The following is a 144179-nucleotide window of genomic DNA, read 5'->3' as shown; positions in this document are numbered from 1 at the left end:
GAGGTTACCCCTCTGCTCAGCACTCAGATATAAAATCGTTTTTCATCTCATGTTGCTCTCAGGATAGTAGTACTACACCCCGTTTATGACGTGGTATGAGGTTACCCCTCTGCTCAGCACTCAGATATAAACTCGTTTTTCATCTCATGTTGCTCTCAGGATAGTAGTACTACACCCCGTTTATGACGTGGTATGAGGTTACCCCTCTGCTCAGCACTCAGATATAAAATCGTTTTTCATCTCATGTTGCTCTCAGGATAGTAGTACTACACCCCGTTTATGACGTGGTATGAGGTTACCCCTCTGCTCAGCACTCAGATATAAAATCGTTTTTCATCTCATGTTGCTCTCAGGATAGTAGTACTACACCCCGTTTATGCCGTGGTATGAGGTTACCCCTCTGCTCAGCACTCAGATATAAAATCGTTTTTCATCTCATGTTGCTCTCAGGATAGTAGTACTACACCCCGTTTATGACGTGGTATGAGGTTACCCCTCTGCTCAGCACTCAGATATAAAATCGTTTTTCATCTCATGTTGCTCTCAGGATAGTAGTACTACACCCCGTTTATGCCGTGGTATGAGGTTACCCCTCTGCTCAGCACTCAGATATAAAATCGTTTTTCATCTCATGTTGCTCTCAGGATAGTAGTACTACACCCCGTTTATGACGTGGTATGAGGTTACCCCTCTGCTCAGCACTCAGATATAAAATCGTTTTTCATCTCATGTTGCTCTCAGGATAGTAGTACTACACCCCGTTTATGACGTGGTATGAGGTTACCCCTCTGCTCAGCACTCAGATATAAAATCGTTTTTCATCTCATGTTGCTCTCAGGATAGTAGTACTACACCCCGTTTATGACGTGGTATGAGGTTACCCCTCTGCTCAACACTCAGATATAAAATCGTTTTTCATCTCATGTTGCTCTCAGGATAGTAGTACTACACCCCGTTTATGACGTGGTATGAGGTTACCCCTCTGCTCAGCACTCAGATATAAACTCGTTTTTCATCTCATGTTGCTCTCAGGATAGTAGTACTACTCCCCGTTTATGACGTGGTATGAGGTTACCCCTCTGCTCAGCACTCAGATATAAAATCGTTTTTCATCTCATGTTGCTATCAGGATAGTAGTACTACACCCCGTTTATGACGTGGTATGAGGTTACCCCTCTGCTCAGCACTCAGATATAAAATCGTTTTTCATCTCATGTTGCTCTCAGGATAGTAGTACTACACCCCGTTTATGACGTGGTATGAGGTTACCCCTCTGCTCAGCACTCAGATATAAAATCGTTTTTCATCTCATGTTGCTCTCGGGATAGTAGTACTACACCCCGTTTATGACGTGGTATGAGGTTACCCCTCTGCTCAGCACTCAGATATAAAATCGTTTTTCATCTCATGTTGCTCTCAGGATAGTAGTACTACACCCCGTTTATGACGTGGTATGAGGTTACCCCTCTGCTCAGCACTCAGATATAAAATCGTTTTTCATCTCATGTTGCTCTCAGGATAGTAGTACTACACCCCGTTTATGACGTGGTATGAGGTTACCCCTCTGCTCAGCACTCAGATATAAAATCGTTTTTCATCTCATGTTGCTCTCAGGATAGTAGTACTACACCGCGTTGATGACGTGGTATGAGGTTACCCCTTCTTTCAGCCGTCAGAAGATACATTCGAGATGATCTCGTCAACTCTACAAGAACGCAAAAAAATAAACTTGTTCTAATAAATATTACCCAAATATATGAAAATGTTTGTATCAACGAGACGATATAAATGGCACTACAGAGATTTTTTAGCACATGCTCCAATATTATGGAATTTCCTGTTTTATGTTTTCACAATGATGTTGATAAAAGATTATTACTTGATACAGTTTACAACTGATGATCCGAGAGAAAGGTCTGTGACGCAGGTAAAATCAGTGAAATTAAACAATGCTGATGTGATGAAAGATCTTGGCATCACTAGCTGTGTTATTTAAACCAGAAGTCAGTAACACATTGCGGCGGCGAGATTTCTGTTCACTCGTAGGTTACCTAAATCAGTAATTATGTGCTATGTACTACCTCATGCAGGACCACGAACAATCATTCAAGAAAATCTCTAAAACTTTAATTTGTTCCGTACGGTAGTAATCTGAATTTTATTGACTGTTAATGTTGTACGTCTCTTCTACACTTGAGATATAGGCTCTCCAGCTAAATGACTCTGACAAATAAGTGCATCGCTCTCCTTGATCAATAGTCAAGAATACTGCCACTAAGTAGACATTGCAGAAAAAACGCACTTTTTTATTGGAAAAATACTAAATTAGTTTATTCAAACTGAAGGCACTCTCCAGCAATCGGTTTCCATATCGTGCCAGATAGCTTCCGAATCTTAATCGCAATTAAAATCATTTTGTTTGTAGTAGAACTGTGGGTTTAGTATTAATTAATTATATTTCGTCTTCCTCTTCTTCTTTATTTATTTATTTTGGTTCTTTATTTCTTCTTCCAAGGATCATCACATAATGATATTGGTTTTCTCAAGGTAATACAACGCCAATCAACGCACCGAAATATAGCGTATTGCATACATAGAATGCTTTAACAAGATGGAAAAGGTAGCTTTGGGTATAGGACAGATGGTCGGCTGGCCTTGATTAAGGAAGCATCCCAGCATTTGTCTTAGCGATCCAGGAAAACCACAGAACACCAAAGTCAGGATGGCCGGACAGAATGGTTCCATCCTCCAGAATTACAGGTCAGTATCTTAACAAATGTACTACTTCATTTAGTAATTCTCTAATTAATCATGTTTCTCCATTTACACACGAATTGTTTCATGTAAATTGCAATGCAAAACAAAATTTTCTTCTTCACTGCCCACAAGGTAAGGACACTCGTTGATGAAACAACTGTTTCTAGTCACATGCCACGTAAAACATTGTTCCAATCTTCATTTCTGCTTTTACTAAGATTCGTATGTTATTATGTTTGTGTCCACATTTTCCAGTGTCTTGCTTTAAATCATCTCACTCCACTTTGCTTTTATTTTCTGCACTGCATGTTAATTTGTTTCTGAATAATTTTTTGCCGCAAGCAGTACTCCCTGTATATTTTTTTTACACCTATGATAGTACCTAAGGAACTGTGGATTAGTTTAGCGCTTTTCCAAAGAACTGAGAAATTTAAATGTCTGTCAGGACTTCCTAATACCCCACAGTTATCCATCTATTTCCCTAGCTCCTGCAGTAGACTTTTGGAAATGTCACCTTAAGAATTTATTGAAACTATGTTCAAAGTTTAAAGAACTTAGCATTTAAGTTTTTTCCCACGAAGATTTCACCCAAAGCTTGATTTTCCAGTGCCCTAGAGGTAACATGTATATTATAGTCTGATAAATTCCTGTTGTTGGTCTGCAGTTTATTATCAAACACTAACGATCCGAAATGTCAACATCTCTTGCAAGTACCTTCAATTTTCCCTATCAGCCTAAGTAAGTACTTGGTCTAAATTTAATGCTGAACTTTTAGAGACCTTCGTAGCAGTGTTTAAATTTGTGCTATGCCAAAAGTGCTGATTGTTGAAGAAGTTGTCACTAATTTCTCTCTCAAAACCTATGTCAATATTCATGTCTTCAAATAGTGTAATCCTAGGTTTGGGGCCGTTTTCAGGACTTCAGTTAATCTGTGGAAGACAGTGTTCATATTTCCACTAGGTGAGTCGTATACACACAGATTGATCAGCTTCTTATTAGCAGGTGTCTTTGTTACTTTAATAGGTGACAATTCAAAATGTCTGTCTACACTAATTGTGGTCAGATCTTCTCTAGCTTCAAACTGTTTGTCACGCCTGATATGGATACAATATCCCCCACCCCATAAAGCAGACCTACAGCAGAATGTTGTATATTCATACGATGATAGCACTATATCGTGCAGTTCGTCATCTGCACGCACGTGGTTTGTAATGCACCTACTGCGCTGCTCAAAGACTGTAACACAGCTTCAGGCTGATGTACTTCATTTTAAATGGACTGCACATGTTGATGAATAACCGGTAATTCTGAGCAAATTTCCATGGTGCTTGCATACTCTATTGCGCTACATTCTGTTCTCTACATATACCGTGCAGAAGTCCCTAAGTTCTTTGAGATGAGTTTAGGAGAGGGGAGCCTGATGTCATGATTTTTCCTAAAAAAGGCCTACTTATCCTATCCATGACAACAGGTATTTGACTAAGTGTGGCCACACAAACACCCACGATTTTCGGCAAATTAATTCCACCAATCTCCCTTTCCCCAACCTGTTGAGGTGGGGACTGAAGCCCCATCTCCCGGTCGTCCCCACCAACACCACCGCAAAGTGCGCCCAGCAGTCAATCATCAGCACCATCTCCAGCCATACAGCGCTCCTAAGACGAGGTCAGTCATACCGTTTGAGCAGCCCCATCAAGCTCACATTGGTGTCAGTAGTTAGGTAAGTTACATTACTCAAGCCACCACCTAAGTTGTATGCTCTGTCCCTGTCCATTCTGTTCCATACCTTATCCATTACCTGATCATCTTCTGTGAAATCCTTACACATAGGTGCTAAACCTTCACTCACCTGATCCAGCCCAACACTCTGCTTGAAGACGCTGGTGACCTGCCACTCCAAGTTGTCATGTAATAGAGGACCTACGTCACTATCACGACTGCTATCTAACAGCAGTACTCTCTTCTCCCCAATATTAGTGTTATTCTTATTTTCACTAAACAAGGGCAGATTCTAGTGACATATCCTACTCGTGCATCATCCTGAAGCTCCTCTGCCCTCAATTCTGGGAGCTGAAACCTGTTGCTGGTAGCCATAACAAAACTGTCAGACCGCCTCCTACTTCTGCTAACACTCTTACCATCTGCCAGTTCCCAGCCTTACCCTCAGAACTGACTTCCATCTTCCTCACCAGCTCTCTCCTAGCGTGATCCATCTGTGCCTGAAGGGTAGAGGTCTTCCGTTCCTGGACCTGTATCAACCTATTCCTGTTGTATTTTTTGAAGTTCCAGGAAAGGGCCTCAACGATTTCGCCGGCGTCCTCTCCACTACAGACGCCACAGTACTACAGTTCCCATAATGCATCCCACCACCCACTTTCCCACTACGGCTTCCATATACTTCACTCAAGGTAATATAATATCTACAGCAACGAAAGGAGAGCTTAAAGATGAAACTATAGGACTACACCCTTGGTCTACGGGTAGTCTGCTTTCTGCAGTCGGCAGTGATGCTCCTTGTTTGCGGCTCGGCTGTTGTGCTGCTTGCGAGCGATGGCCTTTTTTCTTTACTTCCTCATAGCGGCTTGTCTCGCAGTCTGACTTCATTCGACAATCATTGCGTTTTCTTGTCGCCAAGCGACAATGAAATTAATTTTCTTTGGTATCACTAACGACTGAAGGTGTGTGAAGTAGAACGTTTTATACGGAAACAAATGCGTCTCCCGCCCCAAGGCTTTCTCGGGATTCGGTTCTGTGTACATGAAGCTGGCGAATGATGAACTGTGCCCTGACGACGTACGGCACCGCCGGACGGTGTGGTGGCCACATTTGCATGTAACGGCCACGTTGTCAGTCACGTTGCTGAAACATGGAAGGCTTTCGAAACCTACAGTGTCCGTCAGATAAAAACTGAATTACAGAAGCACGTGCCTTCCTACTTGGTTATGGCTGGGTGCAAGCTGTCGGCGTGTGCGATGGCCAGCCGCCCACTTGTTCACGTTGTAGCCAAGAACGCCATGTCCTTTCTGAAAGTGTCCGACGTAGACTGGTCCAGACGCCGATCACAGATGTTGCTCTTCCTGCGGCGACCACTACGATATCTATGTCATACTCGTCGGAGGCGGTACTGTCTGCTGCGCCCCCTCTGAACCAGACGGTAATGGCATCGACTCCTCTCAACGACGCGATGGACGTCTTGCCTGTCTTTCCTACACTGCTGCAGTACAAACGAACGATGACGTCCTTCCCCGCCTGTTCCAGTCAGAGTCCATCTCCGGACACCGACCTTCTCCCACCTGCACCTAATGCGTTTGTCTCCCTTCCTGTGTCTGAATACCTGTGGGCGCACCTTTGATAGTGTTCCACTGAACTAGTGCAGCGAGACGTCTCTCTCCCGGGCGGACGACGTCGATGCCGTCGACGGACAGTCTGGAGGTGTACAGAATCATCTGGAGGCGTACAGAGTGACTGACCCTCCTGTGGTGTTGGCTTCCTGCCAGTCACAATAATGTGCCCTTTCAAGGGTCTTAACGTGGAGATTCCTGTGCTTCCCTTTATTTGAATCGCCTGTCCTGGTGATGGCAGCTTTTTAGACATCACATAGCCGCGTTCAGTGTTAATACCATTCGCGGTACGCCACAAATTAGCTTTACTCCATGACATGTTGTATGCTGTAGACGTTCACGCTGCTCTCCTTCAGGAAGCGCAAGTTACTGTGCTCCCCGTGGTTTTAGAGCACGTGGCACTTATGCTTCCTCTACCGGTAGTGGTGTGGCGATCCTCCAAATGACTGTATCATCTCTGATGCTACTGCCTGTCTCCCTGTTGACGAAGGCATGGCACTTACGTTTAGTGACAACAGAATCGTCAATGCCTATGCTCCAACTGGTGTGGGTCGCCACCGTGAACGTTCCACCTCCTTCTCAAGGACGGTCACGCCTCTTTTCCTGGGTTGGCAAGACGCATTGATCATGGGATACGATTTCAACTGCACCCAGGCGCCATAGAGCATCCACTACGTCGCTCTCCGTGCGCGGCTCTAGCGACAATTCTCCACCACCTCAGGTTTGTTGATTCTTGGAAGCATGTTCAGGGTGATCGTCCGGAGTTTACGCATTTCACTAGCCTTTCTGCCAGCCTTGATCGTGTTTACGTCCCCCCTCATATTGTCAGTGGGTTGCAGGTTGCTGAAGTCGGACTCATTGTGTTCTCCGACCACGACGCATATATGTGTGCCATCGATCTCCCACTGCTATATGATGTGACGTGGCCGTGGACCTTGGAAACTGAACGCAATCCACCTTACTTCGCCCCACTGCCGGCAGCTCATCAGGATCATGACTTGTTGTCGAAGCCGTGATGCCTATCAGTCTTCCTTGTCGTGGTGGGTGCTCTGCGCAAAGGCCTTGATTGGTTACGCAAGGGAGGCTGCAGGATGGTTGAGATGATTCAAGAAATTCTATTTCACCATTCTCCGGGAATGTACCATGATGTCCTATTCGCCAGAGCGACACCATATGACAGGAACGGCGCCATAATTTTATGACCGATGAGGGGCAGCGTTTTGATACCAAACGGATGTAGGACCTGCCTGTATTCTTTTTATGTTATGCTGTACTCTGGACACCGTCACCACCCTGCCGACATTAGGGCAGTCTTGAGACTCTCCCTTTGCTCGTTTCCTCTGGATGCCACTATGGATCTGCTTGCTGACACGGAGGACGAAGTCCATGTTGATATCGAGGCATGTCCTATAAACCGATCGCCTGCCCCTGACGGCCTCCCAGGGGTGTTTTATCAGACATTTAGTCCCCTACTGGCTTCAATGAGGGCGGAAATTTTTCAAGACCTTATGTCACCTCTCGCGACGATCCTAGACTGTTTCCTTGGCGGTTTCCTCATTCCCAACCACATAGTGCCTCAAGGATCTGCGATTACCACTCCTTGACGTTGCTCAGTAGCGACACAAAGTTCTTTACCCACCTGTTGCTGGGGTTGCCAGTAACATCCGCACTGCCTGCCCTATTTCGCTGTAGGAACATAATCGCCAATGCTCACGCTCGTCGTATCCCTGGACTTTCGGCAGCTCTTGACTTTCTGCAGCAGGCGTTCGATCGGGTCGATCACGACTATCTGAATCGGTTGCTGTGCTCCGCAATAGGGGTTACCCTGATACAACCGTCGACGTCTTAGTGCTTCTCTTTCATGGAGCTACGTCCCATGGGTTCTACGAAGGCCGTCTCACTCCTCACATCTCGATCCGTCAATCGGTGCGTCAAGGCTGCCCGCTCTCTGTACTGTTGTATGCTTTCGCCATGGGACCATTGCTATACGACCTCCTTCAGCACCTCCCTGTGGATATCTCTCAGTTCCGTTTGTTCAGCTGCACTACTTATGCAGACGATTTCGTCATCGTTCTACGTAGCGGTACTGAGGTCAGAGAGTCACTGGTACCTTCTGGTAGCTACTTTAACGTCCGCAAATGGACCGCCATGGGTAGCTGCGGGGTTTCCCCCAGACTGCGCTGTTCCATTGCGTGTCGCTGATACTATCCAATGTTTCGGACTCAATTTCGCAAGTGATTTGCGGCGTTCGATTGTTCTCAGCTGCCGGCGCCTACTTTCACAACTGCGAGACGGGCTCTTAGATCACTGTTTACGATCACTCGATCACCTGCAATGGACATAATATGTATGTTTGATGTCACGCATTCCCTGCACGTGGGACAAACACTTCCTATTCCGCCATACATGGATCGTCGCATGCTAGCGTCATTGAGGTCATATGTGTGCTACGGTTTGCTGTTGAAGATAAGGCAGGAGACCCTCACCCTGCCACCGTGCAGGGGTACTTTAGGTCTGTATACCGTGCCTGACAGAGCGATAGCCCGTTTCATAGGGTCCAACATGCCGCTGCGGTGACATTGTCCTAGGTATTTTACCAGCCTATTCCCGGACGCCTTTGCAGCATACTCTCTCTCACCACATGTCGCGATTTCGGACGTTCCGCTGCCCTTCTCTTACTTCCGCCACTTTTTCCTCGATCTGAACTTCGCCCGTATTGCGATAACACCAGCGCACTTGACATCCACGAAGGAGATCTATGGCTTTCTTCAGCAGGATAGGTCACCAAATGTAGATGAGAGGAAGCATCCCTTCGTCGACTGGTATGCTGCTTGGCTCCTTTGACGTCCGAGTCTGCATGGTACCATACTGTCAATGGGAAGAAAGTATGCCGGTCAGGCCTTCACGGAATTCGTCTTGTGGACAGACCGTTGAGTGTTGCCTGTGATGTCTTGGACAAGGATTAGCTTCTCCTTCTGTGCTGATCGGCAAGAGGTGTCTGATTACTGGTGCGACAGATGTTGGCCCTAATTACCCTTATGACTCCTCATCAGATACCTACTTAACTGCTCCTCTATCCAGACGTGAGATACTTCCCGCAAACGAAGTAGATTTGTCGAAAGGCAGTTCACTACTTGTTTGCTGATGGCGAGAAAAATATTCTTGATTTTTGGCACCTTCTTAATGATCGTCACTGTGCAGTTGTCATCAATCCCAACTACAGACAATTTTTAGCCCACCCCAGAGCTCGGGTGTTCCTGCCATGACATGTTGGTCCCGGCCTCTTCCACATATAGAACCGATACATTCTCTGCTCATCAGAATGTCTCCTCTCTGAAAAACAATGCGCCGGTAGTCTCAACGAGTGTGACGTCTTGCCGCGTAATCCCTTTCTCGACGTTGGTTTCCTGCTATTCTTGGTGGTGTTGACGTGAATTTAAAAAATAAAAAAGGGAAAATGAATTAATAAGCTATTGATTTTCATTGTACCTCTATTCCACGTTCTCTATCCTTTCCTTGATTCCTGGGGGGTGATAACGGGTCAAGATGGTCAGGCTTCGGGTTGCGACCACTGCCCACGTTGCCCTCACCCCTCCCTTTGAGCGGCAGGATGGTTTCATAGACGGAAAAAGGGGTAGAGTCTTTACTGGCATTCGCCGGCCGAAGTGGCCGTGCGGTTAAAGGCGCTGCAGTCTGGAACCGCAAGACCGCTACGGTCGCAGGTTCGAATCCTGCCTCGGGCATGGATGTTTGTGATGTCCTTAGGTTAGTTAGGTTTAACTAGTTCTAAGTTCTAGGGGACTAATAACCTCAGCAGTTGAGTCCCATAGCGCTCAGAGCCATTTGAACCTTTACTGGCATTCCCAACGCCCTCGGTCCCAGGTTCGAACACCGCCATCGCTTGCGTTGTAATAATAATCAGTAATAGCGGCCGAAGACTTCCGTCATAAGAAGTCATCCCCCATTGAGCCAACGCCTTTCTCAAAGAGAGCGGAGAAGCGAAAAGACGTTCAGGGCATTCTCTTTTCCTTCGGGTGGGAATCCGTCCCTGAAGACAGAAGAATGAGCAATTATCAACTTCTCGAGGATGCAGAAGGCAATAGCAACCACCACATTAAAGATGCTATTAGTGTCCAAAGGACATTTGGCCAGTTACTGAGAATGTGTCATGATGATCACTCTATTGGCAAAAGATTCCGGAACAGTACCCCGTTCTAATCTCCGGAAGGAAACTGCCAAGGGGGAGCTGACCATGGGAAAAATTCTCAATAAACAACGAAAGGATAACATTCTACGAGTTGTGGCGTGAAATGTGTGGAGCTAGAAAATCTGAAAAGGAAAATTCAAAGGCTCAATCTAGATATGGCGTGGATCAGTGAAGTGAAATGGTGAGAAGTCAAGGATTCCTGATTATATGAGTACAGGATAACATCAAAAGTGGCATAAATGGGTATACTAGACTAGGATTCGTTATGAATCGGAAGGTATGACCAAGAGTGTCTTACTGTAAATAGTTCAGTGACAGAGTTGTTCCCATCAGAATCGAAGAAAGCCAAAACTGTAAACGATATTTCAGGTATACATGACGACATCGCAAGCTGAAGATGAAGAGATAGAGTAAGTATATGAGGACACTGAATGGGTATTTCAGTAGGTAAAGTTAGATGAAAAATTTACTGTCATGGGGACTGGAACGCGGTGGTAGTGGCGGGAGTAGGAGAAAGTGTTATGGAAGAATATGGACTTTCTACTAAAAATGAGAGAGGACAAAGGCTAATTTAGTTCTACAACAAATTTCAGCTAGTAGTAGTTAAAAAATCGCAAGAGGAGGAGGTATACGTCGTAAAGGCCGGAAGATACAGGATGATTTCTGTCACATTACATCATACTCAGACATATGTTCCGAAGTCAGATACTACTCAATTGTAAGGCGTGGCCACGAGCACATGTAGTTTCAGATCAAACTGTACTAGAAATGAAGGATAGGCTGAAACGTAAGGAAGAATTAATACAGAAATAAGTGGGATACGGAAGAACTAAGGATTGACGAGATATGCTCGAGCTTCGCTAAGGCTGTATGTACTGCAATAAGCAATAGTTCACTAGGTAGTAGAGCTGAGGAGAAATGGTCACCTCAAAAAAGGGCACTCGCGGAAGTTGGAAAGAAAAACGTAGGTACAAAGAAGGTAACTGCGGAGAAAACCATGGGCAATAGAGGAAATACTTCAGTTGATCGATGAAAGAAGGAAGCAATAAATGTTCAGGGAATACAAGTGGCTGAGAAATTAAATAAATACGAAGTGCACGGAAGCAGAGACGAAATGGTTAGAGACGAAATTTCAACATGAAAAATGTGAAGAAATCGAAAATCAAATATTGTCGTTAGGACTGACCCAGCATATAAACAATCTTCGGTGAAATTTAATGTCACTGTGCTAACATTAAGTGTGCATCGGTGATTTCACAGAAAATGCCGAGGAGAGATCGGATAGGGGGAAGATTTGTCTCATATGATCGAAGAAGGAGCAGGAGTCAATTTAGTAGAGACAGGGGGTAAAGACCAATATCAGAATTTAAAAGAGCTTTGGAAGACTTAAGTTCAAATAACACAGGAGGGGCAGATAACATTCCATCAGAATATCTAAAATCATTGGAGGAATTGGCGATAAAACAACTACGTAAGTCTGAAGATATATCATCTGAATTTCGGAAAAATATCATCCACACAATTCTGTAGACTGGAGGATGTGACAAATTAAAGAATTATCGCACAATCAGCTTAACAGCTTAACACAATTCATCCAAATTGCCGGCAAGTGTAATATACAAAAGAACGGAAAAGAAAATTGAAGAAGTGTCAGATGACGGTCAGTTTGGCGTTAGGAAAGGTGAAAACACCATAGAGGCATTTCTGACGTTGAAGCTGATGATGGAAACGGGGTTAAAGAAAAATCAAGACTCATTCATAGCATTTGTCCACCTGGAAATACGTTCGACAGTGACAAATGGTGCAAGATGTTTGAAATTCCGTGGAAAAGAGGGGTAAGCTACAGCGAGGGATGGGTAAATGCAACACGTTCAAGCACCGAGAGGGATTTACAAGAGTGGAAGACCAAGAACGAGGTGCTCGTATAAAAAGGATGTAAGACACGGATGCAGTCTTTCGGCCCTAATGTTCAATTTTGTGCATCGAAGAAGCAATGACAGAATTAAAAAAAAGTTTCTGGAGCGGAATTAAAATTGAAGATGGATGAATATCAATGATAGGATTCCCTGATGGCTTTTTTAACCTCAGATTGAGGAAGAATTACAAGATCTGCTGCATGGAATGAACAGTATAATAAGCGTAGAATATGGAATGAGAGTAAAGCGAGGCAAAACAGAATTAATGAGAAGCAGCAGGAATGAGAACAGCGAGAAACTTAACATCAATACTCGTACTGGTTTCACTCGGTACAGAATGCTGTGCTGGCTTGGGATTTTCAGTAACAGGTAACAATAGTCCACATCTACTTTGCCTTTGGCATGTGACACATCAACTAGTATCTATTTTGGTTTGTAGAATCCAAATATACCTTTCAAAATGTTCTAGCACGTACAGTTTTTGAGTTTTTTAAAGTTTTTTTTATTTTTGGTATTCAGTATTTTTCTTTTTGCTCTTCTTCTGTTTTGATGTTTAATTGTTTGTTTTTGATTTGCAGAGCAGAGCTAGATCTACAAATCGTCAGTGAATGGTTGGTGTGGTAATCCAGTGGTGTGAAAGAGATTCTCAGTGAATCTTTCCTGTGAAAGATAGTGCAATTTTTTATGTTTAAAACTTACAGTAAGAAAAGTAGCAACTAGTAAATCTCATTTCTGTCCAAACCACCCCGACAACTATTGTTACGGGTGTGGGAAATGCACTCAAAAAGCCCAAAGAAAACCAATCACTGATTTGGTTAAGAAGGCATATAAATTGTGTTTTGATTGTCCTGTTGGTGATCAAGATAAAAAATTTTTACCTCATATGGCCTGCATAGCCTGTACTACAACCGAAGCCGAGTGGTTGAAAGGGAACCCCGAGCCATGCCATTCGCTGTTACGACGGTTTGGTTCAAATGGCTCTGAGCACTATGGGACTTAACTTCTGAAGTCATCAGTCCACTAGAACTTAGAACTACTTAAACCTAACTAATCTAAGGACATCACACACATCCATGCCCGAGGCAGGATTCGAACCTGCGACCGTCGCGGTCGCGCGGTTCCAGACTGTAGCGCCTAGAACCGCTCGGCCACTCGGGCCGACACTGTTACGATGGTGTTGTGTGAGTCTAATGACGATTATTTAGACGGTTACTGATATTTCGGGACATTAAGCAAAACTAAACATAAAATAAAGTATCAAAATCTATTTTCCATGCCCCTTGATGAGGGCCGGCCGGTGTGGCCGTGCGGTTAAAGGCGCTTCAGTCTGGAACCGCGTGACCGCTACGGTCGCAGGTTCGAATCCTGCCTCGGGCATGGATGTGTGTGATGTCCTTAGGTTGGTTAGGTTTAATTAGTTCTAAGTTCTAGGCGACTGATGACCTCAGAAGTTAAGTCGCATAGTGCTCAGAGCCATTTGAACGCTGATGAGGGGTTGCCTGTTCTTGTCTGTAACTTAAAAGCCATTGAACCAGGCACCATATCAAGTGAAATGGAAAGTATTGAACTTATAGAAGAATACTGCCCTCAATATCATGACACTTCGCCTCAGCTCTTTAATGAAAAGGAACTGAACGATTTGGTTCGCGATCTAAAGCTTTCGAAATAGCAAGCTTAACTCTTGGAGTTGAAACTGCAACAACGGAACATGTTAGCTCTGGGGACAAAAATTTCCAGTTTCAGATCAAGAGGTGCTTCCATCGCTCATTATTTCTAAATGCAGAATTCAGTGTGTGTACGTAGAGATCTCAATGCTCTGATGATGCAGATAGGTGTGCAACATAATCCACAGGAATGGCGACTATTTATTGACTCCAGTAAAACCAACTTGAAAGCAGTACTACTGCAAAGTGGCAATGCATTTCCATCGGTACCTTTGGCTTACGCAGTAGACGTGAAAGAAACTTATGAAACCATGGATTTGCTGCTACAGGCAATCAAATATAAGGATCATGAATGGAAACTTCTCTGTGATTTAAAAGTTGTTGCGCTCCTTACAGATTTACATGCTGGATTCACGAAATACTGCTGCTTTTTGTGCCTTTAGGACAGCCGTGACACCAAGAACCACTATACAGTCAAGGAATGACCTATAAGGAAGTCACATGTTCCTGGAAACGTAAAGGTGAACAATACCCCATTGGTTGAGCCCAATAAAATCATTTTGCCTCCTATTCATATCAGGTTGGGCCTTATCAAGATCTTTGTAAAGGCTCAAGATAAGGAAGTTGAGGCCTTGAATCACTTAAAAGAAAAGTTTCCCAAATTAAGTGAGACAAAGCCGAAAGAGGGTATATTTGTGGGACCACAAATAAGAAAATTGCTGAAAGGTCCAACCTTTGATACCAAACTGACAGATATTCAGTTAGATGCTTGGTATTCTTTTAAAGCAATTGTGAAAGCCTTTTTGGGTAACAGAAAAGACAAAAACTATGTTTCCATTGTGAACGATGTGCTGGAGAAATATAAGAACATGAGGTGTAGAATGTCGTTTAAAATTCACTTTTTACATTCTCACCTTGATTTCTTCCCGGAAAATTTGGGTGTTGCAAGCGATGAGCATGATGAACGCTTTCACCAAGACATTCTTACAATGGAACACCGTTACGAAGGCCATTGGAACCTTTCGGTGGTGGGGGACTACTGCTGGGGTCTTGTTAGGGACGAAACGACGAACAAAGGAAGAGCTCTGACGTCACATTTCTTAAAAACCAAACACAATTAAAGGCGAAAATACCTTATGAACTAATTTGGATGTTTTATTGGCATCATGCCCATATGTTGTTGTTGTGGTCTTCAGTCCTGAGACTGGTTTGATGCAGCTCTCCATGCTACTCTATCCTGTGCAAGCTTCTTCATCTCCCAGTACCTACTGCTACCTACATCCTTCTGAATCTGCTTAGTGTATTGATCTCTTGGTCTCCCTCTAAGATTTTTACCCTCCACGCTGCCCTCCAATGCTAAATTTGTGATCCCTTGATGCCTCAAAACATGTCCTACCAACCGATCCCTTCTTCTAGTCAAGTTGTGCCACAAACTTCTCTTCTCCCCAATCCTATTCAATACCTCCTCATTAGTTACGTGATCTACCCACCTTATCTTCAGCATTCCTCTGTAGCACCACATTTCGAAAGCTTCTATTCTCTTCTTGTCCAAACTGGTTATCGTCCATGTTTCACATCCATACATGGCTGCATGCCCATATATACATACAAAATAGTACTGATTTCAAATGCTCTGAATGTGTATTTTTGTTTGACTTAATTGTATCAGTTTTCTCTACTACCATTTTTTATTTTGTTGTGTATCTAGGAAATGTGACGTCATAGAGAAGCTGATTTTACCAGTGTATTCAGCACCATTTACAAACATGATGCAGAAAAAAAGTTAAATTTGTAGAGCACTTGCCCGCGAAAGGCAAAGGTCCCGAGTTCGAGTCTCGGTCGGGCACACAGTTTTAATCTGCCAGGAAGTTTCATATCAGCGCACACTCCGCTGCAGAGTGAAAATCTCATTCTGGAAACATCCCCCAGGCTGTGGCTAAGCCATGTCTCCGCAATATCCTTTCTTTCAGGAGTGCTAGTTCTGCAAGTTTCGCAGGAGAGCTTCTGTAAAGTTTGGAAGGTAGGAGACGAGGTACTGGCAGGAGTAAAGCTGTGAGTACCGGGCGTGAGTCGTGCTTCGGTAGCTCAGTTGGTAGAGCACTTGCCCGCGAAAGGCAAAGGTCCCGAGTTCGAGTCTCGGTCGGGCACACAGTTTTAATCTGCCAGGAAGTTTCTTAAATTTGTAGTGTAATTAATAATGTGCCTGACCTAAATCCAGTACTGAGAAATAAGAAGCGCCTAAAAACCACGTAAAGACGTTATGGAGATCAAGAAGTAGTACTGGTTATAATATTAGTTTCTTATTAAGGGCACAGTAATCCACAGCTGGCCTGCAATCATTGTCTCCAGTTGACAGTGTTGGTTTGCTGTCGATTCAGATAAGAACGATCTTATCACTGAACTGTTCACAGTAACACAGCTTCCGCCAGTCCTTCCTACACATAACGAATCCTGCTGCCGTTGTACCACTGCTGGCTGCTGTGGATATTATCCTATACTCACCTGCCCAGAAATCTACACCTTGTTTCCATTTTACTTCACTGAACCTTTGCTATATCTAGATTGAGCCTTTGCATTTCCCTTTTCAGATTTTCTTCTTTCCCTACGACGTTCAAGATTCTGACAATGCACGCACCAATTAGTGGAACGTTATCCTTCCGTTGACTATTCAAAATTTTTTCTCATCGTCACCTCCCCCTTGGCAGTACGCTCCCGGGGATCCGAATGAGAGATTATTCGGAATCTTTTGCCAATGGAGAGATCGTTATGGCATTTTTCCAGTTACAAGCCACTTGTCCTGAGGATACACGTGATGTGTCTTTAATGCAGTGGTTTCTATTGCCTTTTGCATTATCATGCCGTTGACCGTTGCTCATTCTTCCGTCTTTTGGGGGCAGTTTTCCACCCCAAGGACAAGGAGTGCCCTGAACCTCTGCCCGCTCCTACCCTCTCTTTGACAAGATCATTGGTAGAATGAGGGGGACTTTGTAACCCAACTCTTTTTAATCGGCGTTTCCTGCTTGCGATGTAAAATATGACCGTGGATCGCGTGTATGCCTAATGGACTTTTTCTAATTGTATATGGCTATGTTTCCCGAAGAAGTGATACCGGTAAGTAGGAGGAAAGTGTACAACCGACCCTTCTGATGGAAAGTCAACTAAAAATAAAAGTAATTAAATCGAACAGGACTATAATTTGGAAAATGAAAGTTATTTTGGACATTCAATCACGAACAACATTGGACAGAAAAGTGTACCACTGACCATGAATCCAAAAGTTACACAAATAAACGAAAAGGAAGTAATTAACTGTCGCCAGCCCACTAGGGAAATTTACATCCAAAATCCTGTACAGGATGATGGGAAAGAAAAACACGTATTATTAAACACTGACGTGGCAACTAAAGGTTGCCACGTTCTTTTTTTCTTTTTGAGAATAATTTTAATTCAGTATGTAATGATAAAGAAAACTGAGAAGTCACTCTTACGTTATGTTTGGCATTAAATTTTAAGAAGGCAATCGAGTAATGATTCGAAAATATGCAATTGAACTGTATGTTAGTACTGAACTTCGTTATGTGAACAATGACTTTCAGTGACCTCATCATAATGTCATCAAAGAAATTTAGAAAAAAAACAAGCACTTTTTACTTTGCCGTTACTTATTTTGCAAACTGGATTTCATATTATTGTCTGAACAACTGAGCCTTTTTTACTGAGTTGAACAGAATTAAATACTAGAATACATACGAAACCAAACAGCCATGTGCTCATAGCTGTATGTAAAATACACTCCTGGAAATTGAAATAAGAACACTGTGAATTCATTGTCCCAGGAAGGGGAAACTTTATTGACACATTCCTGGGGTCAGATACATCACATGATCACACTGACAGAACCACAGGCACATAGACACAGGCAACAGAGCATGCACAATGTCGGCACTAGTACAGTGTATATCCACCTTTCGCAGCAATGCACGCTGCTATTCTCCCATGGAGACGATCGTAGAGATGCTGGATGTAGTCCTGTGGAACGGCTTGCCATGCCATTTCCACCTGGCGCCTCAGTTGGACCAGCGTTCGTGCTGGACGTGCAGACCGCGTGAGACGACGCTTCATCCAGTCCCAAACATGCTCAATGGGGGACAGATCCGGAGATCTTGCTGGCCAGGGTAGTTGACTTACACCTTCTAGAGCACGTTGGGTGGCATGGGATACATGCGGACGTGCATTGTCCTGTTGGAACAGCAAGTTCCCTTGCCGGTCTAGGAATGGTAGAACGATGGGTTCGATGACGGTTTGGATGTACCGTGCACTATTCAGTGTCCCCTCGACGATCACCAGTGGTGTACGGCCAGTGTAGGAGATCGCTCCCCACACCATGATGCCGGGTGTTGGCCCTGTGTGCCTCGGTCGTATGCAGTCCTGATTGTGGCGCTCACCTGCACGGCGCCAAACGCGCTTACGACCATCATTGGCACCAAGGCAGAAGCGACTCTCATCGCTGAAGACGACACGTCTCCATTCGTCCCTCCATTCACGCCTGTCGCGACACCACTGGAGGCGGGCTGCACGATGTTGGGGCGTGAGCGGAAGACGGCCTAACGGTGTGCGGGACCGTAGCCCAGCTTCATGGAGACGGTTGCGAATGGTCCTCGCCGATACCCCAGGAGCAACAGTGTCCCTAATTTGCTGGGAAGTGGCGGTGCGGTCCCCTACGGCACTGCGTAGGATCCTACGGTCTTGGCGTGCATCCGTGCGTCGCTGCGGTCCGGTCCCAGGTCGACGGGCACGTGCACCTTCCGCCGACCACTGGCGACAACATCGATGTACTGTGGAGACCTCACGCCCCACGTGTTGAGCAATTCCGCGGTACGTCCACCCGGCCTCCCGCATGCCCACTATACGCCCTCGCTCAAAGTCCGTCAACTGCACATACGGTTCACGTCCACGCTGTCGCGGCATGCTACCAGTGTTAAAGACTGCGATGGAGCTCCGTATGCCACGGCAAACTGGCTGACACTGACGGCGGCGGTGCACAAATGCTGCGCAGCTAGCGCCATTCGACGGCCAACACCGCGGTTCCTGGTGTGTCCGCTGTGCCGTGCGTGTGATCATTGCTTGTACAGCCCTCTCGCAGTGTCCGGAGAAAGTATGGTGGGTCTGACACACCGGTGTCAATGTGTTCTTTTTTCCATTTCCAGGAGTGTAAATATAACTTCTGCACTCTTAATTTGTGCATTTATTTAGATTTGGATTTTTCCCAGTAATTGATTCTCAGACTTGATAAATGAAATTGCTTTACTTTAGTCATATACTGTAGCCCCTGTTGTACAAATTATTAACTAATAAATTAGCTGTGACTATTCAGTTTGTTTCTTACGACACTCAGTTAGCACATTACCCAAAAAAAAAAAAAAAAAAAAAAAGGAACAAGTATCCTGCTTGGTAACAATGTCTGGGGGCAATGAGGATACAAACGCCTTGAGTTTAACTCATTATTATTTAAACATATCTTATCAATCAAATCACATTTAGTTGTGCTGCTGGGTTAGCCATTAATACTTTCTCGTTTGAAGATACTTCAGTGCTGCGCATACGACGAAATTCGGAGCCGACGACGAAACTGTGTTGCTGGAACTGCTGCTGTTGTTGAAGCCGATAGCATATTGTGGAGCCACAGCTAATTATAGGAACGGGCAATCGAAATTAATACAGCCTCTTCCGCCCTTCCACTGTCCGTACTCTTGCTGTAGCAATCTGGCCGGCGCGCGTACATGATGACGCCGAAAATGGTACTCTCTACGCGAGAGCGTTAACACCACACTTTCGCACACTACAAGCACTGGAACCCGTCTCTCTCTCTCTGCCCTCTCTGCGCAACAACTCCATACCCAGAGATTTTACAATGCATAAGCACTGCTGTTATCATTGCTAGTCGGTGCAAATAACAATTCCTTTGGCTTTTACCCGATCTTATAAGTTTCACAGTGAAACAAGATAAATACAATAAAACGTCAACAGACTTCTACCTAAGTATACACATATAGTGAAGCAATGTACTTACATATTAAAAGAAAGCATTTAAATTACAAATATTTACATACAATCCAGAAAAAAAATTATATATCGGCAGCAGGTGCGATGCATCCTGCATTTTCGGTGTTACAACTTCTTATGGCGAAAGTTTCTGTCGCCAGTGCTCATTATTAATAAATATTTAAGCTGTGGCGGGTTTCAAACACAGGACTGAGGGTGTTTTGACTACAAATCAAAGACGCTACCCACTGACCAAGTTTAGGCATTGTATATGCTAGTTTTGCAGTGTACTTAGGTTACTTATGTAACCGCGAAATAATTGCACCGACATGGAAGGTGTACCTTCAGCTTTTACAACAGTACATGCAGATTTTGTCCTTTACCTTCACCATTATTCAATTGTTTAGTTGGAAGACTTTCACTGACAGACCATTTTCAGAATTAAATTACATTCAGGGAGAATCATCCAACTACACTGTGTTTCAATACCAGCTGACCAGATTCACAATTTCTAATTTTGTTAGGACTTTTGAAATGATTTTTCTCACTGTTTGATATTCAGTCAAACAAGCTACGCCGGCCATTTTCAAATTGCACGGTTTAGTGTAAGTTTGTTTTACTATGATTTATTCTTTTCTTGCTAGGTTATAACGGACTGTGTAGTAAAATGTTTATTCGATCATAAACATTTGTAGAACAACGCATATCTCCAATATATTAGGGGTTCAATTCTGTGCTCGTGTTAACAGACCAGTTCTTAACAAAGTAGGCCATTTACAGTTGACTAGAAAAGAAACGTGAGGATCTGTTGGACGACAATTAGCCTGCCTTTAGGACACGTAAGGGCACATGAGAAGCGATTCTGATGTTGCCCTTAATAATGGAAGCAAGACCAAATAAAAATGAAGACACATTCATAATGTCTGTTGATCTGGAGAGGCATCCGATAATGTAAAATGGTGGAAGCTGTCCGAAATTCAAAGAAAAATGCGACTAAGTTACCAGGAAATATGGGCAGTACACAATATATAGAAGAACCTAAGGCCTGAGTGCTCGGAATGAAAATGGTATAAGACGGTAATGCAGTCTCCTACTGTTCCATCTGTATATCGAGGAAGCAATGAAGGAAAGAAGAAAACGTTCAAGAGTATGATTAAAGATCAGAGTGACACGAGATCAATGATAAGACTCGCTGTTGACATTGCAATCCTCAGCGGAAGTGAAGATCGATTACATGATCTGCTGACGGCAATGAACATTCTAATGAGTACAGAATATGGAGAGAAAATCGAAGGAGGACGAAAGCAATGAGAAGCATTAGAAATGAGAACTGTGGGAAACTCAATATTAGAATGGGGAATCACGAAATAGACAATATTAACGAATTCTACTATCTTGAACGCACAATAACCCGTGACGAAAGAAGAAAGGAAGACATAAAAAGCAGACTAATGAAGCGAAAAAAGGGCCAAATTAATTTTCCGAAGAGTTTCTGACAATGTACGTTAGGAGCACAGCATTGCGTGGCAGTAAATAATGAATTGTGTGGGAAAGCCAGAACAAAAGAGAATCAAAGTGTTTGAGATGTGGTGCTACAACAGAACGTTTGAAATTAGTTGTAAAGATAATATAAGGAACGAATACTTTCTCCACAGAATCGTCGAAGAAAATAACATATGCAAAATAATGACAAAAACGAGGAACAACATTATAGGTAATGTGTTAAGACATTACGAAATGACTTTCATGGTACTGCAGGACGTTGTAGTGGGTAAAACTGAGACTGAAAACATCAGACAAAGAACTGAGGAGGCAGGCTGCAGCTCTGGAATAAAGAAGTTGGCACAAGGGAGGAATTAATTTCGGGCTGCACCAGACCAGTCGGGATCCTGGTGATGACAATTATATATATTTCCTTACTCGTTAGCATCAACCAGCCGACTTAAATAGCATCTTAAAATATTTTGTGCCCTCTGATGTACGAATCGCGCTCGGCAATTAATTAATTATTGTTTGTTGGGACAAAGCACACCGTTAAGCTAACACCTTGCAACAATTTGCTTAATAGCGTGTTGGGTCGTATTTTGAATGCAATACAACAGAGATTCTGCGTGTAATGGATTCCAAAATTCCTTTGTTTTTCCTTAAGTTCAAAAATGGTTCAAATGGCTCTGAGCACTATGGGACTCAACTGCTGAGGTCATTAGTCCCCTAGAACTTAGAACTAGTTAAACCTAACTAACCTAAGGACATCACAAACATCCATGCCCGAGGCAGGATTCGAACCTGCGACCGTAGCGGTCTTGCGGTTCCAGACTGCAGCGCCTTTAACCGCACGGCCACTTCGGCCGGCCTTTTCCTTAAGTATGTGGCATGTATTTCTACATGCAAGTGCGCAGTCTCTCCATATATTGACCTCTTCCTCATTCCGTGATCACATTCCGTCATACCATTAACTATAACGCTAGCGCCATTTTCCATCCTCAGATCAGATCTCCAGAATCGTTTCCAGTCTCCTGGTCATTGCAAAGGCTTATCGAATTGCTTCGACACTCCCCAGACCAAAACCGCCCCAAGGGATCTTAATCATTTATGTTAACCCCCCGCTCTACCCATTTTTCTTCCTGCCCTGAAGAAAGGAAGAGAGAGATGATCTCTGTTCACGTGACAGAAGCTGCACCGTTACGTACATCACAAAAAGAACTGCCGCCATTCGTGTTTTCTACAGCGAAAACGTTCAGAAAGGTATAGGCACCATAGAGGCAGTTGTGATGTTGCTCCTGGTACTGGAAGCAAGACTGAAAGTAAACAAGACACATTCATAGGATTTGACGACCTGGAAAAAGGCGTCGAACAGTGTAAAATGGTGCATGATGTTCGAAGTTCCGAGAAACATAGGAATAAGTCATAGGGAAAGACGGTAACAGACAATATGCACAAGAAACAGGAGGGAGCCTCAAGATTGGAAGACTATGGACGAAGCGCTCGTATTAGGAAGGGTTTAAGACATGTGCGCGGTCTTTCGCTCCTATTGTTCAAACTATATGTCGAACAAACCTTGAAGGAAGTTTAAAAAATGGAGTTAAAATTGAGGGTGAAAGGATAACAATAGTACGTTTCGCCGATGGAAGTGTTGTCCTCATTGAAAGTGAAGAAAATTTACAAAATATCTCCAATGAAATGAGAAATGAGTGGAGACTACGGATTGGGAGTAAACCGGAAGAAGATAAAAGTAATGAGAAATAGCAGAAAAGATAATATCGAGGAACTTAAGGTCAAAGATGTTCATCACAAAAGTAACCGAAGTCAAGGAATTCTTGTACCCTGGAAAGAGAATAAACCATGACAGACGAAGTAAGGAGGGCAAAAACGGCAAACTAGCACTGATATCAAAGATGAACCTTAATTTAAGGATAAAATTTCTGAGTATGTACCTTTCGAACACAGCATTGTACTGTACAGAATCATGGACAGTGAAAACAACCTTGTCAGAGGAAAATCGTAGTGTTTGAGTAGTGTTGCTGCAGTAGAACGTCGAAAAATACGAGTATATGGACTGATAATACAAGGATCGAGGACGTTCTCCACAGAATCGGCGGAAAGGAACATAAGAAAAATGGACGGGACTATAGGATATGTGTTGAGGCATCAGGAGATAACGTCCATGATGTTCAAGGGAACTGTAGACCGTAAAATCTAGGGGAAGGCAGACAATGGAATACATCCAGGAAATAACTGACTATTTAGGGTGTACGTGCTAGTCTGAAATAAAGATGTTGCTGCAAGAGGGCCGCATCAAACCCGTCACGAGACGAATGAAGCAACAAAATAACTTAATGAACAACTGTTGGTCCCACCGTCGTCTCCTGCACCGTGACTTGACAAATGGGGACAACTGGTGGACATATTGCAAAGGGCACACTCTGCAGACGGCACCTCTTAACTCTATGCTCTGTTTACAGGCACACCGACGGTGACTGCTGTGCTAGGCAACCCGCTCAGAGTTTGCTGATGCACTGATTATGACTACGTATAATGTGCTACCTCTTTATGCAAAAATAGCTGCGTTCAGATGTGCGCATACATTTAGGATTTTAAATCGGCGTATTTCGTTCTAGAGTACAAGGACCATTCATCCGCATTTGATTGACTTTATCTGCACTAACGATCTATTATTCCGTGTTGAGTTCATGTCACTCAAAGCGCAATCATTGTGTAAACTTCGTTATCTGCCTACTGTTATGACAGTCCCATTAACCGTACGTCACGTAGATCTCTTGGGCCAACATGTAATCTGCTTTCTGATTTAGTCACCTATAACTTGCTATAATTTAGTGACCTCTTGTAGCCTGCAGGACTTCACGTCTCAAAAAACTAAAGTAAAGTGAACTGCATCGTGAGTAATAGTTAGTTTTCCTTCTATAATGCATATTGTAGGAACTGAATTTACGGACTAGAACTCGGGGTGAACACGTTTCGTAACGGATACTGGAGCTATTTTAAACCAACTGTTGACTGTAATGTCTAAATGCTATAATTATATTAACGGTGTGGTCTCAGCCTTAATCAAAATATTAAAACAAATTCGATATTTGCTCTGCTCCGTTCAGTACACTTCTCATGCGTTCCCCTATATTTAAAATTACACTGACTATCAATCAGTTCCTTACATTTTCTATTAATGTTATGAGACTGTTATTCAGTTACTACTTGTTGTCTTTGTAGTGGTTAATTTCGTTTTTGAAGAGCACTGTAGAATATACGTACATCTGATGCAGGAAACGTCAGTACGGAAACAATACAGGACAGGATCAACCAAAAAACCATTTGCTCACTAATCTCTAACTATTATCATTTCTCTCAGAATTATTAGAATGACCTCCAAACAACTCATTTTTCAGTAACGTCCCTTCTCATAGTGCAGCACGACTACGATTTACAAAGTTACTGAGCGAAAAGTTGCTAACTTTTTCTACACTTATAGTTTTTACTTCTGAATGGTACTATCTCCAACGGGTGATCAGCAGTTAAAACTTAAGGGATGTCAGTTTTCCACTGTAATACTAGAATTTATAATTATCAATTCTGATTTTAATATTTCCCGTATAAATGTATCTTATAACTGTGCTGTCCGGCCAGTTGCAGTATTACTTGTGTTAGTCTTTAAGCTATCACGTTTTTGAAAAAAATCACTGGTGAATTTACTTTTGTTGTTGACGTGTTCTTCAGTTCGAAGACAGATTCGATGCAGCTGTCCACGGCAGTCTATCGTGTAAAAGGCGTATCATCTCCGTATAGCTGCAGAAGCTTACAACCATTTGAACCTGTTCACTAGAATCATGCCTTTGTCACCAGCTAAGTATTTAACCCTTCTCACTTCCCTCCATTTCAACACTGACAACAAATCGGTTACTTCGTTTGTTCAGCTTGCATTACCAATGTCTTTTCTTATCAGATGCGTTTAGTGTCTCTTGATTAGTTATGCCATCAGAAGAAAATATCTACAGCATTCACCTACGTTATAATATTTCAAAAGCATCTATTCTGTTGTGGTTTGAGCTATTAGTCGTCCTCGTTTCACCTCTTTATATGGATACGCTGCAGGCAAATACCTTCAGAAAAGACTTTCTAACATTTGAATGAATGTATGACATAAGAAAAATTTATCTTTTTCACAATTACTTTTCTTGCTATTGTCAGTTGGCATTTTATACCTTTTCTATTTCGCCTATTGCTACTTTCTATGGAGCCTAAATTATATAACTAGACTGCTGATTTAAGTGTATCACTTAGTAATATAATTCGTTTAACATAGCCTGATTTAATTGGAATACATTCCATGCCCGTTATCTTACCCATATTTAGGTTCATGTTGGAATCTCATTTGAAGCCACTGTCGACTTCGCTTATTTGCTCTTCCCAGAGTATTGCCGTCTCTGAGAGAATTAAAATGACGTTGAGTCAACTCAAAAGTTATAAATTTTTGCTGAGCTTCAGTTACCTTTGCAAATTTTTCGTTGCTTTCCTATACAGCTTCCTCAGTGTAAAGTTTAAAAGCATCGGGGATAGGGTCGTACGCTGTTTCAGTTCCTTCTCAGATTCTGCTTCCCATTCATGTACTGCGAATCTTACTCCTAAAGTCTGATTGCTGTACAAGTTGTAAATGACTTCTCCATCGCTGTATGCCTAATACTTTTATAATTTGTAAGACTTTTTGCAGTTAACATTGTTTTCTCTATAATTTTAAATTATCATTTTCAACACTTGTGCTTTCTGGCTTCGAGCCAGATCCTGTGCTCTTTGTGCTACATTTTAAGTGCTTTGAATTTCGGAAGTATCTATGTTTGTCAACAAGTAACCGTTACAGATCTGTTTTGAAAATCTCCAACAGCGGCAGGGAAGTCAGCGGCAGGAATAATCTGCTCCGCGGAAGTCGCCTCCTTCTTTTCGAACCCCTCGCACAAGTAGTCGCCTTTCAGAAGATGGAAGACACTGGCGGCGTGAACACAGAGAAATTAATTCCGCGCCTCCTGAACAGTCCCATTTAGCATAAGGGATTTATTACAGACCACACACGTCCTAAATTACAATTCTAATTTCGGGCAGGAAAGCCTCACGCCGATTTATATCCATTTGTCGGCGGCACAATCTCTGCTTTGACAGCGCAATATTTCTGGGCGACGTTGCCAAGTCGCGGCCACGGGACCACGCTCTAATCTGAGCGTGACGCAGCCGCCACCGCCGCCGCCATTGTCACCGTTATGAAGATGGAATGCCTACAGGGCGCGGCCTATCTTACGCCGACACTGTTTGTGTGTTCGGGTCGCACAGTATTATCTGCCGCTTAACGGCGTCCGGTTATGGCGGCTTTATCACCTGCCACTCACCATTTGTAGATGACCGCAGTGCTGGCCAGGGCAAGAGGCTGCCTTCGTACATCCCTTATCCACAGGACGTGTACTGAATCCAAAGCAGAAAGCGAGGAGTATGTGATCGCGAAATGGTCAGTTCCCATAACATAACGTAATTTCAGTGCCCACTGCACAATCTAGATAGACCAGAGATGATGCAAGCAAACCCCTTAAGAGCAATTGCTAAACATCTAGAATTCTGTCGGATTGAGAAAACCGTTACAGATGCAGTTAAGTCTCAGCTTTAGAATGAATCCTTCAGCAGGAGCCAGGGAAGTCTACCAAAAGGGCTTAGATTATACAACACACACAGTTGAAGTGACAATGAAATTGAAAGTGCGAAGTGTGATTGATGCTAGTGAGATAGCAATTAATGTACCTTAACCAGCATTTGCTTTTCAGACATAACTACAGACCATTAGGCACGTAATTTCTAGCAACCGCTTTAGCCCTGATTTGATAGTATACAACGAAAAAAGATACGTAAATTACACCAAGACAGTTCGTCGGCTCATTAGAACCAATCAATAGTTATATAAAGTTTAGCATCATCCCTTATGTTGGCGTAATTTTAGACAACCTAGCACAAAAATTACTCTCTAACTGTTTACCTACATTTTTTAATATAAATATCAACAAAAAAAATATTTCGTAGTAAAGGCGAACTACAACCCTTGCCACAGTGGTGTGAATGAAGTCACATGCATGCACTGTGGTGAACGATGTATTGATTAGTCATGCAAAACTGGGTCCATTACGTTAACCGATCATCTCTTAACAGAAAAGCACTCGTATGGTGCAGTATTCGAAGTTTTACATTCTGTGAACGAAATCGGAACCAACGGCCTTGCCACAGTGGTAACACCGATTCCATCAGATCAACGAAGTTCAGCGCTGTCGGGCTTGGCTACCGCTTGGATGTGTCACCGTCGAGGTCTCTCAAGGGCTGCAGGCACCAAGGGTGCACTCAGCCTTTTTGAGGCCAATTTTGGACCTACTTGATTGAGAAGTAGCAACACCGGTCACGAAGACTGACAACAGCCAGGACACTGACGTGCTGGCCACATGCCACATCGTATCCGCATTGAGTGACGTCTAATTGCTCAGGATGTCACGGCGGCAGCTCGGTACCGTTACGCCTTCAAGGCCTGTTTGGATGGTGTTTACTGTTTTTTCTTTTTTTTTTAAGAAAAGTGGAAGTATGACTCAAGTTTTCCTTTTGCCTTCCGTTAAATACAGTTTTTATTGCAAAAATAAGCGGTTACATTCGTAAATCAAATTTTTCGCCTGTTATTAAATGAGCCTTAAAAAAATAATTTTATGCTTCCTTCTATTATTTAATATAACCATTTCTGCGTCACAAAAAGTTAACTCTTTCCTACGTAAACACCCTACATGTCATAATTTTCTATCATTTGCCTCTCCTACATAAACAAACATCACTTCGCTTACGACACTGGATCGTCAGTGACCACCTCCTAGGGTCACTGATGATTTGAAAAGCCACAGGCAAAGTGGCAAAAGGCACCTGAACGTTTATCCAAATGTCAAAAAAATGGTTCAAATGGCCCTGAGCACTATGGGACTCAACTGCTGAGGTCATAAGTCCCCTAGAACTTAGAACTACTTAAACCTAACTAACCTAAGGACAACACACACATCCATGCCCGAGGCAGGATTCGAACCTGCGACCGTAGCTCCAAATGTCAGTCAGTGGTTAAGCGGCTCTTCTTTCTAACCTAGTAGGATTGTATTAAAATGTTTTAATTTATCTAAAAAGAGTAAACAGCGCGGACTATGTGGTATTTAAAATCGTAGATCGCTTCGGAACCAATCTGGTATTCCACATATTTGATTATATACAGAGGTGGTATTACACGCAGCTCTGCTAACAATAGATGCAGCCATTTCTACTAACACTGCTGCCATGGGAAGAGACCTGACATCCCTCCCAGGACCTTCACACGACCAGCGGACTGGTGAGAGTGATCTGTAGGTTATTGTATTCCGTTTTCAACACACACTGTAAATTTTTTGTCAAGTCCTATTCTAGTTCCCATTTTCTGGTTGTTTTGTTAATAACAAGTTTGATTAACAGTAAATTTTAAGTACCTCTTCCTGCGCTTTAGTCTAAGAAAATAAGCAGTTAGTATAATGAAGTTTTTCCTGTTAAATGGAATGGACTGTCTGCTAAGTATAGAGCATAGGTTGAGCGAAAACCGAAGAAAGACGAGAAAAATTACGAGTATCAGAAATGAGACTAGGAATTACCGTAACATTAAACGTGACGACCACGAGAAATTTTCCTACCACGGAATAAGAATACACGACGGGTGCAACAAAGGGGTCGTAGAACGATCAGCACAGGCAAAAAGGCATTCATGGCCACAATAACTTCACTAATGTTAGGAATCAGCCATAATTTTAGGAAATTAATTTTGTAACACACCATTATCGAAGTGAATCAGGATTGTGGGGAATTAGAGAAGAAGTGATTCGAAGTTTTTGAGTTAGTGCGCTATATAAGGATACAGAAAATTAGGTGGACTCATAAGAAATGAGAAGGTTCTGCACAGATTCATGAAGAAGAGGAACTTCCGGTGAACACTGAGAATAAGGACTACATGATACGAGGAGGAGGAGGAGATTAGTGTTTAACGTCCCGTCAACAACGAGTTTATTAGAGACGGAGCAGCCGGGCGGGAAGAGCCGAGCGGTTTAAGGCGCTGCAGTCATGGACTGTGCGGCTAATACCGGCGGAGGTTCGAGTCCTGAGGTAAGTAGTGTGTAAGCTTAGGGACTGATGACCTTAGCAGTTAAGTCCCATAAGATTTCATACACATCTGAACATCAGAGACGGAGCACAAGATCGGATTAGGGAACGATAGAGAAGGAAATCAGCTGTGCCCTTTCAAAGGAACCAACATGGCATTTCCCTGAAGTGATATGGGGAAATTACGGAAAACCTTACAACCTCGCTCGCAAAATACACTTCTACTTGTGTTTCAGGTACGGATATTATTCAATGCTCTGTTTCCCATCATACCTGCTAATTCAAAATATTTTGCAGAAAATTTTGTATTGTGGGCTTCCATAGCTGTAGAAATTTCATAACGACGGAAACCACCGCTTCAGCCCTATGATAAAACAATATTTATGAACCAACTGGTTCCCTGGCGTAAGAGCCACATTTTCAACGATACATGTTTATTTCCTAATTTAGTTCACATGACAACCAGTAGACGACCAAATAGGACAGAGAATGAAAAATATTTATCACACAACTGAAGGTGGTTTTTCAGCATGGTACAAAAAATTTTCCTCCGTATATGGGAAAAGAGGCCTATTCGGCGAATGTGATTGACAACATCTTCTCGGATTATCAGGTGAGTTGTGGCGTCGTGTTCTCGCAATCTTTCGTCTAATTTCCCACCCGTCATCTTGAGGCGAAGAAAACCAGTTGCGACTACACCATGCCATGATAAAGCCCGTTTCCCTAACTGTCCTTCTATTTTATTTAACCCATAAAGCTATTGATTCTATGTCAATATTGTTGCCGCTGATCATCTTCCCTGCTGTGAATGAATCAACAAGCTCGAGTCTGTTAGTTCCTAGAAAATCTACAATGCTCTCGTCAAGAGCCTGTTTCCTAAATGGAAATGTTAATTTAGAGAAAGGATGCTTAAAAGAATCTCACACATCCTCTTGGACGCTTTTTAGATCTCTAGACGCGGGATTGAATCGTCGTCCTCCCGAATGCGAGTTACATGATACGAAATGTGTTAAGTCATCACACATTAGTCTCCATGTTGTAGAGGATAATAACTGTAGCACAGGACAGAGATTGGAATGTATCCACCATATAATTGAGTACACTCAGTGCACGTGCTATTGTAAGGTTAAGAGGTTAGCACAGACCGCAACAGTGCAATCAAAACACTCCAATGAAAGTAGAAAGATTTCAAAGGCCTTCTGTAGATTCTAGCCCGTTTTAGACAACAAAACAGTATGTTTAATAGATGATGGTAGATAACCTGGTAAACGGTCCCTTACAGATACGTTCAGAATGTGGCCGATATGGGTCACTTGTCTTTACACGTCCTGTGCCCGCCAGACACAACATGTAAGCTAAAATCTATCTTCTTTGTACGTAATGGTACAGTAAGGCACACTTATGAGACACTATCTGTCCATGTCGGCTATGTGGGATATTTTTATAAAATTATGTGGTACACGGGGGACAGTTGCCTATACGAACTTGATTTGGCTCATGACTAAAAAATTCGTATGTTTTGTACTATCCGACATTTTGTGAGGGCAGCGTGAACTACGTCTTCTTGGAGTCATGTTGTCACCTATGAGTTCTATGTGTTGGGTAATAGTGTCTGAAGGCATGGTTGATTTTGTTGGGGTTTTCACTTAAATTTTTATGTACGTTGCGAGAAGGACAACTGTTATAAGGTAAGTGGCATTATAATGCTGTATTTTTGTGTGGATATACATGATATTACCTAAGTATTCATTTTGTTTCGTTTGTAGGAAAAGGGCGAACAGAAACTAGCTATGTTTTGTAACCAGCTGTAAAAATGTGTTTAGCGTTTTTAGCTGAAAATGACGTTTACAAGTGGTGTGAATTTCCTAATGGCTTCTTTATCCTAAGATATAAGTAATATAAATATTTGGTATTACCGTATGGAAACAGAAATTCTTTATGGAAATTGGGCAGAGATGGACTGAACTCTAGCAATATATTTAAATGGAGATCGTGGATTAAATGAATATACATACATGTACTTAAGAGAATAACTAAGAGGCTTGCTGACAATAAAAACAAACTCAGAAACGGGAATAGTTCTTGGCTGAATTAAATTGTAAACGAATTATTAGAGCGTAATCTTACATCTGAAAAGATTATGTTCGGTTTAGGGTAGTCGAACGTAAGAGAACTTGCATTCGAGATTTCAGAACGAAGCAGATTGCCCCATAATTCGCACACAGAAGAAACCACAGCAGGCAAAAAGTAAACTGAAGGCGTTCATCCAAGAAAAGTTGTCGAATGCGAGAGAAATTGTGAAAGACTTCAGCACTTGGCCAATGAATCTGTGAGCTTACGAGCAACCCATGCAAGAAGAAAGCTAACCGAATCAAAAGTAGAAGCAGTGAGCAGGAAGGGTTTTGGAGACTCTGTGGGGAACCCATCACAGAAATTAATTGGTTAAGCAGAGTAGTACTGCGAGGAACATGAAATGAAGGAAATATGAAATGCAGGACGTGGATTCATACAAAATGAGCATGTGTGGGGAAAGAAGTGAAAAATTTTTACTAAAGCACCTACCAAATAATGATGTAAGACCAAAAATGTGGCACATATTCTTAAACGTAGACCAGTAAAATTCATTACTAAAAGAAACAGTCCATAAGGGTGGTACAGTTTATGCATCCATCGGTACAAATTAGAAATCATATTTTTAATTTGCACCAATTGCAGGTGTTTAGAAATTAACTGTTATTCTTCGTAGGGTAACTTTTCATTGAATCAGATAAGGAGAATAACATGCTGTAGTTTCAGATGGCATTGTTTAATTAATTTTGCAAGTTACTTAACATGCTACAATAAACAAAATCTCAAGACTGGTACAATTTAGGCATCTCTCCGCAAACATGGATTCCGTATATCATCTGAGGTTCCTAATCATCTCTTAAAACTGCCTTCGAATATAGCACACAAAATGCAAGTCTATCCTTAACGTGGCCTTGAGCCTGGTGCTTTCCTTTTGAGGCAATAATCCGAAAACTGGCACCTTCTTCACACGGCTCAAGATCGATTATAACTTACAGGGGCCTGAACGTTTCTCTCACAAATTAGGAATCCCACAAAGTCTCCACTGTAAAGCTTTCTGGACTATCAAGCAGAGAATAATTACTCTGGTAAATTCAGGTCCGTTTTACCAAATCCTGACGAACTCCACTTTCTTCAAAATGTGTTATTTAACCGATTATGGTCTCGCGCAAAAAATGTGTGATAACTGAAGAAAAAGGCGCCTGACGACAGCAAATTTTCACAAAACTCGACATCTCCATTTTCAAGTTTCCACAAAACTCAATTAATCTATGTATCAGTGATTTCTAAATAGACTGGCTGTGTTATTCACTTTTCTGTGATACACTGTGCATTGCCGCTGTTGAGGAAGGCGAGTTCGGTGGCACTCAGGGTGAGAATCTTGACGGTAGACATAGCTGACAGCCCTTATGATAAAACGTCACCTTTGCTCCAGAATTGGTGGTGACGCATTTTACGCTCAGTATCGGACGGAGCCGTTCCTTCTCCAATGCCGAATCTTACAGTGGTTGTTAAGCTCCCCAGATTCTTCAAGTTATGTACTACGGAATCCCTGCTTCCACGCATTACAGCAAGTAAATGATAAGCAAAATATATGTATAGATTTTATTAATAACATTTGCAAGTCGTATTTACAGTATTTCTGAAGACACCGACAGCAGTGATAATGATGATAGTGATGTCTTAATGGTTGTTCTCCGTCAGCTGAAAGCTTATTAGAAGGTCTTCCTGAGTCAGCGAGAAATAGTTTATTACCAAGCATTAGTCTGCAAAATTTTTCGTACCTTGTTGTTGTTTATAATTCATATTTCCCAGGAAGAAAAACTTTCTCTCTCTCTCTCTCTCTCTCTGTGTATGTCACTGTCTCTTTCTCTTTCTTTCACTCTCTCTCTCTCTCTCTGTCTCTCTCTCTCTCTCTCCTGGAGATATTCCCACGCACACATTCCCTTTGTGAATGTGTGTTTTCAGTCTCTTGGAGCGAAAGAGATTACGTGGATCTCGCTTCTCAGCAACACAACTTTTAGCGTCAAGCATAGGTTATATGAGCCCTTGCGGCACTCTTGTGAGATTAAATTATGTTATTATCTTGCGAATTGTCACCTGGATAGCGCATTGTGTTTCTCCCTTCATACTTTCGGACTAGTACTGCCTCTACTATTTTCAGTTCTGCTGAAAAAGACTATAATAGAATACATCCTGCATAATCTAAGTAAATAATTACGTGGAATGTTTCTGAATGAACTTTTTGCTAGAGCATCTCAACTGATGGAATGTTCTCATACAAAACATTCCAGTTTTTCACTCTATTTTCCATAACTTCAGCCGATAATTGATACTTTGCAAATTTGTTCTTCAATAGATACGTTTTCATTATTTCCCACTGCTTTCGAAACTAAAAGATTTCTAGTCCCTCCATCAATTGATTTGGGCCACTATCTGCAAGCCATTTGTTGGAGGCCATCTTCCAATCTTCTTCGTTATCTTATTCTTCATTGAAATCATTCTTTTCCTCTTACTCTCCACCGTCTGATTTCATGAATACATCAATTTTTCATGTCTTCACTTTGGACTATTCCCTTTATCAATAAATATCCCAAACTCTGAGAAAAAGGTCTCATGAATTGTATTTTCATCTTCTTCTTCTCCTCTGAAAAAACTTGCAGAGATGTTTTGTATCCAACACCGGGTACAGTTCTATTAGGCACTGAATTTGCGTTGTCTCCTATGATGAATGTAATTCATCAACTCTCAATAATGATCCATGATTTATCTCATAAACCCTTAGCAATAGGCATATATTTATAATCTCTATTGGAATTTACTTCTCTGTAGGCTATATAGCTTTGCTTATGAGCATTACTAGCCTTGAGAGTGTTAGTGCTATTATAAGATCTTGTGCTGCGTAACTCTTGATAGGAGGTCTAGTTCTATATTAGTTTTTAGGCAATCCTATCGTTCCTCGTGGTGTGTCGTTCGAACGCGACACAGCCAGGGCAAAATCACCACAGGCGCAAAGATGCCAGCTGGCGGCAGTGCCATTCAGACTCGCCACTTGCGAGAGTTCCACCAGCGCCACAGGCGGCGCTCAGTATGAAGAAATCGGCTTCACCTTGGCCAATTGTCGGCCAAATAAAATCCGCCAGTGACATGACCACAAAGGACAGAAGCCTACTCAGAAGACAGAATAGCTCTCCCCCACTCGGATATAGATAATCGTCCAGGGCTGACTCAGACGTGGAACGTCGTCTTATGAATTCTTAGAACTGAACAGACAGTTGCTGTAATTTGAATTTTCTGTGTACTGTGAAGTTTATCGTTGATTATTTACACTTAACGACTCTGGGATTTCTTTGTGTTATGTTACAAATTGTGTTGCAGACTTCATTATTCAACTAGTCGCAAAGATAAGTACACCTTTTTAACACATTTGTGTGATTTTGTTACTAATCTTGTTGCGTCTAGGGAGCCTGCATACTCGGTTCGCTAGACAAACAATCAAACAACTCATATTAATGAGTTTTACTACAATAAAAACAAATAATATACTTAGCTTTGGCAATTACAGAGATGTGTCACAAGCAAAGGGCGACATACGAAATAATCAGTCTTTGCAGTGACTGCTGATCTCCGACTGACAAAAGTCTGTCCTGAACTGCTACCGAAGTGGCTAACGTTGACGTTGTTATCCATGTGCCCTACATTAAAGCTGCTATCCAAGTGGGTAACACTGAAGGTGCTATCGAACTGGGCCGCCACCAGTTTGGCGCGGCGCTTATGTCATCTTTACCTAGGGGCCACTGGTGTCGCGTTGTCGTCTTGGAAGGGGATTAGTGAGTGTGCGATTGGCTGACTTCTTCACAGCCTTCTCTTCCCTGTTGTTCCCGACTGGCGTGCCTCGCTTGATTTTACATCGTAACATATTTGTTGGTTTGTTGTAGAACCTTCGTTCTCCAGTCCTTTTACTTGACCATTGGGCATGACAGTGTAATAATGACAGGGAGAAATTGTCTTATCCGTGTATTGCACCAGAAGCAGTTTCACGAGCTCACAAACTCGGCCGACCGTAACAACCATGACAACTTGACCTCTACAGCAGAAGCGACGAGACCTTTACTAAACTCGCAACGAGGGTTACAAACTGAGTATATTATATTCTGAATTATTAAATAATCTCCATCGACATCTACTGTTGAATCACGAATCATCCATACACTTTCTAAAGATTCTAACCTAATATCGTGTTCAGATCTCGCGTTTGATCTGTTGGTTCAACACAAAAGATGCTACGAGATGGCACTCTGCCTCTTCTTTATCTCTACCGGCATCTTTCACGTCGAATTGATCATCATCATCATCATCCTCTACGTCTTCTTGTGTTTCTTCTTCTTCCTCTTCTCCGATATCTCTGTCGTCTACTTTCGTAAATAGATTCTTATCTTTTACTTCATATTGAACTTCTTTCGAAATACTATCCCAATCTCTCTAGTGGTTTAAAATCACCATCCACCTCAAAAACAGGGCCCTTTTTTTCAGGAATGCCAGTTTCCGGCTGGTATTCCCTCGAAATTTCAACACCTGTCTCTTCAGACTACTCTTCCAGCCATTCGAACTGAGATACATGTTGACATATGCAGTGCACACACCACAATTCAGGTAGTAACAAGCAAAAGTCTCAGTTTGTACTACTCCTCAAAGCGGTCGGCGTTAGGGGTCACGCATTATGCGCTAGGTATTAAGTGCAAGCTGTTACTCGATAGTAAGTAGTATTTTAACACTGGATGAATGCATGTTAGTCACTATTGTTTGCAATAGATGAGATTAAAAAAAAACTGTTGATTATTATGTGGATTGGTTACTAATTTCCAATGAGTGTGACAGTATAAATAGCGAAAGCTATGTGTGAAAATTTTTTATTGTAATTTTTTAAATATTGTTTGCTTTTACTTTCGTTCTCTAAATAATACACTCCTGGAAATTGAAATAAGAACACCGTGAATTCATTGTCCCAGAAAGGGGAAACTTTATTGACACATTCCTGGGGTCAGATACATCACATGATCACACTGACAGAACCACAGGCATATAGACACAGGCAACAGAGCATGCACAATGTCGGCACTAGTACGGTGTATATCCACCTTTCGCAGCAATGCAGGCTGCTATTCTCCCATGGAGACGATCGTAGAGATGCTGGATGTAGTCCTGTGGAACGGCTTGCCATGCCATTTCCACCTGGCGCCTCAGTTGGACCAGCGTTCGTGCTGGACGTGCAGACCGCGTGAGACGACGCTTCATCCAGTCCCAAACATGCCCAATGGGGGACAGATCCGGAGATCTTGCTGGCCAGGGTAGTTGACTTACACCTTCTAGAGTACGTTGGGTGGCACGGGATACATGCGGACGTGCATTGCCCTGTTGGAACAGCAAGTTCCCTTGCCGGTCTAGGAATGGTAGAACAATGGGTTCGATGACGGTTTGGATGTACCGTGCACTATTCAGTGTCCCCTCGACGATCACCAGTGGTGTACGGCCAGTGTAGGAGATCGCTCCCCACACCATGATGCCGGGTGTTGGCCCTGTGTGCCTCGGTCGTATGCAGTCCTGATTGTGGCGCTCACCTGCACGGCGCCAAACACGCATACGACCATCATTGGCACCAAGGCAGAAGCGACTCTCATCGCTGAAGACGACACGTCTCCATTCGTCCCTCCATTCACGCCTGTCGCGACACCACTGGAGGCGGGCTGCACGATGTGGGGCGTGAGCGGAAGACGGCCTAACGGTGTGCGGGACCGTAGCCCAGCTTCATGGAGACTGTTGCGAATGGTCCTCGCCGATACCCCAGGAGCAACAGTGTCCCTAATTTGGTGGGAAGTGGCAGTGCGGTCCCCTACGGCACTGCGTAGGATCCTACGGTCTTGGCGTGCATCCGTGCGTCGCTGCGGTCCGGCCCCAGGTCGACGGGCACGTGCACCTTCCGCCGACCACTGGCGACAACATCGATGTACTGTGGAGACCTCACGCCCCACGTGTTGAGCAATTCGGCGGTACGTCCACCCGGCCTCCCGCATGCCCACTATACGCCCTCGCTCAAAGTCCGTCAACTACACATACGGTTCACGTCCACGCTGTCGCGGCATGCTACCAGTGTTAAAGACTGCGACGGAGCTCCGTATGCCACGGCAAACTGGCTGACACTGACGGCGGCGGTGCACAAATGCTGCACAGCTAGCGCCATTCGACGGCCAACACCGCGGTTCCTGGTGTGTCCGCTGTGCCGTGCGTGTGATCATTGCTTGTACAGCCCTCTCGCAGTGTCCGGAGCAAGTATGGTGGGTCTGACACACCGGTGTCAATGTGTTCTTTTTTCCATTTCCAGGAGTGTATATTACAATGACAAGACAAATCTGGAGAGAGACAGAGAGAGAGAGAGAGAGAGAGAGAGAGAGAGTCATAAAGAAAGCGAATGAGGGAGACCAACACAGAGAATTGATTGAGTGAGTGAGAGAGAGAGAGAGAGAGAGAGAGAGAGAGAGAGAGAGTGACAGGGAGGGCGGGGGGGGGGGGGGCTGAGAAAGAAAGAGAAATGATTTCTTTGCGTGGGGGATCACAGTATCACATGTGCTAGATACATAGCTATGAGTGTGCACGATTTTACGTATATTTTACGTGTATTTGGCCTTGGAGCCATTTTAATATTACCCCATTATTACGTACATATACATAGGTAAAGCATTATTTTGACCTTGGTATCACATTCAACTTCTATAATTTTAGTAATTACTGTTTAAGGATTGCCATATAATGTTGACCGTTCATCCTTCAATCCTTCAGCGTTTAACATTTAGTGATTACCGTACAGCATTTAGCGGTTACCGTGTAGGTTTTACCATTCACTGTTTCTTGTTTTTTGCATAAGGAATACAACATTTCTGACACACGAAATAGAGAGAGAAATGTTTACTTTGTGTGAGTGGGGTCACTTATGTCTGACAAGAGTATTATTGACCTATTAAATACAGAGAGAAATGCTTACTTTCAATGAGAGAGGTGTTTAACGACTATGGTATTTGACGTTTAAAATACAGAGAGATGACAGGTTTCTAAGGAGTACAGAATTTAACATACGAAACGCGGATATAAAAGGGTTCGTACTTTGAAAGTGACAACTATTTATTTACAGTTCGTACAAAATAGTTACGTGTTTCAAAGTTTTACTGACCTTCAAGAACCGCGAGACCACCGCGGCCGGCTCTAGAACATGGTCTTCGCAGTAAATAGCGGTATGTAGTGATCAGGAAACGCAAATTATTATTTTAAACAATTACATTCCTTTAGCTGACTACAGAAAGAAACTAATGTGTGAGATCAACATAGTTTTGGTGGACCATAGAATGTGCCACTCAGTGACTGGACTGTCAGTTTTTGATCAAACAGGAACAAATATAGAGTGAAGCATTCTGATTCACCGTATTGTATCCTGATGATTGAAATACGAGTAATCTAAGAAAATCAGTGATGAATCCTCTTAATAAATCTGTCAAAAAATCATGAATTTAGCTCCCATTCAACTGTATAGTGAAGTGTCCTCTCCTTAACGTGTCTGTCCTTTACAGTCCAGTCAATTTATTTTTATATGTTACGACGTGATGAGGCACTTCACGTACTCCTTGATGTCTTACAGCTACGTATGCCGCTATATACTAGGTTTACGTACTCGTAAGTCACCTTAGCGTTTTCTAGAGTAGGGTACTACTGTAACTGAACGATTTAGGCCCTTCCATATTCGAATTGCGAATTGGGGGCAGGAAGAACATTGTCGGTAGTCATTCATTTTACAAAATGCGAGGTGTATGTAAGATCACATTTTTGGGACGCAGAAATTTTAACAGCATATATCCCTTTAATTCCTCTCTTGTAGCATATGCCACGGAGTCAGATACGAATTTAGTACTCGACACGGAGTCTGTTATGAATAAACAACGTCTCTGGATATTGTGAGTCTATTTATTTTACTTCTACAGGGCCCATAGCGCACCAAGAATGCTCAAGAATCGATGAAGTGTTTCGTAAGCTACCAATATCGCGGGCGAACTACACTTTATTAGGATTCTTCATATGAATCTTATGGTCATATCTTCTGTTCCAGTAACTACGGTCTTCTTTTCTTGTCGTTCTGTTTTAGGTCGATCCTGATAGTGGCTCCTAAACATTTTGTGACGTAATCACGCAGTCAGGGCATTAAGAACATGCAACTGTCGACCGATAGCCTTGTCACCCTCAGCTGTTTATCACTGGATGAGATATGGACGGACATGCACTGTCGCCGTTGGCGACGTTCAGGCGTTGCTCCTTAATTAGCATCACCACACTAGTGCAGCTTATGCCAGTCCTCTCACGAAGGAAAAATTCCTGATGGTAACGGGAATCGAACCCGGGTCGCTCTCATGAGGAAGAGCTGCGTTGGCTACTCGGATATTTTTATTATTTTCTGCGAATATCCCCAGTGGTCAAATCGAACAAGGGCCTTACAACCTAGTCATTTAGAATACACTTTATTTCTTTATGTAAAGTGTCTACTTCCCGTCCCAGTACCAACAGCCGATTAAATGCATTTAATTTGCTACTCGCTACAGTTTTTTGGCGTACTGCTCTGTTACTTACGGCAGTATGTTCTATGAACCGCATCACGCAGCTTCCAGTTAGCCATCGTATCACTCATATACACCGATTCATTACATTCATTTATTGAGGCTCTGAGTTTACACAAGTGGTTAAACGAAAAAAAGAACAAAGCCTGGTAATTGGAAAAATCTAGGGTTATACCAAAAACATACACGGAAGCGCCAAAGAAACTGATATACGCATGCGTATGCATATACAGAGATATGTAATAAGGCAGAATACAGCGCTGCGGTCGGCCACGCCTACAAAAGACAAGTGTCTGGCGCAGTTGTTAGGTCGGTTACTGCTACTTCAGTGGCACGTTATCGAGAGTTAAGTGAGTCTGAACGTGGTGTAATAGCCGGTGCACGAGCGATGGGACACAGCATCTCCGTAGTAGCGATGAAGAGGGGTTTTCCCCGTACGGCCATTATTCGGGTTAACCGTGAATATCAGGAATCCAGTAAAATATCAACATCGCAGCGGCCGAAAAAAGATCCTGCAAGAACGGGACCAACGAAGACTGAAGAGAATCGTTCAACGTGACAGAAGTGCAACCATTCCGCAAATTGCTGTAGATTTCAGTGCTCGGCCATCAACAAGTGTCAGCATGCAAACCATTCAAAGAAAAATCGTCGATTTGAGCTTTCGGAGTCGAAGACCCACTCGTGTACACTTGATGACTGCGCGACACAAAGCTTTATGCCTCGCCTGGGCCCTTCAACACCGACGATGGACTGTTGATAACTGGAAACATGCAGCCTTGTCGGACGAGACTCGTTTAAAATTGTATGGATCGAATGGACGTGTACGGGTATGGGGAACCTCATGACTCCATGGACCCTGCATGGCAGCAGGGGAATGTTCAAGCTGGTGGAGGCTCTGAAAAGGTGTGGGGCTATGCAGTTCGTGTGATATGGGACCCCTGATGCGTCTAGATACGACTCTGACAAGTGAGACGTACGTAAGTATCCTGTCTGATCACATACATCCATTTATGTCCATTGTGCATTCCGTCGGACTTCAGCAATTCCAGCAAGACAATGCGACATCTCACACATCCAGAACTTCTACAGAGTGGCACGAACACTCTTCTGAGTTAAAAATTTCCTCTGTCCACCAAACTCCCCAGACATGAACATTACTGAGCATATTTGGGATGCCTTGCAACGCGCTGTTCAGAACTACACCCCCTCGTTCTCTGACGGAATTATGAACAGTCCTGCTGGATTCATCGTTTCGGTTCCATCCAGCTCTCAGCTCTACTTCAGACATTAGTCGAGTCCATGTCACGCCGTGTTGCGGCACTCCTGCGTGCTCGCAGGGGCCCTACACGATATTAAATAGGTGTACCAGTTTCTTTGCTCTTCAATGTGTATACACCTCCACCAGTTCTCAAAATAAAATCTCACATAAACTTCATTATACCGTTGTTCAGAACCTGTATCGGTGAAACACAAGTCACAGAACCCATTGTAACAGCTATCTCTGTTATTTAGATATAGTCATATGCTTTTGTGGGAGTCACAAGAGAACCTTGAATCCTCGTCGTTAGCGATTTCCTCCAAATTTCTGTTGCATGTAGGGTTCAACCAGAAATGAACCTGAAGGACACGGAAACGCCAGATTATCAAGCATTTAGAAAAATTAGTATCTTTGCGGCGGAACGAAGAGGCACCGAGGTGATAGAAGCTGTGAGATACCTCTTAACGTCGTATCGAACCCTCTTAGTGTAGGAACTCTACGTGGCCTGGATTCAAGAAGTCGTTGAAAGTCGCCATGGAATATTGAGTCATGCTGCTTCTATGCCGTCCATAATTGCAAAAGTGTTGCCAATGCAGGATTTTGTGCTCCAACTTACCTCTACATTACGTCACATAAATTTTCCTATAGAATTCTTGTCGGACGATGTGGATGGCCAAATCATTTGATCTAATTGCCAAGACTTTTCTTCAGACCACTCGCGAACTGTTGTGGCCCGGTGACAAGGCGCATTGTCTTCCACAAAAATGAAGTACGTGAATGTTTGGGAACGTGAGTTTCGTGAATGGCCGCAAATGGTCTCTATGTAGCCCACTCAATGATCGGTTCAATTGCACCGTAAGACACAATCCATTCTATGCAAGCACAGCCAATACCATGACGGAGTTATCAGCCCGTTCCACAGTGCCATGTTCATAACCTGGGTCCATGGTTTCGAGGGGTTCAAAATGGCTCTGAGCACTAAGCGACTTAACTTCTGAGGTCATCAGTCGCCTAGAACTTAGAACTACTTAAACCTAACTAACCTAAGGACATCACAAACATCCATCCAACGAGGCAGGATTCGAACCTGCCACAGTAGCGGTCGCTCGGCTCCAGACTGTAGCGTCTAGAACCGCACGGCCACTCCGGCCGGCATCGTGAGGTCTGCGATACACTCCAAAGCTACCGTTATGATAATAATGTCGTGTGACGAGGGCCTCCAGTAGGGTAGACCGTTCGCCTGGTGCAAGTCTTCCGATTTTACGCCACTTCGGCGACTTGCCCGTCGATGGGGATGAAATGACGATGATTAGGACAACACAACACCAAGTCCCTGAGCGGAGAAAATCTCGGACCCAGCCGGGAATCAAACCGGGACCTTAGGATTGACATTCTGTCGCGCTGAGCACTCAGACACCAGGGTCGGAAAACGCTACCGTTACCTCTTACCATTTGAGATCGGGACTGATCCGATCAGGCAACGGTTTTCCAGTCGTATAGGGTCCAGCCGATATACTTACGAGCCCAGGAGACGCGCTGCAGGCGACGTCATGCTGTTAGCAAAGGCAGTCCCGTCGCGTTGCTCGCCGTTTCTTAACGGACACGTTTTTTGTACGTTCCACTATGATTTCTACGTTTATTTCACGCATTGCTGCTGTCTGTTACCGCTGGTAATTGTAGGCAAATGATGCTGCTCTCAGTCGTAAAGTGATGACCGTCAGCCACTCCGTTGTCCTTCGTGAGAGTTAATGTCTGAAAATTGGTGTTCTTGACACTGCGGACCTCGGAATACTGAATTCCGTGAGGATTTTCGAAATTGATTGTCCTATGCGTCTAGCTCCATCTACCATTCCGCGTTCAACGTCTGTTAAATACCATCGTGCGGACATAACCACGACGGAAATCTTTTCACGTGAATCATCTGGGTACACAGGACAGCTCCTCCAATGTACTGGACTTTTAGGCCTTGTGTACAGGATACTGCCACCATCTCTACATGTACATCTCGCTATCCCATGACTTTATAGCGTCAGTATATGTTAGCGCCCTTTCCAGGCAGCGGTTGACGCAGCGCAAGGAGTACAGCACTGTAATTCGAAGGTCGTGTGGTAGAATCCCTACGTGACAACATTTTTTAAGAACTTTAGATTATTGTGATACTTGCACTGCATATAAACTGAAAGAGTGCTCAGTATATTGTATGTATTAATGTTTTCGTAAAAGACATGAACAGAAAGGCAAAGGAAAATTTTGGAGTGCTAGTAACTTTCCATGAACGAATTAGTATTCAAGCGTAAAGGCGTTCGTTACGAGTGGTTTGTACCCAAACTGTCCTATGAGAGAAAAACATTTTATAACAGTACACCTCGTCTGCTTTCCTACATAAACTTTAAAACATCCATGTAACTGTAAAAATGCAGCGTCTATAACGTGTAAGATACAGAAGAAATTACCGCTTCTCCCGTTTTGCGACGCATCTCATCCCAGCTGGAGTACATCATTAGCTGTTAAATAATAAATATATCTAACTTTGTATACGAACATCTTGTATATTCTTTAAAATCCCTTCCTTTAATTTTATTTTCAACTCCAAATCTTCCCGCGCTTTTACTTTTCGTATCGTTTATGACAATGTTAATGAAAACAATATATTCAGCATTATTTCGGTTTATTTGGAATGTAAGATATGTAAAACCGCTTAGAGACTCGACTCCGACACTCAGAGTACCTTTCTATACTATTTGTGCTACGCCCTCCACTGGCTAGCTATCGTAATAACTTAAATGGTTCAATTGGCTCTGAGCACTATGGGACTTAACATCTGAGGTCATCAGTCGCCTAGACTTAGAACTACCTTAAACCTAACAAACCTAAGGGCATCACACACATCCATGCCCGAGGCGGGATTCGAATCTGCGATCGTAGCAGCATCGCGGTTCCGGACTGAAGCGCCTAGAACCACTCGGCCACAACGGCCGGCGTCAGGAGTTCAGTTATATGATCCACAGCATGTGCGCATCCTCCAGGGTGACAGCCACAACGCCACGGTGTTAGACCACGCAGTCGATCGCAATGGCTGGTTTGGCTGCACTACTAAGTAAAGAAAACACTCGAACACCCATAGCTGAAACAAGGACCACTGGATAGGCGTGAGTGACAATGGTTTGCAATGACAAGTCTTCGGTAGTAAGATGTGTTAGTACAGAGCCAACGAGAGGTCGGCAGCTATTTAGGCAAACACTTGAACTATGAACCACCAGGTAGGATATCGATAGAAGTCGCCCAGCAAATGGTCCGCCAGCTGGAAAGTACTATTTAGACGCAGCCTGTACTTCCGCAGCCAGCGAAGGTGGCCTCTAGCTAAAGCTGAAAACGGTCATGGAATACGTCTCGAAACCGACGACAGGCGATGGCAAACACTGCATAGCTGAAACGGGCTGTATTGTGGCGACTCGGCCCACCCCGGTTTTGACGAGCCATCAGTCATCGTCACGTAGATCAAGGAAATAACCCAGTGACGGGTCTGGACCGTGTTGAAACTTAGGTCGCTGTGGCTACAATCTGACTCCGTGCTTCGTCGGCGTGAACTGTGCTACCACCCTGGGAGCGATTCCTGCTGTGCCGGTAGAATCAACTTTTAGGGAAAGTATGCCCAGCTAGTTTCTGGGATGTCCTCTTTTTTCAAGGTGTCTGGCATAATCCCAGGCCATATTTTTCTGTTGACCCGACCGCCAAGAGACGGAAGCCAGGACACTACAGTGCCCACAGTAGCATTAAATAAAGTAGCTACTACAGGCTAAGATAAAAGAAACGACGGACGACGAAGGAATTACGAGAATAGGACGGAAATCGGTAGGTGTGATGCATAGAATAGGACGGAAAACGGTAGGTGTGATGCAGATTTACAGAAAAAACAGATGATTAGAGTTTCAGAAATTTAGTTGATGTATTCCAGAGAAAAAGCTTCACAAACTGAGCAAGTCAATAATGTGTTGTTCCACTCCCGGCTATTGTGCAAGCAATTATTCGACTTGGTATTGATTGAGGTGTTAGAAGTCCTCCTGAGGGATGCCGTGCCAATTTCTGTCCATTTCGCGCTTTATACCGTCAAAATGCTCCAAACGTTCTCAACTGTGGAGAGATACGGCGACCTTGCTGATCAAAGTAGGGTTTGGCAAGCACGAACACAAGCTCTCGCCGTGTGCGGGCGTGAATCATCCCACTTTTGTCCGGCTCGTCTCTTGGGCTCATTCCGAAGCAAGACTCGTGGATGAAGACGAGACTCCCGGCTGAAGACGTGTTCGGAGATGCTCCGGAGGGCAGTGGGATATCAATGTGCCTATCACTTACCTTACTACCCGACAACAACGTGTGATCGCTGGGGCGCCATTCCTTTTCATAGCAGGACCCCTTTGACTGACATCTACGGTAACCTTACAGCAAAGTAGTTCGTCGACATTATCCTATGCCCCTTTTCGTTGCCCTTCATGGTAAACGGTCCTGGCCTTACATTTCAGTAAGTTAATGCCTGCCCGCAGACGGCGAGAGTTGTTTTCGTGCTTGTCTAAGTCTGTCTTGGACGGCAAGGTCCACAGATGAGAACGTTTGAAGCATGGTGGGCAGGGCCCTGCAGTCAGCTTGCGAGTTTCAAGATCGCGCCAGTTGGACAGAATTTATTGCGATATCCCTAGGATGACATCTAACAACTCTTTCAATCAATGCCAAGAAGAATAATTGTCTTCGCAAGGGCTAGAGGTGGACCAACGCTTTATTGACTGGCTGAGTTCGTGAAGCTCTTTGTCGTGAAAAAATAATCCAGTTTTTCAGAAATTGTTATCATTTGTTTATCTATGAATATACATTACATCTTCCGATTTCCGTCTCATTTGGCTAATTCTTTCGTGGTGTGTCTTTCTTCCTTTCTTTCTTCTTTTTCTTTGGCTTAGAGTGCCTACAGGACAATATTCAAAATGCAATATAATTTTGCTAAACGGAGACACACTGCCGCAAACAATTCGTGAGAGAATGAAGAGCGCAAAAGGTCGGTTGGCCATACGGCCGGAAATACTTTCCACATAGAAGTGAAGGACACACGGAAAAACGCCAGGTAGGAATGTTCAGTCTGTACTCGAATTAGCTCCTGAGACAAGATGAAAGTGAATTTGAGCACCATCATGCAGTACTCACATTGCTCTTCATACCACGAAAGGCATGTCTTGCTCCATAGGATTCAGGGTCACTCATAGGAGGTGGAGATATGTCTCACCTGTGAGGCGTTATGGAAGGGTGACTCGTCCCAAGAGACGGTCGACAGTATTTTCCTGCCACAAACGAAGGCTGAACCTGACGGTTCGCTGCTATCACACAGTAGGGATTCCCCGTAGACTACTGTTAGGTTGTGTACAGTTTGACGACATCTCCCATGTAAAGAAAACCTCATTTGTGAGCAGAATGGATGACAGAAATCCCCGCACCGTGGTGTCCTGTGTGACAAATCATAGACAACACTGTAACTAAGGAGGCAAGTCTATAGGTAATATGGTCTGCAACAAAGGGTTAGAATTACTATGAATTACTATTGGGAGGTGTAAGTTGCAACTAGGCCACAGCTGTAGATTTTTTCCATCGTCAATTTTCGTTTACTTTTTATTAATTTTATATTTATTATTATTATTGCTATTATTATTGTTATTATTACTATTATTGTTATTGGTATTTCATGAAGCCAAAAATACAAAAAAAGTACGTAATACCGTAATATACGTACGCAATAACACTGTAACATGAGTAGAGACAGTCTACACTTAAGAAGAAAAACGTTTATGTTGTGGGAACTTACTGCTGTCTATTAATGCACCATTCCTGCGTTAGTGATAGAAGAGATGTTGCTTTTACAGGTTATTCCCGGAGTTGTTTGAGACGGTAAGCTCCAAAACCATGAAAGACAGCTTGAGCTTGAGGGCAGTTCTTGTTACGTTTGATTACCTTTATCTGTCAAGTCAACAGTTCGTCCTCTGCAGCAGGCCAACAAAATATTGTTCGAGGCATCTTAATCGGGTGAACGTCGCAGGCAGTCAGCGATCGTCCAAGACACCTGCGATGTCTATCATAATAGCTCAAATGGTTCTAAGCACTATGGGACTTAACATCTGAGGTCATCAGTCCCCTAGACTTAGAACTACCTGAACCTAACTAACCTAAGGACATCACACACGTGCACATCCATGCCCGAGGCAGGATTCGAACCTGCTACCGTAGCAGGAGTGCGGTTCCGGACTGAAGCGCCTAGAACCGCTCGGCCACATCAGCTGGCTCATTATAGCTATTGCATATTTTCAAGTGGTACTGTCAAAGACGTTTATAGCCCTATTTGTAGCATCTTGCAGTCCTTTCTGAATCCAAACAGACTCCGTGCAGCTCTCTGTGTGCCTGTGATAATCTGCTGTGCCTCAAACCTGCACTGGCATTGTCTCATTTGAATCATTGGCTCCATTGGTTGACGAAATTTGTAATTTTCATTGTCAGGTCTTCAATTTCTTCTTTAATTTCAGTTAACTGTTCATTTTGTTCTTCAAAATTTAATATCGAAGTTTCTGCTTTTTCGCTCATTTCATTTAATGGTGTGTTAAGTGTTGGTTATGTTCTTTTATCCGTGTCGCTATCGCACTCAGAACTACAGGGCTAATTTTACCTACGTTCACACGATAGAAAATTTGACAAATAGAACACAAAATTTTTAATGAATTGCCTAACAAAGACGTACAACATTAGCAGCATCAGCGCAGCAGTAAATTTTGCATTCCAGAAATGCAGTGGTACCTTTGTATTACTAAAAGAATCAACAAACTCTCCAAGTACCGTATACTATTTGATCAAAAGTATCCGGACACTCCCAAAAACATATGTTTTTCATATTAGATGCATTGTTCTGCCACCTACTGCCAGGTACTCCATATCAGCGACCTTAGTAGTCAATCGACATCGTGAGAGAGCAGAATGGAGCGCTCCGTGGAACTCACGGACTTCGAACGTGGTCAGGTGACTTGTGTCATACGTCTGTACACGAGATTTCAACACTGTTAAACTTCCCTAGGTCCTCTGTTTCCATTGTGGTAGTGAAGTGGAAGGATGAAGAGACACGTACAGCACAAAAGCTTACACGCAGACCTCGTCTGTTGACTGACGGAGACCGACCGACGACAGATGAAAAGGGTCGTATTGCGTAATAGGCAGACACCTAACCAAACTCTCACACAGGAATTCCAAACTGCATCAGGATTCATTTAAGTACTACACCAGTTAGGCGGGAGATGAGAAAACTTAAATTTCATGGTTTATGCTTATCCATTACGGATATTTTAGAACCGTGACTGTATATTGAATGTAAATAAGTTATACACAACTGCAACCAGTCACTTTTTTTCAATAATAATGCTTTATTACATGAACTGGTTTTCGAACCTTTTCAGGTTCATCTTCAGATGATTTCGGGAGGATCCGGGAAGTTACATCATTACTGGTCGTAGCATAATGCTGGGTGCTGGTTTGCGACAGTATAGGCGGCTTTTTCGTATCTGTCTGCCTGCATTTTGATGTCCAGACCACTTTCACACGAACCATATTAGTTCACACTTTGACAATGACACTTTACCAGCATCCAGCATGCGCTTTACAACTGTTGCTTGTAACAAAGATCTTGACAGAGAGATATGTCATCAGACTGTACAGAGATGTAATTTGTTGTCCTTTACATGTGTTAAAGTCGATATAAGGGCAAGTATTTTAATCAGAATGGCGATAACATGAGAGCACAAGATAAATCAAATAAATAAATAAATTACTACAAGAGCAAATTTCAGGTGATCTGATATCTTATTTCTACTTGTATATTACAGGCAGCTTTTTTTTTACATAGCAATCATCATGTTTGGCGTTAACATGAATCCCAAGGAATCAATAATACAGAGTTATTGGATCTGCAGTGAGGTGCAGCTGTCTGTATGACTAGGACCTGTATATTTAAATTAATAACAAATCTTCAGATGAACTGTTGGCTTATTTCTGTTGTTACGTTAACATGATCTGGGGTATTATAAAGAGCAGATTCTGTTTATTTTAGCTAAAGGTATATGTATAAGATTTATAGTGATTGTAATGGATTAAAGCTGTTTGTGTGGCTGTACATTTAATATTTAATATTTAAAAAATCATGACAAAAATTCTTTAATTCTTTTTATTCTAACATTAGAGTGATCTGGGATATTGGTAAAGGCAGCTTCTGTTTGTTCCAGCTAGAATTAATATGTGTAAAGTACTGATTTATGTTAGCAATGGAGGCCTTTAACATTTAGAGATATGGTACATGTCTTATTCTGTGGTAGTATATTACACTGACACCGGTGTGGTTAGGATGTAGGGAGAGAGAAGGAGTGGGTCATTGGGAAGGGGGGGGCGGGGTTGGGGAGCCTGTGAGGGTTTGTTGGATGGTTACTTGTTTTGAACTAGTAGATCTTCAAAGTTCTGAAGGAAAAATTTGTTTCTCAGTTCAGTTTGATCGTTGAGCAGGTAGTCAGGTGCTGTATTTGTGTAGATAAATATTTCAATTTCTTCAAGAATGTCAAGTAGTGTGCCTTTGTCGGCAAAATGTAGTATTCGGAGATTCTGTTCTATGTTGTTTGCAGAATGATTGTGTTGGGCAAGATGTGAGGAAAAGCTGGACTTGTTCAGGTTGTTAAGACGGAGTGCATCTATGTGTTTTTTAAATCTTGTTGTGAAGCTTCTACCAGTTTGTCCAATCTAGAAGCTTGGACATGAGTTGCAAGTGAGCTTGTACACACCTGCCTTTTGATATTGTTGTATAGTGGTTTTGGTGCTGTGTATGATTTTATTTTGTATTTTGTTGTTGGTGAAGAAACTTATTTTTATGTTGTATGTCTTGAAGAGGTTGGCAATTTGGTGAGAAATCTTCCCTAGGAAAGGCAGGCTAACAAATATGGTTTTCTTGTTTGTGGGTGGTTGTTCAGCAGTTGGTTGATTTAGTTTTGCTGTATGGATTAGTTTATCTATTACTGCAGAGTTGTACCCATTGGTGGAGGCAATTGATTTAATAATTTCTGTTTCTTTTTGTCTTTCACTTGTGTCCATTGGGATTTTAAGCATGCGATTAACCATTGTTCTGAAGAATGCTTTTTTATGTTGGTCTGGATGGCAAGAGGATTTGTGTGTGGTAACATTGGTGGTTGTTGGCTTTCTGAAAATCTCTGTCAAGATCTTTGTTACAAGCAACAGTTGTAAAGCGCATGCTGGATGCTGGTAAAGTGTCACTGTCAAAGTGTGAACTGATATAGTTCGTGTGCAAGTGTTCTGGACATCAAAATTCAGGCAGACAGATACGAAAAAAGCCGCCTATACTGTCGCAAACCAGCACCCAGCATTATGCTACTACCAGTAATGATGTAACTTCCCGGATCCTCCCGAAACCATCTGAAGATGAACCTGAAAAGGTTCGAAAACAAGTTCATGTAATAAAGCATTATTATTGAAGAAAAGTGACTGGTTGCAGTTGTGTATAACTTATTTACATTAAATTTCATGGTCTAGCGACTGCTCATAAGCCACACATCACGCCGGTAAATGCCAAACGACGCCTCGCTTGGTGTAATGAACGTAAACATTGGACGATTTTCAGTGGAAGAATGTTGTGTGGAGTGACGAATGACGGTACACAATGTGGCGATCCGATAGCAGGGTTTGGGTATGGCGAAAGATCAGTGCACGTCATCTGCCTGCGTGTGTAGTGCCGACAGTAAAATTCGTAGGCGGCGGGGTAATGGTGTGGTTGCGTTTATCATGGAAGGGGCTTGCACCCCTTGTTGTTCTGCGTGGCACTATCACAGCACAGCCTTGCATTGACGTTTTAAGCACCTTCTTGCTTGCCACTGTGGAAAAGTAATTCGGGCATGGCGACTGCGTCTTTCAATACCATCGGGTACCTGTTCATAATGCACGGCGTGTGGCAAAGTGGTTACACAACAGTAACATCCCTCGACTGGTCTGCACAGAGTCCTGACCTGAATCCTTTAGAACAACTTTGGGATGTTTTGGAACTCCGACTCCGTGAGAGGCCTCACGGATCGACATTGATACCTCTCCTCAGTGCAGCACTCCGTGAAGAATGGGCTACCATTCTCCAACAAACCATCCAGTACCCGATTGAACGTATGCCTCCGAGATTGGAAGCTGTCATCAATCCTAAGGGTGGGCCAACACCATATTGAATTGCAGCATTACTGATGGAGGGCGCAACTAACTTGTAAGTCATTTTCAGCCAGGTGCCCGGATAATTTTGACCACATAGCGTATGTTCTGTTCGGAATTTAGCCCAGCTCTACCTTCCACTCTATGATACATCTACATATTACCAAAACTTTGTACTGACAATCAATTATTCAAGTATCATATGCAAACCTTTGACTAAACTGGAGCAAATCTGAATTGAACTATGTCTCAATACGACACGTCTTTATATTAAATGGGCAATGGTAGCAAAACAATTATGTGGACTTACTGAAAATTACCACTTACCTCGCGTCTTGACAGTATTGTTGCAGATTTCTCGAAAACACAACAGCAAGCAGCAAGCACACTGGGGATAAGCTAGAGTTCTATTTTTTAAATAAAATTTCCAAACAACATGCAAACTGTTGCATGCCATATGGTGCCATATGGTAATGCATAATGAAAATCCTTCTTTGAACAGTAGGATGAGGAGAGCAGCTATTCATATGAAATGATGTTCCAAGACAAGGTTTTAGAATGAAGTATATATTTAAAAAGACAGAGTAAAACTTCGTGTGGTCTTCACACATAACATTGGTCTGAACAATGTTATCCTTAACAAATTGAACAACGGTTTGAAAATAGTACAATGTTAATAAAGAATATCTATAAAAACGAAACAATTTTATTAAATGATATCATAATGCATGATTCGGGGAAATGGGGTGATCTGTCTCTCTCTCTCTCTCTCTCTCTCTCTCTCTCTGTCTCTTTCTCTCTCACACACACACCTCTGAGCAAGTTAACTAGCTGATAATAATTATTTTTAAAAAATTATTGTTCTAAAAAATTAGTCTTACCCCAAATCTCTTCTCTTCAAAAACTATTAACCTTATTCAAAACATATTCGTTTCACCTTCCAAAATATACATCATATTCATCTTTGCTCTCCTGTAAAACAGATAGTTCTTCATCTAAAAGATACAATCAGAAGTCAACAGAGAGCTACTAAATACGTCCATCACCTACCACACTTCAACTAAGAATGTATCAGACTGCACAAAGGCAAAGATTGTGCCACAACTAGACCAAATATTGTTTAACCGTAACGTAACTTCCACTCTCTCTGACGTGCACATCGATAACTTTAGAAAATCCAAATGACACGTTCACCTTGCAACCGTAACTGTACGTAAACGTAAACTACGGTAGCTTTCCTGTTAATTTTAAAGTTGTACGTCAATTGTGTTGAATAGCTACCTGTAGTTATCTCACAACGATCTTTTTTTTTTCTTTTCCTTTTTTTTGTAAAAAGTGATTTACTAGATCCCCTACAAACTGAAAGCAGTAAACAATCTAGGAAGTGAGTGAGGATGCATAAAGGATGAGCGTAACCTATGGAACATTTTTTTTCTACATTGTTCCTGTCTGCTACATAAAAATAAACAGTATTTGAAGCAGAATTGAAATTTTCATTATTTAATTTAGGTTTTATTCGAAAACTGTTGATCTGTAACGTGAAACAGAAGGTGGTGCAGTAAAAATAAAAGAAACACTGTGTTGTCATATACCGCTAGAAAATGCAAGTTCCGCAACAGAAGGCAAGAAGAAGCGCAGAACAAAAATGTATTAAACATCGCTTCAATATTTCGTCGAACTTATTTAAAACATGTTTCTGTTATTCATGAGCAACTTTCGCATGTACCAGTAATAAAGGATTTTGTAGCTTTGGTCATAGCGAAGGAAATAGAAAATTATATATTATTATACATGTTTATGTATTGCATAATTATATGTAATAATATGTATTTTTATATTTTGCACGTAAACTGTACTTTCATCAGAAACAATCTCTTTTGGTGCATAAAAAGCGATCAGATAATTTTTATTATCTGTAAAATGCCAATTATGTTCTTCAAGGATATAATATAGACAATGGATTAATAATGACTGACTTGCGGTTTGTATTACATGCAGAACAAACAACCAAACAAATAAAAAAAGAGAAATCGTCGGCTCCCAGTGTCTGTCTTACACATGCCAATGCTACAAAGGTTACAGGTGACCCTACCAGTTACTACTCCATTTATGTAGTGTACCAGTAACACCGAACCGTAGTTTTGATAGAGCACAATTCTACTAATCAGTAAAGAATATGGATTGAGCGTTATTCAAAAGAAAACGGATGATGAGAAAGAGAAAAGTTTTCTCGTACAGTGATAACCGCGCCCTATGAGGATGATATGGGCACTGGCAGATCGATGTTGTCACCCCCGACCACAGACATCATACAACGCGGCGGCTACATGGACGGCGACAGGAGCGGAATGATGGACGTTATAACGGCCAACGTGTAAAGGATTCCGACAAGAGCTGGAAAGGAGTTATCAGAAACCGTCTAAATACGACAAAGGTTTGTTTAAGGAAATTTTGTAAAGAGCTGATAACGCGACCCAGTCGTGCACTCGAGAATTCTACAAGTTCGAGGAGTATCAGAACCGAGAGTAGCGATAAAGACCAAAATTGGGGAACAAGATGCTGAGCAAGTTAAGGAATTCTGGTACCTGGGAAGAAAATGAATGGCAGATCAGGTAAAGAGGACGTAAACCACGGATTACTACACAGAAAGAGGGCACTCATGCAGAAGAGACTTCTGCTACTATCAAACATCCGTCTAAATCTATGGGAAAGGTGTCTGAGAATGTCCTTGTGGAACACACCATTGTATCCTATTGAATCATAGCCTGCGGGAAATCCAGTCAAAAGAGATTCGAAGCTTTTTAAACCTGGTGAGGTTTACACGCCTCCGTGGTCGAGTTCGCTAACGCACGCTTGTGCGGTGGCGCTCGACCCTGGAGTAAGCTAGTTCGACTCCTGGTCGTGGAAAAAGTTTTCGCTTCCAATAATTGGCCCGCAAGGAGAGCAGAGGTGGTGGCGTAGCGTACCTCTTCACCAGACTTTGTGCCAGTGCCAGTATCCTGGTTTGAATACCAAACCGCTCTGACGGCATCTGACACTGTTGGTGGTGATCCGTTCGTCGGACGGGAACGTTGACTTCGGCGGCCCCTTGGTGCCAGTCGCGAGGAGTGTACCAGCACCGGATTTCAACTTCTCCCTTCTCTCGCCGTCATTGTACATCACAAAAATTACACACACAATAAAGACATGCAGTATTACAAATATTGTAATGGAACATGATGCAAATAGATCAGCAAAAAAAAAAAAAATAAATAAATAAATAAATAAAAATAAAAATAAAATTTGGGTGCGGGTTGCGACAGTACGTAAATGTGTGTTTATGTACATCCGTGTGCCTTCACAAAAACTTGTTAATTATATACTGGAATTTATTATATTGCGTGTACAACACAAAGCATAGATCTGTTTTTCTGGCCTCATAATCACCAGTCGGGAATGACCAACTGTTATACCTCAACCAGTGACACCACTGAAGGTGTTTGTGGTCAGCAAACCGATTTCACAGTTGACCTTGCAGCTGCTACTTCTCACTCAAGTTGTTCCTTTGCTCGCATCACGAGGATGAGTGGATCCTGTTCTAGTCCTCCCTGCCAATACCGAGAGTCAAAATGTGTCCTCCGCAATCTGTAAGCCACTCTGACGACACGGCTAAGGAGGCGAACATTGTGTACACGGGGTATATCATGTACTTAGTAACGTAAAAGGGCAAGGGTGAAAGTATACAGTAAAAGAAACAAAAATACTTCCATAGAAAGCAAGCTTTAAGAACAGGTATTTAGATTATTGTTGATATGTGTTTTAGGGGCGTAAGGTGGTGGTACAAGGCATAGTTCTCGGCGTACCAGGTCTAGAACTTCTCAAGAAACAGAACAAACTACACAGCATATTTTCGTACCATTTGTAAATACTCTCACAAACCGCGTCGTTATAGTACTCAGAAAAATAAAACTAGAAAGGTATGCGAATATTTGGACACTGCTGAGGTCTTACTTCCACCGATTGCGACAGTATATTTACATAAAATCGTTTACACGTGTGGTAGCGACGTTATTAGTCTACCACCGTCTTTTTCTTTTTTTTCGTCATGTTATGAATTCTACTCGTGTGCCTATCTTTTCATGTAAGAGAAACAATACATCTACGTCCTCCATTATTTGCTAGATGAATTCAAACCTCTGACTTCTCTGCAGCTTTTACCATCTACAGCTCCTACTAGTACCACGGATGCTATAGCCTGATTTCCTATGAAGTGTCCTATTTTTTGTCCCTTCTTCTTGTTAGTTTTTCTAATATAGGCCTTTCCTCGTCCGTTCTGTGGAGAACATCTTCAGTTTATACCTTATCAGTTCACTTAATTCTTGACATTCGTCCGCATCACCACATCTGAAAGGCTTCGATTCTGTTCTGTACCGGTTTTCCACAGTCCTTGGTTCTCTATCAGACAATGTTGTGCTCCAAACGTGCCTTCTCAGAAATTTCTTCCCAAAATTAAGGCCTTGTGTTTGATAGCAGTTGCCTTTTGTTGGCCAGGACTGCCATTTCTCCCAGTGCTAGCTAGTATGCTCAGTTAATCATGTATTATTTTGCTGCGAAGGTAGCAGAATTCCTTAATTTCGTCTACATTTTGGTCCCCATTTATTTTTCCGACTGTTCATCTTCCCGCTACTTTTCATTATTTTCGTATTTCCACCATTTCCTCTTAGTCCATATTCTATACTCATTGCACTGTTCATTCCATTCAACACATCCTGCAATTCTTCTTCACTTTCACTGGGGATGCTCAAAGAAAACCATCATAACGACCGGCAGAGCGGTGTGCTGACCACACGTCCCTCCTAACCACATTTTCCACTGAGGATGACACGGCGGTCGGATGGTCCCGATGGGCCACTTGTGGCCTGAAGACGGAGTGCTTTCACTGGGGATGGCAATATCATCAGCAAACCTTATCATTGATATCCTTTCACCTCGAGTTTTAAGTACATCCTTGAACCTTTCTTTTCTTTCTGCCATTGCTTCTTCGATGTGCACATTCAAAGGTGGGGGCGAGAGACGTCTTCCCTTTTTTATACCCTTTTTAATACCTACACATTGTTCTTGTTCATCCACTGTTGTTGTCCCCTCTCGGCTGTTGTACACATTGTATAGCTCACCTCTAATATTCTTAGAATTTCGAACATTATGAACCATTTGATATTGTCCAACATTTTTCCAGGTGGACTATTCCTATGGACGTCTTGACTTTTCTTCAGTACTGCTTCGATTATCAAGTGCAATGTGAGAACTGCCTCTCCTGTGTCCCAAAGTCAAATTGATTGTCATCTAACTGATTCTAAGTTTCTTTTCCATTCATCTTACGTATAGTACAATTAAATTCCTAACTTCCTAAATTACCAATATGTTTCCTTCCAACTGCCGTCATTGCCCCTTTTAGAGATTTCAACTCTTCTTCAACTGTACTGCGTACTGAGACATTTGTTATCGCAGTATCTGTAACCTCAGAGGACTTCGTATTCCACGTCATTGCACATTTATGCACTAAAACTTTAGTCTACTGTTCGTCATTACCAAACTTTGATTTGAGTCTATATCTGCTTCCCTTAACATGCAATATCTGATATCAGAAGCTCTGCCTGACTATGTGTTACTCGGCCTTTTTGGAGTGTACCTCCTGCTCCTGTGATTCTTGAAAAGAGGATTCACTATTACTAGCTGCTATTTATTGCAGAACTCAATTACTCTTTCTCCTACTCCCAAACCCATATTCTCTTCTGCTCCTTCCCTGCAACAGCATACCACTTCCCCATCACTACTAGATTTTCATCTCCCTTTACATACTGTTTTATCCATTCAATATCCGCATATACTTTCCCTATCTCTTCATCTTAAGCTTGCGACGCAGGCATATATATCTGAACTATCGTTGTCGATGTTGTCGATTCCGATACGAACAACCCTATGATTGAAATGTTCACCGTAACTCACTCTCTGGCCTGCCTTCATATTCATAACAAATCCTACTCCCATTAAATCATGTTCTGCTGCTATTGATATTAACCTATATTCTTCTGACCCGAAATACTTGTCTTCTTTTCATTTCTCTTTACTGGCATCCACTACATCTAAACTGAGACTTCACATTTCACCTTTCAGATTTTGTGGTTTCCCTACTACATTCAAACTTTCAACATTCCACACTCTGATTCAGTTACCTTTCGTTGGTTATTCAATCTTCCTCTCATGGTCATCTCAATTTGGCAGTCCCTTCGGGAGATTCGAATGGGGGACCAGTCCGAAATATTGTGTCAATGGAGAGATCACCATGACACATCCACATCTAGTGGATACTTATTGTGTGTGTTTAATGCTGTAGCTGCCATTACTTTCTGCCTCCTGATGCTGTTATCGTTGTTGTTTCTTCCACCTTCTAGGGGTGGTTTCCCACTCCAAAGGCTAGAAAGGGCATATACCTCTGTCCGCTCTTCTGCCCTCTGTGACAAGGTCGTTGGTAGAACGAGGGTGACGTGTTACGCCAGATGATTTCGGTCGGCATTGCTGATTATTTTTATTAAAAATTGAAGCACTATAGAATTTCGAAACCGGGACCTAAGGCGTTCTGATTTCTAGTCGAAGATACTGTCTGTAGGCCATGGGTGCACTACTGCTGTGTCAAGAGTCAAGAATGAAGGCTGTAAGCGCATATTAGCCCGGTAGATACCAGTAGATTTAAGATATTTTATACAAGGGAAAACAGAGATTTAAGAAATAGATTTTAAATTTTAGAATACTTCTAGGGAATCATACAAAAATTTATTTATGTGAATTGTAGATAAAAACGGAAGAAATTAGAAAAAAATAGAATAAAGGGCATGCATGAGTTGAAAGTAACATAATGTGTTAAGATTTAAAAGTGGAAATATTAGGCAATGATCGATTGAAGTACGGAAAAGAAATATAGGCATAAAGGAAATTTGGTAGCTTTGGGTGACCATGTGGTGGAGGCAACTAATGATTAAATAGGAAAAACGATAAGACTAAAGAGAAATCCTTAAATACCACACGAGGTGGTGAATATAACCAAAACTAAAACATGGAGCAAATTAAGCAGACAAAAGTAAATGGAGACGTCTAAAAATTATTTTGATGGGAAATATTAAATGCGAAATCTCAAATGACAAGAGGTCAAGACTGTAGAATTACAACTGACAAGAAGAAATGTAGATGCAGGTTATGGGAAAACTGATACTTTTAGCGGAAAGAGAAGCGGCTTCACAATAATCAGAAGCTGAGGTGGTAGGCCAGTAAAAAGCAAAGAGCGAAAGTTGAAACTTGGAAGAAATATAGAAAAAGTGAATGCTATGGAAATGAAAGAGAGCACAGTTTATAGGAAGGAGGGGGAAGTCGATGATGAGGCAGGAGGTACGATACTGCGAAAAGAATCTGACACATCACTAAAGTTTCTAGTTTTAACAAGGCTCACGGAGTGCCAGACATTCCTTCGGAACTGTGGAGAACTTAGGACAGCGCTTCATGACAAAACTACAGCTTCATTTACTAATAACATTTGAGACAATTGAAATACTTTCGGACGTAAATAACAATGTAATCATTCCAATTCCATTGGAAGTACACTCCTGGAAATGGAAAAAAGAACACATTGACACCGGTGTGTCAGACCCACCATACTTGCTCCGGACACTGCGAGAGGGCTGTACAAGCAATGATCACACGCACGGCACAGCGGACACACCAGGAACCGCGGTGTTGGCCGTCGAATGGCGCTAGCTGCGCAGCATTTGTGCACCGCCGCCGTCAGTGTCAGCCAGTTTGCCGTGGCATACGGAGCTCCATCGCAGTCTTTAACACTGGTACCATGCCGCGACAGCGTGGACGTGAACCGTATGTGCAGTTGACGGACTTTGAGCGTGGGCGTATAGTGGGCATGCGGGAGGCCGGGTGGACGTACCACCGAATTGCTCAACACGTGGGGCGTGAGGTCTTCACAGTACATCGATGTTGTCGCCAGTGGTCGGCGGAAGGTGCACGTGCCCGTCGACCTGGGACCGGACCGCAGCGACGCACGGATGCACGCCAAGACCGTAGGATCCTACGCAGTGCCGTAGGGGACCGCACCGCCACTTCCCAGCAAATTAGGGACACTGTTGCTACTGGGGTATCGGCGAGGACCATTCGCAACCGTCTCCATGAGGCTGGGCTACGGTCCCGCACACCGTTAGGCCGTCTTCCGCTCACGCCCCAACATCGTGCAGCCCGCCTCCAGTGGTGTCGCGACAGGCGTGAATGGAGGGACGAATGGAGACGTGTCGTCTTCAGCGATGAGAGTCGCTTCTGCCTTGGTGCCATTGATGGTCGTATGCGTGTTTGGCGCCGTGCAGGTGAGCGCCACAATCAGGACTGCATACGACCGAGGCACACAGGGCCAACACCCAGCATCATGGTGTGGGGAGCGATCTCCTACACTGGCCGTACACCACTGGTGATCGTCGAGGGGACACTGAATAGTGCACGGTACATCCAAACCGTCGTCGAACCCATCGTTCTACCATTCCTGGACCGGCAAGGGAACCTGCTGTTCCAACAGGACAATGCACGTCCGCATGTATCCCGTGCCACCCAACGTGCTCTAGAAGGTGTAAGTCAACTACCCTGGCCAGCAAGATCTCCGGATCTGTCCCCCATTGAGCATGTTTGGGACTGGATGAAGCGTCGTCTCACGCGGTCTGCACGTCCAGCACGAACGCTGGTCCAACTGAGGCGCCAGGTGGAAATGGCATGGCAAGCCGTTCCACAGGACTACATCCAGCATCTCTACGATCGTCTCCATGCGAGAATAGCAGCCTGCATTGCTGCGAAAGGTGGGTATACACTGTACTAGTGCCGACATTGTGCATGCTCTGTTGCCTGTGTCTATGTGCCTGTGGTTCTGTCAGTGTGATCATGTGATGTATCTGACCCCAGGAATGTGTCAATAAAGTTTCCCCTTCCTGGGACAATGAATTCACGGTGTTCTTATTTCAATTTCCAGGAGTGTATGTGGTGATATGTATAGACATGATCGAATAATCTGTTTAGTAGGACATGTTTAGCAAATACCATTGAGAGTTATTTACAGATAAATCGAAAATCGGGTAGAAGTTGACGTGGCGAAAGGTGAGTTTATTTTTCGTTGAGATGTGGGAAATGGCGAGGCAGTACTGACCACCCCAATAATCGTAGAAGGTAGTTTATAGGAAGGTAAACATAACTTTACAGCATTTGTAGATTTAGCAAAGGTTATTGATAGTGCACTCCTTGAAATTATGGTGATGACTTAGGTCAAACAGAGGGAGCAATAGTTTATTTACAGCTTCCAAGGAAAACGGACTGCACTTGTAACAATCGAATGACATCAAATGAAAGCAGTAGTTGAAGAAGTAATGAGGCACTTTTTAATCTAGTTTTGTATTGCTCAGTATGTACTCTGAACAATCTCTGAAGTAAATCTCAAAAGATTTCGAAAATTTTGCTGTAGTTGAGAGATAAGAAATTAGAGTTTTAAGGTTTACTGCTGACTTTTTAATCCTGTAAGAGACGAAAAAGGACAACGCACTCAGATGGTAGTTGATGCTTACTCACGCATCGCTTTTACAGTAGTCTACGGAAACCAGTTTATGGATGTTAGCCACTGATATGATCGTGTATACGATTGGAGTTCACCCCCTCAGTGTCGGCTAAGGCCTGAAGAAGGTGTACTGGTTGCTATACAATAAATAGCATCTAAAGGACGGCTGCAGGTGTTTAATTTTATTCGATAAGTGAACGAACGGAATCCCTCAAACCCCCAGTGAGAAGGATGGACATACAAAAAATAAAAGTTGTAGACGAGCTCTTCTATGTGGGCAGCAAAAATAACTGTCCACCTACATTAACGTGTTTCACTTTTCTGAAGTCTGAATAACCACATTTTGTAGCGCGGACCGTTGCGAGGCGTGTAGGAAGAGGCTCAGTGAGGTTCTGGAAGGAACCAACACGGATGTGGAGCTAAGCAGACACCACTGCGAGGGTCAGGTGCTCTAGGTTTTTCGGTTGACGATCCATGACGCAAACAGCCCAGTTCACTCTCGAATGGGTTTACATCCTGGGAATTTGGTGGCCAGAGTGTAAGTAAACTTATCCTGCCGCCCTTCGACCCGCACAATTGCATTGATTGCTGTACGCCACGCTACACTTCCCTGCGTGGGTATTCTCGTGCCGATGAGAAAACCAGACTACATGTACGCATGTACATGGTCTGCAAGGATAGATGCATAATAACGATGATCCACTTATTTAATCATATGATGATTTTATGCGATATACAGTTCATATAAGGCAAATGATTTTATACAATATACATGTGATATAAGACAAGATTAAACCTTAAAAGTCCATGTTTTGCAACCAGTTAATAATCTGGGTGTGAGAGTGAACAAATCATCGGGAATTCCAGGGTATGAATGAAGTGAACACCGTTAGACTAAATGTTTAATTTTCTGCTCTTCTTGATTACATTCACACATTGGTGAACTGATCCAGCCCATTAGTACCTGAAGTAGCTACATAAACCATGTCCAGTCCTTAACCTGTTGAGGCGGCACCAAAGTTTCCTCGGCAGGTCAAAGCCTTTTGGCTTCTTTGTGGGATCAAGGTGATGCGCTCTTGCTCCCATTGTTTTTGTTTACCATTTGTGTTTCCAGCTTTCATTTAGATCAAAACCATCTGCGATGAGTTGTCCTGCAGTAACACTAGCTGGTATTCTTGATCGCAATCGTTGCTGTGGCGGATGATAGAATTCCTAGTGTAATGGTAGAGAGGGTGATGCAGAGATTTTCTTGGCCTTCCTCAGTAGAGCTTGTTTCCGCCTTAAGTGAGGTGGAGGGATGTGACTCAGTACAGGTAACCAGTGGCATGGGGTTGATTTGATGGAAGCAGTAATGCAGGGCATTGTGTCGTTAAGATTTGTGTCTACTTCTTCACATGTATACTTTCCAACCAGACAGGTGCACAGTACTCGGCAGCAGAGTACAAAAGACTGATGTCAGTTAAACGCAGACAGTCGGCAGAGGTTCCCCAGGCGATACCACTGATCTTATGTAGTATGTTGTTCCTTGCAGCAACTTTGTGAGAAAGCTTGTAGATGTGCTCTTTGTAGCGATTCCGAGATATTTTGGGAAAGGATTGTACCTCAACGTTTATCCATTGAGCAGAACTTTTGGTTTGTAATTCGCAGCACGATTCGCTAGATATAAACAAGAGACTTAAGTTTTTGATGTGCTTGGGATCAATCTCCAGGTCTTAAAGAAAGTTGACATCTTCTCCAGATCCTCCGTAAGAATTCGTCCACCATCTTCGAAATTACTGCTCTGTGCTACCAGTTCGATGTCATCAGCATAGATGAATTTAGTTGATATTGTGGTTGGTAAATCATTAATGTATAAATTGAATAGTGATGGGACTAAAACAGATCCCTGTGGTAGACCATTATTTAGTTTCCGTTTGTGTCTTTTCGAGCTGCCTAGAAACACTTCAAATTGCCTTTCACTAAGTATGCTGGATATTAGAGCCACAATTTCGCGACTTGGTACAACCTTCAGTAGCTTATAGATCTGTCCCTGTCGCCAGACAGTGTCATGCGTGGCTGTCAGAACAATGAAGACAGCTGTTGATTTCAGATGCATTTCTAAACCTGCTTCAATATGGGTATTTCTGGCAAGAACTTGATCGATGCAGCTGTGTCCTTGTTTGAAGCCAGCTTGTTCAGGAGGGGTAGCAGCCACGATGAATGGTGCTACTCTGGTAAGGAGGACTTATTCCAATAGTTTGAATGTATAACTGTTCAGTGCTATAGGGCGGTAGCTTTCAGGGTTGTCTTCAGGCTTGTCAGGTTTGAGAGTGGCTATAACTTTTGACAGTTTGAATTTTCTGGTAAGTTTGTCCTCTTTGGGTATGTAAGTGAAGAGCGAAGTGACCCAGCGTATGCACTGTGGGCCCATGTTCTTAATAAATTCAGTATAGATGTTGTCGGGGCCAGCAGCCTTACAGACTTTCAGATGCTTGACAGTACTTTCTACTTCCGCTATGGAGAAGGGCCTGGAGAGCGGCTCGTTTCTTGGGGCACTGCGCTTGAGGTTAGAGTTTTACATTTCACTTCTGTGGTATGGTTCTTGTCTCTCTTTGCCCTTGTGAGGTATGCGATCCGGTTGGCAATAAGGTCGGGACTCAATTTAGGATACAGCTTTTTGAAGTGTTGCTTGCCAGTTAGCCCATTCAAAACACTCCATGCTTTCCTACTTGACAAAGTTCATTTCTTTGAGTGTTGCTTCCCATTTCTCTCGTCTGTTCTTGTTTAAAGAGTGGAGTAGCTGAGAGCCCACTGTTTGGTTTCTAGAACTTTGGTATTCTTGACATAAAGCCTCACTTTTTTGGTTCCAGCCAGGCACATATCCCTTTCTGTAACCCCTAGGAATGTTTGACTTAGCAGCTTTGATAGATAGTTATAGCGTCCCCAGTGTTATATTACGAAAGGACTTGAAAAACAGTATTTATAAATTGAATAATATGTTTTTATCGTGTAGCCGTAAAATAATAATCTCTCTGTCCAAGTTTCAAATGCAAAGAAATAATTTATGACAAAATGATCTAAAGAGACGACAAGATACGCTCTTTTGTTAATTTTTTAGTCGTCTTGTCTTCCTCTTTTGTCTTGAATGTGTATAGAGGGACATCTTGCGAGTGCTGGCAAATGTAAGCATATTTGTATGATTTAAGCATATAATATACTGATTTAAAATTATTGTGCACTTTTAATTTGTAAGAGGTGATCCCGATTTCATGTCCGCCTTCCTTGAATTAACCTGCATTCAAGTAATTTACAGTTCAACAATCGCAGCGGCCGATGCAGCCAACGACGCCATTACGTGGCGATATTAACTTATGAAAAATTAGCGGAAGCGGAAAACTCGCCCGCTATTAACATAATATTAATTTTTCTCCACAGCCGCCCGACGTTGCAGAAAATACTTAGCTTTAAGATTCTTATTTTCAGTACCATAGCAGAGACCCAGAGCCAGGACTCTGACTACAATACAATGGTTAACGGAGGTAAGAAAAATACTCTCGCGCGTGTGTGGGCCGCAATTTTAATTAATAACTAAAGATCTTATGCTTTAAAGTGAACTGACTAGCCGAGGAAATTAATATGAAAAGTTTATTACATTGTACAACTTATATGCTCATGTTTTAAGATTCAGCGAGTTTAACATTCATTAACGTAACAAATAATTTGAAATTAATATTGTTAAAAAGGAGAACTTCAGGAAAGCATTTAATCGTAAAATCAAAATTAAATGAAATATCATTTTTATTAAGGCCCACCACGTAAGTCGGCAACAATCAAAAAATAATAATAACCATAACAATATATTAAATTACGACGGCCGACGGACGCGAGATTGGCGCCGCAACTTTGGGGCCCGATTAAAGAAAATACGAAATTTACGAAATCTGACTCTATTGTAATGAATGTAATTATGTATGTGTCTAATTGTTGTAAAATATTAATGCTTGTATGAATTCTTTTACATGTACAACAACAAAACCACACCCTGAGGAGATCTGGAGAGGAAAAACTGTAGAAAAGAAAAAGGATTGCGAGAAAGAAAAATAAGTAAGGTAAGGCCTATTGTGCAAGCATCCTGTGTAGCTCTGTGCGGAATATCGAACCCATATGCACATGAGATACCTTCGGTGTTTTGTGTATTTATGTGTTTATTTTTGGAGGGGATAATTATTCGTTTTGTTTATTTATATGTTTATTTTTGGAGGGGATAATTATTCGTGTGTGTATCAGTGTTAAAGATTCGTCAGTGGCTTAAAGTGAATTTGTTATGGGTAAGATAGGACAAGCTAAAGCATCCGTACCAGACGAACAAAATTTTGTTAGTATGGAAAGTGAGGGTCATTTGCAATACGTAAACGAATCCCAAGCCACCGCCTCGGATAACATAATTTCCGGAGCGGGGGGCGAGGATCTGTGGAAATGACGCTCCACAGCAGAATGGGAATAGAGTAACAACTCCACTACCTGGGCAGGGGGGCCAATCGAGTGCTAGATTAAGCGGGGCACCAGTATGCTCACCGATTGCAGACCCTTTTGCTGAATTTCTGCGTAGGCTCGAAGAAAGAGATAGGGAAAGAGACGAAAAACTGGCTCAGATGCTACGTGAGCAAGAGCAGCGCAATGAAGCGAAACTAGATAGGATCCAAAGCGAACTTGACGAGATGCGGGACGCTTGCAAAGAAATCCCCGATCTTGTGCAAAGCTTAGCCGTCGAGATGCAAAAATTACAGATATCGCAGGCTAGGCTTGAAGACAATGTCCAGACTTTAACCAACCGCGTGGATAATGTGGAGATAGATGCACGGAAAAGTATTGACGCATATTTGGAAGTGCAAGCTCAAAAAGTAGAAAAAGAATTAAATGAGTGGCTAGAAGTAAAGGATCGCGAGATATCTGCAAAGATTGAAAGCGACGTAAAAACAGCTGTAGAACAAGCGACTGCGGCCGCGAGTGTAAATATTGACGCTAGCGCTGCCGCACTTAATGCCGAATTAACACAGATCAAGTCCCGTGTGACAGTGGAGTTGCCAAATTCGCAACAGGAGGTCGCGCGGAGACTGTCTGCATTGGAAAGCAATGTAAACAGTGGCGGACAGATCATGAATCCGACTCCGCGTACTGATTACTGTAATAACGCTGACGGTATGCAGGGTGCGAGTGCGCAACCGCAACCTAATGCGAATTATGAGCACGAACAACATGCGATACCGTGCAGCGCACATCACGAAGTAATGAATGTCCCAGAATGTAGCAATCAGATATGCAGAAAAGAGGACAATGTAATAAAACACACGACATTCCAACCCTTCAATAGCGAAAAACAAAATGTCCACCCTGTTGTATTTATTAAGAGCTTCAGTAATGTGTTTCCCAGGACGTGGACGGAAAGACAAAGAATGCAGTTCGTGGTCTCCTTTATTCAAGGTGACGCGGCACTGTGGGCCACCGACGTGTCCGAAAAATGTCTAACGATGCAACAGTTTGAAGGTGCATTCTTGCAAAAATTCTGGTCCGATAGCGTCCAAGAAAGACTACGAAAGGAGTTGTACAGTCCAGAAATGTACAATCCTAAGATGGGAACGTTACGCAAATATTTCGAAAAGTACATAAACAAAACCAGGTACTGGGACGAGCCAATGTCCGATCGTGACATAATCAGATTAATAAAAATTAAGTTTCCCAGTGAAATTAAAAGACATTTCATCAATGTGCCGGAATACGATATAGAACAATTCATGGAAATAGTGGATTCTGTTGACTTATTGATCGAAGATATGAAAACCGAAAACAAGTGGAACCATGCAGGCTGTAATCAACAAAAAGCCGATTACAATAGCAGCCACAGTAACGGTAGTAACTTACTACCAAATGGTAACGAGAATAGGCAAGAGCACCGGCAACAGAATCTGGGCACAAACAATGGCAATGGTTATAACGGCAACGGTTATAATCGTCAAAATCGAAAGAGACATCATGATGGACGCATGAGTAATGGATATAATGGTAACGGCAATCCGCAATGGCGGAACAACCGAAACCAGTGGCGTGGTTGTAATGAACCGACACCACAGTGGCAACAAAATACAGCGCCACAATGGAACGCCAATCCAGGTTCGTCACAGAACATGTCAGGGAGTTACAACCGACCACCGCAAAACCAGAGCCATACACAATATTACACCATCGGGGAGGCAGGGTGGCCAACCCAACAGTAGCAACAACAACAACCAGAACCACAATGTGAGGTTAGTGGAAGTGACAGACAATTGTCAACCCACTAATGCTCATCCGTTAAACTGAAGACAACCACAATACGCTCACCGTTGGTGGCTGCAGGATGGTGTAGTAAGGGCACATTCACGGATGACAGCCATAAACTTTGTATGTTGAGGTACAATGAGGGAATAAAAATAGAAAAGGAACTTGTAGACATACCGCAGAAATGTAACCGAACCGACAAAAGTGTTGTGCAGGCTATATTGCAAGCAGATATGTATGGAGCACCAATACACATAATAGTCGATACCGGTGCGTCAACCAATGTCATGAGCGCAAATTTTGAGTCAAAATAATAGAATACCAGTACTGCCAGTGAAGAATTGTCGTGTTACAGGTGCAATAGGTGCACAATCTCATATCATAAAGCACCAGGTGCAAGTCGAGTTTACGGTAGGAAATGAAGCAATGAAAAGCTCGTTCCTAGTAGTTAAGGGATTAGGTGTTGCTTCCATCCTGGGGATAGAATTTTTACGCCAGAGGGACGCAAAAATCGACCTGTTGTGCGGGGAAGTAAGCCTTATGAATGAGGGTACACGTGTAGTTTTGCCGTTATTGAGGACACGGGAAGTGCACGGTAAATATTGCCGGAGCTTTCAGTCGAGATTCGAAGGAATACAGGTAATGAATTTATATTCTGACTTAAGTACAAGACAAGTATATTTTAAAGATTTTATTACTGAAGACAAAGAGGAAAAAAGGAAACTGATAGCCATGAAAGTTAGGGAGTCAGAAAATTTGACTGAAGCACAACAAAACGAATTGACTCAGCTACTTACAGGTTATGAGAATGTGTTTTCGGAAAAACTCGGTGTTATCGAGAGCTACACCTATAACATCGAAGTGGTACCTCACGATACTTTCTGTCACGCAAACTACACCATCCCGTGGTCAAAGAAGGAGGCAGTTACGAAGGAAATAAGAAAAATGCTTGATTGGGGGATAATTGAACCATCTCTACCCCGTACAGCAGTCCGCTCGTGGCCGTAGCGAAAGCGGACGGCAGTATACGTCTCGTACTTGATGCGCGCGATATTAACAAAATAATTGTACCTGTCAGAACGCGACCAGAAAACCTGGATGAACAGATACAGAAGTTTTATGGAGTTAAATATCTGACCTCTGTCGATATGCGTTCGTCGTATTGGCAAATCCCACTAACTGAATCATCAAGAAAGTACACTGCCTTTGTGTTTGCCGGCAGAAGTTACCAATTTAAAGTTTTACCATTTGGATTAAATGTTAGTGCAGGTGTCTTCATTGCAGCGCTCGATAAAGTATTAAGACCGGATTTGTTGGACCGAGTAACGTTGTATGTCGATGACTTATTAATAGCTACTCCCGATTGGGAAAGCCACATGGACACGCTGAGATGCGTACTAAAAAGATTTTCTGAGGTAGGCGTAACAGCAAACGTCGCAAAATCCAAATTTGGCAGGGAGAGAATAAAATTTCTTGGTCATGTAATATCACCTTCAGGTATTGTGCCCGATCCGAAGAAAATGCCAGCAATTGAGAACTTCCCTCCTCCTAGAACCAAGACACAGTTAAAGGCATTTCTGGGACTAGTGTCCTTTTTCAGACGATTCATACCTGACCAGCTTTTAAATGATAATACCCTGTTAAACTTGTTGAGAAAGAATACACCCTGGATATGGAATGAACTGTGCCAGCAGTCATTTGAGCAAATACGACAAGCCCTTCTAAATGCTAATCTACTGTCACATCCTGACATGTCAAAGGAATTTTGCCTTGCTACAGACGCCTCCACTGTCGGACTAGGCGCTTGTTTATTTCAAATCGATGAGGATGGTGGAAACAAGAACGTAAGAATAATCGGTTTCGCAAGCCGAGTGTTGTCAAGTTGTGAACGATCATATACAGTCACCGAACTCGAGACACTAGCAGTAGTATGGGCCATGAAGAAGTTCAGATACTATGTGTACGGAAAAAATGTAAAAATTTTCTGTGATCATCAGGCCTTAAGTTTTTTGCTGACATGCAAGTTAATGCACGACAGGTTGACTAGGTGGGTGCTTGCTCTGCAGGAATATCAATTTCAAATAATGTATATAAAAGGTTGTGACAACGTAGTACCTGATGCTTTGTCACGGTTGCCGCAAGGTCTGCCTGAGTTAACAACAATACTAGAACAGGCAACAGAGTACAAAATTTTAGTTATGAAAGACCCTACTTGTCGAAAAAAGTTCCTGCAGACGTGCAAGCAACTGACTAGTTTACAGGACGAAGATCCCGCCTTGGGAAAAGTCAAACAATAACTCCTATCTTCGGGTGGAAATCAGATAGGTAGCCATTATTCTGTGCAAAATGGGGTATTATATTACCGGAAGGATGTTAACAAGGACTTGTGGTGTATCTGTGTACCGGAAGTATGTATCAGTGATTTAATCTGGCACGTGCACCTTTCGTGGGGACACGTGGGTATTGAAAAATGTAGAGCACTTCTCGCAAGACAATGTCATTTTAAGAATATGAAAAGAATAATTCAGAATGTTGTAAGGACATGTGTAGTTTGTCAAAGGACGAAACCTACAAATCTGCCCACTGTAAGTGAATTGCATTCTGTTGTTCCTAACAAACCATTACGACTAGTTTCTGTTGACATTCTAGGGCCACTACCCACTGGCAGAGGTGGTGTGAAATATGTATTTGCTGTATATGATGCCTTTTCCAAATTTCTAAAATTGTATCCTGTAAAAGCTTCAACGGCCACACCCCTCATTCAGAAATTACGAACAGATTATTTTGTTAATGTTGGCAAACCACAGATCATATTATCCGATAATGCCACCTATTTTACTGGTCTCAAATGGAAAACGTTTCTACAAGAGCAAGGTGTTAAACACATTTTTGTAGCTCGATTTCACCCGGACAGCAGTCTTGTAGAGCGTACCTTTAAAGAGTTGAACAGGTTCATGAGAACTTACATTCCGAATCGCCACACCAAGTGGGCAGAATACGTTTCAACTTTTGAGGCACTCCACAATAGATTGCCACATTCAGCCACCGGTTATACTCCACTAGAAGTCATGTTTGGAAAGAATGAAACCGACAGCTGGCTGTCACCATTACCAACTGTACCACGACAAGTGGTACCTCACGAACAAATTATAGCTGAAGCTTTAAATAACTTAACGAGGTGCGCGGAGCGCCGAAAGGAGAAGCATGACAAGAAAATAAAGAAGGTAACAGTGTATCAACCAGGTGACTTGGTGCTAATAAGGACTCATCCCAAGTCATCTCTGTTAGCGAAAAAGAATAAAAAATGGCAACTGGTGTATGCCGGGCCCTACAAAATCATAGACATACCACATGGATGTAGCTATTTGCTGGGTGACGTAGAATCGGAAGAGATTAAAGGACTCTATCCATACAAAGACTTAAAGAAGTTCGCTCAGTAGAGCAACGTTTACATTTGTGTGTAGTAGGTTAAGTTTATAGTGTATTTTTTCTGCGTGTAAATGTTCAGAATTTAGTGTAACATTTAAAGACAATGAGGCACACAAGATTAGTGCGATTCAATTTTGTAGATGTTAAGGAATAATAGTATTTTTAAACAATTGCATTTTGAAGAAAAAAATGAACGTAGGTTTAAGAATATTTTACAAATTTCATGTTGAAAAATGCTTAAAAAATACAACAGCATGTAACGATGAAAGAATTTTTCATTAGTGTGTCACGAATATTTTTGAACTGTAGTAGTATTGCAACTTATGAAATTCAATATTATAGTGTATACGTTGTTCTATGTATTTATGTCTATACCGATCTTGAAATATGCTCAATCATAATTTACTTAACAATATCAGTGCAGGGTGTACATCACCCAAGGTACCTCATGTGTTGTGGACAAGGTACAAAGCAAATCAGTAAACGCGACTACCGCTAGGCACTGTTAAAATATATTGCCATCTGCTAAGGCAGAGATTTACACGATTTTATCGTGTAAACAAAAGTCACAAATCAAGCACTAATCTAGGAACTTGCACGCTAGGCCTAGATTAGAAAATGTGTACAGTATTGCGAGAGGCAAAGTTTTGTAAAGTCGAGCCTGGCTTTGGAGGGCAAGTACACAATGATTGGGCAGACATGACATGGGGACGTATCTCAGATGAGACGGAAATACAATTGTATAGTCAAAAAATCTGAAGGCAAGTACGACTCTAAGTGGAAAATGAAAAGAGATAATTAGTGCGAGAGACTGGTAAAATCCAGCACGAGCCAAAATCCAGTTCAGACTGAATGAAATACATTAGTGTTTGTGAACTAATCGAAACAGTTACTTTAAGCAGTGTGAAAAACTGTGAAGGTGAAACTGTGATATGGACAGTGAAGTGCTAGTATTGAACGTTCAACAGCGGTAAGGACGCCAAACGCCAATATTACGCACGAAAAACTGTGAATTTGCTTATAAATGTGAGCTGTTAACGTGAAGTGAACCCACAGTAAATATTTTTGGGGCAGACTGTAATTTCAGTGAGTACAACAATGTGAGATAGGAATGCGATGCGTGGACTGTTGCAAAACAGCGACCGCAGAAACGGCGAATGTTTGCGCTAAGCTCGTACTGGGACACTCACCAGTGCCTGCGAGTGCGGCGAAAACAAATAATTTTGTCAAGACAAAAACTGACGTGTAATGGAAACAGTATTGCATCAAAACTGCATTCACGGGAGAAGGTCCATGTCATGTATTCTGCAAGACAGTGCTGGCTTGACACTCGGAAACTGGCGAAAGCTTAACAACAACTGCCGCACTAATAAATGCTTCTTTCCCACTAGCGTAACCATCTGCAGTGGGAAACAAATATTAGGTTGGTTGTGTGTATGTTTCATGTACTACGTCGGAGATGCGTAGCAGAGCTGACTCGTGGCAACAAGAGCGGGGGGCGAATATCACCCCACTCCACCACGCCCGGGTGAGACAGAAGCGCATCGCCAACGGTGCAGCCGATCAGCTGATTCTGACGTTCCGTGACGGCGACAGACACGCTGGCGTCGAGCGGGCGTTGACCTCTCCGCAGCCGCCGCGACCGCCGAGCACCGAACACACCAACCGACGCCGTAGCGAGCTAAACGCCGCGGCGTAGATCATCAACGACACCGCAATCAATTGTTATAATGACCTCATTTCTTTGCATAGTGCGACAAAAAAAAAATATTTGTAATGTATGCACATCTTGTACTCCAATGACATCCCAGAAACATTAAAGTGAAAGTGACCAAAGCAGTTAGTCCGTCGCTCCACCGAGGTTTTCCCCAGGTTTCCCTACGGCCGCGCCAAATGGGGAGCGAACAGTTGACACCCCTGGGACTTCAAATATTTCGGACTAACTCGTGGTCGTATACCTTGAACATAATCTGTATTACACTTTGTGTGCAACACACCTCAGTAATTACAACATACGATGTGACATATGTAAACTGTGAAAGAAAAATCTGCGTGTGGACACTGTGGACATGAAAGAGGAAATATATATGTAAAAAAAAAAACCAACATTTTTTATGACATAAACATTTCGGGGGGCAATATAGCGTCCCCAGTGCTATATTACGAAAGGACTTGAAAAACAGTATTTATAAATTGAATAATATGTTTTTATCGTGTAGCAGTAAAATAATAATCTCTCTGTCCAAGTTTCAAATGCAAAGAAATTATTTATGACAAAATGATCTAAAGAGACGACAAGATACGCTCTTTTGTTAATTTTTTAGTCGTCTTGTCTTCCTCTTTTGTCTTGAATGTGTATAGAGGGACATCTTGCGAGTGCTGGCAAATGTAAGCATATTTGTATGATTTGAGCATATAATATACTGATTTAAAATTATTGTGCACTTTTAATTTGTAAGAGGTGATCCCGATTTCATGTCCGCCTTCCTTGAATTAACCTGCATTCAAGTAATTTACAGTTCAACAATCGCAGCGGCCTATGCAGCCAACGACGCCATTACGTGGCGATATTAACTTATGAAAAATTAGCGGAAGCGGAAAACTCGCCCGCTATTAACATAATATTAATTTTTCTCCACAGCCGCCCGACGTTGCAGAAAATACTTAGCTTTAAGATTCTTATTTTCAGCACCATAGCAGAGACCCAGAGCCAGGAGTCTGACTACATTACAATGGTTAACAGAGGTAAGAAAAATACTCTCGCGCGTGTGTGGGCCGCAATTTTAATTAATAACTAAAGATCTTATGCTTTAAAGTGAACTGACTAGCCGAGGAAATTAATATGAAAAGTTTATTACATTGTACAACTTATATGCTCATGTTTTAAGATTCAGCGAGTCTAACATTCATTAACGTAAAAAATAATTTGAAATTAATATTGTTAAAAAGGAGAACTTCAGGAAAGCATTTAATCGTAACATCAAAATTAAATGAAATATCATTTTTATTAAGGCCCACCACGTAAGTCGGCAACAATCAAATAATAATAATAACAATAATAATATATATATTAAAGTACGACGGCCGACGGACGCGAGATAGTCTAACGAATTCATCTTAGTTGTTAGCTGTTGTCTGTAAGTTCTTCGCAAATAAGTCTTTTGAGAATCCATCCCAGTTAGCTCGTTGAAAATTACATTTGGGTAGGGGCATTGAGTTTACAAGGGGAATCTTTAAACCAATTTCTCTAATAACAGGACGGTGTTGGCAGTTTGGGAAGTTAGAGAGAACTTACGAGTGGCGTTATGTGGTTGATCTAGCTGATGGATATGCGAAGTCTGGGGTGTAATCCTTATTCCAGCGAGCCGAGTGGAAGGTTCCCTTGTCTTTCACGTCAAAGAACAAGTGCATGCTGGTAGTTTCTGCCCATGGAGCTAGTGACTCCCCATTGACATCGACGGTGTCGTACCGCCAGTCCGTGTGAGGGCCGTTAAAATCTTTAGTATTTATACAAGGGTGATCGAAAGGCGGCAGGACTGTGGAGGTCCAATTCACACTTGGAGAATTGTACAGGTTGACAATTTTTAAGTCGTTTATCTGGATTACTATTGTGTAGATGTGGTTAACGTCTGTAGAATCAAATACATGCACTCTGTTTAGGCTTGGTTTCACATAAGTGGCTATTCCATATTGCGGATGGTGGATAGCTTCCACCAGTGTATAACCAGTTATTCGTCCTCTACGCTGAAGATCTTGCTAATCTCTGGTATGTGTTTCTTGAATGTTGACAGCATCAGTGTTAAGTTCATGCAGTTGTTTCTGTTGATACTGAAAGGTGGCTACACTGAGCCACAGCGCCAGAGATCGCTAGAGAGCATTGTTCCGCCGCCTCCACGGGCAGTCATTATTGAGATGTGCTAGAAGTCAGTGCTTGGGGAGAGCTCGTAGTAGTCAGTTCGTGTTGAGATGTGCTTGCTGAGATGTGATACTGAAAAATTCTTGTTGAGATGTTGTAATAGCGAATCGGTGTGGAGATATATTGTAATTATGAGAGTGATTTTGGTCAATATGTGAAGGTAACGAAACTTGATTTATTTTTCATTATTTCCATGTTTTAAATAATGTGTCATAACAGGTTCAGTCAACAAAGCATCTGGCTTGTGTTCTTGGATTAGAGTGTAATTGTGGTTCTCTTGAGTAATTATGGTATTCGTATTTTCTTTAATTAATTCAGTATAAATGGTATTTGAAATTCTTGTCTTTTGAAGAAGAACCGTGCCAGATGTGTACGTTGAGTCATACTTCCACACACAGAACAGTTACACTTGTGCTTTGGTTTCGTAGGTTTTATAGTTGCTGGGGACTTAATTGATTAATTGTGTTAATGAAAATTTCCATTTCATTCCTTGTTGCTATTCTAAGCAGTCAGATTGCGTAATAATACTAGTCAGGGCCAACCGGTACGAGACTTCGTAATCGGACAGACTAATACTAAAGCAGAAATTAAAATTATTTGCATTTCAATTTTATTAAGCCCCCATGCACGTGGCGACCACTGCTTCGGATCGTCCCTTGGAATTCTTCTGATGGTAGAAATAGTAGACAGTAGGATTGTTGTAGTAATTTCTAGTTTAGTAATTGTAGTCTATTTTGCATGTGTAGATTTGGTAATTGTCATTCTTATAATGGTATTTTTTCTCTGAATTTGATTTGTTGTCTTGTATACGCGTTTGACGACTTAATGCAATTATTTCAATTGTTCGTTAATCGTGATTGAGGGAAACATTTCATGTGAATGGTATTGTTGGTGATAAAGTCTTATTGCGTATAATTTTCGTACAGTGACGAGTTTTGTATATTTTGTAAATGATTACGCGATCAATGAAAAAGACAAAAATGATGAATAGTGAGAAAGACGAAATTGTTAACATGGCGAACTCGCCAACAGAGGAAAACACTGTGATGAATAATGAAGTGGAAAACAATGTAATAAGTCGGGAAAATAGCCCGGAACCATTTCAAAATTTTTCTCAATCAGAAAATTCACAGAATACGAGATTAACGATAGAAGATTCTGAAATAGTATCGAACACAGATAGCTTTACAGCTATGACGAAGGAAACTGGTTTTGCGGGAAATGTTAGGGGCGAAAGGAGTTTCGAATCAGTTACTATGGAGCAGTTGATGAGTGCTATATTAAAAATGGAAACACGGTTAGACTCACAAATGGAAACACGGATGGAAACAATGGGATCTCGGTTAGACTCACAAATGGAAACAATGGAAACACGGTTAGACTCACTGGGATCACAGTTGGGATCACAAATAGGAACAATTAAAACAGAGATGGAAACAATGGAAACACGGTTTGACCCACGAATAGGGACATGTTTCAGAAATATGAAAGATGAATTAAAGAAAGAAATTAGAGAAGAAGTACAACCGATTTTGAATTCTCACAATAATAGATTAATTGCAGTAGAGATTAGACAAAGGGAACAAGATAGAGAACAGGAAGAAAGAGATCGCGTGATAGTACAGAAATTTTCAGAGTTAAATTTACAACGTGCACACGATAAGGAAGAAATATTTGAGAGAATCGAGGAATCCGTACCAAATGACAGATTAAATAACCTAACACAACAGTGTGAACAGTTAACTACTAAATGTGACAATACTGAAACCCGAGTCGCGACACTTACGGAAGACGTAAATAAACAGAAAGAGCAATTAGGTGACTTATCGGAAAGAGTTGAGGAGATTTCAGATAAATTGACAAATCTTAGTTTAAATGGGGATAGAGATTCAGATGATACAGCTCCATTACCATTTGCAGAAACCGAAGAGTACCAGAACATAAATAAGCATGTTGAAAATCAGGGAAAATTTAATGAACGCGTTAAAAGGGAAGTTGAGGCATTACGAAAGCAAGTCAAACAAATTGAAGGCGAAATCGTAGGAAAAGACAGCAGAAGAAATTTAGAATCACAGGTAGCAGAGGGGTTTGAAGAAAGTAATTTGTTTCATTTACGGGATGCAACAAGAGAGCGCCAGGCGCGCGAACTTGACAATAATCGACATTCAAACTGGGACAGACGCGGTAGGTCTTTGTCGCCACAAGGCGAAAACTTTGACTATAAACACTTTTTGACTGTTCGGAAATTTAAGATCTTTTGCAATTCTAGGAATGACATACGTCCATGTTCATGGTTAGATCAATTTACGTACGCACTTCCGCCAAATTTGCCACTAAGTCACAAACTGAAATTAATGTGCAGCTATTAAAGTCTTCAGGGGATTCACTACACTAAGTGAATATGTGCAGTAGCGATCACAGGGCCCCGAGCTGTAGTGGTGCTATTACCCTTTAAGTTTTCTGCACCGCTGCCTACTCTTTCACTATTCTTTGCATCTATAAAAACATCTCTTCTACTATCCATCTATCTAGACAGTAGGTAAAGAATAACCGAATATGACTCTTTTACCCAAAAGTGACTTTGGAAATTACCGTTTGCACTTACTATATTTTCTGCAGCATTCATTCGTAGTTTAAACGAAATTTTACCTGTTTATCTTCATGACAATATTACTTCATATGTTGACGATATTCTTATTGCTAAACGTTCTTGGAGTGAGCACAACAAAATTTTGGATTCATTATTACGTATTTTTGCAAGAGTTGGCATTATAGTGAACTTAGAAAAATCTGAATTTGGTCGTTCTGAGGTGAAATTTCTCGGTCACATTATTTCTACAGAAGGTATTTTTCCCGATCCAGAGAAACTAGATGCTATTCGTAATTATGCTGTTCCTACCACAAAACGTGATGTTCGTAGTTTCCTTGGTGTCTGTAATTTTCTTAGACGCTTTGTTAGATTGGATGATTTGGCCACACCTCGTTTACACATTTCAGTTATGCACACTTTGGTCCCAGAAAATGCTTTCATAAATTACGAGAAAATTGCTACTTCAGTAATATGGAAAAACGTATTCGATCTGTTCTTGCCAAATGCAAATTATGTCAAATGGCTAAGCCGCCAACTGTTTCTCACAGAGCACCGTTGTTTCCTATCATTCCAGCGAAATTAAAGGACATGGCTGCAGTCGATTTGTTCGGTCCAGTGGTTCGTTCTACTAATGGTTTTGCGTACATTTTCGTAGCAGTGGAATTGACATCAAAATACGTGTGTTTTACACCATTACGCAAAGCAACAGCTCGTTCAGTATCTAATGCTTTCATCAAACATTTTCTTAAAGAAGTTGGTCATGTTGATAAGGTTATATCAGATAATGGATCACAGTTTCGCTCTAAAATTTGGCTTCGTACTCTACGGCGTCGTAAAATTAAACCAATTTTTATTTCACTTTTTCACCCTCAGTCTAACGCTTCAGAAAGATGGATGAAGGAAATCAATAAATTGTGTCGTCTTTATTGTCATCAGAATCACAGAACGTGGGATCAGTATCTTCATATTTTTCAAAACATTCTGAATGAACTTCCTAATGACTCAACTTCTTTACCGCCTATACTGATATTAAAAAATAAAGCACCGATAAATCGCATTTCTGAAATCGTTCCTTTTCCGCCTTCACGGAAACTGCGGCATTCTGAAGTTGTCAACCTGGCTCTACGAAATATTGCGTCTGCGGCTGCTAGAAGAGAGAAATCAGCGAAACGTCCTGGTCGTTTAAAAATCTTGTCAGTTGGCCAGAAGGTGTTAATTAAGTCCCACCGTTTGTCTCATAAAGGAAAAGGCTTGTGTCGCAAATTTTTTCTGCTTTATAACGGTCCATATAGAGTTCGCAAAATTATTCATGATAACACTGTTGAAGTAGAAACTCTTAAATCACGACGCTCTAAAGGAATACATCATATATCAAACGTAAAAATTTTTGTGGAATGACCTACTTGTGAGAAACCAACAGTTTACGTAAACATGGAGAGAGTACAAGGATACCGCGCTGTGTTTTGGCGGCGGCACATACTCAAAGCAACAGTCAGTCTGCGCGCCGCACAAGGCTGTCGTTGACCGCAAACAATCACTTTCTACGTCACGCGCCTACAGCTGATCGAGCGCTCAGTGCGAATGCACTGACAGACGTAAACAAATACACAGTCTAATTTCTCCGACTAAATTCAGTATAAAGCTATAATGACTTCAAAAATTATGTTATTAACGTTCAGTATTTTTCAGGATACGGTGTGTAAAATATTTAAGACCTTCAGGTAAATTCTGTGTGTGTCCGACGTTAAGAGGACTTACTATCGAGAAAATTTCAGGAAGAATGTAATTTCGAAGATGAAACTAATAAACTAAAAAGGTAACGATTAATTGAGTTTATTTTTCAGGTAACATAATTCCACTTAGGTACGTACTTTAGACGTAATTTTCTGCTTGCGATTACGTGACTCATACTTTGTGCTAAATTTCATGTTCTATGAATTTACTTGTGAAGCGACGTGCTTGTGTCCATTTACTGATTTTGACAATTATTGATTAATGAACAGTGTTATTACTTGCGTATATTATGCATCGCTTGGCTGCTATGCTTTTTCACTGACGTCATATTTTTTTATTATGTGCCTGCTGTGCTTAGTTATTTAAATTATAATTGTCACCTGATTAATTGTGCTGATGTGGTTAGATATGTAAGTTATACTTTGTGATTTATCTGCTTGCGCCTTCATGTTTACTTATTAAGATTACATATGAAGATTTATTTGCTTATGTCGATGTGATGCTAATGACCTGTTTATTGTGTAAGGCATGTTTGCTGCTGTGCGTATGGATTGCATATTTACACATTTCTGTTTGTTGTCATAACTACTCTTCAATTTAGTATATAGAAATGCTGATATACTGTGTACGAACATAGAGTTTAGGTTACACTGTGGTATTAATTATAGATTGTTCGCTTGGCAGAGCCTCGTTATAGGGATTGTGCTGCATCCACTTGTTGACATTCTGTTCTCTACTGGTATATTTACTTGCTATTGGATGTTTTGCTTACGCTCAGTGCTTTATATTTTAAGATAAGAAACTGAACTGCTATAATTCGACGAACGACATTAGTACAAGAAAGTCATAGAAGTCACATGAGCTGAGGTTTTATGGAAGCTGTATAAATTTATGCTACTAGGAAGGAAGCTAACGACATGACAGACCAAAACTAGGTTTACACCATTGACAGTATTACACTGCATTTTCGTGAGCAATTGAAATAGGAAGTGACACTTGACACAAAAAATACTCCACATGTTTGCTTCTGCTATGATTCTTGAAGTGGTGTACACACTGTGAAATATTTTGATCATTCACACTCCGTAATCGTACTTAATTACTGAGAGTTATTCGAACTAAGTCTGTTAGAGGTCATGTATGCATTTCTTTTATTTAATGATGGACAAGGAACCAAAATGTATCTTATAATTTATAATGAGTAGAAAATTTGGGTCAGATGGATTACACAGAGGTTGTGTGTGGACACTGTGTCTTCGGATTGTATGGGATGATGAATTGAAGTTGCACTAGGATTTTGTCTGTACTTGTTCGAGGAGACTGACTAGAGGAAAGAGTTGTTATGGAAGTGAAATGATATTGGTGCTGAGGTTTATATGTATCGACGTATTATTGAGGTATCGAGATTAGGTGAAGTAGATGATTATTGGAGTTTTCGTGGACAAAAGGTAAGATAAATGATATTGATGATCGACGTATTGAAAAGGTATTAGTGAAGTATTGAGATTAAGTTGATGATTATTGGAGTTTTGGTGGATAAGAGGTAAAGTAAATGAGGAGCATATTTTTTTGTTGGTCCATATGGAACAAGGAGGATAAAGATGGCAGACTAGAACACTCAAGTAGAAGGAAGATTGTCTACACACACACTTTGTCAAATCACTAAGCAGTATACACTTTTTTTGAAGAGAGGAAGTATTTGCATATCTTGGCTCACTGACAGTTGTTCAGCAACAGTACAATTTGATCTGGCTTGGCAAACATTGGTCTAGACATGATGACTATGACGTTGACTAACTATTATTGACTGTTATACATTGCTGCCACTACTACTTGATACACATAATGAACATAAAATTTCGACAGAATTGCATTTACACAGTTAACACTATTCAATTACACAGTAGCACTAATGTGGATGAAAGATGAGTGAGTGTGTTTTGTGTGTTTTCCTTTTATGATCCCAGAGAAGTGATCCCAACCTATCTCCTAAATATTATTTCACTTGTTTGTTGTGGCTTGCACTGACACCCACAAATATTATAGGTTAACTGTTATTGTGTACTGTAATAGTTAATGTGACAATTACCTGATATCATTTGTGTGTTTATTATGATTTGTATGTTTAGTGTAAGAGCACTGATAATAATTTGTTAAAGAAATTGTATGTGCATTCAAACTATTGTTCATGACTGAACTGTCTCAGTAGTTATGGTGAATAGTATGGACTGTTACTTGCACTTTTTCTACATGATTGGTGCCACAAGGACATGTTTAATTTCTGCTGATGAACTGTGTGATCAGTGATTGTAAAAAATTATAGACTGTTACTTGTACCTTTTCTACATGATTGGTGCCACTAGGACATGTTTAATTTCTGCTTATAAACTCTGATGAACAGTGTGATCAGTGCTAGTGAATTTTATGGAACTGCTTCTGCTGAGAAATGTGACTTGTTGCTGTGTGTACCTGCTCAGCTTTGCTGGTGCCACTCATGGACTGCTTCTACTGAAATGGTGTTACTTGTTGGTGTCTGCACCTACTCAACATTGCGGGTGCCACTGATGGACTGCTTCTACCGAAATGATGTCACCTGTTGATGTCTGCACCTACTCAACATTGCTGGGAGCCACTGATGGACTGCTTCTACTGAAAAGATGTCACCTGTTGATGTCTGCACCTGCTCAACATTGCTGGGTGCCACTGATGGATTGCTTCTACTGAAATGGAGTCACCTGTTGCTGTGTGCACCTGCTCAACATTGCTGGTGCCACTAATGGACTGCTTCTACTGAAATGGTGTTACTTGTTGGTGTCTGCACCTGCTCAATATTGCTGGGTGCCACTGATGGACTGCTTCTACTGAAAAGATGTCGCCTGTTGATGTCTGCACCTGCTCAACATTGCTGGGTGCCACTGATGGATTGCTTCTACTGAAATGAAGTCACCTGTTGCTGTGTGTACCTGCTCAACATTGCTGGGTGCCACTAATGGACTGCTTCTACTGAAATGGTATTACTTATTGATGTCTGCACCTGCTCAACATTGCTGGGTGCCACTGATGGATTGCTTCTACTGAAATGAAGTCACCTGTTGCTGTGTGCACCTGATGAACATTACTGGGTGCCACTGATGGACTGCTTCTATTGAAAAAATGTTACTTATTGGTATTTGCACCTGTTGACCATTGCTGGGTGCTACTGCTGGAACTGTCAACTTCTTATTCTTGGGCTATTGTATAAACTGATTTTTGTGTATTACTGTTTGTGAAAAGTTAAGAGACTCTTACCTGCACATATTCGTCATTGCTGACGCTATTGATTGAACTGTTTAACCACATAATACTTGTGTAAACTGTTATGTAAAGTCACATGTATGACAGAATTTGTATTGCTTACTGTATTCTATATAATAGGTTATTGAAAGGTCAGTGCAAAACCAAAATTTTATTTAGTTATATGATGTTTACGTATTAATATTATCTTTTATTTTTGTCTGTATTTTTTTGACGAATTTGGTGGTATTTTCACCACCAATGCTGGCAAAAATACCATCAAATTCTAGCCGTGGAGGAAGGGCATATGAAAGGTGGCTACACTGAGCCACAGCGCCAGAGATCGCTAGAGAGCATTGTTCCGCCGCCTCCACGGGCAGTCATTATTGAGATGTGCTAGAAGTCAGTGCTTGGGGAGAGCTCGTAGTAGTCAGTTCGTGTTGAGATGTGCTTGCTGAGATGTGATACTGAAAAATTCTTGTTGAGATGTTGTAATAGCGAATCGGTGTGGAGATATATTGTAATTATGAGAGTGATTTTGGTCAATATGTGAAGGTAACGAAACTTGATTTATTTTTCATTATTTCCATGTTTTAAATAATGTGTCATAACAGGTTCAGTCAACAAAGCATCTGGCTTGTGTTCTTGGATTAGAGTGTAATTGTGGTTCTCTTGAGTAATTATGGTATTCGTATTTTCTTTAATTAATTCAGTATAAATGGTATTTGAAATTCTTGTCTTTTGAAGAAGAACCGTGCCAGATGTGTACGTTGAGTCATACTTCCACACACAGAACAGTTACACTTGTGCTTTGGTTTCGTAGGTTTTATAGTTGCTGGGGACTTAATTGATTAATTGTGTTAATGAAAATTTCCATTTCATTCCTTGTTGCTATTCTAAGCAGTCAGATTGCGTAATAATACTAGTCAGGGCCAACCGGTACGAGACTTCGTAATCGGACAGACTAATACTAAAGCAGAAATTAAAATTATTTGCATTTCAATTTTATTAAGCCCCCATGCAATACATTTGGCAAAGCTTATACCTTCAATATTAAGCTGCCTAATATGAACTAGGTGTTTCTCGTCTCTAGTTGGATGATCATAAAAGGACGGTTATTTGTTATGTTTCTGGGCATATTTTATATCACCTATGACGCTGTTGGTCGTTTAGCACCACCCAGGGATCACGTGTAGGGTAATTTAGGTTATATCTACGGACGTGAGCAACTGTATCTTCCTGAATGACGATTTCACCTTGGATATCACGAAAACTTTCCCTAGACCATACTGCTCCCAAATCTCGCCGGACTCTTTCGAGATTGCCAAAGGCCTTTTGTCTAAAAGAGCACAGAAAATGATTCAACTGTAAGGGCCAACAGTCCCGACTCAGTGAAGTTCCAACTGCGTTACTGGAGTCCAAATTCGAGCCTTCGTCGTCAATTAACAGCAATCAGCCTCGGTACACGAACCAGGCGCCTGCTGCTAAGGCCCATATTGCTGAACGATCGTTCAGGAGACACTCTCTGTAACCCCTTGGTTCACCTGGGTGGTCAGTTGCTCAACTGTTGCACGTCTTTTCGTCCGTACACATGACCGCAGCTGTCGTTCACTATCGTCATCTGTTGGCCTTGGTGAATCACAGTTGCAGGGAGCCGTTTGATAGCGCCATTTTGTCATGCACGGCGACAAACCAATAATTTACAAACTTAGACGTTTCGTAAATACTTCTAACATTGGCCCGAAAGCCAATGATTATGGCCTTTTGGCCTTCAGATAAATCGCTTCGTTATCGCATTACAAAATCGACTGCACTGATTTCCCACGTTCCTCCAAAATGCGTTACAAATCCTCCACTTCTAGTTCTACCACCTGTCGTCTGTGAGTGCTTAAAGTACCTTGAGGACGAACGTAGGCGGTGGTCACATTACTATGACTGGAGTGTGTAAAACGCCGAAAAAATGACTTTCCGAAAATGGGAAATCCATTGATATTGAATATAAATTGAAGCACTAGGAAGACTTTTGAATGTATTTGTCTGCAGTGTAGCCGTCTTCGGAAGCGAAAAGTGCCAGCTGTTGTGACCGAGCGGTTCTAGGCGCTTCAGTCCGGAACCGTGCTGCTGCTAAGGTCGCAGGTTCGAATCCTGCCTCAGGCATGGATATATGTGATGTCCTTAGGCTAGTTAGGTTTAAGTAGTTCTAAGCCTAGGGGACTAATGACCTCAGATGTTAAGTCCTATAGTGCTTAGAGGCATTTGAACCATTTGAAGCGAAAAGTAAACAGTAATCGATTCAGATGGTTAGAGAATAAAAACTTTGAAATGTGTCGGTACAAAAGAATGCTGATCAAATAAATAGATGTTAAGGAGATGATCAATAGGTATGGTGGGAATAAAAATGTCATACAACTTGACGAGTAAAACTGATCAACTCATAGTAGCCATTCTGGGAAGTGACTGAATCGTAAGTTTGGCGGCTACAAAAAGTAGTGGAAGACAAAGGTTTCAATACAGTTCTGTTTTTCCAGTCGACTGTCTTATGAGGTCCGCCTGTGTCAGCCTCACCATCTCAGGGTAGCACTGGCAATCTATATCTTCAATTATTTACTGCAGGTATTCAAATCTCCGTCTTGCTCTACAGCTTAAACCTTTTACAGCTACCTCTAGTACCATGCAAATTATTCTCTGATATCTTAACAGATGACCCATCATTCTGTCACTTCTTCTTGTCAGCGGTTTTCTTATACTCATTTACTTGCCAATACTGCTGAGAACCTCCTCATTCCTTAACTCACCAGTCCACGTAATTTTCAACATTTGTCTGTAGCATCGTATCTCAGATGCTTCAGTTGTCTTCTCTTCCTTTCTTTCCAGCAGTCCAAGTTTCACCACCATCCATTCTGAATAATTTCTTCCTTACGTTAAGGTTAGGATTGTCCTTGTCTCCACTCCTAGTCTTCTTTGTACGTCCTGCTTGTCCCGTCTGTCATGGGATATTTTGCTGTCTAGAGTAAAGGAACTCCTTCTCCGACTACGTGATAACAGATCCTAATGTTAAGTTTCTCGCTATTCTCGTTTCTGCTACTTCTCATTATTCTCTACATTCTTCGATTTACGCTCAGTTGATGTTTTTTATTCATTAGACTGTTCATTCTATTCGGCGGATACTGTAACGCTTGTTCACTGTCATTGAGAAATACAATGTCATCAGCGAATGTTATATTTGATATCCTTTCACCTTGAAGTTTAATTCCAATCTTGCACCGTTCTTTTATATTCCTCATTGTTTTTCCGATGTAAAAATTGAATGGTAGAGATGAAATGCTGCATTCCTGTCTTACACAATTTTTAATCCGTGACTGTAATGCGACAGGGCACCGACAAGATCTAGGATCGGATGTAGCTATCGATGCGTTATTGCATGTTGCTTCAACTCTATTCAGAGTTCATCAGTTGTACTGGTTGGAGAGTGGTGGTATGACTGTTTCCTGGCAACAAACAACCGTATGTTTTCAGAGAGGGAGAGACATGGGGAACGTGCTGGCCAGCACAAACCTCTAGATCAGGAGGATATGGATGAGACGCAGTCTAGCGTTATTTCACGAAAGATAACGTAATGCAGATCTCGAAGATAGTACACAGCCACCAGTCTTAACGTACCAGTAATATAACGCCTGTTGTCCAAATAGTCAGCTATTAAAACCAGAGGTAATAATGATAATGACCCAATGACGCGACTCATAACGTCACGCAATGTGCAGCGATCCCATGACGGTGACATATGCAATCTGCCAAATTTCGTTTACCTAGCAGCCTTCACATGAGGACACCCCGAGGTGATTGCCTGAAAAGACGATGAGGTGTCCCTCTCGCGACCAGTGTTAGCATAGGAAGCATCATTGTAAGCACGTGAGCTGTTGAAATATTGAGTGTGGATATCCTGAAATAACAGATTTCATATTATCATGACAGTAGTTGCATCCTAAGGATTGCGAGTAATAATACATTGAAACGATAAACTGCAAACACCATAGGTCACGGTGCTGATGGGTGTCGATTTCCGGCGCATGCTAGTATATCTTTCCCCATCTTATACGAGACATAACTCGATTATGACACTAAGAATCAACATTCAAATGCCTTGTGAATTACACTTACCTGCTTTTTGAGTCTCATCTGAAATTCCGATCCTTTACATGTCTGAATGAGTTGTACTCGCCATGCCAATTTGACGCTTGTGCAGGCCGTGTCATGGTGTTGCAATTTTATTGGTTCAAATGGCTCTGAGCACTATGGGACTTCACTTCTGAGGTCATCAGTCCCCTAGAACTTAGAACTACTTAAACCTAACTAACCTAAGGACATGACACACATCCATGTACGAGGCAGGATTCGAACCTGCCACAGTAGCTGTCGCGCGGTTCCAGACTGAAGCGCATAGAAACGCTCGGCCTAACCGGCCGGCCTTACAACCTTGCTCGCCATTTACACGTCTACTTGTGCTTAAGGTAGGAATATTATTCACTGCTCTATTTCCCATCACACCTACCAATTCAAAATATTTTGCAGAAAATTTTGTATTGTGGGTATCCATAGCTGTAGAAATCGTATAACGACGAAAACCACCGCTTCAGCCCTATGATAAAATAATATTTATGAACCAACTGGTTCCCTGGCGTTAGAGCCACATCTTCAAGGATACATATTTATTTCCTAATTTAGTTCACATGACAACCAGTAGACGACCAAATAGGACAGAGAATGAAAAATATTTATCATACAACTGAAGGTGGTTTTTCACCATGGTACAAAAAATTTTCCTCCGTATATGGGAAAAGTGGCCTACTCGGCGAATTTGATTGATAATATCTTCTCGGATTATCAGCCGAGTTGTGGCGTCGTGTTGACGCAATGTGTCGACTAGTTTCCTACCCCTCATCTTCAGCCGAAGGAAACCAGTTGCGACTACACCATGCCATGACAAAGCCCATTTCCCTAACTGTCCTTATATTTTATTTAACCTCTATAGCTATTGATTCTATGTCAATATTGTGGTCTCTGACCATCTTCTCTGCTGTAAATGAATCAACAAGCTCGAGTGTGTTAGTTCCTAGAAGATCTACAATGCTATCGTCAAGAGCCTGATTCCTAAATGGACATGTTAATTTTCAGAAATGATCTTAAAAGAATCTCACACATCCTCTTGGACGCATTTTAGATCTCTAGTGTCATTACGCGGAATATTTTTGCTGATGTACCATTATCAGACTGAGGAATATTTCAACTAATCTTACGATATCTATTCTACTTTATTATGACTATAGGTTACTTCTTCCCTAACGATTACCTAAATATTGTCTGAGGGAGAAGAATCAATTATAAGAAACTTCTTGCTCTATATACCCACGATCGGATTCTCTGCTATTCAGATCCAAACAAAACGATGACTCAGTTCACTATCTCGCCTATCACCTGCTTAGCTTTGGATGTGGTTTTTATACACAAGAGAAGGCCTTGTTGTGTAGTACTCGCTCTTTGCTCTATATTCGTTCTTTGAAGTCAATGTCTCAGACTACAAACTGTTTGAGACCGACAAGGATTTTTTGGAGCGAGAATACGCTAAATCAGTTTCCAGACGAAAGAGGTATTCATTAACAAAGGCTGATGACACTCTACTTCATCGTATTCATAAGGCAAATAAGCAAATATACACTACTGGTCATTAAAATTGCTACACCAACAAGAAAGGCAGATGATAAACGGGTATTCCTTGGACAAATATATTATATTAGAACTGACATGTGATTAGATTTTCACGCAATTTGGGTACACAGATCTGGGAAATCAGTACCCAGAACAACCACCTCTGGCCGTAATAACAGCCTTGATACGCCTGGGCATTGAGTCAAACAGAGCTAGGATGGCGTGTACAGGTACAGCTGACCATGCAGCTTCAACACGATGCCATAGTTCATCAAGAGTAGTGACTGGCGTATTGTGACGGGCCAGTTGCTCGGCCACCATTGACCAGACGTATGCAGTTAGTGAGAGATCTGGAGAATGTGCTGGCCAGGGCAGAAGTCGAACATTTTCTGTATCCAGAAAGGTCCGTACAGGACATGCAACATGCGGTCGTGCATTACCCTGCTGAAATGTAGGGTTTCGAAGGGATCGAATGAAGGGTACAGCCACGGGTCGTAACACATCTGAAATGTAACGTCCACTGTTGAAAGTGCCGTCAATGCGAACAAGAGATGACCGAGACGTGTAACCAGTAGCACCCCACACGATCACGCCGGGTGATACGCCAGTATGGCGATGACGAATACACACTTCCAATGTGCGTTCACCGCGATGTCGCCAAACACGGATGCGACCATCATGATGCTGTAAACAGAACAAGGATTCATTAAAAAAAATGACGTTTTGCCATTTGGCACCCAGGTTCATCGTTGCGTACACCATCGTAGGCGCTCCTGTCTGTGATGCAGCGTCAAGGGTAACCGCCGCCATGGTCACCGAGCTGATAGTCCATGCTGCTGCTAACGTCGTCGAACTGTTCGTGCAGATGATTGTTGTCTTGCAAAAAATGGTTCAAATGGCTCTGAGCACTATGGGACTTAACTGCTGTGGTCATCAGTCCCATAGAACTTAGAACTACTTAAACCTAACTAACCTAAGGACATCACACACATCCATGCCCGAGGCAGGATTCGAACCTGCGACCGTAGCGGTCACGCGGCTCCAGACTGTAGCGCCTAGAAACGCACGGCCACTCCGACCGGCTTGTTGTCTTGCAAACGTCCCCATCTGTTGACTCACGGATCGAGACGTGGCTGCACGATCCGTTACAGCCATGCGGATAAGATGCCTGTCATCTCGACTGCTAGTTATACGAGGCCGTTGAGATCGAGCACGGCTTTCCGTTTTACCCTCCTGAACCCACAGATTCCATAATCTGCTAACAGCCATTGGATCTCGACCAACGTGAGCAGCAATGTCGCCTTACCATAAACGGCAATCGCAATAGGCTACAATCCGACCTTTATCAAAGTCGGAAACGCGATGGTACGCATTTCTCCTCCTTACACGAGGCATCACAACAACGTTTCACCAGGCAACGCCGGTCAACTGCTGTTTGTGTACGAGAAATCGGTTGGAAATTTTCCTCATGTCAGCATGTTGTAGGCGTCGCCACCGGTGTCAACCTCCTGTCAATACTCTGAAAAGCTAATCATTTGCATATCACAGCATCTTCTTCCTGTCGGTTAAATTTCGCGTCTGTAGCACGTCATCTTTGTGGTGTAGCAATTTTAATGGCCAGTAGTGCAATATTTTTGAAATATGGAAGTGACCAGCATTGACCTTCACATATATGTAACAATTTAGTATTACGAAAGTAATAAAATCTACTCTGGAAGCAGTGATCGAGATGTCAGAAACGTTTGGGACAACCTGTGAATTTACTCTGTTAATAACCCGACAATTATTACTACATCAAGTCTCAAAAACCTTGAAGCGAACGTTGATATTGTCATATTCACAGAAGTTTCTCCTTCCAATGGAAATTATATACATTATTTTCCTGCATCCACTGCATCTAAGGTCGTTTTCAAAACACAGTGTTATTAAAGTAGGTTGCGTAATTAGTTTTTGAGAGAGCGAGCAGTAATAAATTTTGTCGTTTATGATAACAATAAATTATGTAAATGTCTTACTTTTGCATTTTCATGAGACCGTTACGATTTTCAGTTGCTTTTGAATGTCATCGCATATTTTTCCATTTTACTGCAATGTAGGTACGAAACAAAGCTTTTGTAACTCATTTTCCGGAAGGACAAAGGTCAGGATCACTGATATTGCGCTATTGAAACTGTGATAAAAACCAAAAGGAGATATGGTGTACATTTTAGGATGCACTTTTCATTCCAAAAAACGTAGAATGTTCTCCATTATCAATGTTGCAATGGTGAGACATTTTTTAACTTGGATAATCACGTTGCTCTTACTTTCTGATCAATATACCAGCTACTGAAAAATAGGAGGCCCTGAGGCATGTCCATTTGTTACATTCTTTGACACATCCAGCAACTTAGGACGTCAATGTTACAACTGCATAGACAACATTCAACAAGAAATCGATACACATTGTAAAGCCATGGAACGTATATCAAATGCTGTTCAGATCATAGTCATTTGATTAAAACTTCAGAAACGGAACTTCCCACTATTTTACAAAAATCAGTTGACAGTTATCACGAGATTCCTGAAGACAGTATCCGTCCACAAATTTCACGACAAAGATTTTTTTTTTTCGAGACTATTCTCAACTTTATTTTGGTGCTAATAAATTTCTTAACTTCGTATGTTTCGATAGCGTTATTCAGGAATATACTTTTTTCCAAAAGTTGGATAAATTAAGAATTATCTAGGGTCCACTATGAGTCAAGCCCAACTGTCTAATTTAGCAGTTACTCCATAAGAAATGAACTAACTAAAGATACCGATATTGTTGAGGCATTTTCAAGATTTGCATCCGGCAACGAAAGAAGAAGTTGTAAGCTACGTACTTGTCACCTGTCACTAATGAGTTCCTCTGTTACTTGTTGCGCTTACTCAATAATTAGTTAAAATATTATTTTTCAATACGTTTTAAATATTCGGTTCCATGCATAAGAATGTGTTTGCTAAGCGCCTTTTATGCTTTTATGTTCTTGGTAATGTGGGTGGTGGGGGGCCCAGGGGGGGGGGGGCAGTGACAAAATAATAGTCTCTACAGTTTGTTCTTCTTTCGTTTACCTTCCATACTGAGTTCTACCCTCACTAAAGTGCACTCACCATTTTCTGGTTCACTTTATATTCGTCTAATTACGTCACTGATTTTAGGATTTGGTGTAGCAAGCATGTTATTAATTTTGTGATGTAAATCTCCACGGTGTTGGTCTTTGGATGGCGCCGCTTGTAGCATCTCCGAAGTTGATAGGGTTTGTTTCATTATCGAACCATCTATCTACGAAGTAGTCAAAATATTCGGAAAGCGGGGAAGGGGGGGGGGGGGAGGGAGCGGATCCGATGCCTCTGATTGTATGTCGAGCCAGCTATCACACCTTCAGACCGTAGAAACGCCAGTGCAGCACACATGCGACTTTGTTGTCTCTCTTCTTCATTTTCGTTGCATTCATAAGTACGTCCTAGGTCATCCACTTTCCTCCAGAGAGGCTTTTTCATGTGGAAATAACATTCATGCACTTTGGCCACCGGTAGTACAATTTCCATCGCAGAAATCTCTAACATACGGTCTTATTTGCAGGTTTCCGTTCTTGAATATCTTGTAGTATTTTCCACATAAAGACGAATGTGTGTGTCTTTTCATGTGTTTGGCAGTAACGTTTGTCTCATTATTTATACTCCCAACCCCGTCTGGGTGAATGGTGTATATCTGCGAAACTGTTTGCTACAGCACTTGAACGTACCATAAAAAGTCTTGTTTACTTCTTAGAGCGTCCCTCCGTGCTCTTCCCCTAAAAGCTATTATCCTTTCTCCTAATTTGTCATCGCTTAACAGAAAACTGGTGCCATCATTCACGCAAGTAACACTGCTCTGAAGTCAGTTTCTTCTTTTACTTGCGGATCTCTCTCATTTCCTGAGATTTTTCTCGCTAGTAGTACAAAATACTCTTCGTTGCTTGCTGCTCTGGCATTTCAGTCACAAAATCATATTCTCGACTATGCAGGAAACACAGAACCTCTGAACGTATTTTCAAAATAGAAGTCTCTTCCTTTCATGCCCCTTTCTACACACCGTTCAAAGTCTTCCATACATCCAGCCGAGTGTCATTCGGAGCTCCACAATGATCCTCGACTGAAATAAGCGCTGTGCAGTGATCCCTAGGCAGTCATTTACTGGTTGTCTTTCTGTCCTGAACAGCGCCACGTCACAGCCCCGTCTTCTTTCGTTCTCTTCACTACGTAAGAGCAACGTTCACTGTGGTAACATGGCTTACCGTGAATGATCGTTCAAATTTCCTTATCGGAACTATTGTCACAGAAATACACGAGTCGATGATGTCAACTTTACGACAACTAGAGCGGTATTAAGGCAGACAGGCGGCTACTGTGCACAGTCGGGCCACATATTGGGCACAGATTTCATAGATTTCTGGTTGGGTCAAATTTCACGGGGCGCAGTTTTCATGGATTCCGCTGAGGATTTGGAACTCTTGCACGGAGTGAAACTTGCACGGAGCGTGGGACTCTTGGCAGCCGAACCAGCTTTTCACGGGTACAGGCACGCGAAGAAGTCTAGCAGTTCAACGCAGCCGCTCGTGTGAGCTAGCTCGTGCTCCCACCACAGCAGTGAGGAAACCATGTATAGCTTCAAGGTGGCTCATTAACGCATTTCGTGGAAAATTTATTTTTAAGACTGTTGTGGGTTTGTTGGTTGATTTGAGGGAGGGGATGAAACAACCAGGTCCCATTAGGTTAGGGAAGGATGGGGAAGGAAGTCGGCCGTGCCCTTTCAAAGGAACCATTTAGGGAAATCAGAGAAAATTTAAATCAGTATGTTCGGACGCTGTTTTGAACCGTCGTCCTCCCGTAATCCGAGTCCAGTGTATAAGACTCTTGGATTAATGAGATCTGACAATGAAATTAAATCTCTCTTTTTTATACCTTGATGATGAAAAGAATGGGGGGGGGGGGGGCGGGGGATGGGGTCTGAGTTAAGTGATAATCATGCGAATGTGTCAGCCTTATCATGACTGCCGTTTTAGGAAGAAATTTAAATTGACAATTTTACACTTCGTTACAGTTTTATTTAAACGCTAAACATAATAACACAGAATGCCAACGAATATCATTTATTTTGCTTTTCACTAAAGGATTAATGTCTGGTTCCACTTTTCCAGTATGCTCTTAAGTTGAAGTCTGCCAGTGAGCTTATGTGACGGATTTCGTTCTCTTCATTGCGTAAAAAAGCAGCATGTACATGTGACTCTAAAAATCGTAGCAACAGACTTGTGAAGACATGAAACTTTAATTTGGTAGACAGAAGCCTAGGACACTAATTTTGCTATGAAACTAATCACGTAAAAATCACACAGTAGCTGCATAAGCTCTGGCTGTAGCAGAGTTTACATACTATAAACATAACCCGAAAATCAATGAAACTGTGCAAACCTTCGCAACCTGAAAAGCAGTATAGTAACTTGATCTAACTTTAGATTCGTTCAGTGTTCCATCTCAAAACAGAAAAGTATTTTGATAGAGAAAGTGTTAAGAAAATTATTGAGACATTTGCTTCTCTACTTCAGCATGACGAATACTGTCTTTAGTCATAATGCTTAAAAGTGGAGTTTGTTTTTTAGATTCTTGCCCATCGCCCCTTGTTGTTCGTCTTCCAAATGGTTCACATGGCTCTGAGCACTATGGGACTTAACATCTGAGGTCATCAGTCCCCTAGACTTAGAACTATTTAATCCTAACTAACCTAAGGACATCACACACATCCATGCCCGAGGAAGGATTCGAACCTGCAACCGTAGCAGCTGCGCGGTTCCGGACTGAAGCGCTTAGGACCACTCGGCCACAGCGGCCGGCTCGCCTTCCAAGTCTCCATAATCTTTTGCATGAAAGTCTACAGTAATGTTGTTGTAAATAGAATTTTTTCGTCGTTTTGAACAAAGTTTTGATGAACATTAAAAGAGTACTAAGAGTATCAAGATACCATCGCTTACAATAAACATGTAGAATAGGCGTCCGGCACTGATACGTAGAAGTTAATGGGTCTGACGGCTTTGGAGTTCCTAACCAGACCATCAAGTTAATTTTTTCATTCCTTTAAGAACAGCTTCTCTCCATTCTAAGGGGAGACTCCACCCCAAAACCTAAATTTTGGGAAAAAACCACTGTTTTAAATCTTTGGAGTGTTTGTTCTTAGATGCCAAAACAGCTGGGCTGTATTCGAATTACAAGTACGTATAAGAAATGTTTCAGAGACTGAGTTCGTCAGTGGCTATGGCACATCGAAAGATGCCAAAGATAATTTATGATTTGCATCACCATCAAACAGAACCGTCTTTACTCCGAGCTTGGCATAAACTCAAACTGGGAAAAACCAGTTGCAAGATATCCAGGAAAAATGAAGCGCAGCAAAGGCGAGCCATTCGTTGGAAATCAATTACTTTGCCTGTTGACTTTATACATATAAATTTACGGAAGACAATTTCCGTTCAGTACAGTCAGCGAGGTCCAAGGAAACAGGCTTTGGCTTACAATCCGAATTCCTACCACTGCACCTCCTCAAGAAGACAGGGAATAGATTTTTTTTCAGAAAATTCAAGAAAAAGTGTACCCTGACCGCGAAATTTCAAGAAGAAGCCTCTTATAAGAAGGGAAGGGAAACGTTATGGTGCCGGTGACTTTTAATGGTTATGTGTCTTGTAGCAACATTTATTTTTTGTTAAAATGTTAACATCTGTTATACCATAAATTTGCTTTTCTAAGCTGAGTGCCAACTTTTTTATCCTAAATATTAACCGACCTGAATGAATTTTTTCCATTAAGTAGTCTTCTTTGATTAATGTTTCCGAAAATGTAATTTGTTTGTTCTAGCATCACATTTATGTATCAATGATAAAAGAAAACTCCATGCATAAAGTGGAAGAAAACAATGAAAACAAATGGTTAATATTTCTCGGAAAATGAATGCACAGAACCGTTGAAATATGCCTTGTGAATGTACCTACAAAACAAGGCATGTGAAAATTGTGATGGGAGTGACAATAGTTGGTTTTCAAGAATAGCATTAAAATCGTATTAAAATTTCAGATCTCGAAAGCCAATGAAGCTATGGACTTCAAAACTTGTGTATTGCTACAACTTTAGATACTAGAGTTTTCAAATTTGACTACGCGAAGTTTCTTTAAAGACATGTCAGTCGTTTCGTCGGTCTTCATTGCTGACTTTTTTCCCTCAAAATTTAAAATTAGTTTGGTCAGTCTGGTGTTCATGGTACTCTGCATCTTCTCAAAGATTTTTCTCTAACGGCTAAACACTAGGGTGGACTTTTAATATTAACATATTTATTCTTCGTTTCCATCCTTCTGAGACGTTATTAGTGTGATGGTGCCTTCCACACATCTCTTGGCATGTGTTCGCTATCGAGCCACCGGTCCACTAAACAGTCAAAAAGTTCTGAAGTACTTGGTTTTCAGGAGTGCACTCCTGAATACGCATTCAACCATGTTCCAACATATCCAGGGGAACATGCGCTGGAACAGAACACATCCTTCAGTGACAGCCTATTTCCTTGTTTTCCTTATAGACTGTTATGATGTCACAACACTGAACTTGTTTCCACAAACATTGAATAAAATGATAACTGCAACCAGTAACCTCTGTTACAGGAAACAAACTGTTAGCTGCTTGAACGATGGCAATTTCGAAGTCCATCATTAGGGATGCAGGTCTCCATTCAGGCACGTTAGTTTCACTAGCGTTTAAAAAAAAGTTCATATGTTCCCCACTTTTTATTTGGCAGCCAAGCGTAAGCAACTGGAATGGTTTTTGTTTCCTCCCAAGGACGATTAAGGTCAGCGTGGAGAATAAACAACTGTCCAAACTGCTTTCTAGAACTCCTGAACGTTCAGTTGACCAAGAATGATTCGTAGCTGGTATACACACTTTTCCCTTTACGCTGGCAAACACCAGTATTCTTTCATTCGGTCCGCTGGTGTCACCTGCCAGTAAAAAATTGCTACCGTCGTTCATTAGTAAATTATTTTCTTGGAAGAATATTCCTTCAGAATCGGTAGATCTTGTGTAGTTACCATAGATTCGCTTAATGCGATGTAACGATTGTTTCTTGCTACCGTCGTTCATTAGTAAATTATTTTCTTGGAAGAATATTCCTTCAGAATCGATAGGATCTTGTGTAGTTACCATAGATTCGCCTAATGCGATGTAACGATTGTTTCGCATGGTAATGATATTACTAAGTCGTAGCCTCGATTGAAGAGCCACCCTACTTCCTCAACGTAAACTGACGAAACTGTAGCGTCTGTTTCCTTTGCTGGTTTCCTTGCGCTGATAAAACGTCACCACACTTCATTTGCTGCCTTATCTGGAATACAAGCATGGCTATCTTCCTGTTAAATGTGTTCTTTCATGTATGAACCTCCTTCGCATTTATTGTTATTAAAGTTTACACAACGCCAGTAAGTCACTTCTGGTTTGTTTGTATAGCCCACTATATACCGATGCCCGTTGTAAATCAAGAAATGCCTCCCTCTGGTGGTCTCGGTGAAATCCATTATCTCAGTACTAAAACACGAGTCGCTGTTTGTTGCCAGTCAGAGGTCAGCTGTAGTACAGAAGTCTTGGAGAAGGCCAAGCACGGTACGAACTGGTGCACGGAGAGAGAACTTTGTGCAGCAAACGTGCCTTGGCGTTACCCAGAATACATCGCAGGTGGCGGTGGACAGGCCGATGCTTCCTTCCTTTGGAACACCCTGTCCACTTCCTATAGCGTCCTCGGCTCCGTCCAAATGTCTACACATTCCCTCTCCGCACAAGTGTCACTCCATGTACTCTCGCTGAGGCTCTGCGGCCTGCAGCGTAATCCGGCTACCTGATCTAAGTGCCTGTTCCTCGAGCCGCCACCGGGACCGGATCGGGCTGCGCTGCCCAACCCATCGTTTGCTAAATATGTCTGGAGTGATTACGACTCCAGGCGAATCACTGTGCTCTCTCACGGCTGATACAGAATAAATGCGCTCACTACATAGTCTCTCTGCAGATGTATAATTGCGGAATCGTACTGTGTTGATAAAACTGTTTATTTTCACTGAGAATTATATCTTACACGTAGGTTTTTACGCTATTTTTTGTACCTTATGCCGAAAGCGACGTGATTTGTTAGATTTACCTCAATAGTTTACTGTTATTTCTTGCTTTCCTCATTTCTCTGTGAGTTCCTCACTGTACTAACTCAAGAACAAATAAAATAAAATAAGCCGGCCGGAGTGGCCGAGCGGTTCTAGGAGCTTCAGTCTGGAACCGCGCGACCGCTATGGTCGCATGTTCGAATCCTGCCTCGGGCATGGATGTGTGTGATGTCCTTAGGTTAGTTAGGTTTAAGTAGTTCTAAGTTCTAGGGGACTGATGGCCTCAGATGTTACGTCCCATAGTGCTCCGAGACATTTGAACCAAATAAAATAAGCCATAGATTACACTCTACTGTAAGTTGGATTTGTTATTCAAAACGTCCTATTACGTCGTTTATAGGAGAGAGCGGCATACAGACCACCTTTCATATCGCACTACAGATCAGAATTTACTGTGAGCAACGGTAACAACATGTTACTTGACTTCATTAAATTCGTTTTGTGACGTGTTTGGAAATTTCACATTTCTCCTTATTTGTTTCTGAGAATACAACCAACTGAATGCTTAGTCATCTTCAGTCATATTCTTTACCTGTAATAGGTACTCTGTAAAAAGTGTTAGGTTACGTTGTTTGGGGGAAGAGACGACACAGCGAGGTCATCGGTCTCATCGGATTAGGGAAGGACGGGGAAGGAAGTCGGCCGTGCCCTTTCAGAGGAACCATCCCGGCATTTGCCTGGAGCGATTTAGGGAAATCACGAAAAACATAAGTAAATCAGGATGGCCGGACGCCGGGTTGAACCGTCGTCCTCCCGAATGCGAGTGAAAAGTGTTCCATCCATGCACAGATGCAGCCGTCCTTTGAATATGGTAGTCAGTGCTGTTATGATTTGGAGTTGCCGGAAATGATTGTCTGCCACAGACAGTTTTTCTTGTGGTATACTTTTAATTGTTGCACGTAAGTACTCAATAGAATTTCCAACATTTGAAAGCTGTGAAGTCTCTGTCTCTTTGTTAGCACATTAAATTCACTTATAGGTAACATTCAAATTCATGAACTGTTAATTTAGGCGTTCTTTTTACATTTTGTGCCAATATTTTCCATTCTTCGTTTTAATCGGGGATTTGGACCGGCACTGGCGAGGTTAAAAATATATTTTTATTTAGTTTCTAGTTTTTTGTAATATTTTCGTTTTCGAAGTTTCTTCTGGTGGCATTGTTGTACTCGTTTTGTGCTGCGAGTAGTAATTCGATTTTGTGTTGTAATTTTCAAAACAGGATACGACACAAAATGGTACCTTGCGATTTTAACATTCGTCCCTGCTATCTCGACACACTTTCTATTTCCAGCACACAATGCATCTACGCACTAGGGTACATTCTTTGGAATTCTCACTTGCTATAATGTTTGGAAAATACCTTCCCATAAACTTTAAACGATTATCATGAGAACACCCTCCCCTGCCAACTTTTCCGCCCTCTGATCAGATGAAACTCTGCTATCGACATTTTATGACGTGTTAGTGACCTGTGTAGCATATGGCCACATAAAACACACACATCGAGACCGTGAAAAAAAATTCTTATATGACTTCATTGTTTTCCGTACACATCCGACAGAGCTAAGCAGCGTATCAGAACTGTCAATCGCTCCCATATTCAAGTTACAGTCTACAGTGCTTTGTGGTTTCTTAATTTTCTCTCCAGTATTCCTGTCAACATCCGCACTTCATTTTGTCACACCACTTTAAGGCAAGCATTGTTTTAGTACATTAAACTGAATACCTCCTCTTGGTCCCATAACTGTGAAGCCAGGAAAATAAGTCCATGCTTGACTACCAATTACTGAGGTAGGGGGTATGTCCACGTTCTGAATAGGCCTATATAACTGTAGCCACTACGTCACCACTTTTTCCCAAATTGTGGAACTCAGTTTCCTTTGATGTCCTTGTATAAACAAAGAAATCTAAGACATAACCATTCTTATAACCACACAACACAATTGTTTTTATACAGAATCTACTCCATTTCGATGAAAAGAACTGAGTGAAAGATAAACATCCTTTGAATAATAACAAACTTTCATCAATGCAGAGTTTCTGATGTGGATTAAATGCGGCCGTGCCCTTTCAAAGGAACCATCCCGGCATTTGCCTGGAGCGATTTAGGGAAATCACGAAAAACATAAGTAAATCATGATTGCCGGACGCGTCCTCCCGAATGCGAGTGAAAAGTGTTCCATCCATGCACAGATGCAGCCGTCCTTTGAATATGGTAGTCAGTGCTGTTATGATTTGGAGTTGACGGAAATGATTATCTGCCACAGACAGTTTTTCCTCGTAAGGATCTCAGTGCACCCATGGCGTCTTGCCATTTTCTTTGTAAAACACAGTACGCGAGGAACACTGATGTAAATTCTGATGAACAGTGTACTGTAGTGCGGAACTTAGGCTCACAACAGAAAAAGAATCGGACTACAAGATAGCGGCCAGAACTGCGAAAGGCTAATGAATCATGGGGCGAAAAATCAGCTCTGCGACTTACCTCGTCATCAGCACTCAGGTAGCGGCGTGTCTACTCGTATATTCGCCATCAACTTTCAGGGGCTGGGAAACGGGTGCGACTTAGCTTGTCAACGGCACTCCGGGGAAAACTGACGACCGCGACTAAAGACGTTATCAGCACCTAGGGGCTGCAGGCAGCAAGCGAGTAGGCTCATCAACAGCAGTGATAGGGTTAACAACAGGCCAAATATCACCGTCAATTTCCTATCTTCATTTCCTTGGCTTTGTGAAATGGAAAGCTACCCCACAGAAAGATGGGAAGACCGTCAGAGAAAAAAGGACACGGATACAGGTGGTATTCAACAATGATCACATAGTCTGCAGCTGTCATAGTGCTTCCGATCATTATCACATGTCATAAGGGAGCCTGAAATCATGTCCGCGTAAGATTCTTGGCCTGTTTAACAAGAAACAGAGTGCATACAACAAAGCAACGCATTTCCGTCATCGACGGTCCAATCACGATCATCCTATGTGCGATGCAGTCGTAAATGACGATTTCGTTGGGTCAGCATCGGATACACATGTGTCATGTGTTACGGAAGACCACGTCCTACAGTTTGTGGTGTTAGTGCCTGCATCAGCGTTGTCCTCTGTGGTCAGAAATGGCACTGATCGCCGCCTACCTTACTGAACAGAGCGGGCGAGACACCAGCATCCACGTTCTGTGATGATGCTTGGGGAAGCGAACACCCTGTCACCTGAATGTGGTTTCAACGTCCTTCAAGCGGTTTTCAGAGTTTCTGACGACAGTCCCACCCCAACAGAAGCCCAGTTCCGCTGCCTCGTAGATGCTCGTTCCAAGGTTCCGTGTCAATAACGTTTTGCCATCAGTAAAAGTCGCTTATGTCGGTAGATTTCCCCATTTTCTGCCCATCTCGCCGCTAGAGTGATGTTCCACTCATCTCTGCACAGCTTATACTGGGTGCGGCAGCTAAGGCACCCCAAATACATTGGTAATAAATAGAAATATTAAGGTGAGGCTTTCGACAAGTTATAAAGGATAATATGTAGAATTTCCTGGAGTTCGCAAGCAACTGTTATCGTTTATAATAGCCGAATTACGACACCAACCTTGTTTCTTGTTAATGAAACTACATAATTACTATGCACGCAATTAGCAAGCGAGATGTGGATTGTCTTTGGCTCAGTACTAGCCCGTTAAAACACTCTCTTCTAGCCGTCGTTTTGGGAAGTTTCCGACGTTCTTCTAGCTTAAGGCTTGACCTGATTTACACTTTACATAAAAAACGCAAAAATTATATCTACTGGAATGAATTGTTCAACGTTAGTCAAACCCGTGGACAAAAATATAGATATCATAATAACTCCCATCAGTATGATCCGATGAGAAAATAGGGAAGTATGTAAGGACGCTATAAAAATTCATTGGCATTTTCTAAGGCAAATGTTTTAGTACATAAAAGGCCAGTTTCGTTGTTGTCCAATGCGTTTCACTCAGTTGTTCTCAGTTTTTAATTTGTATTTCGCATTATTATTACTCACTGCCGATCTCACTATGAAGGAATACGATTAAAAACACCTTTTGTTAAAATTTTATTGTTCAATTTTCTGACCGGCTGCTGCAATCAATCACGCAAGTATATGATTTCAGATCTTTAACGAAATTCTAAACTGGTAATTTCCAAATTCTTCTCTTGCCTTGGAACAATTTCTCTATAATACCAAGAATGTTTGTGTGTAAGTATGATGTACCTTCAGTGGTTAAACATAAATGAAAAGTATGAACGAAAAAGTCCTATTTGTCTGTCTATTACGGCGTTTGTGAGTGCTAGTTTCTAAAATGAATTATATTTTCGTATCATTCCATGTAACTAAGATACAATGAACGAAGGAAAATTGGATAGTGAGTAGAAGCTGAATTTTGAGATGGATAAGGAAGGTACTACTTTACATCGTTGAAAAGAAATAACCTGGGTTTCTCCCTTAAGCAAAAGCGGGCTCATAGCATTCCCAGATGTTCCAAACGCAACTGAAATCAAAGTTGTCCCAACCGATCCATGAAGCATCGAAGAATCAGAATACTTAGACAACAAATTGTGAACTGAAAGTTAAAATCGTATCTGCATCATCGTGAGATTGCGGTCTTATGTACTGTTTGTGCATTTACAGACGCACATCTCCGAAGTCCAAGAGCGTGGCTGAGATCTTAGAGAACCTGGAACCGTGGTATCGCCACAGCTGCCACTGATGTTACACACATCTCACCACAGTATGAAGCATCTTCGTGCTGGTGGTACATTCTGGTCCATGACGTTCGGCATGCGCCCGCTATGATTTGTACTGGGTATGGATACCTCTCATGGTGAGCCAATGCACACAACGGGCAATGGACAGGGCACTTCGCAGTCTCTCCCCAAACATCTTCACAGTATATGTTACAGACGGCACCGCGCAGCCTCCAAGATCCGCTACCGCCACAGCAGCAGCAGCAGCAGCAGCAAGAACCAGAGGCTAGTAGCACCACCAGCGGCTTCCGCAGCATGACTGTCATGTATCCTGCACCCACAAAACATTACATTACGCCGGTGCGAGTAGTCCCCATCCATCCTGGGTCACCACAACAGGGTCTGGTAGACAGCCAATCTGTCCACAAGTGCAACGACGAGAACGTAGTGCTGCCAGCCAACTGATTCCTCGATGGTGCCCCAGGAAGAGTGGGCACCATCTGACGCCGCATAGACCGGCAATGTGAACTGATAGCAGTTCTCCTGCTCCATGTTATTAGCCAACATTTGTCATACATCCTCATCTATTTGCTTCCTTTTTATGGACTGCACTGGATATGGTTGAACAGGGAAAGGCTCATGCCCATTCACCATCAGGCGGCAAATATGGCCTTTTATTAGTTGTGGCTTATTTTACATGTCTCATTAACGCCTAAGTAATTCAAGCCGATTTTCTTTCTCTACGTAGAAAAACTCAATAGAATCTTTATACTTTGTTCGAATTTAATCAGCATTTTCCTTTGTGAATTCATTCCGTACCTCTTTCGTCTTAATACCACTCTGGAGCCAGGAGCCTTTCTTCATTTGAGACATAGACCATCATCATCATCTTCGTCATCGTCATCATCATAATCATAATACCAACGCCTATAGTTTCCTCACATGTAATCTCCAAAAAGAAAATCATGCTCATAATTTGTAACATACAAAGCTTCTTCCAAAATCCCATACCTGTGAGCCTCACACCTTTGAGCCAGTCTATAACCAAACTAATCCCACATTCAGAAATTTAAGTTCATGCACATCTTTCAGATGTTGTCATGAATCACAGTAGAGCAGCGATTATCAGTCTAACAACACTTTATTACTTAGTCACAGAACATACAATACAACATGTCAAAGATACACTGTCCTAAGAATAAACAAACAGTCTGTCACTTGCCCGAAGTACATCACTCTGTGACATCCTACCCACCCTGGTCGGCCTCCAAAGGTACGGCCAGCTGCACAGGACGACTAATGATGTGACCTTCTGGTGTCCGGAGTATTATCGTTCTTACCCTGCCGTCTCTTCCTGGTAGTACCTTTTCTATCCTGGCCTTCTTACACATATGTCGCGGACGAAGGTCCTCTTGGATCAGCACGATGTCGCCAGGGCGAAAGGGGATGACTCGTCCCCATGGGCGTTTAACTTCATGGTAGTTCCGGAGCTCCAATACGTATTCTTTAACCCAACGGTTCCAAAAACTGTCACAGAGTTGCTGTCCCAGTCGGAATTCCTTTGTTAAATTCGTGCTCGCTGAAGGCTCTAGTCCCGTCGGAATAGTCGTAAGTTTTCTCCCGTCAAAAAATGGGAAGGTGTGAGTACATCACAATCATGTCCTGGTGTGATGGGCCTGGAGTTCACTGCGGCTTCAATACTGATCAGGGTGGTGTTCAGTTGTTCCTCAGTGAGCTTTGCAAGTCCCATTACCTTCCGTAGGCAACGATTTATAGTGCCCACCATTCTTTCCCACTATCCTCCCCACCAAGCCGCCCGAGAGCCAATAAATTTCCAAGTAATACCATGGTGGGCGAGGAACTGATACGTTTTTGTGGTGGTTAATGCCTTCCAAAGTTGGGCTAGTTCCATATTCGTGGCGTGGAATGTTTTCGCGTTATCTGCATATATCGTGTGGGGTAGTCCGCGTCTTCCGGCGAATCGCTGAAGTGCCATAAGAAACTTGCCCGTTGACAAGTCTGTACAGAGTTCGAGGTGTACAGCTCGTGTGGTAGCACATGTGAAAAGAGTGATATATGACTTGTGCGTGTCCTTCCCTACTTTGATGAATAGTGGGCCAGCAAAGTCTATTCCAGTTACAGCAAATGGTTTGGCAGGTGAAACTCGTTCAGGTGGCAGCGGTGCTTCGATCTGTTGCCCTCGTGGATTCTTCAAGGTCTTGCATGCGAGGCATGAGTGTAGGATACTTTTGATGGCCTGACGAGTTCTAAGGATCCAAAATTCGGTTCGCAGTTCGGATAGTACAGAACGAACACCAAAGTGATGGAGGCGGATGTGTGTCTCTCGAATAACCAATTGTGTGAAGTGGTGGGAACCGTCAAGGAGTACAGGATGTTTTTGTTCCCTATTTAGGCTAGTGCACTGCAGTCGACCTCCTAGACGTATCTGTCCATCTTCTAAGAAAGGATTGTATCGTGAGATTTTTGACTCTTTTGGCAGTGATAAGTTATTCTGAAGTGCATGTAATTCACTGGGGAAGGAATCTCTCTGGCCCACTCGAATCCAATACATTTTGGCAGCTGATAATTCGGTGGCTGTAAATTCTCCTGAAGATTTATTCTTCTGACGAATGTTGTGTAGGAAGCGGAGAGTCCTAGCTGTGATACCAATTAGCTTCCAGTATGAGCTGAATTTAAGTAAGTTCAAAAGGCTGGCTGGCGTAGATATCGACAAGATTTGGCTCTGGGTTTTCTTCCTCTTTTCTTCGGGAGGAAGTCGTACCATCGTTGGAGTATCATTTTGCCAGCATTCAGGAGGGCGTGTAAGCCAAGGCGGCCCATGCCACCAAATATCCAGAAAATTCATTTTTTGGCCGAGGAGTCCACGTGAGAGGTGGTCAGCAGGATTGTCTGGTCCTAGGCAGTGTTTCCATTGCGTGGGAGTCGTGTGTGTTTGTATCTCAGTTACCCGATTACAAACGAAGGTCTTCCATCTGTTAGGATCGCAGCAAATCCAACTTAGTGTTATTTTAGAATCCGTCCACAATATCGCATGGGCAATTTTAATGTCAGTTGCGCGGCAAATGTAACACAATAGTCTGGTCCAAACTACCGTCGCTAAAAGTTCAAGTCGAGGCAATGTCACCTTAATAGGAGCAAGTCTGTTCTTGCTACAGACTAAATGGGTTACGACGTCATCATCTAAGCCAGTACGAATGTACAATGCTGCTCCATATGCCTTTTCCGAGGCGTCACAGAATACGTGCAGCTGTGAGTCTCTTGCATGAGCTGTAGCTATCCATCTAGGGACACGTATATGTGACAATGAAGCTAAGCTAGATATCCAATTGCGCCATCGTGCCCCTAAGTCCCAGGGCATAAGTTCATCCCAGCCAATTCCTCGTCAGCATGTGTCCTGGAATAGCAATTTCCGAACAAGAGAAACAGGGGAAAACAGTCCGAGTGGGTCATAGAATTTAGCCGTACATTATAAAAGGAGTCGTTTGGTGGCTAGCTTTTCTGACGACCTTCTGATGATTTCGCTAGGATCGATACAGAAGTAGTCACCTGCAGTGTTCCAGTCTACGCCTAAAACTTGAGTCTGGATGTGGAGTTCTCGCCCTTCTGCCCTCCGGATAGTGTGGAGTTGTTCACAGTTGGTAGCCCATTTTGATAAGGGGAGACTGATCAATTTCATTAGGGTTACAAGTTCATAGTATATAGTTATAACCAAATTAACACCTTCTACTGAGATCACAAAGTCTTCCATGTATGCAGTCTTGTTTATAAGTGGCGCTACGGTGGGAAATGCTGTCATACACTTGTCGGCAAGTTCTCTTAGTGTTGCAGAAAGTAAAAATGGGCTGCAGGTCAGGCCGAATGGGAGTCTGTTAACACGGTATTCTGTTAGTTCCTCCGTCGTTTGAAGATTTCCTGTTTGATCCTGGCTAATTTTGAACCAGAAGAATCTGGTCAAATCTTTGTCAAAAAAAAAAAAAAATGGCTCTGAGCACTATGGGACTCAACTGCTGAGGTCATCAGTCCCCTAGAACTGAGAACTAGTTAAACCTAACCAACCTAAGGACATCACAAACATTCATGCCCGAGGCAGGATTCGAACCTGCGACCGTAGCGGTCTTGCGGTTCCAAACTGCAGCGCCTTTAACCGCACGGCCACTTCGGCCGGCCAAATCTTTGTCCTTTTCGTTCAAGGTTAATTGAAGGAAAGCGTGTGTGATGTCCGCGACGATAGCTGTAGAATATAGTCTGAAACGCAGTATAATTTCCAGAATCTCTGGTAACAGGTTCGGTCCTACTTCTAATACCTCATTCAGAGAAGGTGCATTGTTTTCGTGAGATGAAACGTCAAAGACTATTCTCCACTTAGTGGTTCCGTATTTCTGCTTCCTCACTGCATTATGAGGGAGATAAAATAGCCCCTTACCTCTACTTGCTCCTTCGTAATGTAGTCTAGCATAAGATCGAAATACATTTGGTTAAAGGCCTCTTGACGTTGAAATCTTTCCCTAAGGTGCATGAATCGTTTTTCCGCGATAGGTCTGTTACTCGAAAGCACTGTATGTTGTCTTTTGGGAAGTGTAACCACTGCTCGATGATCCTTTATAGAGAAAGATGCTCTAAACTCTTAAAGAAGTCTCGTATCCTTGTTGTTCGCAGGTAGATCCTGATCGGCAGCAATCCCTATAGTTTCCAAGTCCCAAAAGCGTCTGAAATCATTATCCGACTGCAGAGGAGATCGGTCAGCCTGAGCAAAATTTACCACGGTTGCATGCACACAGGCTTGTGACTTGTTACCACTAAGTATCCAGCCAAACATAGAAGGAACTAACACTAAGGTTTCAGAGATGCGTATGGGCGAATTGTGCTTCACTATCTTCCAATAAAAATCGCCTCCTACAAGAATCTCCACGGGAAGATCTTCTGTTGAATCGGTTTTCGGATCTGCTAGCGTAATCTTACGGATATCTGGTAAACTCTTTATATGTTGTGGAACTGAAGGCTGGTGAGAAATAACGTGAGTACTTTCGAAGGCAGTAAGTGGCACTGAAGAATTCTGCCAAGGCCCCTTCATATTAAACTGAACAAGCCTGCGGTGGCGTGGGCGTGTAGGGTTGATTCAAAAGAACAAACGGTTAGTTCTTGTCGGTCTACAGTTTGCAGTCTCAGATCATCAATCAGCGATTTTGCTATGAAGCTGGACTGACTACCTGCGTCCAATAGACATCGCGTTGTCCTGCTCAATCCTGTAGGTCCTGAGACGCATACTTTGGCTGTCTGAAGGTACATGTATCCGTGGGGAGCGACAAATACCTTTCCCACGGAAGTAACACATGTCTGACCCACAGGACTCCTAATATCCTTTCGTTCCTCACATATGGACTTATGATGCAGTCTTTTACAGTTAACACACCGAGCCTTATCTTTCTTTCTGCAATTTGACACTTTGTGCCCACGTTGAAGACAAGGAAAGCATCTGTTTGCTAATTTCAATTTATCTATTCGATCATTAACGCGTACGATCTTCTTACAGTCTTGCGCCCAATGACCGCAAGATTCGCAAAAGACGCAGAATGGTTCCTTTACGCTGGCATCCTTCGGAGTCGATCTTTTAGATTTCGCGTTTAATTGAAGTGTGGACGCTATGGGAAGGTTACTAGCAGTGCTGGAAAATTCACCACGTATCTTCTGCATGGTAAGCGCCCCGTCGACTTTCTCGTTCAGAAACTCCATCAGTTGCAAAATGTCCCCTTCGGATATTCCTGTACGCTTGGCGTGAATTATCCAGCGGCGGCATATGTCATCCGGAAAATCGCGTAAAATTTTCGGCGCGAGGATTCGGCCCTATCCGTTCACGTCTTTCCCAAGTGCCCGGAGAGCTTGAATACGTCGCTGGCATTAAATGAATGTTGAATTAAGTTCCTCTTGGGTGGACAGCTGAATTGGTTTTATGGCTTCGAGATAAACTAAGTGGGCTTGAATTATTCGATTCTTGTTGTCATAACGCGCTCGGAGAATCCTCTCCGTATCTGCGCACGTCTCGGCCGTCATCGCAATACCGTCCACTAAATGCTTTGGTTCTCCCGAGAGATAGCCGCGAAGAAAAACGTGTTTATTAGTTGTAGTTACCGTCGGATCGTTGTCAACCGACTGCTCAAACTGCTCCCAGAATCGCGATCCTGTCTCGAGATCGCCTGAAAAAGGCTCAAGCTTGATCGGCGGAAGTTTTACTGAAACTGTGGGAACACTCATTCTTACAGATTGTACCGGTGAATTGTCGGGAATCTTTATGTCTGCTACCGATTTCGCAAGCTGTTTCTCTATTTCGTAAGACAATCGAGAAATTGTGAGTTTCGCGGTGTCTATATAATCTTCGCATTTAAGAACATCTTCTTCGTATTCGTTATCGTCTAACAACTCGTGAATATCCTCATCTAATTTAACGAGGCGCTTCAGAACGCTTCCCAATCTGTCATTGTAATATTTATAATCCGCGATTTCCGATGTGTCTGACAACCTTTCAACTTCCGCTACGAGTCGCGTAATGTTTGCTCTTTCTCTCATACGTTTTCTCTTTAGAGAGTGTAACTGTGCTTCTGGTTTGTGGTCTGGCATGTCCATTCCGTCAGATTACTCTAAAGTTTAAAGCAGTGTCGGTTAGCGACAACGCCACCTAGGAACAAGGCCTCACAGCGCGACTCGTGACGTCATGACTAGGGGTCTGAAATACCGAGCGGCTTGTTAGGCTCTGCGCCACGTATATGAAAACATTAAACACTTTCCTGGCAGACTACTCATAGTGTTTTATGCATAAATCTGTAAACAAACGCTAATCCTTCTCACTGGAGAATTAAATTGTTCAAATTTCGTAAACTATAGCTCCAAAGGTGAAAATACTTTTTCGTAATTTCCGTCACTCGCGTTTTGAAAATGCGAATTTCTAATTCCATAACTCTGAAAGCACTATTTTCACCGTGTAAGTCGCCTTGCATAATTTAATTGTAAATGAGGTACCGTAATTGGAAAGACTGACAATGAATCGAAGCAGGTACTCATACTTGTATCTATGTCAAATTCTAGTTTCGTATGACAGATACCTCATTTGGCAGTCATCTACAGTTTTATACTTAAGAAAACATTACCGTACAGAAACTTGTGCAAACTTCGCTGAACCTTCTACATACTACTTAGTTTAAGAGATTTGCCAGTAGAAGACTAGGTAGTGTTAAGTTATTAGGTATTATAAATTGACATGGGAACCACACATTAGAATTATTACAAACTTGCCCACTGTAAGCCATTGTTTATCAGCTTGAAAATACAGTATTAACTGTTATAAACTTGCACATTTACACTGTTCTACTGTATACAAAGAACAGTATACCAGCGTAAGCAGGATTTACACTCTCATGGAACTGGGGTTTAACTGAAGAATGGGACACCACCCATCAACTTCATGTAATGACATATTTTAAGAACCTGTTATTACTTTTTATTGTACAAACTGATTCATTTATATTCACCCATCCACATACTGATCCCCATCTTTTAATTAAAATACTTGTCATTTGATACACTGATCATTGGCAGTGGGTATTACAGCATTGTAAAAATTTAAAATGTCATCTATAGGGCCATTTGTGAAAGCAGATGAGTGGTATCCCAATCTTCAGTAATGCCAGAACTAGAAGTAGTAGGCATCTTCACATACCTTACTGCAGAACAGTAATGCATAGAACAGTAATGTAGTGAGTATGAAGCTGTTTAACAAACTGCCTATAGAATGGCTAGAAGCTTTATTTGATTTATCCAAGCACAAGAAGTACAGTTGGTCATCGGTAAATCCTCCCTACTCACTTTAATGTATGAGTCTAAATATTACAGTGATAACTGCTTGGTGAGTGTACCATAATTTCCTTAATGATTTCTATTTAAGATGTACTACACAAATAGTTTTAACTTGAATATTTTACTTTATGGAAAATCTGGTGTAACGTTGTTTTTTAATTTGCGTATAGTAATTTTTGTATACATGCTGTATACTTTTTAAACATTTGTAATTTGACTGTCTATTGCTGCAATAGCTAAATAACAATAAAATTCTTTTATTGTTCACTAACGTTGTCCCAGAGGAAAAAAAGCACTGCTAATCCAAACTCCAAAAACATTATCAAATAAAATTGCATTGAATTTCTCTCAAATGAAGAATGGCTAAAGTTATGTATTGTCCTCCCCCCCCCTCCCCGAAATATTGGTTGTATTGCAGATTAATTTTTACTTATGATGATGGTAGACTAACATGCTAATACTAGCAATGAATTGTTCTCCTTGTGAGAATAATTAATTTACTGAGTGGACAAAAATATATACAAAAACTTGTCAACCACAGAGCAGGAGCAGCATTAATTATATGAACAGAAAAGACTATTCCCCTAATTCTATGAGACTGGGGTTTCACAGAGAATTTGTGGTAACAAATTAATCTGTAGCAAAGCCTCATGTTTACAGCTGCACCATATCGAACAGAGCAGAAGGGGTCTAATACATAACATTTACCGACAAGATGTATGGGATACTGTGCATGAAATAAATACAGAAAATAGAAATAAACATTTATTTCACATCATCTTCCCAAGCCTCAAACAGTGAAAATATACAACCACAGTATAATTTAACATTTTTTCAATCTTTTGTACACAGTTACTTTTTTAACAGTAGGTTCATCATTTCCCCTCTTGGTGTAATTGTTTAGCAAAATATCTGCACAGCAAAACAGTATGCAATTCATGACTGAATCAATTGAGTGTGTATTTTTACAGTGAAGCCCATAAAAAAGATTGCTGGGAATGTTGTGGGATGCTACCTTCACAAGTACATTTCTCTGATTTGCCTGTTCTAAAAATAAAATTCAGAATTTTTCTGTAGAGTTAAATAGACATATGTCATACACACTACTACATCATCTGCAGGATATGTCAACCCTCCTCTGTCTTTTACCATAATCAAATCAACACCACCCTGCTTAATTTCATCTGTAGTAAGGAATATCTTACAATATTCACAATGGTTTTTTTTTATAGCTTGGTGTGAGCAGTAACCTGCTATGTAATGCAACAGTGGCCAAGTATTCTCATCTATTCCATCAACATCATTTTCATCTATTGCTACCTTTAAAAATTCTGGTATTGATGTTTCTTTTAATCCCTGAATTTCAATATGAGTAGGAAAAATATCAGTGGTCTTAATAACAACATCCCCAACTACTTTCGACCGAAGCACAAGGGAAAACATAGACTGTGCCCTTAGTTTTTGTTCAGTTTCAAAAACTTGTCTTAGAGAAACATGATAATTTCCCCCACATAGCTGGCTGTGTTTGCCAAACCTTTCTTCTAAACTGTCTGTCTGTACTTTTCCTAACAGCAAATATGATCTGTTTTTCTCAGAAAGCCAGTAGTCATTGAAGTCGATCAAAGCAGCAGTTGTGTGTTTCAAAGCGCTGTGTGTCTCTCGAGTAAGTTTTCTTTCATCACTACATTCTTCCCAAGAACATAACCATGAGATGAAGCACTGTAAGAATTCTTGTATGTGATGGGATTTACTAGTCACAGGTTCTTGGAAAATATTTCTTAACCTCTATCCCTTGAGTAATGTTTTTACATTTACAATATCCCACCAACGATTTACTATTTTTATCAATGTTGGAGTACTTTCCCAGTTGCTAATTGCTTTCTTTGAACCAAATGTGTCCAAAGCAACAACTGTCGTATCATTGAAAATACGCAACACTAACTTGACATTTTGGGGCTCAATTGAGTTAGGAAATAGAGACTTCAAAGTTAAGGAACTGCCATATTGCAGTAGTTCATCTTTTTCTATCAAGTGCAATTCTTTCAGTGCTCCAACAGAAGACAAACCTCCCTTTAAACTGTCACTGAAGTCAGGAAAACACAAGATCTGCTCCTTTTGGCTAAACCAGTTATGGCAGATACACTTCAAAATATGGACAGTGTCCACAAAATAATACAATGGGCGATTTGGAGAAGACTGTACAGGGTGATCATACTTTATTTTCACATCTGGAGGAGCAGGAAACTTAGACACTGCTTTCTTATTAATTGCATTATTGTCTGCTACTATACCAACCACCTCAAATCCAACTGCGTCTAATTTAAGAATGACTGCTTTAATGTAAGAGAACTGAACATCAACCTGAATAGTATGAACTGGCGGAATAGATACATCCTTGTAAGGTGATTCCATGCTCTGAACCATAAAAACATAGGCGCTGGTTGCACACAAAAAATTTTCAGTGTTAAAGGCACATCCTACAACATTTCCAGCTTTGTAATCAAGCTGAGACTTCAGATGAATTTCATCCATCAACAGGAGCACAGTTTTATCATCTGAGGATAAAGTACCTACTTTATTTGTGATGTAGCTCATAAACTGATGACCCTGTTGCTCAATGACACGATTTGTTGAGAGTTTACTACAAAGCCTTGAAAGGGTGTTAGGACTAGGCACAGAAAAACTGTCAGTGTTCCTCAAAAATTTGTAAGCATGTGGGCTTTTAGAATGTACTAATGACCACATTATCATAGAGTTAGTATCATACCTAAATTGAGTTGAACTTCTGCACTTCAAAACTGGAATCTGTTCCTTCAAAAATGTGATTTTAGTTTCGTTTCCTGGCAACTTTTCTAATAAATTTTGCAATAACTGGTCAATTAAAGACAAAATGTTATCTACAGGAGCCTCAGAACTATTATACAGAAGATAAATGTTCTTAAGAACATCACTTACCACCTGTATGTTGTTTACTTTCATGGGAAATTTCATGTTTCCAATACATTTCACTTCAATATCATTACTGAAGACACTGAGTAATAAACCACTGCTTATAACTATGTGGCAAAAAATTCTTGGGTAAGGATTATGCTTTAGTAACACTAGGCACACACTGTCAAATTTGTTTATCACTACCCAGTCACTGTGCTTTTCACATTCACTCAACTTTGTTTTCATTTGTTCTAAAGTATCGAACGATATCGCATCAATCATTTTCGCATGTGTGTCCACACTTTCTTGGATAGCAATTTGAAGAGCACGATTTTCTAAACGCCCCCTGCGAATTTCTGGGTCCTCTCGTACTGCAGTTTGATAACTCGACAAGTAATATGGGCATCCAGGCAACTTCGATGGGATAGCATCTGAAAAATTAATAACGAAGTATGAAACCGATCTCACAGCATATAAGTGAAATAAAGATAGTTGTTCGGTACTTTACTAAGAGCGTGTTTCGTAACTCAGCTTTTCTCAAGCGTCGAAGATCCAACGGTGCTGACAAGAGTGTACCCGTTTTCGGGTCATACATGCTGGTACTGCTTAAAATATCGTCCTTGTTGAAATGCAGTTCACATATCTAAAAACAAGCATACAGTTCTCTTTAAAACATATAACGAAAATTAATGAGGTATGAGATTATAAATACATTCTTCTGTTTACTGTATTTTGTTCAGCTCGACTACATTTCAAGTAACTACGACACACTAACCAAACAAATACACTGATACTTACAACAGAGTGATTACTAGGTGTCCAGTCTTGTCTGTGAACAGCCGATAACCGTTTTCGTCTTAAATTCTCGTCAGATGGAAAATAAAATACACTGACTTTAGGTCCATTATCGTAATTGCCCCTGCAGTTCGGCATTCAACACGTTCGGGGCATCGTAACTGAGTATAGATCAAATAACCACTCACGAACAGCACAAAGTACGATATGGAAACGCTACGAATCAGGTGTGTCGGACTGTCGGTACCTAACTTCTCAGACCCCTACCCGTGACGTCACAGGCTCATTAGACTCACGATGTGAGGCCTTGTTCCTAGGTGGAGTTGTTAGCGATCAGCTGGTCATAGTAAGGCGTTATCTTTGGATCGCTTGTCGAAGCAGTTCAATTGATGGTCGCTAGATGACAGCACTAGTCATAAACAACGTACAGGCGTAGCGTAGGATCTGATAATTCGTTAAAGCGCTAATCGAACAGCTACAATAACAGTACACAGCGGCAATAACGTAATCAGCTGCCTTTACAAATGGCACTACAAAACATGTTGCGTGATAATTCAATTGAACTTAGCTGTGTAAGCAGGCGGTTGTCGTCGAAGAGCTTGCTGCGTGGTGTGACAAATCGCTGCAGTAAGCCCCCTCGTAGTATTGCCGCGTGACGTGCGTCCAGAATTCGGGGTTCACAACGGCAATCGTGGAAATTGTCTTGGGCAAAGTCTCTCCCGGGTTTCGGCACCAAATTCTTATGTCGTGAATCACAGTAGTGCAGCGATTAGAAGTCCAACAACACTTTATTACATAGTCACAGAACATACGATACAACATGTCAAAGATACACTGTCCTAAGAATAAACAGTCTCTCACTTGCCCGAAGTACATCACTCTGTGGCAGATGTAAATATCGTCCAAGATCGTTCTTGCGTAGCGTTGCCCTTGTTGATGTCCACAATATCGGATCCTGATGGCGGGAAGTAACCGAAGTTGCGTATGCTGTTAATTGCAGAAATGCACCGGCAGAAAAAGAGTCGCAGCACCAAGAATGAGTTGTGCGACATCAATGAACAAACGACGGTTGGTAGGCGTGTTTCTACATCTGGTAGTTGATATCTATTTGATTTTCTCGTGAATGGTATAATAGTAACACTACTAGCGCCACTGTGAGGATGCTCATCAGGTTTGCTTAAAATAAAATCTGAAAGGGTCATGAGCGTTAGTTATCTATGACATTGGACGTGGTGGGTTATGTGCGTTTAAGGCAACAAAGACGCCATTATCAACATCTCACTGAATTTGAATGAGGTCACGTAACAGAGGTACGAGAAGCTCTAAGTTCCATCTCCGATACTGCTGAAAGACTTGGCAGCAATGTGGCCACTGTACATGCTTTCTGGCAGCAATGGTCACCAGAATATATGGTCGCAAGAAGGGCCGGGCCCCCGACGGACACGTGTCACTGCCGAGAGGGAAGACCATCTTATTCAGCGTATGGCGCTGGTGCATAGCGTTGTATCTGCAGCAGCAACTTGAGCAGCATTCGGCTTTACAGGGACACAACAACTTCTATACTGAGGGACTCCGAGCCAGATGCCCAATAGCGGGCATTGCACTGACCCCGAATCACCGCCATTTGTGATTTCAGTGGTCTCAATCGAGAGCTCATTGGAGGACGGGGTGCCAATCTGTCGTGTTTTCTGATGAAAGCTGGCTCTGCTTTCGTGCCATCCTCGGCCGCGTGTTGTTATAAGAAAGCCAGTTAAGGACCGGCAACCGACCCATTTACGTGCAAGACACACTGGACTTTCAGCTGCAGTTATGATTTGGGGTGCGATTTCTTATGGAAGCTGGAGCACTCTCTTAGTCACTCCATACATGCTGATTTCAAAACTGAACGCCAGTCTGGTGATTCGATCTGTTTCGCTGCCACTCATTAACAGCATTCTAGGGCCTGTTTCCCAACGGGACAGCGTTCCCCCATACACCGCTTTTGTAGCCCTACATGCTCTGCAGACTGTCAAGACGTTGCCTTGGCCTGCTCCAATTGAACACACGCGGGACACAATACGAAGATGAACTGCAAAGAAACGTTGCGTAAATAATTGCAGACTTCAATTGTTGATGAAAACTGGAAGTACGGAAGCGTTCAGGAAAAGTAATACAGCAAAATAATTCAGTTAGAAATTACGTAAATAGGATGTGCAGGAAAGCCAAGGCAAAATGACAATTGGAAAAATATCAAGTAATAGGAATGGTCATTAGAAGAACTAACTGAGCATATAGAAAAGCCAGTTCAAACTTCGACGAAATTAAAACCAAGGACGTTAACATTGAGAGTGCCATGAGAATTTCAGCGTAAACGGAGAGGGAGGAGCACATCAGTGGAAACTATTGTGATGACCTCTACGACGTGGATGAGAGTCTGGTAATGAGAGAAGAAAAGAATTGGAGAGAAGGTAGAAAACTTAAGGGAACCAGTATTGCAATCAGAGTTTAATAAAGCCTTAAAAGACTTACTATAAAATAAGCACAAGGGCTACATAACAGTTCTACGAATTTTCTAAACACGTTTGGACAAGCAGCAACCAACCAACTGTTGCGGTTGATTCGTAGAATCTATGAGGCTGGAAACGTATCGTCATACTCCCAGAAAAAAAAAATAAAAAGCTCTATCACGAAGACACAAATGGCAGATTAGTGTGAGATCTAACATGTAGTCAGCATTACAACTGACGCAGCAACTTGCTAAGAAGAAGAATATACGGGACAATGGAAAAGAAAACTGAGGATCTGTTAGGTGACGACCAGGTTGGCTTTCAGAAAGGTATAATCAAGAGATAGGCAATTTTAACACTGCGGCTGATGATGGAAGGCAGGGTATTGTAAAAACATGACATGATCATAGGATATGTCGAACTAGAAAAAGTGTTCGAGAAAGAAAAATGGTAGAAAATGTACGAAATTCTGAGAAAAATAGGAGTTAGCTATAGAAAAATATGTAATGTACTATATGCTCTAAAATACGAGAGTAAAAAATGAGAATGGAAGACTATGAACTAAATACTGGATTTAAAAGGTACGTATAAAAATCTACTGGGTCCCGGGTCGGTACCCAGAGACTGATTGCGATTTGAATAAATATCATCCGCAAAGGCGGAGAAGACTTGCGGCATCAGAAATCACCCTCATTAAGTCACGGGCCCAGTCAAATAGGGCGGAGAAGCGGAAAGAGGTTCAGGGCACTCTCTTGCTCTTGGGGTGGGAACCTACCTATAGAAGTGGAAGAATCAGCAAAGGGCACGAGGGTACAATGGACACAGCTCCATTAAAGAGACATAATACGAGTATGTATCCACATGATGTGCGTACTGTGGCTGAAAAAGTGTCGCGACAATTTCCCCCTTAGCAAAAGACTTCGGCCTAGTCACCAATTCGTGTGTCCGGGAGGGGACTGTCAAAGGGAAGGTGACCATGAGAAAAAGACTGAATAATCAACGAAACGATAACGTTCTACTAGACTGGACGTGAAATGTCATGAGTTTGAACATGGCAGGAAAGTAAGAAAATCTGAAAAGGGATTTGTTGACGCTGAATCTAGGTATAGTGGGGTCGTAGAAATAAAATGGAAAGAAGACAAGGCTTTGTGGTCAGGTAATTCTACAGCAGTAGAAAATTGTATACGTGGACTAGTATTCGTTATGAATAGGGAGGTAGGGCAGACAGTGAGTTACCGTGAACAGCTCACTGACAGGGTTGCTCTCATCAGAATCGACAGCAAACCTGCACCGACTACGATAGTTGAGATATACACGCCGACGTCACAACCCAGAAATGAAGAGATAGAGAAACTACATAAGGATGTCTAACAGGCAAATGAATACCAAAAGGGAGATAAAGAGCCAATAGACACGGGGGATCAAAAATCTGTTGTAGGGGAAGGAGTAGAAGAAAGGGTTAAGGGGCAATATGGAATTGTGTTTGGTCAAAGAGATAAGAACGACTGATTCAGTTATGCAATAAATTTCAGCTGATAATAGCAAATACCCTGTTCAAGAACCACAAACGTTTGAGATATATGTGGAAAGGACGGGAGATGCGGTAAGATTTCAGTTACCTTACATCATGGTCACACAGAGATTACGAAATCAAATACTGGATAGTAATGCAAGATTAGGAGAAGATATAGACTCAGATAACAGTTTACTAATGGTGGAGAATAGGCTGAAGCTGCAGTTGAAAATGGAAAGAAGACGAAAGAAAAATCAAGACATGTTCATAAGATTTAACCCTCAAGGAAAGACACTGGACAATATAACATGGGCGAAACGTTCAAAATTCTGTTAAAAATGTTATAAACTACACAAAAAGACGAGTACTATACAATTCATACAAGTATTAAGAGAAAACAGCAGGACTAAAAGACCAAGGACGAAGTTATTGAATGAAAAAGAATGTATGATAGGGGTGTAGTCTTCCGCCCCTACTGTTAAATCTACACGAAGAAGAAGCAATGACTGAAATAAAAGAAAGGTATACAACCGGACCTAAAATTTGAGGTGCAAGGATATCGGTTATAATATTCTCTGATGACATTGCTATCCTCAGTGAAAGTGAAGAAGAATTAAAGAATGTGTTGAATGAAACGAACATGCTAATGAGCAAAGCGAAGGAAGACGAAAATAATAAGAAGTAACAGAAATGAGAACTGCGAGGAGCTTAACATCAAAATTGGTTATCACGATGTAGACAGAGTTAAGGAATTCTCCAACTTTGGTAGAAAAATAACCTATGACGGACGGTGTTGGGAGCACATATTAAGCAGACTAGCACTGGCTATGAGAAATGTACCACTAAAGAACATAGGCCTCAATTTGAGGAATAAAATTCTTGAATTGTAGGTCTGGAGCACAGCGTTGTGTGGTAGTGAAACACAGACTGTGAGAAAATTGGGAAAGAAGAGAATCAATTTATTTGAGATGTGGTGATACAGATGAATGTTGAAAATTACGTTGACTGATGAGATAAGAAGTTAGGAGGCTCTCCGGACAGTTGGCGAGGAAATGAATTTATGGGCTTCACGGACAATAAGAAGGGACAAAATGATACGATATCCGTTAAGGCATCAGGGAATGACTTTCATGGTACTAGAGGGAACTGTAGAGGGCAAAAGCTGTCAAGGTAGACAGCGATTTGAATACAACCAGCAAATAATTGAAAACGTATTTTGTGTCCTCCTTTGAGATGAAGTGTTGTGTCGTCCGAGCAAGACACAGCCAAGGCATAACAACCAGAGAAGCTAAGATGGAAGCTCGTGCCAGTACCACTGAGTTTCGCCACTTGAGAGAGTTCAACCAGCGCCACTGGCGGCGCTCAGGATGAAGATATCGACTTCGCCTCGGCCAATTGCCGGCCGAGTACAATCCGCCAATGACCGGACGGCTACGGGCAGAAGCCTACTCAGAAGACAGAAGAGCAGCGGTGGCCCACTTAGTTCATCGTCGAGGGATGACGTAGGAAACGTCGTTTAGTGAACTCTTACAAGAGAACAGACAGTTGTTGTAAACTGCATTTGTTATACTGTTACGTTTACCTGCTATTGTTTGCACTTAGCCATTGAGGGCCTTTTTTGTGTTATATTACAAGCAATGTTGAAGTCTTCAATGTTCTGCTAGTCACGAAGATAAGTAAAACTTTTAAGTCATTTGTGTGAGTTTTTTACTAATTTGTTTTAGTGTTGTAGAACCTTCGTTGTCCTATGCCCTGTGGTATAGCTGTGTAATAGTGGCAGAAAGTCTTGCGGTGTACTGTACCAGAAGCCGTTTCACGAACTCACAAACTTGGCCTTCCGTAACAACAGTAGCAACTCGACCACCACAAGAGTAGCCACGAGGCCTTTACGAAACTGGTGACGAGGGTTTACAAAAACAAGATTCGCCCAAGAGAAGAATTCGTGACTGACCGCATCAAACCAGTCAAAAGCCTTATAAAAAAAAATTAAAAAAAATACAGGAACCGGGATGCAATGTTTATCCGTAATGCTCAGTTTATGCATCGATGAAATTATGGTAAAGGTAAAGGGAGGTTCAAGTGCTGAAATGAAATTCAGGATGCAGTCTTCTGTAACAGCACATCTGGTTGACATCCTACAGGGCACCTGTTCAAAACCAGCCGCGAGACATTATTTGTCATTTCGTGTTTGCGATTTCCTTGAAAGTTGTCTAAATCTGTTGTGCTGGTAATGTTTGTATATACTGTCACGAGCCAGAATAATATTCTGGGTGGATACTAAAAAACTATTCTATCGTGGAAACGCGAGAGGCGAACAGATTGTGTCAACATTCAGAGAGAATGCCAGCGAGAGTGAAACACTGGCAGAGCAGAAAAGAGCGTCTGGTAGGTGACGTTGCTACAACCTAATGAGATTAGGATCACAGACGAGTTTCGGAAACCAGGACATATTTGGTCGTTCCCACAAATTGATACCTATTTCACGTAGCCTACCAGATGTATACACCCTCAATTTCACAGTTTAGTCGCAGCTGCAGTTGAGTGTTGTAGCTCACTAGTACCGAGGCGTAACCTGTGACGTACCACCCGCGCCCTACTGAGATAACATCAATATACGATACCATCGCCAACTAGATCCGATGGATTCTGCTGCTGAGAGCTGCTGCTACATCATCCTCGTCATTGCTGATGGGAGGTCTACGGCGCCTTACAACAGGCCTCTGTAAGCCTCACTGGTGGTCCTTGGCGAGCTGGTCAACCCACATCGTTCTTGGGGAGCGCAGTAATTTCTGTTCCCCGAATAGCAGCTACGAGCAACCACCAGCATCGGGGGTCGGTCTCTCTCTGACGGAACGTGGCGTATCTGTACACCGTTACGGCTACTTTGTACTGAGCTACTAGCTGCCTTTCTGAGGCCCACGAACGACGTCAACGAGAGTGTTATGGTATTCCGGTGAGCAGAGCTGCAGGCCACCAGGCCGCGAAGGCTGTGTTTGCGTGCTACTGTGCCGACGACCTTCCACGACATAGCAGCTGTTGTGTGAGTTCGATATAACAGCTGCTGCGTGAGCTACCATTGCTGCGACGAAACTGGGTGGTGCTTACGTCACAAACACTGGATGGCGAGTGCTCCGCCTGTTCGCCGTGCAGCCAGCGATTTGGGGAAGACCGTGCAGTACTTGTTGGTAAATGTGTAAACTGAGGGTAACGTCTACTTACATTTTAGGAATCTGACTTCTTCACCACTGTATTCCGCATTCCGCGCAACGCTATCGTGACAACCGTAGAGGCCTCTTTAGGAAGGGAATATTCAAAGTTTGTGTAAGTAGCTGTACCCCCTGTACAGATGTCCTGTTTCGCTTTAAGATGGTGGTCGTAATAAGTGTATTTTATTGCGACTCTGCTTTTGGATTCAGACTGATTCTGGGTACGACGTGGTAATGTCATTGATATGGTTCGAGAGATACATTGCTGTCCTTAGTTGAGGAGAAGAATAATTTCAAGACCTCTTGAATGGAATGAACAGTCGAAAGAGTTCAGAGTATTGAGAGAGCAAACAGAAAAAAGATCAAGAGAAATAGCAGAAATGAGATTAGCGATGAACGGAATATTAAAATTTGTACCACGAAGCACACGTTGAGGAATTTAGATACGCTAGAAGAAAATAACTGACGTATGAGCAAGGAGAACTCGAAAAGTGCACCAGCACTGTTAAAGAGGGAGTTTCTGACCAAAGAAGTCTGCTAGTTTCGTAGGTGTCAGTCTGCGGAAGGCTGGCTGGCTCTGAGCACTATGGGACTCAATTGCTGTGGTCATCAGTCCCCTAGAATTTAAAACTACTTAAACCTAACTAACCTAAGGACGTCACACACACCCATGCCCGAGGCAGGATTGGAATCTGCGACCGTAGCAGCAGCGCGGCTCCGGACTGGAGCGCCTAGAACCGCACGACCACCGCGGCCGGCATCTGCGGAAGGAATTTTAGAGAATGTAAGTTTGGAGCACAGTATTGTATGGTAGTGTATCATGGATTTGAGGAAACCGTAAAAGAATCTGAGCGATGCGATGAGGTATACAGAAAAACATTGAAAATTCGGTGAACTAATAAGATAAAGAGTGAACAGATTCTCTACGGAACCCACAATGGAAGTGACATATTGGAACCATTGACAGGAAGGAAAGGGATGATATGACGTGCGTTAATAAACTCCAGGGTACCATAGGATGCTGTAGAGGCTACTGGGGTGGAGACCGAGGCTAGAAAACATCCAACAGATAATTGAGGTCGTAGGGTGCAAGTGTTTCTCTGGGACGAAAACATTGGCACAAAAGGGGATCCGTGGCTGGTCACGCCAAACCATTAAGAAGACTGATGAACAAAAAACTTATAAACTCTATTTAGGCCGACACAATCATTAATTTCTTAATACTATCACAAAAATTAAACACTAGCACTCTTTAATTTTCAGGAATTTTTAAATAACAGATATTCTACTCACTCAGTAGACAGATAACCACAAACAGCGAGAGCACGAGTTTCGTGTTTGGCAGCATAAAACACTGTCAAGGAACTTATTGTAGGCTATATACATATATTTCAGTTTACTGCCCTAACTTGCTGATAACATTTAAGCTCTCGATAAGTTGAATTAACATGCTTTAGGTTGTTTATCATCAATTGTATTTCCATAAAAACATTATTATCGGAGCGTTTGTCCCTTATAATGTCCGAAGTACTTTCGGGTTTACGTACCAGGACGGTGATAGATAACATTTTAAAAGGAACTGTCAGCTTATTGTTGCCAATCACAATTTATTTTTATTTATTTCCACCACAGCTTTCAGAAGCTTGAAACTTTCATTACACGGATAATTAATGTTAGCTACTAAGACATGTGTGTTGTGCGTTCGACTTTTTGGTACACTGTGGCTCCGTCTGCTAGCATAAGACAGAATTGCTACTAGATAGTACCATAGGTGTGCCACTTTGAGTGTGGGTTTTTCAGCAATCTCACTGTCTTCCAGTAAAGGAACAGTGAAATGTCCCCTTAGAAAAATTATACATGACTGTGTTTAAACTGGCACACAATATTTTTAGCGCAACGCAATCTGGCTTTGAAAAATCCCTACAAAAAATGGCCCTGACTAGCATTAACCTGTACCTTTCACAAATCACTTACCTCACAAAAATCTTCGTTACTCGAACTACTGCAATACAGCGAGCGCCACTACTGCCTGATAAATAAAAGATTCAAATTACTGAAGGCAGTAACTACTGATAGGCATAGTTAGCAAATGAAAGATTTTGATAGAGAAAAAACAATGTATTTACCTTCATATTGTTCAAAAGTCATAGTATATATAGCAGTTCATGACATCCATTCTTACAAATGTACTGTTTCTGATGGACACACGTCCAGAACATCCGCTCTCAAAAATCCATCTCACTTCCCCACATCCAACACTGCTGGCGGCTCACCTCCAACTGCGCAACGCTACGCGCTGTTAACATCCAGCTGCTCAACACTACAATGGCAGACAACAATGCAAACTAGCCGCAGACTGCACACAGCACAGCCAGTGATTTTCATACAGAGCGCTACGTGGCGTTACCAATAAGAAAACCTAAACAGCCTCCTTACAACAGTTATAACACCCTGAATGGGATTCTTATGACTTCACGTAAAAATCCAAAACGTGTGTACGAGGGACAGCGAACCGCCAGGATAGCCGCGAGCGCTAATGCCCTGTTTCCTGGACTCAGATAGGCGGGCCGGCCCCGGATCGAATCGGCCCGGTGTATTATCAACGAGGGCCAGTGTGCCGGCCAGCCTGGATGTGGTTTTCCCGCATCAGTTACACGACACGCCGACATTGGAAAACGTTCGCTCTATTTCATGGCTCTCACTAGACAGAGATAGCTGGGGTACACTATTTCTGTCCCAGGGGCTACCGGGTGGCGACAAGAAGGTCATCCGGCCACCCTCCAACAGTAACATTGCCAAACCCCTAGTAACAAGGTTGACCCCACGTTGGAGTGGGAATAAAGCCGAAGGAAATGATGATGATGGTGATGATGACGATGTATGTACGAGGGACAATGTTGCTGCAACACCAAAGACGTTTTCTGTGGCAGAATCAACCCATGAAGAAAGTAAATTAGAATAGGAATTTTTTCTAGGGGACCAATGGATCATAGATACTATGCTGAATTACTATTACCTGAAAGGCACACATTCCTGTTGCTGCAGGTACATCCTTTTTTTTGGTAGGGTAGAGGTAAGAGGGGAGAATCATTGCAGTACATGGCTGCTAGTTAAAATAGCAACACGACTGTGGCGACATGGCAACAAACGTCAAATTAGCATGAAGTTCTGTTTTTGATTTTGGGTAATTTGACTTCTGATTGACTTGATGCGGCCTACCAGGAATTCACTTTCCCTGCCAAACTCCTCATCTCGGATAGTACTTACACCCAACGACCTAAGAATAATAATTTCATTAGATAATCTGCCTAAAATTTGTAGAGCTGATGAATCAGTCGTCAGGTACTGAAGATCATTGTTGGCACCAAGGATAATGAATGACTTGTCAAGATGGTTTCATTGCTCTACTATTACTAATAAACAGTGGATGAGAAGAACTAATGAGTGAATCATCTCAGAAGGTTTCATAGATTGTTACAAGCGATACATGGGGAAGTAGAAGAAGCGCTTGTGGGTCAATGAGCCACGTTATACGACCAGCAAAGCTGATTTGTGGTACTGACTATGGCAGATCCTCACCACTTGCTCAGCTGGTGGACAAACATGTGGAAACAACACATACACAGCACATCACCGCGTCTAACGTGGCTTAAGAAAACTGTTGGCATTCAACACAGATTCCACTCGTCCTGGAATTGTGACCTTCTCTGGATGAAGTGGTACTGGTTGATTTGCGTGTGGATTTTCCGTAGTCCATATTCGAGAATTCTGTGTATTCACATATCCTGTTACATGGAAGTGGGCTTCGTCTGTGTACAAAATCTTCCACGACCAATCATAGGCCATTTCCATGCGAGTTAGAAATTCTAAAGCAAAGATCCTCTTGCCGTCAGATGAACAGGAAGGAGGTCGTACACATGGGTAATTCTGAATGGATGTTTCGTAGGATTTTAAGCAACGTGCTCACGGGTATGTCGAATGTTCAGGGTATTCCCTGTGCACCACACGTTTGCACACCACCACTCTTCTCCTCCTGCATTGCTGTGGCCACTGCTTCCACTGAAGTCGAATCAATTCGTTTCCTCCATCTACCAGGTTGCACACCAAAAGAACCCGTCTTTTCGAATTCGTTACCTCCCCCTACCAGGTTGCACACGAAAAGAACCCGTGTTTTCGAATTTCCGAATCATTCTCTCCACACCAATGGCAGTCATCGGAGCAACGCCTTTTTTTTCAAACCATTCAGTGTGTGGAACTTCTGCAATGCGATGTGTGCACAGTCATCATTCTTGTAATATAGCTTTACAAGCATAGCGCAATCCTGCATTGAGACAGCCATGGCGAACGTCGCAGACGCGAAAGGAGGAAGAGCCCTGTTCCCGGCGTGTTTATACCAACTTCAGTCGGTCGTGCATGCGGTCGCTACAATCACACGTGCTATGAGTTGGACTGTGCACGGTAAGTCTGTTTGGTAGTAAGGGTTGTACACTGTTCGTCACCCGTTGCGGACACCCGGAATCTTTGCAAGAGTGAAGTAGAATAGCACGCGCCGTTGCAACACGAGCATTGCGACAGGCGATCATCGGTTTGAACTATTATTGTGTGTTGCGTTGTTTTTACGCTCTTACGCTGTGTATGTCCAACAAAATGAATATGCATTTTTGAGCATTGGTTGCCTATCTCAACATAATCGACTGTGAACCCACTATCAGCTGTTTCAGTTTGACCTATAGTGTGCTGCATAAATAAATTGTAATGTTGCTAAGGAAATATGGCACTACAAATCTCTATCGACCGAAAATAAGTTACTCGTACGCTAAGGATCGCTTGTGTGAGGCGATCATGTGGGATTTTAATTTAAGCGGTGGATTAGAAGCTGTGCCGCAAACTTACCGTCGTCATTTGAGCTACTCGTGTTCAGGTCAGAGGTAGCTGTAGCATCGGGGACAGCAGTACGGCATATTTTTATCACGGCCATAGGTACAAAACTAATGATTCGCTACAGCTGTCAGTCGAACGTTCACTGCTTTATGTTGCTACACCTCAACTACTGTGACCTCAGAGAATGAAGTTACGTGCATGGAACGTTGTCGAAGAATATCACTTAGTATATCACAATCAGATGTCGCCGGGAACATTCTTCAGTTCAAAGCTGCTGCTGAAGGAGTTTCTGCGTTACTGACTAAATGTTTAACACTTGTCTACTTGGGTGTGCTATCGGAAGCCTCCCATCAATCTGATGTGGAAATGAGTGGCCATCAATGATGCGAATTCTCTTGGAAGTCAGCGAAGAGCTCAGCAAGCACAATGAGGTCAGAGATTAGATTGGGTCAACATGTTCAGAGATCGACCAGCAGAACAAGCGAAGTTGATCTGCCCTGTTTCGCTTGGTTTGTGAAACCACGTCTGTACCACCTTCAACCCTGTTCTACATTACCAAGACATATTTCATTGAAATTTGCTAGCATATTGAAGTTCTCGTGCCCGTCATAGGATGTAGGGAAACATACCACTGCTTCTTGTGTGCGGTGAACCAGACGGACTATATTAAGTGGCTCGTCAAAACTTTGCTGATGATTCCTCCCACATGCTATTCGTGAGTCGCAAAGTATCCCTAGTGATGCAAATTAAAGTCCACCACTTGAAAAAGCCCGTTGCTTAGTGAAAATATTCTCATGGTCAATTTACTTTTGTGATCAACGTCTTCGAAAGTCATTATGGCGAAAGCTGTAAGTTGACGTGACAAAAATTTTGATTTAATTGCTTCGTCAGTTGAGATGTAACAGAAGTCTTGTAGTCGGTTGAATGGGTTCACAACAGTGGTGGTTCTCTTTGAGCCTTCGAATTGTATCTCCTGCAGCACGAGGATCCACCCATAATATGAAAGTATTACACACAGCCCAATATTGCATGCCCTAAGCAATGGATCAGGAAAGAGTGATTAAAAAGTAACGTCTTCACCTCTGCTCAGATTTAATTTGTGTAGTTTCCAGCCACTGTTTTGGTCAAGTCTCTTCCAGCTATCAATAACAATCCATTTTTTCGGAAAGGGTAAAATGCTTTCGAATATCAGCTCAGTGTTATGCTCTTCATAGCTCGGCGGCGAATAGGGGTATTTTTTGTGCAATATCTTTTCTGTGAGAGAATTAACGTGAAATTTTTCTCGATATTCCTTTGTTATCACTCTTATGAATTATAGGCCACACAAAGTTCCGACATAAATGCAAGAATTCGGAAGTTCACTTCTGAATGACATTAGTTTTCTACAGAGCTTATTGTAAGGTTTCGATATAGCGCAGCTCTCTTTTTAATGGACGTATATGAGATAATTTCCAACTTCCATAGAAAATTAAATCTACAGTTATTATAAGAATAAATACAGAAAAGACTTTCAGTTTGTGTTTCAGTGCTATATTACAAATTTGACGTATGGCGTAGCGGTCATTACTCTTTAAACATTACCACTCCTCTAATACTCAACCAAATGGTAAAATAGACTTCAGATAACACAAGAATAAAGACAAATGCGGGTAGGAGTCGCACATGGAGTGTTCCATACACACATAATTTTGTGTAGAAACAGTTCAACCATCGCAGGAATAGAGAATATCGCCGATTTTATCGTATTATTAATATCTGTACAGGCGAGATACAAGTCTACGAATTCCTCAGAAAAAGGGAACCTTACGGAAGCACAGAGAGAAAGTCGGATAAAAAGAATCGTATGATGTAATTCCAAACTGACAAATTTTATTTTTTTCCTTTTCTTCTATTTCTTGAAAAGTCGTGATTCTAGTTCAAAGGGAAGTATCCTATTCGTTTTGATGAGTGAGTTAGTGAGTGTAAATTTGAGACAAAAATGGCCATATCCTTTGAGTAGACTGACTTAAAACCTTACTTTAGTATGCTCATGATTCTAGGTTGACGAGATGGTACCACTTAGGCTTTCATGGGTGAGTTTGTGAGCGTCAAAATATGTGACATAAATGCCCTTATGTTCATTGGCATTTTGCATTTTGACTGCAGTGGCATAGAAGTTTAAATTTTGTACACCGTCAAGAGACCGTAGACGTTCATATGTGACATAAATATCAACTTGATACGTCAGCCAGTCCTAAGAAAATTGGTTTTTAAAAGTCAAATAGATACACAGGCGGACTGCAAAGTCGTCCTATAAGAGTTTCATTTTTACCGACTGCAGTAAGGAATCCCAACAATGTGTTTCAAGAAGAAATTGCATGCCGTCAGGCATCTGGTATTTGTATCACATCATTAAGAGTGCCTACTGTGATCAAAATATCAAACGTTTTATTCATTTGAGGTCACTGTCCTACTTTAAAAGGAAAGTGGATAGTGTCGAATAGTTTATGTGTGCGTCAATAATGCTAATCGATAAGATTTTTTATGTTTTGGTAACATTAGGAAGTTGAATATAGAAAGTCAATACGTGCCAAGATATTTTGTCCCCACTGCAGTATTTAGTACACTGAAGAGCCAAAGAAACTGATACACCAGCCTAATATCGTATTGAGCCTCCGCGAGGGCGCAGAAGTGTCGCAACTGATGTGCCAGGGACTCGACTAATGTCAGAAACCGAAACCATGAATCTTGTAGAGCTGTCCATAAACCCGTGAGAGTACGAGGGAGTCGAGATCTCTTCCAAGCAGCCAAGCAGCATGTTGCAAGGCAGCCCAGATATGATCAATAATGTTCATTTCTGGGGAGTTTGGTGGTCAGCGGAAGTGTTTAAACTCATAAGAGTGTTCCTGGAGCCATTCAGTAGCAATTCTAGATGTGTGCGGTGTCCCATTGTCCTGCTGGTATTGCCCAAGTCCGTCGGAATGTACAGGGGACATGAATGGAAGCAGATGACCAGACAGGATGCTTACATACGTGTCACCTATCGGAGTCGTATGTAGACGTATCAGGGGTCTCATATCACTCCAACTGCACACGCTCCACACCATTACAGAGTATCGAATAGCTTGAAAAGTTCCCTGCTGATATGCAGCGTCCATGGATTCATGAAGTTTTCTCCATACCCGTACACATCCTTCCGCTCGATTCAACAAGAAACGAGACTTGTCCGACCAGGCAACATGTTTCCAGTCATCAACAGTCCAAAATCGGTGCTGACGGGCCTATCCGAGGCGTAAAGCTTTGTGTCCTGCAGTCATCAAAGATACATGAGTGGGCCTCCGGCTCCGAAAGCCCATATCGATGACATTTCGCTGAATGGTTCACAGGTTGACACTTGTTGATGCCTCAGCATTGAAATCTGAAGCAATTTGCGGATAGGTTGCACTTACGTCACATTGAATGATTCTCTTTCGTCGTCGATAGTCCTGTGCTCGCAGGATCTTTTTCCGGCCGCAGTGGTGTCGGAGATTCGATGCTTTACCGAATTCCTGATATTCACGGGACACTCGTGAAATGTTTGTACGGGAAAATCCGCAGTTCATCGCTACCTCGGAGATGCTGTGTCCCATCGCCGACTATAACACCACTTAAATCTTGATGACCCGCCATTGTAGCAGAAGTAACCGATCTAACAACTGCGCCAGACACTTGTTATCGTATATAGTCGTTGCCGAACGCAGCGCCGTATTCTGCCTATTTATATATATCTGAATTTGAATACGCATACCTATACTAGTTTGTTTGGCGCTTCAGTGTCGTTACAAGCATAGAGGGATCTATATAGGATAATACTGTATTTCCTTTTGTTAGTAAATAACTACTGTTGTTTCCTTCCGCTCGCATAAGACAGAATTCATGAGTGCATACGTTATTGTTAACAATATGGTTAAGTGGAGTTTATAGCTCTCTATCAACTTGGGTCTAACTGACATGATGCCTTTTTGTAACGCCTACAACGTACTGGAGATAGAGGTTGCCTATTATCAAATAAAGTCGTAGCAGTTGAGCGACTTATCGCAGAATTGTAAACGATTCGATGGCTTCGTCTGGGAAGACTTAAAATGCAGGCGATGAGCTACACTGCGTAAAATAAGCACATGTGCTGGTAAATCGTTTATAGAACGTTGGTTCTGATGGCTAACGAAATACATAAACTTGAAGAAATTGTGAAATGTTGAAAACTTGTGAGAAAACGTTGTTTAACGATAGAGTTGCCAGGAGGGGAGGGAAACAATATCAAGAATTTACCGTCTGCGTACATATTAGGTAAATACGTTCCGTCCTATGCCGAACGACTGGATGTACTAAGGAAAAGTAAATGCATATTACTGTTGTGATACACTCCCACAGGCGTAGTATTTATGAGTTCTAATTTCCATTCAGGAGAAACTCCTTTCATTTTATAAAAGAAATGCGACGTACCTTTCGCAGGAAACCGCGTCTACCACTCCGCAAAATATACACAGCGCCCCAAAAAGTAAATGTTAGCTCCTGCGCAGAACCCATTTGAATACGTAATGAAAAGTTCATTACCTGGAACGAGAAATTACTCGCCGCTGCTGCCGGCGCCGCGTTAATCTGGCCCATTTAATTTGTGCCCCGCGTTTGTCCATTATATTTGTACCGGAGTGAGCCGGAGTTGGCTTTTCTTCGCCCACCCACCTCCCTCTTATTTTGCACTCGCCCCTTTTTTTCATTGTTTTGGCCTTGCCTCTGCGCCGACATGCCTTTGTGACCTTGCCGCCGAGATCAGTGGCATGAGCCGGAGCCCTAGGAGTGCCGACACCGCCGGCTTTTGTGGCTGGTGAATAATTCACCTGCTGAAACGCGGTGGTATTCCTGCCTACGCGAAAGTATCCCTAAAAGATGCTACGCTCCACGGCATCTGATTGTCACGCTCAAGGAACCCAGGATGTAGGCAGAGATGTCTCGTGCTGATGAACTATTCTCTTTCACGTACTGTAATAAACACATGCAGAATAAATACTTTCTCGGTTTGCGAATTTCTTGACTTTTTAGTTTGGTCCATCTTAAGGAAGAGTACGAAGCTAGCAATCTATATTTTTGTTTAAATACTGGGTAATTCGTACAACACATCGATAAGTTCGTAGTAATAATAACCGCGAGCGATTTGTCGCCACATAGGATTGGTAAGTTTGGTGGTTGAATGTGAGAAAGAAATCCTCTTACTATTTCCACTAGAAAACTGCTCCGATAGTATCAGACGAAAACTATGGATACCAGTAAATCAGACATGTATCACCCTTAAAAAAAGGAAAAATAAATTAAAATTCAAGATTGGAGTGCGTAGGACGAATCGCAACCCATTGCAGCGATATAGGCCTAAACGAAACTGCTTTTGTCGTACATGAATTTTACATGACATTGCAGTGTATTTATCAGCCTTAAGGGAACGATTACGCACTAGAATGGTACGAGGCTGAGTACACATATAGGGACACCTTCATCGAGCATGTGTCAACTCAAACGGTAACCACAGATATACACTTATCGAATGAAAGTACCGCGACACCTGTGTTTAATACTGAATGTACCACTAGTTGTCAAGAGAACTGGATCCGGCAGCATAAAAGGAGGGGTGGGAGTATATCAGTAGAGAAGTGGTAACAGCAGCATGGGTCGCTCAGGAGAGATGAGTGGCCTCGAATGTCGGTTGGTTGGTTTGTGGGATTGAAGGGACCAGACTACTAGTGCCATCGGTCCCTTTTTCCATGAACTTGAAACACCCACAAGGAATAAAAACAAACAATGGAGATAACAGGAGACGACGCAAGACAAGAAAGACACAGACAGAGACTACACAAAAGGAATTAAAAGTACACCGACTGTGACAGTGGTCTTCCGACCATAGAAAAAAAAAGGGGGAAAAGTCAACCACCAAGAAACTCACTAGCAACCCCAGTCTAAAATAGTAAGCCGATGGCTAGACTCAACGCAAACAAAGGACAAACACTTAAATCAAGTGATGAAAACCACTGCACGAAAAAACTCAAAAACTTAATCTGCCATCGTAACGTTATCTGATAAAAGTGCAGGAAGCGTATCAGGCAGCGCAAAGTTGTGCCTGAGTGAAGTTAAAAGTGGGCATCCAACAAGATGTTGACCACAGTCAAAGCTGACCACAGTCAAAGCGACATGAAGGTGGGTCCTCGCGGCGCAATAAATAGCTGCGCGTCATCGAGGCAGAGGACAACAGAGTCCTTGCGAAAGACCCACAAGGAGGAGCACCACAAACCGGTATCCTCCATGACGGCCTGTAGTTTGTTGGGTGAAGGAAGGGCGCGACATTCTTCGCCCAAGGTGCTAAGTACCTTCTGCCGCAAAACTGACCTGAGGTCACTCTCGAAAAGGCCAATCTCCAAGGCTGGTGCACTGACAGACTGTTAGGCCAGAGTGTCAACACGTTCATTTCCCGGAATGTTTACATGACCTGGGTCCACACAAAGATCACAGAGCGGCCGCAATAGGCAAGAGTATGGAGGGCTCCTGGATAGCCATCACCAGTCGAGAGCGAGAGAAACACTGGTCGATAGCTCGTAAACCACTCAAGGAGTCACTACAGATAACGAAGGACTCACCTGAGCAGGAGAGGATATACTCTAGGGCGCGAGAGATGGTGACCAGCTCAGCAGCGAAAACCCTGCAGCCAGCTGGCAATGAGTACTGTTCATAATGATCCCGTAGAATAAGAGCATAACGGAAACGACCAGTAACCGTCGAGCCGTCAGTACAGACAACGTCAGAGCCTTGAAACGCAGCAAGAATTGAAAGAAAGCGGCGGAAGAGGGCCTCAGGAGGGGCTGAGTCCTTTGGGCCCTGTGCCAAATCGAGCCAAAGGCATGGGCGGGCCACACACTATGGGGGTATATGCAGAGGGTAAGTTCAGATCTGTTTGTTGGCAGGAGGTCTAAGACATTACCCTCACGAGTAGGTTCTCTATCTGCTCAAGGTAATTTTCGGACCAGACATCCAGAACTATTCCACAGGAATCCCTCACACCAGTTTTGATGGCATAACACTCCCAGTGTATACCTGGATATTTGAAGTAATCCCCTACTACGGCGGCATGATGAGGAAAATAACTAATTATATTCTGCAAGTGCTCTCTGAAGCGCTCTACAACTACAGACCCTGACTCAGGTGGTATATAAAAGCATCCGATCACCAATTTTGACCATTCTTTGATACTAAGTTTCACTCAGATTATTTCACATTCTAAATCCGTGATAACCTCGCTAGGTTTTATCTATTTTTTTACTGCAATAAACACGCCGCAGCACTGGCGACGCACCTATCTGAACTTAGGATTTCGTTGTCGTTGACATCTGGTTTCCACCTTTCGTTAGATGCTCCTGTAGTTTACTAAAATCATTTTAATCTTTCCTGTTACTACTGCAGATGAACAATTGGTTAGAGTAGAAACAGTGTGGAAGTCGCCATAACTGTCATCGAAGCTCAGTTCGAATCCATGCTAATCTTGGTTAGAGGCATTAATGTTTTGGTGCCGCCGACAGTCGTAATTCCTTTTACACACCGAATCCGCAAACAATTTTAATCTTCGTCTTACCGTACTGTATTTATATAGCCGGCCGCAGTGGCCGAGCGGTTGAAGGCGCTTCAGTCCGGAACCTCGCGACTGCTACAGTCGCAGGTTCGAATCCTGCCTCGGGTATGGATGTGCGTGATGTCCTTAGGTTGGTTAGGCTTAAGTACACTACTGACCATTATAATTTCTACACCAAGAAGATGACGTGCTACAGACCAAAAATTTAACCGACTGGAAGAAGATGCTCTGATAAGCAAATGATTAGCTTTTCGGAGCATTCACACAAGGCTGGCGCCGGTGGCGACACCTACAGCGTACTGACATGAGGAACGTTTCCAACCGATTTTCCATACACAAACAGCAGCTGACCGGCGTTGCCTGGTGAAACGTTGTTGTGATGCCTCGTGTAAGGAGGAGAAATGCGTACCATCACGTTTCCGACTTTGATAAAGGTCGGATTGTAGCCTATCGCGATTGCGGTTTATCGTATCGCGACATTGCTGCTCACGTTGTTCGAGATCCAATGACTGTTAGCAGAAAATGGAATCGGTGGGTTCAGGAGGGTAATACGGAACGCCGTGCTGGATCTCAACGGCTTCGTATCACTAGCAGTCGAGATGACAGGCATCTTTTCCGCATGGCTGTAACGCATCGTGCAACCACGTCTCGGTCACCTCTTGTTCGCATTGACGGCACTTTCAACAGTGGACGTTACATTTCAGATGAGTTACGACCTGTGGCTCTATCCTTCATTCGATGCCTGCGAAACCCTACATTTCAGCAGGATAATGCACGACCGCATGTTGCAGCTCCTGTACGGGCCTTTCTGGATACAGGAAATGTTCGACTGCTGCCCTGGCCAGCACATTCTCCAGATCCCTCTCCAATTGCAAATGTCCGGTCAATGGTGGCCGAGCAACTGGCTCGTCACAATACGCCAGTCACTACTCTTGATGGACTGTGGTATCGTATTGAAGCTGCATGGGCAGCTGTACCAGTACACGCCATCCAAGCTCTGTTTGACTCAATACCCAGGCGTATCAAGGCAATTATTACGGCCAGAGGTGGTTGTTCTGGGTACTGATTTCTCAGGATCTATGCTCCCAAATTGCGTAAAAATGTAATCACATGTCTGTTCTAGTATAATACACCCCTGGAAATGGAAAAAAGAACACATTGACACCGGTGTGTCAGACCCACCATACTTGCTCCGGACACTGCGAGAGGGCTGTACAAGCAATGATCACACGCACGGCACAGCGGACACACCAGGAACCGCGGTGTTGGCCGTCGAATGGCGCTAGCTGCGCAGCATTTGTGCACCGCCGCCGTCAGTGTCAGCCAGTTTGCCGTGGCATACGGAGCTCCATCGCAGTCTTTAACACTGGTAGCATGCCGCGACAGCGTGGACGTGAACCGTATGTGCAGTTGACGGACTTTGAGCGAGGGCGTATAGTGGGCATGCGGGAGGCCGGGTGGACGTACCGCCGAATTGCTCAACACGTGGGGCGTGAGGTCTCCACAGTACATCGATGTTGTCGCCAGTGGTCGGCGGAAGGTGCACGTGCCCGTCGACCTGGGACCGGACCGCAGCGACGCACGGATGCACGCCAAGACCGTAGGATCCTACGCAGTGCCGTAGGGGACCGCACCGCCACTTCCCAGCAAATTAGGGACACTGTTGCTCCTGGGGTATCGGCGAGGACCATTCGCAACCGTCTCCATGCAGCTGGGCTACGGTCCCGCACACCGTTAGGCCGTCTTCCGCTCACGCCCCAACATCGTGCAGCCCGCCTCCAGTGGTGTCGCGACAGGCGTGAATGGAGGGACGAATGGAGACGTGTCGTCTTCAGCGATGAGAGTCGCTTCTGCCTTGGTGCCAATGATGGTCGTATGCGTGTTTGGCGCCGTGCAGGTGAGCGCCACAATCAGGACTGCATACGACCGAGGCACACAGGGCCAACACCCGGCATCATGGTGTGGGGAGCGATCTCCTACACTGGCCGTACACCACTGGTGATCGTCGAGGGGACACTGAATAGTGCACGGTACATCCAAACCGTCATCGAACCCATCGTTCTACCATTCCTAGACCGGCAAGGGAACTTGCTGTTCCAACAGGACAATGCACGTCCGCATGTATCCCGTGCCACCCAACGTGCTCTAGAAGGTGTAAGTCAACTACCCTGGCCAGCAAGATCTCCGGATCTGTCCCCCATTGAGCATGTTTGGGACTGGATGAAGCGTCGTCTCACGCGGTCTGCACGTCCAGCACGAACGCTGGTCCAACTGAGGCGCCAGGTGGAAATGGCATGGCAAGCCGTTCCACAGGACTACATCCAGCATCTCTACGATCGTCTCCATGGGAGAATAGCAGCCTGCATTGCTGCGAAAGGTGGATATACACTGTACTAGTGCCGACATTGTGCATGCTCTGTTGCCTGTGTCTATGTGCCTGTGGTTCTGTCAGTGTGATCATGTGATGTATCTGACCCCAGGAATGTGTCAATAAAGTTTCCCCTTCCTGGGACAATGAATTCACGGTGTTCTTATTTCAATTTCCAGGAGTGTATATTTGTTCAATGAATACCCGTTTATCATCTGCATTTCTTCTTGGTGTAACAATTTTAATGACCAGTAATGTAGTTCTGATTTCTAGGGGACTGATGACATCAGATGTGAAGTCCCATTGTGCTCAGAGCCATTTGAACCATTTGTATTAATATGGTAAGCAAAGTTTCCTATCATGTAGTCCTCGCGGGAATTGCAGCCTTACCGTCCAGCCGTGTAATTTCTGCTGTTTTTCTGTAGTTTAACAATTGTAGGTACTAGTCATGTTTTGGCTACTTCTAGCACCTGGACGCCTTCTCATCTCTGTGTATCACTTCTTTCCTGATGTGCCTCTAAATTCAAAAGGACAGAAAACAAATGTAATAAACGGAGCTGTGTGCGGATAACGACGCACGTGAACTTTAATGTCCGCGGAGAGACGGGGACGGGGAGGCGGAATTAGTTACCCGCGAGGCAGATCTCGCGCTGTCGGGCCGCGAAATGTTTATAGCGGCGCGTGGCGGCGGCAGCCATCGCGGCCGTGAATCAATGGCAGCGCGGCGCGGCGCGGCGCGGCGCGGTGCGGCTCGGTGGGGCGCGCTGGCCGCGGCCCTACATCAGCCCCGTCACCGGCACGCCGCCAGTCTCCCGCCGCGCCGACGCGTCACCCAGAAACACTTTGTGCAAAAATACGAGTACCAAAAAACTGCCGCCTACCCAGAATATCCTAAACGACTTTCCTGTTATCACACGGTGCATAAGTCATGGAATTTTACTTGTAAGGTATTTCGAAGTATAGTGCCGCTTGTTACGTTACTGATGGGTTCATATAACGTAGTTCGAGATAGCTAGTTGGCGTGACTGGGAACAGGTTCCGAAGCTAAACCCTCCATGGAACTGTTAGAAAATATTATAATTATCTTAAAATAACAAGCGCTTGAGCTTAAAACATAATTAACGGGCTTTCGGAAACGTAAGTGCGAAAGTTTGATTCTCAATTTTATGTGTGGCGTAATTGTATTTTCGTGGAGACATGCTAAGTCTCAACTTCATCTTCGATAAGTGTAGATGCTGAAGTAATAAGTGAACCTTGACGCCAAGGCCGGGCTTGAACCCGGTTTCCCGCTTACTATGCGGATGTTTTATCTTTTACATCACATTGACATTGTGACTGAGACACCTGCACGAAAAAGCCAGATAAAGTATGGGAGAGGCTCGGTATAACTAACGATTTAAAACACGAGAAATGTGCTCAGGTGTGAATTTAAGCCTCGAGCGGGAGCGCCGTTTTTCATAAAACGAGAGAGAGGTACGTCATATAAGATCAAAATCACAATTTAATCTTAGTTTGTAAAAAAAAGAAGGTGAAAACAAACTTACTTAATATGAGCTAAACTTCTGTTTTATTAAGCAATAATGAAATAAATTTTCACTATAATACTCTGTTGACAAGTGCGGGTGTTACACTGACAGTAAAGATCCATTCGAAGCATTAAGAAGTGCAGTTGAATCAGATCGCTGTCAGTTGCTTATTCGATCTCTAATTATGTCTTAGACAACTCCCTTAATGTATGATTACGTTGCTAGTTCGCAGTGGGGGTCAGTTATTTGAGCGGATCATAAATTGTTTCTCGCCTAGCTCGCTTTGTATTTTATAATACTGCTGCTTACTTGGACTTATGACAACAAAATTTATCGCTCTGTTACCTGAAGCAATAATGAAGGAATAGGTACCCTAGAACTTAGAACTACTTAAACCTAACTAACCTAAGGTCATTATACACATCCATTCCCCTAGGTAGGATTCGAACCCGCGACCGTAGCGGTCGCGCGGTTCCAGACTGTAGCGCCTAGAATCACTTGGCCATAATGCCCAGGTGGTGTAGTGGATAACACATCGACCTAGTAAGCAGGAAACTTGAGCCCAATTCCCAGCGTTCGCACAAATTTCATCTCATTACTTCAGTTTCTACCCTTATCGAATTTTATGTGTGGTGCGAGGAGAGAAGCCCACAGGAGATAAATAGAGATTCTTTTGAGAGTTCTCCGCTACGATAAAATTTCAGAATGATTAATTACACTAAAGCTAAGTTTCAGCACGAACTTCTTCGTGGTCAGAGAAACAGCTGCGAAGTGAAGCTGCTAATTAGAGAGACACAAGCGCCTGGATACTTTGCGTATATAGTGGTCTTGTCCGAACTGCTGCCAAAGACACAGATAGGTTTGAATTCCCTACCCATTTTAAGGCTGCAATGAGAACCGCTACTAGTCTAAAAAGAAGATGTGGTGCCATTAACGTCTCCAGCACCCGCTCTGCTGCCACACAGAGGGAAGCTGCAGCAATGGTTTCTGTCCTGACAGTCCGTCGTATTCCGCACGTCGTCACACAATCCGTTTGAATACTTACACTGATCAACCAGAACATTATAACAAACTACCTAATGGCCGCAACCTACAGCCTTGGCACGTATAACAGCGTTGACGTGTCGTGTTATGAAAGCTACGAGCCCTTGGGAGGTCACTGGGGGGAGTTCTCACCTCATCGCACACACAAATCACTCTTGTAACTTCCGAGGAGGGAGAGATGAGCTCTGACGACACGTTCCATCACACCTGAAATGTGTTCGATCGGGCTCAGATCTGGTGACTTGGGAGGGGTGCAGTACATTAGCTCCACAACTCACAGCTTTGTTGGTCAAACTACTCCATCACACACCATGTACTGTGATATGGAGCTTTGCCTTGTAGAGAAATACCCCTATCGTCGGGAATCATGGCCGACATGAAGGGGTGTATGTGGACTGCCATCAGTGTGCGATACTCCTTGGCCGTCATGATGCCTTGCACGAGCTCCACTGGACCCATGGCCTCCCACGTGAATGTTCACCAGAGCGTAATAGAGCCGCCACCAGCTCGTCTATGTCATGCAGTACATGTTTCAAGGAGGCACGGATTGGCGTGCTCCCATCAGCATGATGAAAAACGTATCGGGATCCATCATATCATGAAAAGTTCTGCCATTGTGCCAACGTCGAGCGTTTTAGTTGCAGTTGCTGGTGTTGTGGTATTAACTATTGCACATGCATGGGTGTTGGCTGCGGAGGCACATCGTTAGTAGTGTTCGGTGCACCGTGTGTTCAGACACACTTGTACTTTGCCAGCACCAAAGACTGAGTTAGTTCCACCACAGTTCGCCGCTTGTCTTGTTTTACCAGCCTGCCCATCCTACGACGTCCGATATCTGTAATGAGGGGTGGCCGCCCAAGCCCACGACATTTGATCATGGGTTCACCGGCGTTTCATCAGATATTGAAGACACTCTCCAAAGCACACCTCGAACACCAGACAAGTCATGCAGTTTTCGAAATTCTCGAACCGAGCTCCGGGCCATCACAGTCTGCCCTCGATCAAATTCCGATAGATCGCGTGCCTTTCCCATTCTGCTCACGGAGAGCACGCTCACTGATAATACATGCAACGTGAGTGTGTATGATCAGCGTCGTTCCTCGCCAGGTGACGCTACTATCGCCTCGTGGTGGACATTATGTTCTGGCTGATCTGTGTATCTTGCTGCAGTAAAACGTATTTCGTTCAAGATATGTTGCTTGGCTATACCATCTTCCTAGGACTCTTGGTCGCTAGTCGCGTGGATTATTAAAGTCTGGCACGACGTCGAGTACGCCCTCCCTGAACCCACAGATTCCACAGCATCATAGCCAATCAGTCCCGACAAGTGCGAGCAGCTGCAGCGTGGAACGAGAAAATGTAATCTCGGTAAGAATGGTTTTCGTATACATCTAATCCAAGTATGGTTTGTTAAACTTTTTTTCCTGGTCACACAAAGTATAATACATTGCCCCAAACAAGAAACATCCAAGTGTGAGGTCTTAATGGGAAAAACGTTTCGTAATCTTCGGTTCCAAACGAAATATAGATGTATTGGCATAACAATCAATGTGATATCCAAGCACAAGTACTATGCAACCTAATTAAAGTATCACTTTTCCGAAACCCTGTAATTGTCTACCATTGCGACGTAGAACATTTAATCCTGCTCGCAGATGCCTGTAACAATCCTCAGTAATGCTGTAAATGTGTGGTGGTTTAGGCAGGAAGAGGTCGACACTTGCGAGGAAAAGGCCAGAAGTTCATGTGAGGTTTAAGGAGAGTTAATGATGTCACCTTGCATCAAATTTCACAGAAATTCTTCCCAATGTTGCCGTGGGCGTGTCACAAAATGGGAAGTTCGTCATACCCCCTGTCACCCACATTTCATGCCTTGTTTTGACAGCTCTGCGATGGAGGTCAGAAACTCGACCTCCAGTGTTGAAATCACACGGTTATCTTATGGGTGTCCAAGGAAAAAGTTTGAAACACATCGCCCCTCAGAATCAACCCGAAAGTCTTAGGGATAGGATATAAAGGGTGACAATGAGACCACCTCTTTCCTTCCGGCGTTGATTCTCTCACATTTCATAGTCGAAACGACGGTTCACATTGCGATAAGGAGCAAGATGACGTTCTTGACAACCTTTGACACTGCTAACTCCTCCTCCCCCCCCTCACATTTGTCCTTGGTGGAACCACAAAGTACCTTTTTAAACCATTCGACGGAATCGGAATGCAATTAAAAGCAACAAAGGGTGCTTATTCATTTTCCACCCTTCTTTCTGTGATCATGTGGGGCAGGGGGAAAGGCGGAGGAAAATATGCAACATTGACACATCCTTGAATAAAACGGCAAAGAGTGTCACAGGTCTGCAATATCTTCGGTGCCACCCGTTTGCTGAGCATTTTCAAAAAGTACCTGATACAGGTACAACTAGTGACAGAGTCCTAGGCACTTGCTGTAGCCCCTGCTAATAGGCATTCGGCATTGGATCGGTGGTGGGTGTTTCCTTTCCACTGGTGTCAGCGATGAATTGTCTGTGTAAGAAGTACATTTTTAAAGTGCTCAACGAAAGAGGCCAGGTGGCACTGACAGTGTTGCAAATCTTGGTGATCTTATAGGGGTCCTTTGCCATTTTATTCACTTACATATCAGTCTCGCACATGTTGCTGCTTGAACCGTCGCGGTACCACTTGTAATATCACAGGGCACCATTACAGACGATGGCTACCTTGAGCCAAATTTCAAACTTCTACGTCGATATGGGAAACAATTACGGGATTTCGAAAAAGTAATCCTTCAACTGTGTTGAGCCGTGCTTGATGCCAAATTGATGTTCTTTACATGATGTCTTCTTGGTCTTTGCGTATACTGAAAAAGGTATTAAAAAGACATAATTTCCAAAAATTGCCAGTTTTATTAACATTTTCTGCACGAAGCACTTTTCGATCCGTGTACCTTACCGCCATTGCTTGGTATCCCAAACGTACGAAGGTATTCCTGAAATATATCACGTGGTTATGTACTGACCATTTTCAGAATTAATGCTACGTGTAACGAAGGATGTGCAGGTAAAAAAGGAATGAGTCAAGTCTAATGAAAGACTCAAGAATACGTCCTCAAATATGACAGTGCATTTTCCTGCGGCAGACATTTTGCGAGAAATTATTCCTTGCACTCTCCTGCTTCTGTTTAATGACAGTGTAAGACATTTCAATCGAAATTCATCTCAATATATAAGTAGACACGCATAAATTTCTTTTTCGAATAAACCTAATGCAGTATGTCCGGCATCCTGAAGTGTCTTACACTTGTATCTCTTGTATCTCATAAGTAATAACTTACTGAAACGATTCAAACAACTCACCACTCATTTTGCTTAAGCTTAACATGAATTCTAGGGTTTTCCTACTTTAAAAAAAAAAAGTATTTAAAGCCTTCTGGTGAACAACGCTTTAAATTGAGATAAACGATTAATAGTCATCTACGTAAAACAATTATTATCTTACAAGTTTAGGTCTGAAACAGACGAAGCTTTTTTACCGGTGTTCAAACACATGAGCATAAATTTCTATTTTATAGCTCTAAGCCAAATAATGTATCCTATGTGATCGAGAGTATCTAGAAAACTATTACTTCTTACAAAAAAAAATTACGCGATCCGGCCCAGAGGACAACACGCAGCTACAATGCTCCTATTCCATTGGATTCTGTTCTGTAAATTTCGACGCCAGTCGGCCTCTACGCTCATCTGCAGCAAGTCCTCGAGGATTCCATCTCTCCCATCTTTTCTTTGGTCTTCCTATTGGTCTGCCTCTACAGGAAGTGAAATCCATGGATTTTAAAAGCAATCGGCCTTTATCCACACGACCGACATAGTCGCTTGCTTCTCATCAGGCTTACAGTTTTTGGTGTATTATAAATATCACCCAAACAAGTATTAGTGGTCATTAATATGTGATTTCGACATCCTTAGCCTTATCACAGCTTGATCTCTGTTGGTGACCCTTTTAATGGAGTGTCTCGGTGGCTGCAAGTTACTCGTCAAGCTCCGAAGGTAGTAATGTTGAAAACTGGAGTCTGGAACGAAGTCGACGTTCTGACTTCCACTGGGTTCAATTTGTGTCTCTGGACAGGAAATTCGCTTTCAAAAATGTTAATATACAGGGTCATTATAACTAAAGTTAAACTTTCAGACCGCTGTAGAAGTAACACTACTGGTCAGAACGACATCAAATTGCTACGGAATGCTATCGGAGAATGGGGAAACGTATGGCAGAAGAAAAATAAATAGGTACAAAATGTAGCAACAGATGGCGCTGTAAACATCATAATTTAATAGTTGTCGACTACAATTGACAATGAATCATGCTTGATCGAAGGTGTAAGCGTGACTTTAAAATAACTGTACTATTCAGTGTGCATCGGTGTACAGTTGTTATTCTGTTAGTTACTTAATCCCACCCACTATTGCAAGGTCATATCACATCGGAAGCGAAAAATCGGTTTCTAATTGTCCTGAGACGAAAAACTCCGTAAAAAGCTTCAATCACATCGGTTTTTAATTTTCCTGAGTCCAAATACTGCATCAAAAGCATCAATAAAAATCAAATCGGATTATTAATTCCTGTGTGGCTGGCGCAAAACATGTTCCATATGGTGTCCACCGTTTCCCACAACAAGGTGAACAGCATGTTCCACAGCTGACTGAAGTGTTTCTGGGGTCACGTTCAGAAAGTGTAGCGCAATGAGCGCCTTCAATGCATCTAAGTTTGCAATCGGAACACTGAACACAACATCTTTCAGATAGCCCCACAGCCAGAAGTTACATGGATTAAGATCAGGTGATCTGGACAGCCAGGCTGCCGGGAAATGGCGACTGATAATTCCAGCCTTTAGGAAATGGTGCATCAACAGATCCTTATCTGGATTTTCAATGTGTAGAGGTGCGCCATCTTCCATAAAAATGATCCCATCCATACATCCACGCTGTTGGAGTGCCGGAATGACGTGGTTGCACAAAAGACACTCATAGCCCTTATCAGTGAAGGTACAGGTAACAGGACAGGAAGCACCTGCCTCTTCAAAAAAATATGGCCCTATGATAAATGATGCCCTAAACCCGCACCACACAGTAACCTTTTCGAGATGAAGCGTTACTGGTTGACTTGCCTGTGGATTTTCCGTTATACATATTCAACAATTCCGTGTATTGACATATCCTGTCAGATGGAAGTGGGCTTCGTTTGCCCACAAAATCTTCCACGCCAAATCATTGTCCAGTTCTATGTGAGCAAGAAATTCTAAAGCATAGGTCTGTCTAGCTGGTAGGTCAACAGGAAGCAACCCGTGCACCACCACCCGTCTCCCCCTGCATTGATGTGGCCACTGCTTCCACTGACGTCGAATCGATTCGTTTCCATCCGCTACCAGGTTGCACAGCAAAAGAACCCGTCTTTTCGAATTTCAGAATCATTTTCTCCAGACCCATGGCAATCATCGGACCAACACCATTTTTCAAATCCTTCAGTGTGTTGAGCTTCTGCAGAGCGACGTGTGCACAGTCATCATTCTTGTAACAGAACTTTGCAAGCAGTGCACGATCCTGCATTGAG

The sequence above is a fragment of the Schistocerca nitens genome, chromosome 5, assembly GCF_023898315.1.
Source record: "Schistocerca nitens isolate TAMUIC-IGC-003100 chromosome 5, iqSchNite1.1, whole genome shotgun sequence".
NCBI classification, from domain to species: Eukaryota; Metazoa; Arthropoda; class Insecta; order Orthoptera; family Acrididae; genus Schistocerca; species Schistocerca nitens.
The sequence above is the reverse complement of the archived record's forward strand: the minus strand, read 5'-3'. Positions refer to the sequence as shown.